The following is a 130,368-nucleotide window of genomic DNA, read 5'->3' as shown; positions in this document are numbered from 1 at the left end:
TATTAATTATATTTTTCTGCTTCTTTTTTCTGCTGCTTCTTACTATTGAACTTTCCGCTCTCCCGAATTATCACATTCGATTTTTGAGATTATAGAGATTTAAATTTTGAAGCCTGATTTTCTTATTATTTTTTAAAATATTTGAAGACTATAGCCATCTTTTTTGTTTTGTTTTTTATTTTCATGATCCCTATTGAGACTAGTTGGAACTAGAACTTTCATTGAACAAAGTTCCCGAATTATCATATTCGATTTTTGATTTTACTTATATGAAATTTAAATTATGAAAATTATGATTTTCTTATTATTTTTTTAAATATCTGAAAACTATAGCCATCTTATTTGTTTTGCTTTTTATTTTCATTATCCCTATTGAGAATAGTTCGCGTAGAAACAGACTGACGGACAGACGGACATGCTTATATCAACTCAGGAGGTGATCCTGATCAAGAATATATATACTTTATAGGGTCGGAGATGTCTCTTTCAAAATTATAATATCCTGCGAGGTTATAATACCCTGCAAGGGTATAAAAATCTTGAAAATTTTCAAAAACTGGTTCAAGCTTTTTGATAGCTATATTTTGATAAAAACTAATATTACTTAAAGATCTAAGATCGGAAAGACCGTATTCTTTTCAATACGAAAAATACAATATTATCTGTCTACAATGTCTATATTTTTTTCTTTAGTTTATAATTGAAATTATGAAAAATACCGACTTTTGGAAAGCGACTAGGGGGATTATATTTCAGGCTCAATGTCACCACTATTCCACAGTATGGAACCCTCAATTTTATATAGAAAAGAAATAATGCAATTAAAAAAATATATATTATAAATTATGAAATTATTTTTAACATTACTTTTTTGCTTCCATATGAAAAATGATAATAAACTGTTTTGCGCAATAGGTTTTATAAATTAATGATTAGGATATAAACTACACCTAGGACCGAAACTAGGGCTGTAATTAAAGCTTTGTTTTTTACCAAAGAAGTGTTATTTTTACAAAGCCTGATAGATTCAACATTTTTTGTTGTATCGTTTTTTTTATGGCATGCCCCATGCATTACTCTGGTAAATTACACTCTGGATTTAACAACGCTTTTGGTCTCCGATCTCCGGTCTGTTCGGTCTCCGGCGATTTCTCAATGAAACGCTCTGAGCTTTTTGGACATGCCACCCAATCAGTTGATCAACCGATCACCCCGATCATCCGATCTCGAGGGGGGGAAGGGGAGTGGAGGAGAGCCATAAAATGTGGCAGGGGGGGCGGATGCTGTCGGGCAGCGGGGTCTATTGGCTTTCGGCTTGGGGATTGGGGCTTGGGGCGCCACGCCCCTGAGCACAGGTGGGGCAACAGCCAGGTGACAGTCAGTCAGGCAGACGGAATGTCTGGCGCGGCCTGGCGTCGAGTGGAGTGGAATGTCAAACGTTTATTTGCCGGTAATTAAATTTGAAAATGATTTAAATTTCACCAGCGAATATTTCGAATTGGTCTTAACACTTTCTTCTTCTCCAGTCTCTTCACAGCCGGGCCACCTCTCCACCTATCCACCGCCCCGTCGGGCCACCCGCAACTGGGCAACTGACTCAATGACCCACCTGTTCCATGAAAGCACCTCGACTGATTGGAGATTTGTTTTCTATTTGCAGTTGATCGATGCTCGATGCTGGGATACTCGATGCCAGCCAATAAAAAAATACAAATTCAGCAATAGTCTCTAAAAATTACTCAAAAAATACATAAAAATACATACCATAAAGGAATTGGAATGCTCTTCAGTTTTTTAGATATATTTATTAATTGATGGATATATAATTGATTTGAGGTAAGGGGTCTTCAACTTGAGATTTTTTGTATAGAACTTGATGGGTCTTAGTTTAGAGGCTCTTATCTTAGAATATCTTAAGATATTGAATAAGTATTGATGTTATTATCGGAAAATATTTGAGAGAAAAATATTATTCTTAGAACTAAATGTAGAAACAAAGTTTTTCTTATAATTTAAATATAAGGTCTATAGAAGGTGAATATAAGGTCTATAGGATTTAGTCTCTAGGACAAGTGCTTGAAATTATTAGCTTTAATATTAAAGGAAAAAAAGGACAAAGGGACATATGGATAAGGACGAATACAAATATTGACAACAAAAAATGGATAATTGAAAATAATATTCAAATTAAACTATATTCATATACAAAAATGTATTAAAATGTTGTATATTTTATGAAGAACTATAATACCCCTAGAAAGAGTAACAAAAGCTAACGTGAAATATAATCTGGAAGCTCATGGAATAATCATGGAATCATAGGATGGTGTCCACGTCGGCGTTCGCAGTCATGTCCACGTACCAACCCAAGTCCAAGGCCACGTCCAGTAGCTTTTTAAATGAAATTCCAATGGATTATGATTGCAGGAAAAAGGGAAAAGCTATCTACCATTTCATAACAAAAATTTTAATCAAAATAAGCTTATTTCAAGAAAATTACTTTTACCCGAAAACTATTACAAAAGGTGTGTTTTTAAACCAAAGGTTTCAAAAGTTTTTTTCGAAGTAGAAATATCAAAGGTTATACCATATACCAGTTATAAACACAAGGTTATAACCCCAAAAATCTCAAGGTTTAAGTTTAAAAGCGTTTATTGGTCACAAATATATACAAAAAAAAATATTTAAGAAATTTCCACTCACAACCAGCTGTTACATAATATTCTAATTCTCTGATAAGCGGCTATTTAAATAGCTGGCCAAAGTTCAGAAATGATTTGATAAGCTTAACTAAAATATTTTGGAGCTCCGAAGAATCAGTTGTAGTTCTTCTGGTGGCTGTTCAACATGCTGGTTTCTACGCAACGGAAAAATTCCAAAATGAAAATATTAAAAGGACCTTATCGTTAGTTCTTTTGTTTAATATTTCAACCTTTTTGGAACCCAACCAAGGGGTGATTATGCTTTGAATTAATTACTATATATTTCCAAAACTAACTATTATATTTCTATATTTTAGAAAAACTAAGTCACGTTTTATTAAAAAGTTTGATAGGGATCAGTCTGCAATCTTAAATCTGTTAAATTTCTCAGCAATTGGAAATTTGTCAGGAAAATGATCTCAAGGACTCTCAAAATCAGGATAATTTTTAGAATATTAATCTCAGATATATGGAATTGCAAGAAGCGTGAAATAAAAGAAGTCGCAGATATGCAGAGTTGCAGAATACCTTTCACGGAAATGATTTAAAATAGGCGGGATTGGAACACCGATTTCTAAACCATTATCGTAAATAAACGGGACGACGAAGAAATTGTTAAAAAAAAAATACATTCTGCTAACAATCTTTAAAGAACTATAATTCCAAACTTGGATAAACATTTCCCTATTGGACTAGAAAAATTATACCTTTACACCAATGGAAAGCTCATGTACCTCGCTTTGGAGATATAGAATGGAATATATCTATGGGTAAATAATCCAAAGATTATATTCTCAAAAAATTAGAAACTAATGTTTTATATAACCCACAGATTATCTTGAAGTATAGCACAAAGTTTTCAACATTCGATCGGAAAGAGGATGGAAGTTTTAAATAAAAGTAAGTAATTCCTAATAATACTAAAAGATTCATAATTTAAATTATATATATTTAATTTCAGATAGAATTGGAATGAAGACTTCATTAAAATAATGGTACTATCAGGATTAATGGATCTAATAATCGGGTTGCATCGGAATTATTTATCGAAATTTAATCCAACCTCCTCTCGATCGTATGTTGAGAACTTTGTGCTCTACTTGCCAACATAATTAATATTATTTTTATAACCCAAAACCCAAGTTTAATTAAATACTGGGCCTTATAAGCAACCCTTGAGCCTTCCAGTTGGTTAAGAGGTGCAATCTTTCCAGATCTATAAACCCTTGTAGGTCCAAATATCCTAATCCTTGAAAATTTAGGTTTTTTTTGCTATTTTCTCGGAATTCCGTTTATATACGATTTTGCTTTTGAATTCTGTGCTCAAATTCCGCCCATTTCGAGTCCTTTTTTATTAAATTTATCCTGCGATTTGGCATATTTTATGATTTCTTTGATATCACGGTTCCTGAAGTTTCGCATATTTCGGATTATTTTCATTAAATTTATCCTGGCACTGTGAGTTTTGAGATCCTTTTCCTGAGACTTTTTAAAATTCCTGAGCAGAAGTTTCGTTTTCGGATAGCAGATCCGCCAATAATACAAATAACATTTGAAAAGACTATTAATATAATTGGGTCAGATCCTAGGAAGGCGGATATAAATACCATAGGACGGTTGCCCTTCGTGTTAAACAGCCATTAGAAGAATTGCAACTCGTATTTCTGAACTTTAAAAATACATAGAAGTTATTAATATTTTTTCCTTTTCATAAGTTTATACAAAATTGTTGTTATAATAAAATGTAATTCATGAAAGTGCTGAAAATGTTGATAAAAAAATATGAAAAGAAAATAAAAAGATTTCAAAAAAACTAGTCCTGAATGAATTGTAATCTATTTATATACCCCTGAAGGGGATATTAATATTTTGGTCAAAAGTCTGCCACGGTAAAAGTCTGGTAAATCACTCTAGAAATCGTTTAAGGTACTCCGCTTGAGAATCGATTGAGAATTGGGGAAGATATAGCCCTCCCTGTGGACCCTATAGGGGAAAACCACTTTTTCAAGGGATCCCATCAGGAAAAATGGACAAAAAATCTAAAAAATATTTTGTCTCAAGGTTTTAATGCAGAATTGTGGCAAATCGCTCTAGAAATCGTTTAAGGTAATCCGCTTGAGAATCGGATGAGAATTGGGGAAGATATAGCCATCCCTGTGGACCCCATAGGGGAAAACCCCATTTTCAAGGGATCCCATCAGGTAAAATGGACAAAAAATCTAAAAAAATATTTTGGCTCAGGGTTTTGATGCAGAACGGTGGGGAATCACTCTAGAAATCGTTTAAGGTACTCCGCTTGAGAATCGGATGAGAATTGGGGAAGATATAGCCATCCCTGTGGACCCCATAGGGGAAAACCATATTTTTAAGGGATCCCATCAGGTAAAATGGACAAAAAATCTAAAAAATATTTTGTCTCAAGGTTTTAATGCAGAATTGTGGCAAATCGCTCTAGAAATCGTTTAAGGTACTCCGCTTGAGAATCGGATGAGAATTGGGGAAGATATAGCCATCCCTGTGGACCCCATAGGGGAAAACCCCATTTTCAAGGGATCCCATCAGGTAAAATGGACAAAAAATCTAAAAAAATATTTTGGCTCAGGGTTTTGATGCAGAACGGTGGGGAATCACTCTAGAAATCGTTTAAGGTACTCCGCTTGAGAATCGGATGAGAATTGGGGAAGATATAGCCATCCCTGTGGACCCCATAGGGGAAAACCATATTTTTAAGGGATCCCATCAGGAAAAATGGACAAAAAATCTAAAAAATATTTTGTCCCAGGGTTTTGATGCAGAACGGTGGGGAATCACTCTAGAAATCGTTTAAGGTAATCCGCTTGAGAATCGGATGAGAATTAGGGAAGATATAGCCATCCCTGTGGACCCTATAGGGGAAAACCCCATTTTCAAGGGATCCCATCAGGTAAAATGGACAAAAAATCTAAAAAAATATTTTGGCTCAGGGTTTTGATGCAGAACGGTGGGGAATCACTCTAGAAATCGTTTAAGGTACTCCGCTTGAGAATCGGATGAGAATTGGGGAAGATATAGCCATCCCTGTGGACCCTATAGGGGAAAACCACATTTTCAAGGGATCCCATCAGGAAAAATGGACAAAAAATCTAAAAAATATTTTGTCTCAGGGTTTTGATGCAGAATGGTGGGAAATCACTCTAGAAATCGTTTGAGGTACTCCGCTTGAGAATCGGATGAGAATTGGGGAAGATATAGCCATCCCTGTGGACCCTATAGGGGAAAACCACATTTTCAAGGGATCCCATCAGGTAAAATGGACAAAAAATCTAAAAAATATTTTGGCTCAGGGTTTTGATGCAGAACGGTGGGGAATCACTCTAGAAATCGTTTAAGGTACTCCGCTTGAGAATCGGATGAGAATTGGAGAAGATATAGCCATCCCTGTGGGCCATATACAGAAAAGCCAAGGGTCCGCCCAAAGTTAGCTTGCCTTTCCTGTTTAATATAAATTGGTAAAGACTACCGTTTCGAAAAAGTTTGAACTATATAATTTTTTGGAGCTGATTAGGAGGAGGTGGAGATTGCTGTTTAAAACACTGGCGAAGTACTGAAGTTCTAATTACAAAATGGTACCTTGATCGTATTACTAAAAATTGTAAAAATTTATTCAAATAAAAAGGAAAACAATTTTATCATTTGGGCCCTTAATTTCTGGGTATGGCCCTGTTTGCTTTGGACTCTAATGCTTTTTCTCGAGCCCAGCCTAATCCAGGCATAATGATCTCTGAATTTCCGAGTAATAAACCCACTTTCAGAGTGGTTCTGGAGGGGCTTGCACTTTCAACGCAAATGGTTTGGTCTGGGGCTGAAGTGCGTGTGGCGCGGAAAGTGTGTGGGATTAGTTCAAGTGCAGCTGGATGTTTTCACGTTGGGAGTGGAATGGAGTGGAGTGGATTGGAGTAGCACTTGGTACATGATACACATGTACCTGAGCACCTGGATCATGGCTAGTTTCGTTCGCTACTCAATTATGCAGTGACACACACACTCACCCCAAAAATAGTGAGTTTGAAATTTTTTTGGTGAGAGGTGTATGTGGGGGGAGGCAGTGCGTGCCCTTCCCATGGCCAACATCCATCATCCCAAAGCACACACAGACACACACACATGAAGCACAACAAGTCCAACAGCACTGGCCATAACCCATCAAGTGGGTTCCGTTTTGTTTGCGCATGCGCGGCGCATTCAGCATCGATATTTCACGATCGTCGTCTGCGTCTGCGGTTTTTTATGGCTGCGGAGGAAAAAAATACAACAAATCAACAAAAATGTTAGTAGGGGAAAAATTTCCTAATCAAGAGACAAATTTTAATACCCTTTTTAATGGTATTTTATAAAAATCTTAAGATTTGTTGCGTAGTTTTTAATTCTAGCTTTTAAATCGTATTCCTCATTTGATTATTTAAATCATATTATATTTTTCTGTATTATTATTCTGTAAATAATAAGTAAAAGCACCGAAATACCCCTTAAAAAGTGTATGCAAAAAAAAAAAATGGAAATGGGGAAGAGATGAAGCTGCTAGCTGACTTCGTGCTGCTATTTGGTGGTCCGCGATTTTGTTTTCATTTGGAAAGTGGGTGTGTTTGTCTAGCTGTCCGAGGCCGGGCTCCCTGCTAGACCACCATCCACCGTCTATGGCCACTGCCCCCCCCGGATGGACCTGCACCCTCCCCCTCTTCAATGTCAACATGAAGATTTTTTTTGGGAAAGAGAAATGGGTGAGGGAGTTAGGCTTGAGGTATCCATGGGCCTGGGAAATTGTCTCCTCGCTGACGGACTGTTTTCCATCAGTGGAATGTCCATTTTGGCGGGGTCATGTCAAAGTATTCCAAAAACAAAAAGGAAGTTTTTGAAATGCCGGGAATAAAGGGGAAAGTGATATACGATGCTCTTCAAAGTGAGTTATCTAGCTAATATGAAAATAGGAGGAATTTTTTGGAGCCCAAATGGGTACGTAGCTGGAGGGTCAAGTGGAGGGTTCAAAAGTCAAGTGAAGGGGAAAGACTGGCTCTAGTAACTAGAGTCTAGTTTAAGCTTAAAAGATAATTTATTTTAAAAATTTGTTTATATAAACTATTTTTGATGGCCTTTGACTTAAGGGTTTGTTTATGCAAATAATTTCAAAAGGTGCTTATAAAGAGAATAGATATTTATAATAGATAGTACCTTTTTTTATTAGTAAAAAGATCTATTTTAAGTCCTTTTTTTATGAAGAAATTTGAAAAGATTGTCAAATATTTTGAATATCTAAGTATTTAGAAGAAGTTGGTTTATTAATACATAAGATGGGATATATATTCTGTTTAGGTTTTCTAGGTTTTATTCTTAAAAACTAATCACAATTCTTATACCCCTAAAATAGAACCCCATTTCTTTATATTTTCCTTTTTATTTCCCAATTTTCAAATTTCTCTATATATTTATTTAATATTTATTTCTTTTCAAAACCCCATATCTCTTGTAGTCCTTAACTTAGATATTTAAGCCTTGAAGCCTTTTCCTAATTACCAACATAACCATGTGAAAGCTGTACATTAAAAAAATGAGAAAAAAACGGAATCTGAATCTGTAAAAAAAACTGACGAAAAAAAAAACTTTCTTGGCGAGAATGTTGCTTAAAAAGTATCCAAAAGTGGAACTTTCATAACTGAGGCGCATCGATCGTTCGATTTCGATTGCGATTTCGATTTCGGTTACGATCCGTCCCGTCCATCTATCCATGGGGTCTCCGCACCTGGAATGCCACATCAGTTTCCAGGCTCCACTTCCCACCAGAGAGAGAGAGAGAGAGAGAGAGGTGGAAGAAGCAGACAGGAAGATAAGGCCCCCAAGGCATTCAAGAGATACTCTGAGATACTTCAAGATATTTGGATACTGAGATGCAGATACTTTACATGCGTGTGTGAGCTTAGATTGCCGAATTGTAAGGCTTTTTATGGGGTGGAGGGGTAAGGCTACAGGGGCTTTTACTGGACTGGTTCGAGTGAAGAATCTTTTTGGACAGCGGCTAATTGACTTTCAATGTTGTTTTATTTTTCTTTCATTTCGTTTAATTTTATTTGAGAGCTGTCGAGGCGAGAAAGTGAAATTGATAGGCAGACAAGTGACTCTCCCGGCGATTCACAAACAAAACAACAACAAAAAAATTAAATAAATAATATGTTTGAGAGGAGGGAGAATTCTTAGGAAAAAAAAGGCTTTCTCAAACAATCCCTAACAATTTGCAATCTAACCTAATTGTTCGGTCTTCCGTTTGGAGTCTTCTGACAGAGTCTTCTGGTATCTTCCCTCGATTAATTCCACACCCACACCTGGCTTTTGGACAAAAAGTGTCTTCTTCTCATGGCCTAATGGCAGCCATTGCCACTGTTTGTCTTTTTCTTTGTTGTAATTGTAATTGTTGTTGTTGCGGTTGCCTACTAGTACATGTTGCAAGTTGCAAGTGCCACTACGCCTATGTGGCACTTGTTTTCTTCTGTTTTCACGGCGGCGTTTTCACTTTGGTTCAGATCTGCCATTGCCACCTCGTATGTAACCCTCTGGGCACTGGACAGACTGCATCTGATGACAACCCAAAGGTTAAATATACACTGAGAAAAATTATTAAAAAAATTATATAAATTGTTTTAAAAATTTTAGACCAGTTAATAATAATAGTATAGTATTGTTTGTTAAAATAAAAGAGTACGAGTGTTCAAATATATCGTATAATAGGAGGTTCTGTTTCAGGAGGTTCTGTTAACATTGAAGATAATAATCATAAAAGATAAACCTTGTATTTAATATTAAAGACTATGATTTGAGCTATATGATCGGGTTATAAAAGAAGAGGCATTTTTACTATAACTTAAAAGGATATTATTAATTTTTTTCGGTACTCGACAGTATTTGGTGGAGTTCCTTAAATGACTTAAAGTATAAAATAAAATCGAATGTATGGTTTGAAACAATAAGTATTTCTTTCTGAAGAATTGCTTATTTTACCCAGAAATTTTTATTAGAAACAGAGGCTACTATTCAGAGGGATTTAGAATCAGAAAAAGAGGGTTAAGTAAGTACCGGGTATTGTATAGTCGAAAATATCTACTTAAGTCCTTCTTCCTTATTTGGGGTCGAAGTTATTTAAAAAGAACCCACTAAAAGGACTAACATAACTAACAATAATAAGGTCTATACCTTTAAAAAATTTCATCATCTTTGTGACTTTAAAAAGTAGTATTTATTGAAAACTTCTGACCCAAACACCGTTTTATTGAAACTCCTTTTTTTTTTTATTAAAACTCCTAAACAGAATATTGAGACCCAACCAATGGGATCTATTTAAACTACATGATAAGAGTTATTTCTCAAATAAATTAATCTACAAACAACACCCATTATATCTTTAAATAATTACAAAGATTTTTTTGAACTTAAAATGTAACACTTATTGAAAAGTACTGGGTATCATATAGCTGTGTTTTTTGATTCAAAGTCCTAGATAGAGTCTTAAGAACCAACTTATGTGGCCCATTAAGGCCATAATACAACAGCTTTTTCCCATATGCATATACCCGGTTTTTTTTTAAGTGTAGCCAGAAAAATAGAAGAAGAAAAAGCCCATCTAAGTCAGATGACAAACGCAGGCTGTTTTGCCGGCGATGATGAAGTGTCAATGCAATGAAAACTAAACCAATAAATTGTGAGAGCGACCCAAATAGTTGGCTAGAAACCGGCGTGGCAAAGAGGATTTTAGCTTTGGATGACGATGACTACCATCATCATGATGATGATGATGTTGATGATGCCACTAGTGCCACCATGGCCACATTGCCACTGCAACTGTGCAACAGAACCGTAGAATCCCGATGGACACGGACTTGTGGGGCATTATCTCTATGAGGAAGAGAGTGTTGCACTGTTGCAGTGTTGCACTGTTGCAGAGTTGTTGTTTTCACCCAAAAACCTTTGGTTAAAGCACCACATTTGGTCAGCACCTCCCCCCCCCCACCTTCCCCTTTTAGCCACCTATAATAATAATATAAAAAAAAAAACAGTATCTCAGTGTGGTTGTGAGAAATTGAAGCGCAATTCATGTCGGCGGATGGTGAAAGTAACAAGATACTCTTAATAAGACATCTTGCAACGCCGCTTAAGATGCGTGAGGCGTGCGACAAAAAAAAAAAAAAAAAGAAACATAAGCAGAGTCTGCCCTTCCTTCTTCTTTTCCAAGAGAAGACTCTCTTCCAGCAAAGTGTGTAGTAGTCGCGGTTGCCTGTCGTCTTCGGGCTGCAATGCAAAACCGCTTAGTAATTGACCAAGTTAACCGAGTTAGCCAAGTTGGAAGACGACGGTAGACGGTAGACGGTAGACTGGCTGGCGCGTGTTACTTAATGTGCGAATCGAAGCGAACCAATCCAAAAAACCAATAGACGAAAGGCGAGATCCTCTCCAAACGGAAAACCAAGCAAAAAACCAAAACCAAAAACCGATTCCACCATCCGATCCGATCCAATACCGATCCGATCCGATCCGATTCTCTGGCCACTTTCAGGCGGAACCGGAGCAACATCGACGCCGATCGAAATTACTCCAATTTCGAAACGGGTCTTTTTGGTCATATTTAGCAAACAGGAATCTCCTCGCGAATTGTGAATTGCAACCTGCAACCTGCAGCCAGCAAAACAGTAAACTGTAAACTGCAATCTGCAATCCCGCCGCTGAGAAGCTGCCACAGCGACGCGTCGTCGGAGGCGCCCCTAAAAACTCAAAACTGCAAAGTGGAATTGAAATGGCGATGAAATGCCGGCGCACCGCTCTGCAATTTTTTCTTTTTTATCGCCACCGCCGCACAGTGGGGCATCAAACGGAAGATGGACTATAAAAGCTTATTCATACTTAAATGATGAATATCTTATTTTTAAGACTTGGACAGGAAAAATCCCACTGCTTTTCATAAACTAACATGGGGCCTAACAACGGTTTTTAAACTCTTCCGGTATTTAAAAAAAAAGTTAATTTGAAAACACAATTAAAATATAAAGATTGGAAGCAATATGTATAATATATTTAACTTGAAAGCTTTATTTTTAGTTATATTTATTTTTAATATGCTTTTATGCTAACTATTATTAACTAATATTTAATATTAACTAAAGAAGATAAGCAAGGTTAATGTATTTTAATGTATTTTATCAAGAAATTCTACATTTGTAGGTATTCTGGTACGAAATTTTGAAATTTAATATTACTGTATTTGTTTAGTCAGGTGTTTTTGGGAAGAATGTTGTCTTCCTAATTTATGATTAAGTTTCTTTATGAAGAACATAAACACAATACTAGTAATAAAGGGTGAAAATATGAACTGATTTGATGATTATTATAGTCAAACTATATAGAATTCTTTAAACTCTTAATAGAAACTTTGAAAATAAATGTGGGTTTACTAGTTAACTACAATATATTGAAACTTGGTTTTAAAGTAAATCATATTTTATAAACAGCACCAGTAAATAAAATAAAGAGCTTACAACAATAAAACCCATTAGGTTTACAAACGAATGAATCCCTCTTTAAAGAAAATGTTCATAAACTTTTTATGAACAACAATCGTGTATCTATTACCTTGTATCTTTTCTTATATCTCATGATTTGATGATATGATATACTTTTATCTTTTATAAACTTGTATCTATTATACTTATTATATACTTTAATAACTCTAACTCTAACTTTAACTTTAATATTATACTTTTAATACAATTTCTACATATATTTTAAACCCTACTTACAAATAAATTTTAAAATAAAAGCTTATTTATGTTTTTAATGTTATTTATGTATTCTTATATTATTCCTCTTCTATATCTCTAATTATATTGAATTTTTATTTTAATCAGTTTCAATTATCTACTGCCCACTGTATCTGAGCGACATCAGGTTATCAATTGCCTTCATTGTCGTGGCTGCTGCGATTGTTGCTGTTGTGGCAGTTGTTGCTGTTGGTGTTGCAGTTGCTCATCCTATTATTTCAACGAGAGCAAGTGCCTTTTTTTCATATTATTGTTGTATTTATTACAGTTTGTGTTTGGTGTTGTTGTTGCTGCTGTTGCTGTTGCTGCCACAGCAATGCCAAATGCGGCACTTGGCAAAAAATATTTTATGGAAAAGTGGAACACTCGATGAAACATTACTGGCGACTGAATAAATAAAGATGCGAAATCTTTCCTCACCTCTAGATGGATGGATGAATGGAGAAGGGGGAGGGGAGTGGCCATCAGGGGCAGGGAGCCACGCCTTGGTGGCTAAGCCCAGTTTGCAATCAAAGGGCGCCCACACCCGTTTTGTGGGCTTGATTGCTTGCCACAAATCATGAACGGCAACTGGAGCAACTGGAGCATGGGCAGTGCGTTGTGGCAAGGGGTGGGGTGTGGCAGCAAGTTCGGCCAGTGCGGCAGATGGAGGCAGGTATATATAGGTAGAGGGGAATAGAAAGTGCAAACAGTTAGAGGACTTGTCCCCAAAGCTGCGTCTGCTTCTGTAACCCATTGCAACTGAAAGTTGAGGCTACACTGCCCAGTGTAAACAAACAAATGGCAGTCGAGGCAAAGGGGAAACCGAGACCAGAAAACATGCCACAAACAGAGGCAACACCAGGCAGTCAGTCGGCCAGCAACAGGCAACAACAACCACAGCAACATATCGCTGGGAGAAACAACAACGGTTGTTGCAATTACAGCAGCAATATGAGAAAAAGGTTGCAACAATAATAGCAATATTGTAAATAAAAAAATATTCTACTAACGGCAACAATTATAAATACATGCAACAATAAGCCATATATCCAGCAGCTAGGGCGATCCCATAAACAGCAACCTGAGAAATAGTAAAAAAAAAATAATAAAGTTGCAACATAAGAGGCACCTCTTAAAAACTCACTAGCAACATCGCAACATAAACAAAATCAATATTTAAGTAAGCAATTTTTAAATAGCAATACTTTTGAAAAGGAATGCGAGAAAGTTTAGTTAAATAAAAAGCGAAAGGAGCTATGTGTTAAAAGCGGCAGCAACATAATAACTCATTAAAGACACATTTGCAACAGCCACTGGAACGGCAATAGGAACTGCAACTTCAACAGCAACAGCAACAGCATCTGCCACAGCATTGGCATCTGCAACAATAATGCTTAAAATCAACACTAATATTATGAGAAATAAGTCGAAAATATATAAGTAATAAAGCCATTTAAAATATATACATATTTGATAAAAAATAATTCAAGAAATCTTGACCTAAATAGTTATAAAAGAACTTAGTAACATTATTTCTAATTTAAAGCTATAATCCATTAAGCCATTGTTATCCACATATTCTTAAATCTTTTAAAAGTATTCCAATGTTTTTAATAAATGTTACATAAACTATAAACACAATACTATCATATTAATATCATCAATTAGGAAAGAAAAGAAAAGTAATCATATGTACATATAACTGAAAAATATGAAGAGTTTTCAAAAATGAAATCTTAAATATTTTGAAAACCTAAAACTACTTTAAAGTTCAAAGAAACTATAAAAAAAAACAGTATAAATTAAACTACTAGCTTATAAAATAAACAAAACTAAACTAACTAACTTCTTAAATAAATAAAACATAAACCTACTTTGAAGTTCAAGGAAAACTATATATACAAAATTGCATAAATATAATGAAAATATCAGCAAAATAAGCCCATATTAGATAATATTTCTTACTATTTTAATCTTTTAGTAGTTAAAATTAAAAGAAGATGATAAAAGAATCAAAAAAAGCCATAAAAACTCAATAGTTGCAAACATAAACATCCGCAATATACCAAATAAGGATGCAAAATACAGATAAAATACCAAATTATTAGCTTAATATTTTTAAAAGTAAATAAAAAACAGACACAGAATAAAAGCAAAACATTAGAAAATACAAAAAATAGTGAAAATAGACCTTATTTTTAGTAAAAAGCCATAAAATAAGACAAAATATGAGTGCTTAAAAAAAATACCAAATTTTATGAGCTAAAAGATGAACAATTTTGTTCCAAAAAACATAAACTTTGAATGAAATTACAACCGAAACAGTCAAGAATGCCAGTCAACAAACACAACAAGAGGCAAGAGGCAACAACAGGCAACACATGCAACAGCAACAACAAGAAGCAACACTTGCAACAGCAACAACAACCGGCATGCTGTACTTGAACAAGTCGTACTTGGCATTCGGCTGTGGATTTAGTTTTTTTTGGTGTTGGTTTTGGTTTTGGCCTGGTCTTGGTCTTGGTATTGGACTTGGTCGTGGACTTGGCCGACTGCCTCACTGAGTGGCGTCTTGAATGGATGAAAAGAAAGAAGAAATTTCGCTGCTATCGCTGGCAGTGGCGGTGGCAGTGGCAGTGGCAGCGACGCTGGCTGCTGCTGTTGCGCATGCGAAGTGTTCCGCTGCGAGAAAGCAGGTGTCTGCGGCATTCGGCGCTAAACCACGGCGCGAACCAGACGCGTTTTTCTCTTCTCTCCTTTTCTTTAAAACAAAAAACAAAAAAAATTAAAATTAAAAAAACGGACAAACGAGCGAACTAGAGATCCTCGAGGTTGACACAAAATATACCGTTGCAAAAAAAATACCAAACATCAATATCAAATCTAATGCCTATCGGAACAAAATAAAAGGCAAAAAAAAAACATACAACAAAACATTAACTGCAAATAATCATAAAAACAAATTATAAATATACTTATGTAAAGAAAAAAAAAACAAAAGCGAAACGGAAAGAACCGCTTGGAAAGATACGGTTAGCAGAGAAGCTGGCTAACCAAAGTGATCAACGCGCTTTTTGTGTCCTTTTTTTTTCTGGTATTTTTCTTTTTGTTTGTTTGGTTTTTCTTTTTCTTTGGTGCGCGTGTGTGCCCCACTTGCGATCGTTAATTATTGACCGTGTACAACAACAACAACAACACCACCTCTTAACTGCCTGCCCCTGCAACTGTGGCAAGTAGCCAAGTAGCAGCAATCAGTGGCAAAAGTAACGGCCATCGTACCGACAGCAACTGTTTTCGAAAGTTGCCACCAAAAAAGCACGCAGACAACGCAGACGACGCAGACGCGGACGCATCCTGTTTGTCAAGGCGAGGAATTGGATTCGGAACTTTAACTGGAACGGCAAGTGGAACGCCGGAATTGGGCCAGGGACGAAAAACAGTAGGTGAGTAGCTGAGCATTCCATTATGGAATGGAGCGGATCCGGAAAACCATAAACCGTTAATCGTTAAACCGTTATACCCCATTGAACCGGAAGTGAGTGAGTCGGAACTAAAGCAGCGGAATAAAGAGATTCCATAAGGATTATCCTTTTTTTCATGATTTTTTTTCGTAAAATATTCCTTCTAATTTCACTTTCTTTTATCTAGTATTTTCAATTCTAGTATTTTCTCTTCCTATCACAGTGCTTGCATTCGCGTTGAAAGCTTTGTATATTGTAGGGTTTTAGTTCTAGTTGGGGTTTAAAATTCCAAATTTAACAATAAGTTAGTTAAAGTATTTATTTAAAAAAGAGAAGCTTACAAAAAATTATATTTTTAGCTTTTGTTTGGGATGTTAGAAAAAGAAAAGATACTTATCTGTTTTCTATCAAAGAGAGCACTTCTTATGAATTCTTGAGAATAACCTTAATACCTTAGATCCTTTTTTAAACTGAAAATTTTGATAAATTTATAAAGAAAATGGTTTAATTTTCTGTTTTTTAATGGTACATTGAAAAGTAAGTTTTTTTTAAAGACAAATTAGTTAGTTATATTAGTTAGTTATCAAACTTATAAGCGCTTTATAAAACTAAAGACTGATTACATTCCATAATTGTGTCATTTTCTATTCTATGAATATTTATTATTATTATTTTCACACTTTCAAAGGGTTTTCTTGATAATTTTTTCCGTAAATGAAGAAAGTATTATTCCAAAAATATAAATATTCAAATAATTAACGAAAAAACAAGCAAATCTTTGTATAGATAATAATTATATATGAATATTCAAAATTTTGATGGTTAGTTACTAGTAGTTTCATAGTTATATGATTTATTAGAGCTATTATTTCATTTATTAGAATCTTTTATAAGAGCTTTTAAATATAAAACTAATGTTTTTAATTAAAATGTCTATAAAGTATTAAAGTTTAGGTACAAAGTCATGCTTAAAAGTATAAACATTTCAAGGTTAATCCAAGAAATGCAATTTTATAGAAATATTAAAAAGTTTATTAGCAATATTTAATTTGGAATAATATCTCACTTGTAATTCTCAAAGAATTCATTAAGATTTCCCAACTTCCTGGTTCTTTCTTCTTATTTTTTGTCACTCTCTCTTTCCTTGGGCCTTCTAATTGGCCAACTCGGGCGGGCGTTTATGTTGGCTTATGATGACCCACTTGGGTCTCATGGGGAAACCTATTAACACTTTTCACCTGCAGCACTGGCTAGCTGCTGGCCCCTTATCAAGACCCCCCTGATTCCAGGTGCTACTTCCACTACTACTGGAAGAGTCTTAAAAGCTAAGTGTGTTGTCATTAAACAGATTCTTTTCTTTATTTTTTTTTTTTTTTGATGACTTGTCACAGCTTCCCTTTCTTTCGGCTCTTTCTTTCTTTCTTTTTTTTTGTTTTCTCAGGTGGGTGGGGGCTAGATAGAAGAAAGAGGGGGTCTTGAACACTTAGCGAGTCAATCAATCATCATTGAGCTGACTGAGAAATTGCTAATAAATTGCAATTAGCGAGAAACACTTTCATAGCTGGTAAGCATAACAATAATGACCAGGTTAACAAAAAAAAATTAAAGAAAAAAAAAAAGCGAAAAGCACTTTCTACGACACGTTCTCTTTCTTCCGCGGCTTCTTCCGCCTCTCTCCGTCTTTTCTATGACTCTTTTTTGTTACACACACCCACAATGGAAGCTGTAATAGAAACAGAAATCATAAGCAAATATCGAATAATGATAAACAAATTAATTATATACGCCTTAAAAAAAAAACAAAAACAGGAACACCATCAAAGCAGCAACATGCAACATCAGCAGCAACAAAAACAACAAATGCTACAGCAGCAACGGCACAGAAGAAATCGTCGAGAAATCGGCGCTAAGAAGATTTGGCTGCCGCTTATCATTTTCCTTTCACTGCAGGTGAGTATTTTCCAGCCAATGCAAATAATTAAAATCAATTAAAGCCAGACACAAAGCCAAAAGCAAAGCAGCATGCAGCATGCACCAAGCAGAGGCAAGCAGAGGCAAGCAGGCAGAAGCCGCAGCCGCAGCAGGCAGCAAGCTTATAAATAGATAATTTCCATTAGCAGCAGCCGGCTTAAGCTTCTCTTTGCCTGCTCTCCTCTCCTCTCTGTCTCTCTGTGTCTGCCCGATGTCTGCCTTGTGCGTGTGCATGTGTGCATGTGTGTGTGTGTGGAAGTGAAAGAGCTTTATTGGCAAGTCAAGTGCTTGGAATGAAATGGAATGGCACGGAAGGGGAACAGCGGGCAGCGGGAACGAGAACGAGACATGTAATTGGCATGGCCCATTTCTCGCATGAATTGTCCGTTAAAAGCCTGAATGCCAGTGTATGTGTGTGTTAGTATGTGTGTGCTCGTTTTAGTTCCTGGAATATCACTAAGCAACCGATAAATGGGTAATTAGAGCCAGCAATGTAAAGGATACTCATCGAATGTCATCTCTAGAGTCTAGAGCTTGGAAGTGCTGTGAGAATTGTATTGAGTTGGCTTGTTTCTTCTGGAAGTTTGGTTAAATATTGAAGAAAATATGGAAGAAGAATGCGCTTTTAAAAATGTTTTACTATATCTAGTTATAAATAAATTCGTTTAATTTTAACTATTGGGAATCTACGAGATTAAATTATACAAACAATACAAAGTAATACCATATTTCAGTTAACTTCTATAATATAGGATTAAAATATATTATATTATGGATTAAAATAAAATATAATCCTTGAAAAGTAGGCTATAGGTTTTGTTTTTAATATAGCAGCATAAAACAAAGTGTTCTATCAACTTAATCTAATTAAAAATAACTTAAGAATTAGCTAAAAGATTATACATTTTAGCCTAAATTTTTAGGGATGTATTTGTTTTAGTCTTGTAAAGGATGTTTTTATATTATATTTTGTTTTAATTTTGGTTGTAACTTTGTCTTTCGTAAAGAACTTTCTTGCATCAAATTATCCAAAATACATAGGCTCTATAAAGTGCCTCTATCATAGCCCTATTTAATATAGGTTCTTACAAGTGTTTACATTATTTATATAAGGTGTTCTAATTTTTTGTTGCTATATGAATATTAAATTCAGAAAAAGACACTCTGCAGCAACCGCCTTTGGTGGCATCTCAAAGGGGCATCTTCCCAGCCCATCCGCAGCATTCCTTTCTCTTTTTGGGATTTTGGCACATATTAAAATTCCATGTGCATCCATTTTTGCCTACATAGGTAATACCCTCGGCTTGTCGCTATTTTTTTTTTTGGCCCAGCGTTCGTGACGTTAGAAAGTTTTTTTTTTTGTTTCTCTGGTGGTTTTTTGGCCATTCTGGGGCGATGACACAATTTAGCCAGGCCAACAAAAAAAACAGTTTTCATTCCTTTAACGAGTGGCAGAGGCAGCATGTGGCAGCATCTCCATTTTTCGCTTCCTTTTCGCTTTCATTTTGAGATTTTTTCTTTTATTATTTGGTTTTTTTGTTTTTTTTTTTTTGGGAAAATGCTGCCAAACGACCTGGCGTTCACCTTTGACCCTTTCGCCTCCTTGTGCAGCCCGCCTGCTGCCAAATTCCGATTCTCTGCTAATGTTTCACTTTCTCCCGATTTGGTGCGCTGCCAAGAAACCAGCATCCAGCATCCAGCATGTAGCATGGAGCAACTTGCAACATGCAACTTGCATCTTCAACGGATCCGCGAGGAGAGGTCAAGATTTCAGCAACAGCCGGCTTTGCATTTCGTCTCGGGTTCCTTCTTCAGTTGTTGTTGGCCTTTAGTCACATCATTAGTCGTATCCAGTACACTTGAAGAAAAATTTAAATATCAGATTGAAGATAATATTGTCTTTAAAGGTGTTAACTTCCTAATTTTTCCTTTCCTCGTTAGAAATATCTTCTTTAAATACGATATGAATTTTTCTCAGTGCCGAGATTATAACAATTTCCAGTTGGCAGGAGATAAAGTGAAACTCCATTCAAAATTTCCCGCCAAATCATTTTCAAAGACCGATGAAGTAGCTCTTGGCCTAAATTTCAATTAACGCTTCTCATCGGAGGAAGATTTAGCTTAAGATTTTTTTATTAAGACATCATTAAGACATTTTATTTAACATCAATGATGAGTTATAGTGAAATCCAAGATCTATTTTGCTCTAAAAAAGAAGTTCTCTTTAAACAGGGTCTTAGCTTAATTTTGTATAATAATTGAAAATTTAACATTTTTACTATCTATCTATGCTTTAAAGTTTAAACTGATCAATTGGGCAAAAAAGACTACACTTTTTGTATAATATCTTAAGATTATACAATCTATAAAGTGTGACTCTAGACTTTCTATTAAAGTGTGACTCTAGACTTTCTATTAAGAGCTTTTCTGGACTATATTTTTAGGGAGATTTGCCTTGGGATATTTGGGGATTTCTTTCCAAAATGTAGAAACTGCCTAAATTCACATAAATATAGTTTTAAAACTAGCTTACAATAGGCTTAGAGGTGTGTGGGGCTTAAATATATAACCCGATAAACTTATACCGTGCTTTGTCTATTTTAATACCGTATTTTGGTATTTAAAAGAAAGATAGATACATAGGTAGGTAGGTAGACTTCTTAGAAATAGAATAGAAATAGAATCGCAGTTCTAGGATGTTTAAATTAAATATGGCCTTTAGAGGGTTTTAAAAATCAAAAAGGTGCTTTTAATGATATTTGAAATCTTAATTTAAAGAACAAAAAACTAAGTTGGATAAGGAAACTATTTTCTTAATAAAATATATTAGTAATTTTGTGAATTTTCTTAAGAGTTTATTTTATTAAAGTGAATTAATCTTAGAATTAGAATCTTTCAAAAGTTCTCTCTAAAGTTTGAACCACAAAAAAAAAAACAGAACATTATTATAACATCTATTAGGAAAAACCATTATAAACTTTAACTAAAAAATACATTAACCCCTTATACTTGGGTATATTTTTAAAATTTCTTAATGAAATATATTAAATAAAATATATAATTTTTTTAAGTGCAACACTTGGAGGGAGACATGACTGCTCTTTTAAGTTTCATCTGCAGTTTCGCTCCAAATCACGTTCTCGAATGCAAATTTGATTATAGAATTTGTTTTTTAGTTTCTGCCTTTTTCTGGTTGTGTCTTTTCTCCCCGCACTCGTTTTTTTTTTTGAATTCGTTGGCAACTTGTTTGGCAATTGCCATTTACCATTTAGCATTTTACCTTTTTGTTGTCAATCGTCTGGCTGGCTGGCCACATCACTTTCTACCAAACAGGATTGCTACAGGATGCAGTTGCTGCATCCCAAAGATACTCAGATACTTGGATGCTCAATTTTGTCAGCTTCTCGGTTAGTCAGTTTCTCAGTTTCTCAGTTTCTCAGCTTCTCAATTTCTCGGTTTCTCAGCTCTGTCGCCAGTTTGCAAGTTTGCCAGAGAAAGTTGTTTTCGGCAGTGCGGCACAGATTTGGGATGTTGCAGTTGCAGTTGCACTCACCTCGCCATCGCCATCACCATCGTTGGGCATCATCTTCATCTTCATTGGATATCTTGGCCATGGCCATGGTCATAGCCACCTTGTCCAGTTTTGCGGCTCCCATCCTCCATCCACCATCGCCATGCATTCGTCTAATTGCTTTGATGGCCAAACTGATGGTAACTGAATCAGTCCGGATTCCGGAGACAAGTACGAGTACGAGTACGAGTACGAGTAGTACTGGGTTACTGGGTATAGTGGACAAGTATTGGGGGTAAAAGCGGACAAGCTCTCCTCAATGGAGCAACAAAAATTAGGACTTTAACACATACTGGCTGGGGTCTGAAAAGAGAAATGAAGACCTAAAATGGAAAGTAATGGAAAACAAAAGATAAATTATTAAGAAAGCCGGAAGACAAGTCTGCGTACTAAATATGGTTGTGCCACACATCCACTGGGTCCACCTAAATTGGTATTTTCAAGTAAATATGGAATGGATATTTTTATTCGAAAAACTTTCAAAGAAAATTATTTTTTCGTTAAAGATGTAGATGTGATATTAATGTGAAGTATTTAAGACTGTGTAACTTGTATGTTAAGATATGTTAATTAGTTTTCTAATGTCTTTATTAAAGATTTATCTAGATACTTGTTTTATAAAATGAAATTTTTAAAGTCTTTACATATCATTAGTCTTCGTTTGAACTAAATATTTCTTAAGGGTTATACAAATATTTAAATAAATTAATTTATGGATAAATTTAAAAATTTATTTATGGATAAATTCATTTTAAATTCATAGAGGAGATACTATTACATTTTCCATTTTTCTGCTAGAATTCATAAAAGGTTCTAACATTTTCTAAGATTGAATTTCTAAGATTGAATGAAAGATAAACTCCGTAGGACTTTAAGATTATTTACCAAAGTAAAGGGTGCCTTTTTTTCTTTTTCTAGAAATGCGTTATTACTATCATTATTAAATTAAGATTTAAAGCTTAATACGTTTTTTTAATATTTGGAGTTTGTAAAAAGCTTAGATTGTTGAAGATTGTTGGTTGTGAGACATAGACATATAGTTTTTTATAGTATCTAGTATATCTTTATAGTATAGTATAGTACAAAATATTTATCATAAAGAGTCTGAGTCTTATGCTTCTTTAAAGATAAGAAATCCATCTTTTCAATTTATCCACTCATAAAGCTATCTTTAATTGGATATTGTCTATCTAGTTTTTTGTTTAGGCTTATAATATAGTCTTATAATATACAACTTATTGATTAAATAAGACTTAATTTATATAAATATGGTTATGTTAGGGGGATTTTTAAAAGACTCTTTAGATTTTATTCTGCAAATTTGTGAAGTATAATTTTAAACAAAAACATAGTAAACCTTTAAGTTCCTAACTGGCTAAATAGTCCCAACTTTAAGGATTTGAAATCTTTAACATATTTGGCTCTCAGATCTATTAATATCTTAAGATCGATTAGATTCGATAATTAGATCGATTAAAGTTGTTAATAAAATCCAATAAAAAGTGCAATTAATTTTTTTAATTTCTTAATATTATATCTAAATCTCTTATACTTTTAAATAGCCTCTAACTAAGTTTGATAAACTATTTGAATTATTAAAACATATTGACTTTATGGACTAACTGGATATCCTCTTGGATCCCGGCCATTATCATTATTTCTTGAGAATGCCATTCACCCAATCCGGACAACGGATTTCGATTGCGATCTTAATTTAGGTCTCGGTCGGATGTCTTTAGTCTTCAGTCTCCTGGTCTCCCAGTCTCCATTCTTCAGTTTTCAGTCTGCGGTTTGTTGTTTCTTCTTCTCTTTTTTTTATGGTCGGTTGTCTGGTCTGGTTCTAGCCTTGACATCGCCTTTTAAGCCAGGCGGATCTCCCCGGGCGGGAAATTGGGTCGCCGCAAGTAACAAGTTGCAAGTTGCAAGTCGCAGTTGCATGTGGCACAAGATCGCGGGCGAGGGAAATGGCAATGGTAATGGAAAGAGTTGTTGGCGGAAAAAAAAAGCGAAATTGTTGCTTCGTTTCTTTGTGTCTTTCTCTCGTTTTTCTCTGCCTTATGCAATTGAGTTGCATGCCGCATGGTGCATGCCGCATCCGCCTTGCTGCGCCCATTCCAGCCAACATTCTCCGAAAGCGCGGCACTTGTTGTTGCCACTTGGCAGTGCCACTGTGGCAGTTGCAGAGCAATTATCCGCCTTAAATAATTCCGGTCTCCACCCTCTCTCTCTCTCTCTTTCCCTCTCCACTCTGGAAATGGGGTCACAGGTCATCCTGGTCTGCTGCGACGATGTCGAAGTGGTAAAGGCTATTGCCGGAAGCGCGGACGACGACCTGACCATTGCCCTGGCCGACCACGAGAACGAGCTGGATCAGATGGCCCAGGAATCGGAGCAGGAGCAACAGGCCCAGGCGCAGGCCCAGCAGCAGCATCCGCCGCAGCACGCGCCGCAGCATGCGCCACAGCCGCCGCCGCCGCAGCAGCAGCCCCAGATCCAGATCCAGATGCAGCTGCCGCAGTCGGTGCCCAAGGTGCAGGTCCACTACCAGCACAACATGCCGCCGCCTCCGCCGCCCAATGTGGCACTGACCCTAAGAAGTAAGTGTGATATAATCCTGATGTCTCATAGTCCTCCGTTATGACATACTTGATCTAATCCCCTCCAGGTAACCACCAGAATATTCCATTGAGCTTTGGCCAGCCCTTCGGACCGCCACCGCCGCCCGGCGCCCAGTTCTACAAGGGACCCCCGCCACCGCAGCTCCAGCAACGACCGCAACCACCACCGCAGGTCCAGCTTCAGGTGGCGCCGCAGCAGGGTCAGGCCCAGGTGCAGGTGCAGAGCCAGGGCATCCAGGGACAGCAGCAGCAGGTGCAGGTGCCGGACCTGAGCGTGGGCGGATCCAGCCAGAACGAGATCTGGGCGGCACCGGTGCAGGACATGCCCAAGATCGTGTCCCTGGACGTGAAGTGCGAGAAGAACGGCATGAAGGTGTTCGTCCAGTTCGACAAGCCCTTCAACGGCATCGTCTTCTCCAAGGGCCACTACAGCAACATGAACTGCGTCCACCTGCCCTCCGGCCTGGGCAGGAGCTCGGCCAGCTTCGACATCGGACTCCATGAGTGCGGCACTGCCGGCAACACGGACAACTACGGCCAGGGTTATGGCCACGAATCCGGTGGCACCGGGGCGGGCACCTACTTCGAGAACATCATCGTCATCCAGTACGATCCCCAGGTGCAGGAGGTGTGGGATCAGGCCCGGAAGCTGCGCTGCACGTGGCACGACCAGTACGAGAAGTCCGTGACCTTCCGGCCCTTCCCCGTCGACATGCTGGACGTGGTGAGGGCGGACTTTGCGGGCGACAATGTGGGCTGCTGGATGCAGATCCAGGTGGGCAAGGGACCGTGGGCCTCCGAGGTCTCCGGCCTGGTGAAGATTGGCCAGACAATGACCATGGTGTTGGCCATCAAGGACGACGACTCCAAGTTCGACATGCTGGTGAGGAATTGTGTGGCGCACGACGGCAAGAGGGCTCCCATCCAGCTGGTGGACCAGCGGGGATGCGTCACCCGGCCGAAGCTCATGTCCCGGTTCACCAAGATCAAGAACTTCGGGGCCTCCGCCTCCGTGCTGTCGTACGCCCACTTCCAGGCCTTCAAGTTCCCCGACTCGATGGAGGTACACTTCCAGTGCACCATCCAGATCTGCCGCTACCACTGCCCGGAGCAGTGCTCGGCGGACTCCAACCTCCAGGACGTGCACCACCTCCAGGTGGGACCCGAGTCGCAGTACGGACCGCCGCCCCAGCTCCACGTGGATGCCTACCAGGTGGCCAGTGCCATCGGAAAGCGGCGTGACGAGCGCCGTGTCCAGCGCCGGGCCAGAGCTGTGGCCGAGCCCCAGGTGGGCCTCAACCGGATCATCAAGGTGGTCTCCTCCGGGGACCTGACCTTCGCCATTGACGAGCAGGCGACGGGCAACGGCAGCTCCACGAACGGATCCGGGGTGGAACGCAGCCCGCAGACGATGGTGTTCCCGGTGCGCGAGGAGGGTCTCATCTGCATGACCACGCCCGGCTTCGCCATCACGCTGATCGTGCTCCTGGGCATCCTGGTCACCTCCTGCCTCACCTCCGCCGTGCTCTACGTCCGCCTGCGTCCCTTCTCCTCGTTCGCCGCCGTCTCGGCCAAGGAGCGGGCCGTCGCCTTCACGAATCCCCAGCTGGCCCCGCTGCCCGTCATCCAGCTGACCCCGCCACCCCCAGCGGATGTCCAGGGCACGCTCTCCAAGAAGCGGGCGCTCTCGTGAGCGGGACACCCGACTGGCGATTGTATCTAGAGCGGAATGGATGAATGGGGATGCTTCTTTGGGGTAGTGAGTCACTGATTACTTGTCACTGATTACTAGTAATTGATTACCAATCACTGGTTACTGGTAATTGGTCAATAGTTGGCAGTAATTATTGAAAAATGATTACAAGTAATTGATTACTAGTTACTAAAACCTAGTACTGGTAATCAGTTACTAGTAAGTGAGGTTCTTTTTAAAAAATAGAAAAGTTTGTTTCTTAGACTTTCATTCTAAAAAAAATTATATAAGATCTAAATTATTTAAAAATCATTTATAATTTATAGTTTACTTTGACTTTTTTATCATTACCCAACACTGTTTACCAGTTTTGAAAAGCTCCAGCATCCATTAACCGTTCGAGGTACAGTTGTGTCTGCGTCTGCGGCTCTTAATTTTGTAGCGTACGCTTCATTAGTTTAATTTTTATTTACAAATCATTTAACATTAACTTATACCGTTCACTGGGTTCTCCACTTAATTTCTCCACTTCCCCCAATTCTCCGAAATCTCCATCTTGTCTGAATATCCAAAATTTCCATTTCGAATCCCTTTTTTTCCCATTTTCCCTTGGTGGCAGTCGATTATCGATTATATTTGTTGTACTCCTTAAGCTTAAGACTAGGATCTATTTCTGGAAAAACGGTGCTAAGCCATTCCCCTCCCAGCACAACGCTCTGTCGTCCTCCACCAGAGAGCTTTCTTCAGTACTTGAGCCGATAATCCAATACTTAGAGTATTTCTTTTAAGACTCTCTCTTAAGACTTTATAGATCACACACAGACACTGAGAAAAAAACAAAAACAAAAACAAAATCACAATCACACACAAAACACACTCTAATTAGTCACTAAATATTATAAGCGCTTTAAGCCGTAGACTAAGCCGAATATGGTACTTCCCCGAACCTTTGGACCTACTTATAACAGTTAGTACGCCTTGTAGTCCACTTATTTATTTGCATAATAAATCTATACATATATATATATATACATACATATATATATATTTATATATTAATACCCATATACCGCATATATACCGCCTAATATTTATCGTCCATTTTTTTTGTCTACTTTTGTAAGCCGAGCAACGAGCGTGTGAGAAGAGAAAGTGTTCAATAAATTGTTTAGAATCCCTAAAATTTTTGGTTTTATTTATAAAGAATGTAGGGCTATGGATCATACTTAAAGAATACTTGAAAGATCAAGAATACCTGAACGAAGGGTGGTATTATATGGATTTAATATGGTAAGCTTCGTTTCTATTTGACTTGGGTTTTTATGAGGTATGTTTAAAAACCACTACTAAGATCATATATACATATGGGGATCATAGTATCATACTTCTTATATGATCTTCGTTGAGGATCTTAAATATTAAATAATAGGGATCTAAACTTGACAGATAGAGAAACCCTGATGATTCTATTATAAGGTAGGGTGGAAAGGGAAACTTTTGATATAATTTTCAATTGGGTATTAGAGAAATATTTAAAACCAATTGCTAAGATCATATAGTATGTGGGTTCTTATCGTAAGTTATTATCGTATTAGGATCTTAAATATTTTGGTTCTTTAATTTTAAAACTGATCTATACTTAATACCCCAAGAAAACCTTAAAGAAGAATTTAAATATAAGGTCTAAACATTGGAAACTTTGTTTAGCTCTTTAATAAGGTTATTGAGGTTTATCTTTGAAACCCATTAATAAGATTATATGAATATGAGTTCATAGATGATAATCTTATACGGATTTGTTTCCCAAGTACCAGGTATAATACAGTCAAGCCCCATTGATTCAGAAACTCTCCAAAAATCGTTATTCAATGCGAGTTTTCTTTATTTAATTTTTGGGTTTTTGGAAATTTCTAACCGCGGCGGGTGGTGCGAAGACGACGGTTGTTCCTCTTGGACCTGCTCGAGTTGGACCTGCTCCTACTGGACTTGCTCCTCTTGGAACTGCCATTTTTTATCCTGATCCTTCTGGTGACTCCACTGCGAAGACGATGGATGGTAAAGTGACGGACGTGCTTGTGCTTCTTGGTGCTGGCAGCAGTGGTTGTGGTAGTTGTGGTGGTGGTGGTAGTTGTAGTATCTGACGTGGAGTTCGACGAGGTGGATGAGGAGGAAGGAGTGGACGAGGACGATGAGGAGCTGTCCGAGGGAGTCGAGCTGGAGGAGTCCGAAGAGCTGCTCTCCGAGGGAGTACTGCTAGAGGAGTCCGAAGAGCTGCTGTCCGAGGAGGAGCTGTCCGAGGAAGCGGTGTCCGAGGAGGAAGCATCGGCCGCCAAAGCCACAGCCACCAGGCAGGCAAGGAAAACTACGCAAAGGAATCGCATCTTGTGGATGGGGGAAAGGTAGATCAGATCAGATAGTCCGGGAACTGTGTCTTTGCCAGACTCCGTTACCCCTTTATATATGGCACCGGAGATCAGCCAATCTGCTCTCGACACTCTATATTTAATCGGAGCAAACGACTTTTATTGTCCACCAGTCATTGTTCCCGCCTCATTTGAATCAAGTGTTTCCAGCCCGAAACACGCGCAGAATCGCAGATTATTTGCAGTATTTTGGTTCAACAATTCGAATTCGCAATATTTGCAAAAAAAAAATATAATAGTGACGGGGAATAGTGAATAATATATTGTTTTTTTTTTGTTGTTTATCATATTTGCTGTTTAAAGAATTTTTTAAAAATTTTCCATCCAAGTATTTTAAAGACAGCTTGCGATATGATCAGTTCTTAAAAATAAATGAGAGGTTAAATTTAAAAGAGATTATTTTTAAAGATAGTGATAATGATGAAGAATCTGGTTTAGAAATAGTTTTAAGATCATATATACATATAATATCATTTTAGGTCTCTTCAGGCCTAAGACATGAGACAAGCCCCTTTTTAATAACCCCTTCTCTTAATTAATTCTTAATAATAGATAGATAACCTTTTAAAGTCACGAACTTTATATATTATTTTTGTTACTAATTGAAAAAAAGGTACTATATATTTTAAGAAAGACAATATTTATAATAGAACCTCAACAAAAGCCTTTTTTTTCCACCTGTTCTTTTATCCAGCCTCTTTCAGATCAGATATTTGCACAAAATGTGCGTAGAATTGTGAATTATTTGCTTTTGTTTTGCTAACAATTTAAATTTGCGATATTTACAAACCAAATTATACATTTTTTATAATCTTTTCTAAAATTTTCCATACTTGAAACTCACAAGTCAATCAACAACTCTATATACTCTTATACCCCATCTTAACCCAAGAACAAAAATAATAATTTTAATACTTCATTTGGCACTGATTAAGATTTAAGATTTTTTTTATATTATTTATAGATTTTTTTTATTAAGAGGTTTTATAATTTTTATGTTATTTTAGAATCAGGTAGAGTAGTTGAATTGGGTTCTGGTCCCCTTCTCCTCTTTCTGGGCGTCGCATCGTTTTTTTTAATCCAAATTGGATATTATTTTGTTTCATCGAACTATGTAGGGCTAGTGGGGCTAGAGAGACTATATGAACCGGCAAAATGATCTCCTTTGGCAGGGATAACCTTCCGAGGTATAACCTTTTGGTGAAAACGACTCGCCGAAGAAATTTTGGCCGAGAAAGCCAAAGCCACCAGGCAAACCAGAATCGCTAGGTAGAGAAAGTTCATCTTGAAGGTTTTCAGATCGGATGATTCGGAAACTGTGTTTTCTTAACTTACTCCTTCCCCCTTATATAGCATCCAAGATATAGACCACTCTCTACTTGTCTATAAATTCTATTGAATCTCAATACACACAAACTTTTTTCAAAATTTTATGTATTTTATGTTTGTTTGCACTGTCTGTTCAAACTTTTTTTGTAACAAGACCTTTAGAAACTCGTTTCTCAGACATTCTGGAATGGAAAAGGGCTGTGTTTACAGAAACAGTGATCTATCATGTGTGTTCTACCACAATTTTTTGATAGTTTACTATACAAATAATGCGTCTGTTCATTATTATACTTTCCAGAAGAGTACAATGCAGATAAAGATCCCCCGCCCTATAAAGTAAATATCTATAAAGTTTTAAAGCAGAATGGTGGCAAATCGATCCAGAAATCGTTTAAGGTACTCCGCTTGAGAATCGGATGAGAATTGGGGAAGATATAGCCATCACTTTGGGCCCTATACAGAAAACCCCATTTCCAAGGGACCCCATCATGAAAAATGGAGAAAAAATCTAAAAAATATTTTGTCTCAGGGTTTTGATGCAGAATGGTGGCAAATCGATCCAGAAATCGTTTAAGGTACTCCGCTTGAGAATCGGATGAGAATTGGGGAAGATATAGCCATCACTTTGGGCCCTATACAGAAAACCCCATTTCCAAGGGACCCCATCATGAAAAATGGAGAAAAAATCTAAAAAATATTTTGTCTCAGGGTTTTGATGCAGAATGGTGGCAAATCGATCCAGAAATCGTTTAAGGTACTCCGCTTGAGAATCGGATGAGAATTGGGGAAGATATAGCCATCACTTTGGGCCCTATACAGAAAACCCCATTTCCAAGGGACCCCATCATGAAAAATGGAGAAAAAATCTAAAAAATATTTTGTCTCAGGGTTTTGATGCAGAATGGTGGCAAATCGATCCAGAAATCGTTTAAGGTACTCCGCTTGAGAATCGGATGAGAATTGGGGAAGATATAGCCATCACTGTGGACCTTATACAGAAAACCCCATTTTCAAGGGACCCCATCATGAAAAATGGAGAAAAAATCTAAAAAATATTTTGTCTCAGGGTTTTGATGCAGAATGGTGGCAAATCGATCCAGAAATCGTTTAAGGTACTCCGCTTGAGAATCGGATGAGAATTGGGGAAGATATAGCCATCACTGTGGACCTTATACAGAAAACCCCATTTTCAAGGGACCCCATCATGAAAAATGGAGAAAAAATCTAAAAAATATTTTGTCTCAGGGTTTTGATGCAGAATGGTGGCAAATCGATCCAGAAATCGTTTAAGGTACTCCGCTTGAGAATCGGATGAGAATTGGGGAAGATATAGCCATCACTGTGGACCTTATACAGAAAACCCCATTTTCAAGGGACCCCATCATGAAAAATGGAGAAAAAATCTAAAAAATATTTTGTCTCAGGGTTTTGATGCAGAATGGTGGCAAATCGATCCAGAAATCGTTTAAGGTACTCCGCTTGAGAATCGGATGAGAATTGGGGAAGATATAGCCATCACTGTGGACCTTATACAGAAAACCCCATTTTCAAGGGACCCCATCATGAAAAATGGAGAAAAAATCTAAAAAATATTTTTTCTCAGGGTTTTGATGCAGAATGGTGGCAAATCGATCCAGAAATCGTTTAAGGTACTCCGCTTGAGAATCGGATGAGAATTGGGGAAGATATAGCCATCACTGTGGACCTTATACAGAAAACCCCATTTTCAAGGGACCCCATCATGAAAAATGGAGAAAAAATCTAAAAAATATTTTGTCTCAGGGTTTTGATGCAGAATGGTGGCAAATCGATCCAGAAATCGTTTAAGGTACTCCGCTTGAGAATCGGATGAGAATTGGGGAAGATATAGCCATCACTGTGGCCCATGTACAGAAAACCCCATTTCCAAGGGGACCACCACGAAAAATGGACAAAAAATCTAAAAAATATTTTGTCTCAGGATTTTGATGCAGAATGGTGGCAAATCGATCCAGAAATCGTTTAAGGTACTCCGCTTGAGAATCGGATGAGAATTGGGGAAGATATAGCCATCACTGTGGACCTTATACAGAAAACCCCATTTTCAAGGGACCCCATCATGAAAAATGGAGAAAAAATCTAAAAAATATTTTGTCTCAGGGTTTTGATGCAGAATGGTGGCAAATCGATCCAGAAATCGTTTAAGGTACTCCGCTTGAGAATCGGATGAGAATTGGGGAAGATATAGCCATCACTGTGGCCCATGTACAGAAAACCCCATTTCCAAGGGGACCACCACGAAAAATGGACAAAAAATCTAAAAAATATTTTGTCTCAGGATTTTGATGCAGAATGGTGGCAAATCGATCCAGAAATCGTTTAAGGTACTCCGCTTGAGAATCGGATGAGAATTGGGGAAGATATAGCCATCACTGTGGACCTTATACAGAAAACCCCATTTTCAAGGGACCCCATCATGAAAAATGGAGAAAAAATCTAAAAAATATTTTGTCTCAGGGTTTTGATGCAGAATGGTGGCAAATCGATCCAGAAATCGTTTAAGGTACTCCGCTTGAGAATCGGATGAGAATTGGGGAAGATATAGCCATCACTGTGGCCCATGTACAGAAAACCCCATTTCCAAGGGGACCACCACGAAAAATGGACAAAAAATCTAAAAAATATTTTGTCTCAGGATTTTGATGCAGAATGGTGGCAAATCGATCCAGAAATCGTTTAAGGTACTCCGCTTGAGAATCGGATGAGAATTGGGGAAGATATAGCCATCACTGTGGACCTTATACAGAAAACCCCATTTTCAAGGGACCCCATCATGAAAAATGGAGAAAAAATCTAAAAAATATTTTGTCTCAGGGTTTTGATGCAGAATGGTGGCAAATCGATCCAGAAATCGTTTAAGGTACTCCGCTTGAGAATCGGATGAGAATTGGGGAAGATATAGCCATCACTGTGGCCCATGTACAGAAAACCCCATTTCCAAGGGGACCACCACGAAAAATGGACAAAAAATCTAAAAAATATTTTGTCTCAGGATTTTGATGCAGAATGGTGGCAAATCGATCCAGAAATCGTTTAAGGTACTCCGCTTGAGAATCGGATGAGAATTGGGGAAGATATAGCCATCACTGTGGCCCATGTACAGAAAACCCCATTTCCAAGGGGACCACCACGAAAAATGGACAAAAAATCTAAAAAATATTTTGTCTCAGGATTTTGATGCAGAATGGTGGCAAATCGATCCAGAAATCGTTTAAGGTACTCCGCTTGAGAATCGGATGAGAATTGGGGAAGATATAGCCATCACTGTGGACCTTATACGGAAAACACCATTTCCAAGGGGACCACCACGAAAAATGGACAAAAAATCTAAAAAATATTTTGTCTCAGGATTTTGATGCAGAATGGTGGCAAATCGATCCAGAAATCGTTTAAGGTACTCCGCTTGAGAATCGGATGAGAATTGGGGAAGATATAGCCATCACTGTGGGCCATTTAGGGGAGTATAGCTGCCATATAACCGGTTTTAACTGCAAGGGTATATCATTTTCGTTAGCTTTCCTCTCTTTTTATTAATTAAACAAAGGCTGATTACAATGAGAATATTTTGAATGAAACAGAATGACTTATTACAAGGAGAACCAGACCAGATAGGCCAAACATAGAATTAAAGCTAATGTTTGTTGAGGTTAAATAGAGATGATCTGCTGGTGAATGGAGGAGCTAGATCCCGAGTGCTATATAACTCGATAGAAATGGGTAACAACGACACAGTTTCCGAATCATTCGACCTGATCAAGTCTATTTGAAGATGAACCTCCTCTGCCTAACGATCCTCGCCTGTCTGGTGGCTCTAGCGTCCTCCGACTGCTTTGAAACAACAACTGATTCATCTAATCAAAACCCTTCACCCAGTCCATCCCCCAGTCCATCCCCTAGTCCTTCACCCAGTCCTTCCCCCAGTCCTTCACCCAACGTTAACGGCGGCGGCGGTGCCTTCAACAAATCTGCGTGTAACTCCATATTTGCCTCCAAAACCACGGTGGCACCTCAGAACAACAACCGGCAAGCTGAAAAAGACACGAAGGATGAGGATGACGTACTACCTCCCCCACAAGTATATGAACCCTAAACTAAAACCCTAAGCTAAAACTGTTTTTCCTTATTGAAAACTAAATAAAATTGGATAGATATACTATGTGTTTATCTAGAGATATTAACTAATACCACCAAGTCGCCTAAAAGTCTTTCAATGATCTCTGTTTTAAGAATTCTTACCAGAAATTGGATTTATGTAGATAACAGGTAGAGGTATACCAACCAGCACCTGGCGGATGGCAGCGGAACTATTGGAAATTGGTAGAACAAAAAAAACTGGTCACACTGGTCACAGCGAGCTTGGCTTTAAGGTTATAATTAACAAACCCCAATAGCCCATAGGTCATAGTACTAAAATAGTAAACAATAAGCTTTTAAAATTGAAGGAAAAAATAGTTAATATATCAACTAAAAAATTCTTGAAATGTTTCCATTTTGGCCTACTTCCCATGGCCTTAACTGGGCCGTTTTTTTTGGCGCCAAACTAAATTCGATTAATGCTTGCAGGCTTGGTAAATGTTATATCTTCCCGATCTTAAATAATCGTGTACTACCTTTTTCCAAAAACAAAATTGGTCCAACAACTTGATGCTTGAATTTTTCGATCCTCGGATGAGAGAAGAGGATCTAAGACTTGATTTATAAATGGTATCCACCAAATCAAGTCTAGAATGCGTTGTTAAATAATATTTATTAAAAAAAATAAAAACATCTTATTCTAGGGGGAATTGTGCCTCAGAAAATTGTCAGTAGGTGGGTTGGGGTCTGCTTGTAGAGCCTTCACATCTTGTCACATCTTTCGGATACGGATTTTACTCCCTGTTCCTCCTCCGCTTCCTCCTCTCCCTATGAACCTTGGCACCCTTGTGGGTGACGACCTTCCAGTGGTGGACGTGCTTCTCCTTGTGGGGGGTGGCTGCGGTGGTCGTTGTGGTGGCAGCCTCAGTGGTGGTCGTCGTGGCAGTGGAGGTGGAGTTTGACGTGGTGGATGTGGAGGTGCTGGCTGTGGGAGTGGCAGTAGTGGGGGTGGAAGTGCTGGCCGTGGGAGTGGCAGTAGGGGTAGTGGTGGCTGCGGGAGTGGCAGTCGGGGTGGAGCCCGAGGTGGTGGCCGAGCTGGAAAGAGCCACCAGGCAGGCGAGGATAGCTACGCAGAGGAATCGCATCTTGGGAGGTGATCAGATCGAATGGCTCGGAAACTGTGTCTTGGTAGTCGATCTTCCCGGCTTATATAGCTCCAGCAGCTCCCCAGAAGACTGTCGCTGTTTAATCTGAGCAAACATCACCTTGTTTTATTCTTCTGGTGGGCCTGGTCTTTTTAATCAGAAGTTTGCACAAGACGCGCTTCGAATCGCAGATAGTTTGCTTTCCGAAGAGAACAATACATTTGGAGACTGTTTGCCAAAACCCCAATGGAGGGAACTTTCCACCCAAATGCCTAATTATAGAACGAAATAGTACTAGGACGTGGCAAAACTAGGATGATCTAACAAGTAATGAACTAATTTAGTTAATTAATAATTATAATAATAATATATATATATATATTTTAGTGCAATAGTTCTGAGGAGCTAGTACTTGACCGATTTTAAGATTTATAAAATTGGGTCACAAATCTTGTCCTACTTTCTATTTTTTTTTATTGACTGTTGGTTGAACTTAAAGTGCCTGGAAAATAATGGTTTAACCCTAATTTAACAGACTAGAATTGGCGGAGTTATGGTCCCAACTCACCATTTAAAAGACCTTCATTTCTGAAAAGGATTTTAAATATTCAAAGCCCTAAAAATTAAAACATTTTGAAACATTTATGTTTATTATTTCTAAGCGCACAGAAATGCACAGTAAAATAATAGTAAACCATTCAAGCTACAAAAGGACACTGGTGCGTATACGTAATATTTCAAAAAATCGAATACTAAGCATGCAGTCTACTATCCATAGCCGGTCAATACTAGGCTGATTAGTATCGGAGCATCTTTCCGTTCTTGGAACTTTGGGTACTATCATACATATTCCTGCAAAAACTTTTACCAAAAATGTGGACACATTTTTCGTTATTTTTCAAAGAGCATCAAGATTTTTCCAAAAATTAGTCCAACAATTTTTATGTTTGATTTTTTAGTTCTCGTATGCGGATCAAAGAAGATTAATGTCCTGCTTCATAAATATTGGCCAAAAAGTGAGTGAAAAGCTGCCATTTTGGCTAAAAACGTTTCCTTCTTCCCAAATCGAATTTTTCCTAGACCGAAAAAGCCATATCTTGGCTGATACTTGGGCGATCCTCAAATCTCATACCTTCCCGATCTTAGAACTTCGTGTACCATTATTCTACATCAAAACCTGGCAACAAAAATGTTCACCTTTTTTTTGTAACTTTTCGAAGGGATTTTTCAAAAAGTTTCAAACTTTCATAAGGATTTTTGCCAAAAAATTATCAAAAATGTTCTTGTTTGGCTGTTTTAGTCCTTGAATGCAGATCGAAAGAGATTAAAGTCCGGATTAATAAATTATATTCCATTTTCAAAAATATTTCGAAATGCCCGAGAAGTTGTCCAGGGTGTGTTGAAAAATGTTCCTAACACTCCCCAAGATATCTTTGCAGATATATTTAAAGATTATCATATTATACCATCAGGTAATTCCTCAAGATTTTTGAAGGAGATCCTGAAGACTGTAGCAATAGTTGAACTATTGTTTGCGTTCTTAAATATTATTTATTTATAAATAAAAACATCTTATCCTAGGAGGAATTTTGTTGAAGAAAATAGTCAGTAGGTGGGTTGGATCTGGTTGTGGAGCCTTCATATCTAGTTGCGGTGACGGCGTTTCCTGTCGGAGCCAGACTGCTCCTTCCGTCCCCTCCTCTCCCTATGAACCTTGGCGCCCTTGTGGGTGACGACCTTCCAGTGGTGGACGTGCTTCTCCTTGTGGGTGGTGGCTGCAGTGGTGGTTGTGGTAGCAGCCTCAGTGGTGGTCGTCGTGGCAGTGGAGGTGGAGTTTGACGTGGTGGATGTGGAGGTGCTGGCTGCGGGAGTGGAAGTAGTGGGTGTGGAGGTGCTGGCAGTGGGAGTGGCAGTAGGGGTAGTGGTGGCTGCTGGAGTGGCAGTCGGGGTGGAGCCCGAGGTGGTGGCCGAGCTGGAAAGAGCCACCAGGCAGGCAAGGATAGCTACGCAGAGGAATCGCATCTTGGGAGGTGATCAGATTGGATGGCTCGGAAACTGTGTCTTGGTAGTCGATCTTCCCGGCTTATATAGCACTGGAGACCTCACCTGAGCATCCCAATCCGCCAGAAGATTGTCGCTGTTTAATAAGAACAAACATCACCTTGTTTCCTGATAGTTCTGCTGTTTTAATTAGGTTACAAGACGCACTTAGAATCGGAGATAGTTTGCTTTCTGAAGAGAACAATACACTTGGATACTGTTTGCCAAAACCCCCTGAGGAGAAAATAGGCCTAGACAATAGGCAAGTGTTTTGTGACAGACTTTCTAGTGGAAGCGCGTGGAAGCATCATCCATCTCATTGTTTTAACCCAGAGACTAAGTTATAACCTACATTTGGGAAATTCTATCTGCTATCATAGGAGATTTCAACGACATAATAACTTTTAAGATGAAATAGCTTGCTGCTATATTTATGTGAAAATGTTTTTTTTAAATATATAGGTATGTTTTATATTAACTTTACATGCCTTGTGGATATTTGTTGTTAGGGTCTTACATATCATAGGGCTCAAATAGGTAGCGTGAGAAAAATAAAAATAAATAATTGGCTTTTCTTAAAAACTGGGAGAGCAAGGATTGGTTTCCCTTTACCATTAGAAGTTGGGCTCAAGACATAATGAAATATTTAAAAATATAATAAACCCATATAACAATTTAAAAGCTTTTCCATGTTTCCTGTTCTTCCTAATTATTATGATCCTTAGCATCAGTCCAACAAAAAAGCAACTCTAAAGATAGAGAGAGTCTATCTAGATGGGCCCTAGAGAGAAACCTTATAGGGATCTTTGACATGATGATCTGGAATCCCTCTTCAGTTTAGAAAGTGTGTGTTGTTTCCATTATTAAAAATTATTTTTATCTATTCTAACTAGATTACTCTATTTCGATCTAATTATTAATTTAAGAATAAATATCAACTGGATCAAAGTTCTTAATCCTATATCTTATCATAAAAATAAATAACATAATTCATACTTTGGAAAAAATGTTACTTTTGTTTAAGCATTAATGTTCAAAACCACAAACAAACCCATATAATTAATAAAGATTAATAGATGATTAAGAGCTAATACATTGATTAGGATTATAAGAGAAAGTAAACATATAACCTTTCCATTATTATAAGTACCAAATTATTATATTAGCATAGCAAAATGGTTCAAACAATGAAATACTGCAAGAATAGTGGGCCTATAATTAGGAATCTGTATGGAAAAATACCCTCGATTGGGGTTTTGGCAAATATTGCCAAAAATGTATTGTTCTTTTCGCGATTCTAAGTGCCTCTTGTGCAAACTACGGATTCAAATAACAGACATATGTATGGAAACAAGGTGATGTTTGTTCTTATTAAACAGCGACAATCTTCTGGCGGAATGGGATGCTCAGGTGAGGTCTCCGGTGCTATATAAGCCGGGAGGAGCGACTACCAAGACACAGTTTCCAAGCCATTCGATCTGATCACCTCCCAAGATGCGATTCCTCTGCGTAGCTATCCTCGCCTGCCTGGTGGCTCTTTCCAGCTCGGCCACCACCTCGGGCTCCACCCCGACTGTCACTCCCGCAGCCACCACTACCCCTACTGCCACTCCCACGGCCAGCACTTCCACCCCCACTACTGCCACTCCCACAGCCAGCACCTCCACATCCACCTCCACAAACTCCAGCTCGACTGCCACGACGACCACCACTGAGGCTGCCACCACAACCACCACCGCAGCCACCACCCACAAGGAGAAGCACGTCCACCACTGGAAGGTCGTCACCCACAAGGGTGCCAAGGTTCATAAGGAGAGGAGGGAGCGGAGGAGGAACAGGGAGCAGTCCGGATCCGAGAGGAGACGTCGTTTTCGTAACTAGATTTGACGGCAAGGAGAATTCAGACCCCAACCCACCTACGGACCATACTCTTCCACTTACCATACTAACTTTTAAAATAAGTTTTTCTGAATTTGAACTAAATGAGAATAAAATATGCATTTAAAAAATATATTAAAAGTAGTGAGAAGTTACATCTAAAATCTAGATCTAGGCCTTGAAAGAAAGCTCAATATTTTATGATGCCAGCTTTGGAGTTTCAAGTGGAGCCTAGTGGTGCTAATCCATCTCCAGGATCTTATTCCATCTACAACCAGCAGTCCCAGTTTCACCTAAAGGGTTGGAATTGGTTTTATTAGTCTGTGAATTTTGGTGAAAAGGATCTACTTCATCTATTTTAAGTTTAAAGTCCAGTTGGATTCCAGATAGACGGTGGCATGAGGGGTTGGAAGGCACTACCAGTCCATAACTCTTGTAGGTTCTTGTGAGGATAGGAAACTAAGAGCTTTACCAATTTTGACCAATACTCTACGAAGAAAGGGTTGAGAAAGATAATATTATTCGAAGATAAGATTTCATTGAAATTATTCAAAGTATAGGGGATAGGACTACCTCAATTCTTCTTGTATTATTACTTCTCTTATCAGACCTCTTAACTAATTGTAAAAAATTTATTGCCTTGTCATGATTAATCAGAGTGGCACTTAAGATAGTGAAATAGATGACCAGCATATAGCACAAAATTAGAAAATTTAAGATTAAATATGATTTATTTATTTTAAATCGTCCAATATTTAATTAGACATTCTTACATAAAACTGATACTAAATAAATAATATTACAATTATGTTATTTTCTTTTTTTTCCTGGAAATATCAATCGGAGGAATCAAAAGCGGGAAACTCAGTCAAGTTTTGTTCTGATCAGTGTGACCAAATAAATATAACTACTGAGCCTTAAAAATACTGATAATGCATTGAATTGGCAGCACTTTTCAAACTAGACTGCCTATCGATGGACAATTATTTAGATTAATACAAAAAACAAACTAGTTTTGTCTTTTTTTCTAGTTAATTTAATAGAATATAGTTTATTTTCACATTTACTAGTTAAATTTAATTCTTCTTCTTTATCAAATAGCCTACTTTTAGGCAAAAACTTCAAAAATACCCCGACAAGGGCATGAAAGGTGCAAATCATGGTTACTCGAACCAAAACTCATGCTCAAAAGACTCTTTTTTTTCGTTTCAAGAGGGACGCTGACTCGCAACTTATCAGCTCCGAGCGGAAGTATATAAGCCACTCGGACGGGCCTCCCAACTCACATTCATAAACCAGAAGAAGTCGAGCCCACAACTCACTGACCTCCCACTTCACTGATCTCACACCTCACTGATCTTCCACATCACTGACCTCTCCCAACAAAAAACTAAAACCAAACATGGATCGCTGGACAAATCGCGTTGCTGTCGTCACGGGTGCCAGCTCCGGAATAGGAGCCGCCTGCTGCAAGGATCTGGTCTCCAAGGGAATGATAGTGGTGGGTCTGGCGCGGCGTGAGGATCGCCTCCAGGAGCTGAAGGACTCCCTGCCGGCGGACCAGGCCAATCGTTTCCACACCCACAAGTGCGATGTCAGCAAGGAGCAGGATGTGATCGATGCCTTCCAGTGGATCGACTCCACCCTGGGCGGAGCGGATGTCCTGGTGAACAATGCCGGGATCTTGAAGCTCAATGCGGCCATTCTGAAGGAGGGTAATTCGGAGGACCTGCGTGCCACCCTGGATACCAATGTCCTGGGCGTGGCGTGGTGCACCCGGGAGGCGTTCCGATCGCTTCAGAAGCGCAAGGTGGACGACGGATATGTGGTGATTGTAAATAGTTTGGCAGGACACCGGGTTCCCGTCATTCCCAACTTCAGCTTGGGCATGTACGCGCCCTCGAAGTACGCCGTCACGGCTCTGGCAGAAGTCCTGCGCCAGGAGTTCCTTAACAACCAGACCCAGACCAAGATCACTGTAGGTTTTTCTATATATATTAGACTTGACATGTCCTTTTTTTAATCCTCATTTTTATAATCAATTTCCAGAGCATTAGTCCCGGGGCCGTGGAAACTGAAATTGTGGACAAGTCCCTCGTCAAGAAGTTCTCCGACATGGAAAGACTGCGCCCCGAGGATGTGGCTGATGCGGTGTCCTATTGCATCCAGACCCCACCGAACGTCCACATCCAAGAGCTGACTCTAAAGCCCATCAAAGAGAACATTTAGAGAAACGTTTAGAGCCAAGGATCTTTCAATGTAGATCTTTCATTTTCAGCTTTAAATTTTTTTGTGAAACACTTTTAAAGGCTTTTATCCTAATATTTAAAAATCAATAAATAATGCCTATGAATCGCACTTAGAAAATTGGTATTGGCCAATTTAAGAACATGAAATGGTGCCATTTGTCAAAAAAACTATAGAAATCTATAAAATTCTATAGAATTTTCTCAAAATTTCGGAACGATGTCGTATATCTCTGCCACTCTTCCACCGATCTGGCATAGCTAGGGAATTTCGGATTCAGGACTAAAAAATGCTTCAAAATGGATGAAATGTTTTAGAAATTAGTCCTGAAAATTATCGTCATCTATTAGAAAAAATTAATCCTTTGAAAAAATGGGAAAGAGTGTTAAAAAACTTGTATTGCCCAACTTTGATTCAAAAAGAAGCTACTCGAAGATCTAAGATCGAAAAGGTTAGATATTTGTGAATATATGAGGTTAATATTATTAAGTTAAGTTATATCAAGCTAATATTTTTTCAGAATAAAATTTTTTGTGATTTGCTCTCCATCTGTTCCCATCCAAGCCTTGACGCCAGGTTTTCAGAATATGTAGATATGTTGGTTACTCTAAAAAGATAGTACAATATAAAGTACAATAATAATGACCAACCTTAATTATTTCCGTAAAAAATAAAACAAGCCCCCCCCAGAGATTTCTGGTATTGTCATTCAAATATTAAATTTTTTAATGACCCATTTAAAAAGCAGATAAAAAAAAACAAATTATCTCAAAATTGGCTCTAATTGCTGTCTAAAAAAACTGCCTTCTCACTTATAATTCTCATTTCAAGCAAAGTTGCTGATCAACAATGAATTTTACTCAAAATAATACTACGGTGAGAGCCAGAACGACATGATTCCGGAATAATAGTGCCAAGTCACGGTTACTCAAATCTAATCGAAAGCTTGAGAGCTCAAAAGCTTCTAGGTTCTGAGTGGAACTATAAAAGCCAGTTAGGTGGGGTTCTCATGGAATAGTTCCAAAGGGGAAGCCGTCGGAAGCTTCGGGAGGTTAAGGTTTTAGAAATAGTACTAATAGTACTTCTTTCATTTGAATTTATACATTTTTTCATTTCCAACAAGGGAGTTTGAAATGTTATTAATGCCTAGAGTTCTTCTAGAAAAAAGCTAAGTTATAAGGATTAATTTCTAAAACTCATACAGCGACTATATTAAACCAGTATCTATAATAAAAAACCTTTATAGGTTTACCAATATTTTCAAGATAATAAAAACGTTTTTTAATTTATTTTCACCTTAACTAATTTTATTCAATTGTCAATTTCTCAGTTACAAAATTTGCACTTAAATTTTAACTTTTTTTTTTGTTTTAATGGAAAATGGATAGTGAATGTGAGGGTAAGTGGGTGTGTGGATGTGAAAATTTACTAGATGATTCTATATGCGGTATAATTTAACTAAATTTTCCCCTAAATAAGTTTCGATGCCGAAAAAAAAACGCAAAAAAAAAAAACAAAACAAGTTACTAAAATGTTAAATTTCAAAATTTCCAATCCGCTCTGCTTAAAAATAACATCGTACGATATAGAATATATATAAATATGTATATATAGAGCTATATATAGATGGTTGTGTATAAATAAATAAGTTCCCTTAGGCCTAGCCGATCGAAATCGATCCGTCTCCCTAACCTTCGGCACCTGCCAGGAGTCTTCCTTGTCGGTCCTTAACCCGCTTCCCCTAGAGGTTGGATTAAGTGATTGTGGAATTAATTAATTTTAATTCAAAAATAAGTTAATTTCTTGTTTTTTTAATAATAGTTGAAAATTTAGTTTTAAAGACAAAGTCCCAAAATCACAAATTCCAACCGCAAGTGGAAGCCAGAAAGGTTCCGAATATTTGTGTCTCTCTCTCTTTGTGTGTGTTTTGTTTGTTTTTTTGTTGTTTGTTTGTTAAACTTTTGTTGTTTTTCTATCAATTTTACGACTAAATGCACCAAAATAAAAATTACAAAAAATTACAAAGTTAGAAAAAAAAAAATAATGAGTTAATAATTCGTAAAAACATTCAGCACCAAAACGAATCTTGAAGGGAGCAGTTCGGAGCAGTTGGAGTATTGCATTGTTGCCCGATCTCTGGTAGCTACCTGATCTCCTTCCTGAACAAACAACCCAGAAAAAAAAAAAACAATAATCATAATAAATAGATAATAATTGGAAGGCATCATCGACATGGGCAACGATTCGGATGTCCCTAGACCACTGATCACTGCACCGTTTCGTGTCCTGAATTCGACTGCCGGACCTGTTGCTGCTGCTGTTGTTGTTGCTGTTGCTGCTGTTGTTGTTGTTGCTGTTGCATGTGCCGCAGCCGGAAGAGTCGCAGGGTCATCCAGGAGGCCAGGGTGCCCGGCACCGGCATGGGTGTCTGCTTGTCGAGCGCTTCCTTCTGCAGCTGGTAGCGGTATAGAAGGGATCCGGCCACCAGGGCGGACACAATCGTCGCCGAGATGACCACGATGAACAGGATACTGAAGCCCGGGACGGGCATGCAGATGCCGTAGACCACCTCCTCGCTGATCTTGCCCTGGAAGACGGTCACCGCCTCCTGTTTCGAGTCCGGCGAGAAGGCCAGGTCCGCCTCGGAGATGACGTCGTACAGCCCACTGACTCCCACGTCGGCACTGCGCACCTTGCGATCGGAAATCACCAGGGAGCGACGGCGGCGACTGTGGGTGGACTGGTTACCGGATGTCTTCTTGTCTTCGGTCTCCTCCTCCGGCTCCTTGGCATCCTTGCTATCCTTAGCGGACTTCTCCTCCGCCTCCTCCTGGTCCAGGTCAATGTGATCCTCGCGCGGCTGTTTCAGGGCCTCCGCCTGCGGTCTGTAGACGGGACGCGGGACATCCTCCTCCTGGTTGTGCGGCTCCAGAGAGCGAGGTCCCGCCATGGGCACACCCATCCGCTTCTGGGCCTCCAGCTGGCGTGGTCCGTGCGGGAATTTGCCACTCTTCTTCAGGCCCAGGTACCGTTCGCCCTCGCCGCCCTCCATGTCCAGGTCGGCCAGGTCCTCGTCGCCAAAGAGATCGGACAGATCCGCCTCCTCCTGATCCTCGTGAACTGGCCTGGGCTGCAGGTGGCCGTTCTTTTCGTGTCCATAATCCCCGCCGGCTGGCATGCCTCCGCCCAGAGTCTGCTTGTGGTCGTGTATGATGTCCTCGTAGAAGATGTCGTGGTCCAGGCCCATTCCATGCCCGCCTCCTGGCGGCAGAGCCAGGTCCCTGAGCAGGTCGTTGCTGCTGCTGCCCATCGCATCCGAAATGTGGACGTCCTTGCGCTCGTTGGCGTTCGTCAGTCCCAGTCCATGGCCCAGTCCGTGGCCCAAACCCTCGGCAGATCCAGCTCCGGCCACACCCGAGTTCTGACAGTGATCCAGACACCCATGACGACAGATCTCCACCTTGCACTTGATGTGTACACTGAGGGCATCCGGGAACTTGAAGGCGTGGAAGAAGGCGTACGTAATAACGGTGGCCCTCTCGTCGGGGGCACGGGCCTTCAGGAAGCGGGAGATCATCTTGGGACGCAGGACACAACCGAACTCATCCGACAGGTTGATCACATGTCCAGATCCATCCGAAGCCACACAGGACTTGACACGCATATCGAATTCACCTGAAAGGAATCACATCAAATATTGATAATAAGTAATCGGGTTTTAAGGATTATTTGATTATAATCTTTATTTAATGGCGACCGTGACTGTTTATGGCGACCGTGACATATTTGATTCCTTATTTAAAACTTACCACGATAGTCATTAATGGCCACCACGAGGGTCAAGGTGGAGCCAAGTGGAACAATTCCACTAACTGGCGGTGCCCAGGGTCCCTTGCCATGCTGTATCTCCATCCAGCAGTCCACATTGTCACCTGAATAAGTCACATTTAATTAAATATTAATTAGTTCTTGGTTTATAAGGCAATTTATCCTCTCTTACCCCGGAAGTCCAGCTGGATTACGTCCAGATCGGCAATCACCATGGGTGGCTTGGAGGCGGTCTTCTCGTAATCGTTAAACCATTCGCAACGCAGTCGCTTCGCTTCATCCCACACCTCCAGAAGGTCCTTGTCGTACTGCACTACCACCTGTTGGGATATATAACTTTAATATAATTCCTTTATTTTTAAGAAATTTGTACCCACCGTATTCTCGTAGAACTGCCCATTTAGATCGGGCTTGGTGCCGCACCGGGAGTACGAAATGCGGAACGAGAAGAACGTCTTGCCCGTCGAGGGGGGCACATAAACGCAACGAGGATCACTGTGTTGTCCTAACAAGACATCCACGATTAGGATATTTCTTAATTAAAGAAATAATAATGAGAATGACCCACCTTTGGAGCTGACAATACCCTCGAACGGGTTCGAAAAGGTAAGATGGACGTCCATGTGATCCTTGCCACACATCACCTCCAGGGAAACGATATTGGGCATCCCATCGGGCCGGTCCATGGGCCACAGTTCATTACCAGCTATGACTAAACTAAACTGTAATGGTAGAAGATCCAAAATTGTAAAAATTATTAAAAAAAAAATAAGAGATTCCTAATGTAAGCCTTGTGGGTGGGCTTGTAACGGTTCCAGTTGCACCTGCCACCTGCCACCTAGCACCTGGCTTCTAGCTTCTGCCACCTGACAAACGTGTTGCCAATAAAAACGAAACGGAAATCCAGTCTCTCCGGTATCCAAACCAAACCCCAGGTAACAAATTCCCCCGGATCTTGCTCGCCGCCCCCTTATCCTCTCCAGTCGCCAATTGGCCAATCGAAATGGGAAAGCGAATTCTTGGCCTGCATCCGTTTGGCAGTGGCTGTGTTTTGGGGCGGCAAGCCGGAGGAGGTGGTGGACTTGCACCTGACATTTGCATACCTGGCTGTGGCTGCGGCAGAGGCTAAGGCTTCGACTGAGGCCTTGCCACATGCTGCATCAATCAGGCGAGCCATCCAACTGGCTTAAAGGAATTTGCATTTTCCTGTCCCTCACCACCTCGCCGCGCAGTAAAAGTTGATTTTCCGTCCCAACTCCCGTCTGTGTGGTACTCGTGGATATAATTATTCAAGTATATATATATATATATACATATAATATTCAAGTATATAGTGGTATGATCGGAGCCACATTGTCTGGCGGTGACCGGGCAGACGAGATTGGAAATTAGGAGGCGCTGCTGGTCGAGCTTCTAGTTAGTCGGTAGTTTAGTAATTGGTATTTGCAGATAATGATATGTGATTGTCGTACAACTTGTTTAAGTATGCTTTTGGTTTAAATCAGGGGTGCTCAACGCCTATACACTGAGTGCACTTTTGTTTTTGTAGATGCTCTGTGCTTATGGCTAGTGCGCCCATAAGCACCGTGCATATGGGCTTCGATTACCATGCGAAACAAAAACAATTTTGCTTGTTTCTTCATTACATCTCTATCCGTCGTCACGCTTCGCTGAACGCAGTGTATTTTGTTTTTGTTTTTTCCTCGAGCACATGCACTGGAACTTATTCTTCTGTCTGCTTTGGCTTTTGATTTATTTCGTGGGACTAAATAATAATCTGGAAGCTCAATTAAAATTATCAACCACTAAAATTAATATAAATATTGAATCTTTTTTAAGCCAAATATTAAAAAAAAAAAATAAATAAATATTTAAAACTGCTTTTTTTTCTCTCAGTGCACAGTTGCGCCCCAACACTAAAGCGCCGCTACTAATGTACACGTTTTCTTGTGTCTGTGTTAGTAAACGCACTGCCATAAGACGAATTTGAGCACCCCTGGTTTAAATACTTATTAAATTGGTTAAGAAAAATATATAGCATTGCAGGGGGTATTAGAATTTTAGTTAAAAGACCAAGCGGTGCCTTAACTGGTATTTTTTTTAATTTAAAAGCTGGAAATGCTTTCAATGGGTCTCTCTCTCTATTTTTAAATAAAATTCATATAGAAGCTATATATGATAATATTTTATTAGAAAAAGTACTCATGACATCAGAGGTCTAGTATCAAAAAAGACAAAAGCTCGAAATAATTATACCTAATATAGCAAGACCCCAATAAAGTTCGTCGTTATAGCATTCAACTATTTCATCATTCACTATTTCATCAGTCATTAAAAAACGAACCCAAAGAGAAACAAATTCCCTTAAAAGGCAATATGTTTGAGGCGCAGTTTCTAATCTGCCAAAGATTTCACTCAAAATAATGCCACTGAGAGCGGCGGAACGAAATGATTCGGAAATATTACTGCCAAGTCACGGTTACTCGAAGATCTAATCGGAAGCTCTACCCTCTAGAGCCGGAGAGTGCCGCTTGGAGTGAGTGTGGAAGCTTCTAGGTTCTGAGCGGAACTATAAAAGCCAGTCGGGTGATGCTCTCACGGCATAGTTCCAAACCAGAAACCGTCAGAACGACCTCGACCACAAAAACAAACCAAAAAACAAACATGGATCGCTGGACAAATCGTGTTGCTGTCGTCACGGGTGCCAGCTCCGGAATAGGAGCCGCCTGCTGCAAGGATCTGGTCTCCAAGGGCATGATAGTGGTGGGTCTGGCCCGGCGCGAGGATCGTCTCCAGGAGCTGAAGGACTCTCTGCCGGCGGACCAGGCCAAGCGCTTTCATTTCCACAAGTGCGACGTCAGCGAGGAGCAGGATGTGATCGATACCTTCAAGTGGATCGACTCCACCCTGGGCGGAGCGGATGTTCTGGTCAACAACGCCGGCATCGTACGCCTCAATGTGGGCATCACACACGAGGGCAACTCTAAGGACCTGCGCGATACCCTGAACACCAATGTCCTGGGCGTGTCGTGGTGCACCCGGGAGGCCTTCCGCTCGCTCCAGGAGCGCAAAGTGGACGACGGACACATCCTGATCATAAACAGTGTGGTTGGACACAAGATTCCCGTATCGTCGCATTTCACCCTGGGTATGTATCCGCCCTCAAAGTACGCCGTGACGGCTCTCACGGAGATCCTGCGACAGGAGTTCATGAACAAAAAGACCAAGACCAAGATCACGGTAAGTAAACTTCATTGTCTGCCCATGGGGTTCTACTAACTAGTCCTCAATTTTTTAGAGCATTAGTCCCGGGGCCACGGACACGGAAATCTTCGACAAGACCATTGTCGGTGATTTCCCCGAGGATTTGACCATACTGCGCTCCAAGGATGTGGCCGATGCGATCACCTATTGCATCCAGACCCCGCCAAATGTCCAGATCCATGAACTGACCATCCGGCCAGTGGGAGAAACCATCTAGGTAGCCCATAGATTTGCCCTAGAACTAAGTAACCTATGTAACCTTTTTATTAAAGACTATCTCGTTCCATCAAACCTTATCGATGAGCACTACGGAAAGCCCCCAGCCCCCAACAGATAAGGGCACTTACCATTAGGTGTAAGATAAATATACAGCTACTAAACCTAAGGTCCCACAGTCGTGTAGGGCCCTTCTGTGGACTCCACATATTGGTTCTGTGGGCGTGGCAATCGAAGCTGAAATAAAAAAAAAAGAGATTATTTTCAAGATTAGATAACATAGAAAAATAGATGGGTATTGCAAACTATTACTATAGGGGACTACCTCAATGCTTTTTGTATTAGATATCTTATTTGTAGAAAATAATTTCCCTGCCATGTCTATTCAGTTTTCATACAATTTGAATTAATTTCTATTTAATGAGGCAACTAATTTGAAAGCTTTCACCTCAAAGTGCTTCTGTTATTCTACTTTCCATCAGTTTCTCTCTCTGTATTTATTGATCTAATTTGAACAAAGGATTGTTCACCAGGAGAAACTCTACTTTGGCTTATAGACATGTATGTATGTGACATGACGATTTCCAAACTATATGGCTTGGAGGCTTACTATATAGACAGGCACACTTTAGGCTGCCACCATCCAATCCTAATTGACACAATTGGCGGCGATGTGAATGGCACGATTTGAATTCTGTGGCGGTTGCAGGAGCAGGTTGAAGGAGCGAGAGTCGTGACCACCGCGAGATTGCACCAAATTGCCATCAACATTGGACTTATTCCCGATCTTGACTCCATTTCCTAAGAGGCTAACGCCAAAAGGCTCTTTTGCACTCGAGAAGCTATCCAATTGTGCCACAGATTAGATTACAAATCGTTTAAAGTCTAAACTTTAAAGTTGTCAGTGATCTTTTATGAACTCAACTTGCAGTGGAGCTTGTGGTTTATTTTTTGAGATTTTTTTGCTTAAGTAATATCGTTAATTAGATTATTTTATATTTTTAATAAATTTTAAATAATCGCTACAAGGGGCTTAACAAAAAACAGCTAGAAAGAGAGAGAGTTTCTAGACTATAAGATACCCGGTACTTCTTCTTTAAGCTTAAAAACATGGCTATTAAAATGTCTTTAATATAAAAATTAATACTGATATGAACTATTTTAAATTACTAATAATATTCCTTAGATTCAAAAAAGTCTTAAGAGATATAATGTAATCTATATCTATATCAATCGATAATATCTACACAAAACCTGGAAGAAAAGCTGTTCGTTCTCGACTGTATGATAGCCGGTACTTGTCTTTTGAATTAAAAAACTTTTAAAAATCTTTCAAGAATGTCTTCAAAATATCTAGTATATAACTATTGTTTTAAATTAAATTAAATTCTTATATATATTCTTAAGATTCCAATAAACCTTTATGGATACAATACCTATAACCCTGAAGGAAAAGCAATGCCCTCTCGCGGCTATAAGATACCTGGTACTACAAACAAAAAGTATAATTTTTTAAAATTTAAAATTCCCATTAAGCAAGAAATCATTTGCAAAAGTTTAATGTAAATATTAATTGATTTTAAATAGATTTTTAGGCTTAGCTTTTTTTAAACTGGTTCTTAAAATTAGTTTTTTAATTATTTTCACTAAAAAAAAGCTTACTCTTTTGTTAGTCTTTAATTATTACCACTTGCTTCTAATATTACTAAATATTAAATATTACTTGCAAGAAATTTATTTTACACCCCATTTGTGGCACAGGTCTGGCTTTTTAGTGGCAAGCACTTAACCTGAATTCCTTACAACTCTTTCGATTTGCCGGTAATTTCGGTTGGAGCTCTGGCCCCCCTTCCTGGGGCGGCACAAGAACACAGAGGGGGCGTGGCCACATCGTCATCATCGTAATCATCATCAGGGTCGTTGTCGTCCTCCGGAGCAATTCGTATGTTAAATATCAATTGTTAAGAGGCCCGAGATCTCCTTTTCTTTTTTTTTTTGCATTTCGGCCGTGTTGAGGTAATAAAGATGTCGATGCTGGTCATTAGCGCGATGCCTGATGTCTGGATGTCTTGGGGACTGGTCGAAGTTGGTAACAAAAATTGAAGTCGTCCGGTCGTCGGGCCCCCGGGTGGGAAACTGACCGAAAATTGGCAAGACCACGTCAAATGGCCGCAAATGTGCGGCCACGAAAAGAAGCCATAAACAAATTGAAATTTAATAAACGGCCGGGCGGCCAATTTCCCTGGACCTGAACCCGAACCTGAACTCCAACTTGAACCTGCCCCCACCCCCCCCTGTAGACTCCTGCAGGGCTGTTCATGGGGATTCGCGAATCCATTCAATCACCAAAACGGACCCCCCGGGGGCGCCATTTCGACATCCCAAATTAAGGTTTCCGATATTGATGTCGGGACCCGATCTTGATGGCTTGGACTCTGGTATTTGGGCTTCTCGTGAGTCACTCTGGCGGGGACGGGGAAGGGGACGGGGACTGGGACTGGGGTTGGGTGTTGGAAGTAATTCTTAGAATTTGTAGGAGACTCTTTAAAAAGTGCACTTTTCGAAAGTGCAAAAATTAATTGAGAGATCACAGGTGGAAGACCTTTTTTTATGAAGTTTCTGACTTAAGATGCTAGCCTGTATCCTTAAATATTTTATTTAAAAGAAAATATATGTATAAGACTATGTATATATAACTATTATAGAAATATATAATGTATAATAATGTTATCTATCAAAAACTATACGATTTATAGTTTTTACGATTTATGTATAACAATTTTCAAAATAAATTGTCTTAGTATATTGAAGATTTTTTCTTATAAAAAACAAATGAGAAAAGAAAAATTATTCGACTGTTTTAAGATTTATAAACAATAAATTTTATAAATAAATTGTGTGGCTTTGAAAGACCTTTTTTATAAAAAAACTAAGGCCATTTACTTTATAAACACATAATAGAGTAATAAGTTTTAATGTTTATTGGTATTTTTTTGTATAACATTTATGATTTTTATTTTTACTTACTTATTAGTTACTTATTAAAGTTTTTTGTATATATAAACTATCAAATTTATAGGTTTTTATACTTTTTTATATTAGTCAATATTATTGTACTTTGTAAGTATTTTAATTCTTCTTAATTATCTATAACTATATTATCAGAAAGTCTTTAACGTTATAGAAAAATCCTCCTAGGGATATTGGTAAGCTTTGTGCATATTTTTATCAGTTTCAGAAAAAAAATACTTGAAAAGGAAGTTCCACAAATTTAAACAAGAGCTGTTAAGAATAAAGAAACGACTTAAAATTGTTTTGATGATTTTCTTTAAAAAAAAATGGCAAATCCTAAATTATTTGAAGCTAAAACCGATTAAATTTAGTTTAATAAATGTTGAATATATCCTTTTAATTAATTTGAATACTATTACACGATTTTAAGGCACCACTAAGTATTGCTATTAGTATGTTACTAGTTATTTACATTAAGCTTAGTTACTTAGTTATCAAAACATACTTCAACCTACTTATATTTTTATAATTTTCATTGTACTAGTATAACTGACCAATATCCGAGAAGACCATCCCCCCTGATGCTGAATGAAAAATTTCTCTCAAGACTTTCGAATTTATTTGATTCTTGGAGCGATTCGGGGCCAAATAAATTGGATAAATATTTACACGGCACTCTGGGCGGACTTTTGGGTGAGTAACTGCGGCAGTACAGTACTTTCCCTGGCGAGCAATTAAAGAGATGCCGGCAATCAATCAATCAATCAGTTAGTCAGTCAGGTGGTCAGTCATGCCATAGAGAAGTAATAATAAAAATCTGATTTGTGGGCTTTATGGCCCGATTTGTATGCCACTTTTACCCAGGTGAGCTCCGAACAGGTGAAAATGAAATCGAAACTACCGATTGTCGATTTTCGATTGTAGGTAGAGATCACGACAACAAAGCCTCCACCTTCTTTTTTTTATATTATTATTTTTTTTTGCCTTGTTTTTATTGTTTTATTATTTTTGTATCTGGCAATTTATGCGAAAAAATGCGGTCAGCGGAGAATCTCTTCTCGCAGAACTGTAAATTAAAAAAACAAATGAAAACCAAAAAATAATAAAAAAAAAGGCCAAGAAACAAAAGTTTAAAAAACGAACATCAATAGCCAAAAAAAAAAAACAGTAAAACGGTAAACTGTAAACGGCTGATATGGTTATTTGTTTTTAATTCAGAGCCAATTAATTTTCACCCCACCCGTCTCCGTCTCCCCTAGAGGAGAAGATAGCCAGAAAAGAGTGAAAACCTGGCCAGAAGACAGACGGCGACTAGACCAACCAGCCACTAACTGTAACTCGACTCGGTGGCTCGTGTGGCATGCCAGGTGTGTGTGCCTGCCTGCCTGCCACAACTATAAAATATAGCATCTACTTTAAAGCATATACTTAAAATATATGTATGTATGTAGTATCTGTAGTATCTCTACATACTAGATGTATCTCCAATTAAGATCCCAAACCCCCGAAAAGCTAACTAAGCCAAAGAAAGTGCCACACACACACACACACACACATGCACACTCTGTGGCACAAACCGCGTGCAACACGCTCTACTGCCGCTTAATTAATGAAGCCTTCTTCTTGCTCTACTCGTGCTTTTCCCGTGCTTCTGCTTGTGCTTCTTCTTCTTCTTGTGCCGCCACAATTAACAGTACCTCACCTGCGGAAGAGCGGAAAAGTAGAAGTTACCACGACACGCTCCGCCAGGTGCTCCATTGCCTCCGAAGATTCACATCCAACAACCAACATCCAACATCCAACATCCCACAGATAAACGTTTCTCATTTATTTTCCCAAAAATCAATTAAATATTTTGGCTTCAAGAAAGTAACGAGTTTTTTTTTTGCTCTAAATTGAAAATTATATACTTTTCTTTTATAAATAAATTTAATAAGATTATCATTCATCAGATTAGGTAGGTAATTATAATATACAAGTAAGGAAAAAAATAATATACAAAATAAGGAAAGGAGTTCATGGCATATGGAACCTTTTTTAATAAAATCTTAAGGAGATGGGTTTGTTTCAGAAAAATATATTAATTTAGAGTTTTTTATTAAAAGATAATGGTTCTATAATTCTCTATAGTTTTGATATACATTTTCCAAAGTTGTTTTGATAAAAAATACCCTCTTAGATCTTTTGTAGAGGGTCTACGATTTAAGAAGACTGGTCTTATGTTACTATATATGAGAAGTTTCTAATAAAAGATATCTATCATATAGGAAAAAGCTTATATCATGATATATGAACTGTGATAGGACTTATATCATGATAGTTTTTGCCATGAAAAAGCTTATCGCATGATATATGTACTATGATAAGACTGATATCATGGTAGTTTTTGTACCCTGGTTTATACCATGCCTTAATAATGTTATCTAAAATTTATGAAATTATTATAAGAAATCTCTAATTAATTTATGGAAAATTGGTTTTATTTTATTTTATATAAGCTAGTTAAGATATTTTTAAATAGCTAATTCTAAAGGTATACTTCAGTTATTCTAAATATTCAGGTTATAGAGAATTTCTCTAAGAAGCCTCTGAACTTGTAAATGCTGTTTATGTTTCTGTTTTTAAAAAGTCTAAGAAATTTTTAATAAATTTGAGATATTTTATTGGATAACTCTGAATTATATTTAATATTGTATAAGATATATTTTGAAATATTCCCAATATTTTTATTTACAACGAATTTTTAAAAGATCTCTCTGGCTTTAAATGGTTTTCAATTTTTGTTTCAATAAGCCCTTAGAATTTTAATATTTGAATAATATCAGTTTTTGCTGTTTTTTATTGGTAAATATTTTCAAGTTTATATAGCTTGTATAGTTTTACAAAAGTAATTTTAAGAATATGATGTCTATAATCTATATAATCTATGCCAGATTCGTTACCTATATAGATTGCCATCCGCAGTGATGTATGTATTTTGTAAAACTTCATTTAAAATTTAAGAAAAAAAATACGAAAAAAAGGATGGGTTTAGATACCTATGGTTATAGATTTAACAAATATTTGAATAAAATTTAAATACTTTTTAAAAACCAAATAACCAAAGACCAACAATAAAAACTTAATTACCATAAAAAAAGGCCATTAAAATGTAGCCACAAAGCCCTGAAAAAAGCCTAAACATTAATGAATCTTAATGGTATTAAGATGCCTAGCTTATAAGCCACATTAGGTGTAAAGTTAGACATTATCTGTGGCTGTTTTGTGTTTGCCACAAATCACCGCAACTGGCGGCATGTTGGCCAGGTCGAAAGACCCATTCATGCCACAATGATTAACTGGGCAGAGGCAGGGGCGAGTTCGAATCGAAACGAAATCGAAATCGAAAAGAAATTGTCGCATCAAAAGGCGATCACAGTTTTGGTTTTCACTTTTTTTCTTGTGCAGGTGGAAATGGAAAATGGAAATGGAAATAGAGTTAGAGTTGGCAGTTGAATGGAGGTGGAAATGGTGGCACAAACCAGTGGCAGTGGCCATTCCATTGCCGACCACTTTCCAATCGACAAAAAAAAAAATCGATAGGCACTTTGGCTATAACGGTACGCGAAAAGCAAACGGTAAATCACCAGCCCATGCTTAATTTTTGTTTATCTTTTCAACTCATTTTCTGATGAGATATTTTTAGCTTCTGCCTTAAAGAGGGGGGGGCTATACATAGGGGGTATCTCAGTGAAAAGCGCAATAATCACGATAATGATAATTATGCCCGACTATGGGAAAAGCAAGCCAAAGCCAAAGTCAAAGTCAAAGCCGAAATCAAAATACAATTTTAAATGGTTCACTTTCTTTTAATTAAACTGGTTCCAAAAATACAAAAAAAAAACCAGCCAAGTTAGCCAGGTAGACCAAGTTAGCCTGGCTAGTTGCCCCCTTAGTTACCACGCCTCCACCCCTGGGTCGACTTTCAGCAAGTTTGTCCACTTTTTATGGACGTTTTTTTTCGGGTTTTTGGGTGCAATTTGCTAACAATCGCCAAATGAAAATTTACTCAACAAAAAAAAAACTCTTAAATATAAATTAATTACTTTTACTTGTTATTAAAATGCATAGAAAGTTTTACAGAAAAATTGTGATTTTTTTGGGGATTTTTATTAGATGTTTTAGTTTTTACTAAATTTTTAAAGAATTTAATATTAATAATGAAATGAAAACGTTAATATTTCGTCACCCAAGAAGCTCTTATAAATTTATAATTATAATTAATAATTAATTAAATTAGATGCTACCATAAATTAGATAAAAGTACAGAAACAGTTGAAGCTAAATTATAAGGATTTAAGGTTTTAGGGGATTTTCAGTTAATATTTAAGAAAGTATCAATCAGCATATAGTAACACTTTATTTGGAAAACTCTCGTTTTTAACCATTTTAAGGAATTTATTTCTATATAAGAGTCAGTTTGTAAGCATTCTACATATCTTTAACCATTTAAAGATTTATTTTCTAAAAACTAAATATACCTATAATACCCTAAATATCTTGAAAAAATACTAAATATTTAACCAATAACTCAAGCTATCTTAAGACTCCCCACAAAACCCCCCTTTAAAATCCCGTTTAAGCCTGGTTAACCTCTGTATCTTGGCCATTGTGAACTCCCCGTGACATCTAAACTCGAAAATTGCTGTAATATTCCTTTTGTTGAAATCCCAAAAGCCGCCAATCAAAAATCTGTAAAATCCAGTGATTAACTTTTGAGTTTTTTTTTTTTTTTTGAATAACCTGAAAGTCAAGAGCAATTTGTCTGGCCTGGCGTTGCAAATTTTAAATTTTTCAGACCCACTCTGAGGCTGGTTTTTGAATGCCACAAAACCACAAAAGAGTGTGGCAGAGTGGCATGATGGGATATGGGGGGATGAGGCAGAATATGCAGACAACGATGACATCGTTTTCCCAGTTGTTGCAGCAGTTGCAGTTGTCAACTGGCATTCTGTTGGCTGGAATGGCGTTCAAATGGCGTTTTGGCAAAGACCGAGAACGTGTCAAATGGCCCCTGACTCCATTTCCCCGGCTATACAATACCGTTTTGGCCATTCAAATTTGGGCCAAAGGGCCTGGGAATAGTCGTCACCCAACCACCCAACCCTCCAGCCACCCACTGGCGTGGCTTTTGTTTGTCTGCCAGTCTGGGATTGTGGGAATCGGGGAGCCTGGGAGTTAGAGTCTCTGGGTCTCCGAGTCTCCTAGTGGAGCTGCCAGCTTCAAGTGCAAACAAAGCTCAGATTGGATGGAGTGATGTTTCGGATGGGATTGGGACTAAAGTCCAGTCTGGGAGGGGAGGGAGGTCTTATCATCCGAGGCACAGCTCGACTCGGAAGAGCCAACAACTTTATTGGGCATGTTTATGCCACAGAGTGCTCGAGTCGGTCTTGATATGCCACATGCCACATGCTACATGCCCTCCGGTCATCCCATTCAGTGTGCTCTTCAGTTCTGGAGATGTCTTGAGTTTGGAAAACTTGAGGAAAACATTATGCTTTCTAAGCAAACTCTGGGACTTGATACTTGACTTGAAATTTACTTGCACTGGGGAAATTTTTGTATTTGGTATTTCTAAGAGGTTTTTAAGGTTTCTAGAAAAGAAAAAGATTAAGAAAATAAAAATAAAGGTATTGGCTTTAGTGTTTATAACGATTTTTTTAAGAAAAGCCTCAAAAGAAAGGAGAAATATTAAAGTTTCTTAGTTTTTAAATGCTTTTGGTTTTAAATGTATGATTAGGTGAAGCTTTTTTAAAAAAGGTTTTGTTATTATTTAAGGATTTGAGGAATTATTTAATGATATTAAATAAATATCAGATACTTAGAAATAACTCAGATGTTAAGAAATATACCAGATATTCAAACAGTTACCAAATATTTAGAAAGATGTCAGCTTTATAGAAAAATAGTAGATCTTTAAAAAGATACCATTTGCTAAGAAAGATATCAAAAATTTTGAAGGATGTCAGGTATTTAAAAAGATACCACCAAGTTAGAATTATACCAAATGTATAAAACGATTCCAGATATTAAAAAAGAATGCAGACATTTATTATAAAGATTTAAAAATCTAAATACATTGAGGACTAATAAGGGTTTCTTATCTTCTAGACTTTAAAGTAGTCTCAGTAGTAGTTCAGTAAAGTAGTTCAGTACTAGTATTTCATGTTTTTTATTAAATTTTCATTTATAATAACTAACATATTAATTCTATAAACCAATACAATTTTCCAAAGGGAAACGCCTATTTCTATTCTTTAGGTCTATAGCTTTTTAAAGCTATATTTTTTTATTTCAAAATTCTAGAGTCTAGATATAAAAACTAAGCAAGTATTATAATTTAAGAAGCTAATAGGAAACTTGAGATTACGTTTAAAAAAATATCAAAAGAAACCCTACATGATTTTGATAATATAATTGGAATCTCTATTACCCTCTATAACCCCATAATAATTATAATCCCAAATGCAACTGATAATCAAAAATCATAAACCCCTTAACCGAATTGAAATATTAATTCCAATTAAATAGCCAAAACTTTCCACAACCATCTACCGTTGACAGACAACAAAAACTGAGAAGAACAATAAGCCAAATCTAATAAGCCATAAGCCATGATTTTGATGGGCCGTTTTGGCCTCATCCGGATTCCGAGTTGCCGGACTCTCACTTTTCGAGGCTAACGAGAGGCAAAAGGCCTGCTGGTGGTGGTGGTGGTGGTGGGGCTGCTGGATGAATGCACTCGAGTCTCGAAATGTGCCACGAAAAAGTTTCCATTTCATTATTGGAATGTGTTTGTAGAAAGGCAAAGAACAGTTAGACGACGAGACGCCGCCATGTGTGTATCTTTCAGCTTTGAGTTTGAGTATCTTTGATGGCTTTGAATACGAAATTAACATTCTGCCGAAGAATGAATAAGAAAAAGGTAAGAAAAGACTGGCATCTAAAGCGGCATATGCATATTTGTACATGTATCTGAAGCTGTACCTAGATACTCTGTATCTGTGTGTCTGACTGACCAGGCCTGAGCTCCGTTGTATCCGTGAGTTTGTCAGTCAGTGAAAGATAGCACTGGGAATAGAATTTACTGGGTCGATCATAAATTATGCGTCATCATCAGGTATCAGAGGAGAGCAAAAAGACTAGGGGGGGAAGAGAGAGGGTGTTTTAGGCCAAACAATGAATGAATTTCAAATGAATCTGTGAATCTGGCTAAGAAATGTGAAAGAGACCTTGAGTCAAGGGTCCAAGTATCTTAACCAAGTCCAGTATCTGGCCAGAGACAGAGATAGTTGATCTACGCTCTTTTTAGCAGAAACTTGCAACCTGGACTTGCAACCTGGGCAACCTGCAACTTGAAAACTTGGCAACAAGTCGCATTTATGGCCAAGTCGCGTGTTTGTTCGCTTCTGCCAATCTGGCTCCGTTTTGTGTGGCAAGAATTGAGTTCATTGTGCCACTGCTGCCACTGGTGGCACTGCTGCCACTAGTGCCACTTGTGTCTCTACTGCCACTGCCACATTGGCGTGCTTTGGATTGTCGCATCGGCTTAATTAGAATTCGAAGTAGTTAACGGTGCATTTAATGCGCTCCAAAACGGATCAGATGCATTAGCACCGCTTCTACCACTCACTTGTCTGCAGATACTTGTCTATCTACCAGATACACTCGTCGTACCTCGTGTTCTATTTATCTCTATCTCTTGTATAGCTGTATCCATTCGCAGACTAATGATGATGCCCCCCCAACCACCAACTGACGAGAGTTGTCATAACTCTGGGTGTAATCTGTCCGAATGAGGGATTGCCACAAGATCGCCATTTGGGCAGCATGTGGCAGGCAGGTGTCGTCGGGAAAGGTGTCAAAACCGTATGGTAATAAACGTGTTTTATTTTCGGATGTTATCCCCCTGTTGGCTGTCCACAAAACATCTTTCGTTCGGACTTAATTAATAAGTCTACAAGATGGTTAGCCAGACTGGGCGAATAATTGGCTTCTGACCTATAATGTCTGGTCAATAAATGTGGTCTAAATGTCTGAAACTTTGTAAGACATAGTATTTCATCATTATTCCACATGGTAACTTATTATATTCATATATTTTCAAGATTTACCATAGATTTCATATAAAACCGTATTATAATAAGGTTATATTATAACCTCTAAGATCTATCTAAAAATCAGCTATAAAAGTCTGAAAACTGGTAAATGGTAGTATTTCTTCATAATTCATCATTATAAGCAATATTATTCACTTATTTTAAAGAAATACCATAGATATAATTAAAAAGTCTATTATTATATGGTTCTTACCTATTATATCTTCCTAAAAAATAGCTCTAAAAGCCTAAAACTTTTTAATTTCTAATATTTCATCAAACTACCTCATAATAACCATTTATAAAAGAATATTTGAGGTATTTTCACTCTATTTTAGGTATGTAATACAAAAATGTGTTATAATAGGGTACGGTCCACTAATATTTGGTTTATCTGGTCTGGAACTAGTCTGAAAACTTTCCTTTCATATTATTTCATCAAAATACCTTATAATAACCCATCATAATCAAATTGTTTTAAAAGAAACCGTAGATATAATGCAAAAATGTATTATAATATGGTTCTAATCTAAAATATCTAGTCTAAAACCCTGAAAACTTTCTATTGGTATTATTTCATCATTATCCCACTATATGGTATAACTCATTATTTTCAAGCATTTCAAATATTTACCATTTATTTAATACAAAAATATATTAAAATACTCACCGAATCAAATATTCTCAAGTTCAATACGCAATAGAATGCGTATCTCTAATTTTGGTTGAAGATTCTGTGGAATTCCTTAGTTTTCCTTAATCCAGTGACTTTGAAATTCCGTCTGTATTTTTCAGATACAATTAAAATGTGTGAGAAAAGCACAAAAACAAAAAAATTTATATTTTTTTTATAAATAAATGAGGAGATTCTTGGCCAAAGAGGTATAGAAGATTCAAAGTGAAATCGGAACCGTCTATCTAACACGTAACGCAAATAGAGTAAAAATCTATAGTTCTGTAAGACCTAACTGACATACACAGAAAGAAATAATTAGTTAGTTTTAGCAATCTTCAGGTAATCTTGACTGTTTCTTGATTAAAAATCAGAATATAAATCTGAAAGCTCCTCTCCCCAAAACCCTAAAACTAAACACTCTTTTCTTTCAGTGCAGATGTCCGTGCCTGGGGCATCTGATTGGTGATTAGTTGTTTTGTGTCTTTGGGTCAATAAATAGTGCACCTGTTTGGGGCAATGGAAATGGGTGTGTGGGAATGATACGACCGAACATCCCCAGCCGGATGACGTTGCCACTTTCGTGGGGCAAGAGATGGCCCCTGGCCCCGGGCCCCTGGCTCCACCAACCGTCTATCCAGGTGTATGTACGTGTGATTGTTATGATTATTATTATGTATGATTGTTATTTTTGTTGTCTTCTTACTGTGGCAGTGGGAAAAACTTTGGAAAGTGCCGCACACGGATCGTCGAGTTGCATGCAACTCAGCGGCTTTGATTTTGATTTCGATTCGATGTTAAGCTCGAGGAGTAGAAGACAAAACAAGCAAAAAGAAGAGATTCTTCTGCAGCAAAAGAATCAGATAGCAAAGGAGGAGAAGACAGAAGACTCAGAAGCAGAAGAAGCTACAAGCCAGCAGCCGCATTTGTGCTAATTGGGAAAATTAGAAAGCATGAAATGCTCGGCTGCATTTGCTGTCTAGCTGGTTAATCGGCTTCCGAAGAATCTGAAGCCGAGTCTTCTAGCACACACCACCACCCCACTTCTCTGACTGCTTGCTCTTCACTCCCATATCCTGCTTAGCCTGGCTGAAGGCTATTTGTTTCACACGAAATATATAAAAAAAAAATATATATAAAAAAATAAAATAAATAATAGAATTTAAAGAACACTATCTTTCTGGTTCACTCACTTCACTGAAGACTCTTCTACACGCCTCCTACTCCAACTTCAACTCCAACTCCTTCTCCTTCAACTTTTCTCGTTCTAGCTCTTTCTTTTCTTTATAGCTCTCTCACTCACATGCACACCTTGCGATTTGGAGATTTGTGCAAGTAACGGTAATCGGCGGCAGCAACAACAACCACAACAACAAAAAAAAAGTTATGCACTAACACTAGGTTGCACTTCTTCGGGTTGGTAGAAGTTTTGGTTTTTTTTGGGTAAGTTTTGCCCAAGGTATCTCTACTGGGCCGAAAATGAATCTCGAATATCTCGAAACTCGAATCACGATCTTCTCCAACCGATTCTACCGGAGCGTCTGGCGGAGCGACTCTCCGGAGCGTTCTTGTACGTTCTTCTCGCACACAAGATCTGACGACCAGAGCGGTACGAGACCAGAGCAGCACGTGTGGACTCGGCGAGCGACGAACGCGAAATACGCGACCCAGCCAGGCGATACTTTCTTTGGCCTCGTAATGTAACTGTCGGGAACAGAAGTGGCAGCAACATCAGCAGCAGCGGCAGCGGCAACGACGACAGCAGCCTCAGCAGCAGCAGAAGACTCAGAAAAAAAAAAGACAGAGGCCATGGCCAGCAGAAGAAAATCAAGCCATGCCAGAGCGAGAGGCACACTATCTCGCACTCACACTAACACACACGCAGACGGCTCAAAATCCGACAACTGCGACGCCGACTGCGGCTGCGCAACGAGCTTTTTATACTCTAACCTCAAAGGGGTATAGGGCGTTTCTTGAAACTAGTTTGAAAAACAAACTGCTTACAGAAGGGCTTGATAATTCTATTTTATATTTTATTTTTTGAAAACTAACAGCTTTATAGGGTTTATAAGCCTTATAGGGCTAAAAATAACGCCATTTTTTCCAAATTATAATACAAAGTGGAGGATAACAGTCTAACCTGGCTCTTAAAATAAAGTATTTTCTGAAGTATCACTAAAATAAAGATTTTTAAAGTAATTATTGAATTATAATAGTTTTAAAAATAATTGACATACGTTTTTGAATATTAAATTTGTAATAATCAATTAAGCAAGTACATATATAAATAAATGAAGTACATTTTTTAAATACTACTTTCTAAGCATATTTTTAGGCAAACAATATTAAAAAATTTAAAATGTGATAAAGACTTGGAAAAACTTTTGATAGCCTGGATATCTTCACACGAATGCGGTTTTAAGTATTCTAATAGATGTTGAAGATTAAATGATCTTCTAAAATTGAAATATTCTAAAAAATACAATTTATTTATTATTTATATCAAAAAACAAACATTTATTTAAAAATAAAACGACCGAAGAAGAAGATGTTTAGATTCCTAAGAACTTAATTATATCAGAACTTAATCCTATCAGAACATAAATTTGTATATAAATAATTCGTTAAGAATGTTTTATTTGGAAAAAAAATGCATTATTTAAAAATATACTTCAATTAACCTAATATATCAATATTAGCTAATATCAATTTAATATCATTATTACCTTTTAAAGTGTATTAACCTTGCGACTTGCCACAAGTAACATAACTTCTACACCTGTGATGGCAGCAGCTGCGCAAATGAGCACAGAGGCGGGCAGATCTTGTTTTTGGTGTTGCTGTTGTTGGTGTTACTGTTGTTGGTGTTACTGTTATTGTGTTTGTTGTATTTGTTGGTATGACCATTGTTGTTGTTGCTGCTGCAACTGTTGGCAGTGGCAGCGCGACTGCGGCGCCGCTAATCAAGCGGCCTAATGACATAGAATCGGTTGCCAATTAGAAGACCAATAAAAAAGTATAGCAGCCAATAAAATCAGACACTCGCCGCCCCCTCTCAGTCCGCGAAAATCCCCCGACAGGATGCAGGATCTGAAAGGAGGATCTTTGAAGCCACAAGAGCCACCTTGACTCGAATCTGATGCTCTTGAACTTGAACTTTTGGCTTGAACACCTCGGCCACCTCGAGTTGGCCAACTTGAGTGGATTTTTGTGGAGAGAAGAAGGCTTTTGTAATTATAATAAACTATAATAAAGTAGAGAAAACAAAATAAATAATTAAATCATAATTATAAACTTCAATTGTTTTAAAAATGGGTATTTCTACAGAAATATGTACATTAAATTTGTATATCTTTTCTATATATGATCCAATAGCCCTCCTTATGATAACCTTCTATGGTAGCGCTAGTGCGTATACTTAATATTTATAGAAAAAAGGCCGAAGGACTTAGTATCCAGCTCCTTTTTAACATTATCTTTGGTATTTAATACTAGATTTAATATGTTAAAATAAAATAAAGAAAATAAATAATATTTATTTCAAGCTCATTATTTTATTTTCCTTTATTTTATATTAATAAATATATGTTTTCTAATATATTACAAGTACTTACTTATATACTTTTGTAATTATTTAAACTCTAGAAATTTAAAAGGTCCTGTGGAAGATCTATTGAAAAGTTGTAAGAAATATAACTGTAATTATTTGAAAATTCTAAAAATTTTTTAATGGAAGTTGATATGGAGTAAGGAGTAAAAATTCCATTAAATAATGGAGTAAATCTTGAAGTTTTGGAAGGTTTAACATATCATCAGTTTCTTTAAACAAGATAAACTTTTCAAAATATGAAAGGCTTTCCTAGAATATATTAGTTTTTAGGACAGTTAATTAGTAATATATGCAATTATAGTAATAAAGTAGTTAGTAATATATGTAAGTAAAACTTAAAAATCTTAAAAAATATCCTATTTAAAGCCTTTATTAAAATATAGCTCATTAAAATAGAAAAAAGGAATCTTCAACTTTAAAGTTTATGGTATATTAAAGCCAGTTTGCGCCTGTACCAGTTTTAGTATTTTTATAGCGAAATACTAGAATGTAATAAAATGCTGGATGGATGGATGGAAAATGCTTTGCCGCAATTGCCGCCCCAATATAATACCCCCATTCTTCTACCCACCGCCACTCGCCGCCAGCTCGTAAAAAGAAGCGCAGACAGGCGCTGGGGAAGAGATGAGATTCTGGTGGCCTGGCAGGTGGGCCAGGTGCATAAATCACTTGGCCAAGTTTAGTTTTTGGGCTGGGAAGCTCGGTATCGCTATACCCGCCGATAGACCACTATTATTCCGCGATTTCCAGCTCTCACAGCCGCCCCTCCCTCCTTATCTCGAATCGCACCTCATAACGGTTAAACAGTTTTAACCTTTTTTCCTTAACGTCGTTGACAACTAATCAAGATGGGAACAAAAGTTGATCAAAACCGATTTAAGCAATAAACAAAAATTTCCGTTTCCTTAGCCGCCAAAATACCAAAAGAATAAAAAAAATCTGGCAAGATCGGAATTGGCAAGAGAACTACATCTTGAAATGAAAAAGAACATCTTGAATCTTAAAAAAAAAAAAAAAAAAAATTCACAGACTGTGGTGCAACGGTTTTCATGCCGTCTTTTCTCCTCATTTGTTGTTAGAGAGGCTGCTGCTGTTGGCTCCATCTCTTTTTGGCCCCCATCTAGCCATCTCTTTTTTTTCTCTCTGCCAACAACAACAACAACAACTGGGCGCATTTAAACGGTAAACATCATGAATGCATTTGGAAAGTGGTTGTGTTGTGGTTCGTGGTGTTTGCATTTTGCATTTCTTCGCATTCTTTTCTGTTTATGTGGCTCTGTAGCTGTAGCTCTGTAGTCTCGCACAATTGTGCCAACAACAAGCTGCGGTGAAATGGGAAGAGCCCGACCATCCAGCCATCCAGCCAGCCAGCCAGCCAGCGACAGAAGAATCAGCAGAAGAATCAGCACCAGAAGCAGAACAACAGCAACGGTAATACCCACCGAAGACGGCGTTTTCATTTCTGAGAATTGATTGGCCGTCGCGCCTGCATACTCCACACGCCACTGCCACTGCCCCCAGCCCCCACCCCCCATCCCCGGCCACTGCCACTACCTCTGCCACATCGGGTTTTATATTTAATACCCTCTATTCCAGCTCACCGAGGTAGACTCTTTTCCAAGACAATTACATACATATGTACATAGTCGATTAAAAGATATGGAGAAGAAATCTCAGAGAAGAATTCATATAAGCGATTTTTATAAGTGTTTTAAACTAAAACTATATTTATATATCTTTATTATGATTTTTTTCAAAAACCATGGGGTTGGTTACCCTTTTATAAAAATCTTCTATAAATTGCCTATAATTTCTGATATCCAGATTTTGATTTGGAATTGAAGTACTTGAAGATCTAAGAATGGGAAGGTATAAGCTTTCAAGTTCTTTCAAGTATTAGTTAAATTAAAACAATTACTAGGAAGGTTTTTAATCAAAATTTTTGGTAAGCTTTTCAAACACCTTTTTATTCATATTTTATCCATTTCTTAACTGATTTCAAAACAGAATACCATTTATGAAATGGGGCTTCAATATCCTTCAATCTACATTAAAGGATTGATAAAATAAAACAAAAAAAATTTCGCGCCAATTTTTATCAAAAATCTTGATGGTACCCCTTTGAAAAATTTGGAAAAATGGGTCAAATTTTCAAAAAATCAAAAATGGCCAAATTTTAATTAAAATGGATAGTACTTTAAGATCTAAGATTGGGAAGGTATAACATTTGTCGATCGGTCAAGTAATAATCGAGTTATGGCTATTTTCCTAAAAATATTAGACTCTCAGGGCGTATACTTGATGTGAATTTTTAAAATATTACGCATACGCCCCATGACCTATTTTTAGGTGTTTGATGGAAATATGTATGTTTTTGTGAGTGATTCCACTTACTGGATCTTAAAATCCTATGCTAGTTTCTTAAATTTAAGATTTCTTTAACTTCTTGTATATTTTATAAAACTTTTTAATATATACTCAAGTGCTCTATGAAAACCTGGACCTGTGATATTTCCCAAAAGAGACTCCCAACTTTTGGGTCTTAATACCTATTATACGAACAGAACCCACTAGCTTGCCCCTCTTTGGATATAATTTTTCCCCAAAATGTAAGATATTCTCATTACCGGGTATGTTGAATTTTGGGAAACCCAACTGGGAGACTTACTTCTTCGTTATTTTTGTGATTTGTTGCATTCTTTTGGATTCTTTACCGCTGCAGCACCTGTTGCTGCCTCTGTTGCAGTTGCAGTTTGTTTTTTTTGCTGGCGAGGCAATTGGGACTGTGATTAAGTAACGTTTGACTTTGCGGGCGTCGTCCTGATCGAATCGCATCCTCGGCCTCTCACTCGCTTCATTAGCTCAACATGGATGCCAGGGCAACTTTGTTGCTAAAAACTGAGATTCTTCTTAACTGATTCTTCTTCTCCGATTCTCCAATTCTCAGTTGTCGGTTCTCGGTTCTTCGTTCTCTGTTCTCATTCTCATTCCCATTCCGATTCCACGCATGCACAGTCCACTTTTTGAATTTGGCATCATCAGTGGCTGTTTGTGTGAGTTGAGAAGAGCTCTTGGCTCTTCTTGGCTTTAAAAGCCATCGCATCGCCGTCACCTGTTTCCTAGACAGCCATTGCCATCGGCACACTTTAGTCGCCCCTCCACTCCACCCTCCTACTCTCCCTAACTCACCTTACACCTTGCCATACACCCTGCCCCTCTACGAACGCTTATACCGCTCTGGCTGTCATCATTGCAATTCTTCAAAGCACTTGCTGCTATTTTAGTTACACTGAAAAAAATTATCCATAAATTCTTCATATTCTAACATTAAAAATATGAATGGTAAAAGATTTTTAATTAATAATTATTTATTATAATCATACCATAAGGTAGTCTTGTTAACAAATGATATCCTTTAATAAAATGTTGACTAACAAGTGTGTTGTTAACCCTTAAACGGTGACTAGGGTTTAATTTCTCCTTCTATAAGAAAAGCACACAATTTTCTCTATAATTGTTCTATAAATGTTTCTTTAATTAAGTTTTTAATTAATTTAAGTTATTAATTAACAAGAGTATTCGCTGCTTTTGTTTTAGTTAATAATTTCATATATTTATCAATTTTTAGTAGGGGCTATCTGTATATGTAAAAATTCTTTATTTTTTTTAGTGTTTTCTATATGTGCCTTAGAAGTATTCCCCTTTTATCCACCATACTTCCCCAACTAAGTAGAGCTACTACTTAACTCCTTTTCCCATTTCCGTAGCCACCAGCCTTCCAGGCCTTCAGCCAGGTGGTGCTGCTCCAGTTGGGCGTGTCTGTGCCCCGATTGTCTGGCTGGCCTTTGGATTCATTTAGTTTCTTGGCACATTGTCTGGAAGTACCTGGTCGTATGTAAATGTGGATACTTCCCACCTGTCGTCTCCCTGACCCAGAACCAAATGAAGCCGCTGGAGCTGTGATGTAGCTCTGATGGGGCTCTGATGAAGCTGTCTCCGGGCTCATAGAGACCACCATTGTCATCGCCAGCATCATTACCCAGCATCGCTAGTGTTGTTGCTATTATTTCTTTAGATATACATATGTTGTTTTATTCTCTATTTTTTTTTCTATTTTTTATTGTTGTCGAGCTAATGTCGATGCTAATTTGCGGCCATTATGGGTTAGTGGGTCGGTTGGTGGGCCCATCAACCGGATGGATAAGCACATACAGGTAGGTAGACTCTACACTGTATACTGTACTCTCTGTCAGGTGTCAGCTCGTGCTGTCCATTGGCAGTCATTTGTCACCTGAAACTGAGAGCCGGCGACCCCGAATCAAGTCCAGCATACTAATGCCATCTTCTGGGCTTCATTTGTGGCAGATTAACACTGGGAGTGTTGCCAGCTACGCTGTGGCATCCACTAGATGAGGTGACTGGTGGACTATTTAAAAAATCATTTATTACTTACCTTAACTACAACAAGACTATTCTCTAAATTTCTTTAAAATACCACTATCATCTTCATTATTCAAAAATATCTTAAATGTATTCCTTTTGAAAAACAAGTCAAATAGTAAGATATACTTCCATTTTATTTATACTTTTCTCAAATTACTTATAACTTTTATATGTATCTCTCATATATGTAGCACTTTCCAAGATCTTTCAAGTCTTAAAAATTTTACTTTTCGATTCCCATCGTAACACATAATCATTCATTGTGCAGTCTTATTAATTTTATTGCCTTTTATTTTTACTTTCTCCTTTCTATAGGAACTTGGCGAAAACACCTCTTATTATGCAAATTGTTTTCTCAGTGTAAGCTTCTTTTTTTTTAATTTTTATAGTTATTATAGTTTAGTCTTTATAGTTTTTAAATGAAGCTTTAAGGCCTATTTTAGCTTATAACTTTCAAACAACTTCTAAGAGGAAAAGGAAAATTAGGTTCCAATGCTATAAAATATATCTTTAGCTGAGTTTTTAAATTTAAATATTTGCAATATAATTTTAACTAACTAATAAGTTAGTACCGGGTATTATTAATTATTTTGATATTTTTTTGTTTTACATTTTATTATATATCTTTTCTTATGATAACATGTATACATGTCCCTATATGGATATCTACTCTGAGATACATTTGTATTTTTATCTATTTACTGGTACTTGTTATATTCCTTTTACTCTTATTTTTTAAATGTAAATTTAAATTCATTTTTTAGATCTATAATAACCAAATTCCTAATAACCTTATCTATTTTTATCTCAAAGCTCATACAAACAACTGAATAAATATAAAACATAGGTATTGCCCACTAATTCTATCCAGTAGTCTCCCTAAGAACCATAACGCTCAATCTATAAGTCCAAAGCTGTAACCTATTTTTTAGATAAATATAAATATATTTTAAATATATATAATTTTATAAAGAATACTGTATTTAAGTGTAAAAAGACCTGAGTTATTCAAATAGGTACACCCGCAAAACTCTACAAGTACCGCGCATTATCTTTAAAGCCATTCCTGTAACCCAATCTTTTGATACTATATTTTAAAGATCTATAATAAATTCATTTTCTTATAATATTTCTGTAATTAGGTCTCTAAAGAACCAAATTATTAGAACAATGTACTATAACCTTAAACCCTACAAGTACCGGGTATGGATAAATATTCAAGAATCTATGTAGCTTCGAGGTGGATAGGGTGGGTGGATAGCAACCGTCTTAATTGTCACTCGTCTTTGAGAAGAAATGCTTTTAAATGGAAATTTAGCGACCTGGCCGATGTGGGATGAGGAGGCGAACTAAACTGGACCGGACAGCCCCCACAGAAGGCTCATTTTCAGATGTGGCATGGCAATTGGCAATGCCAATGCCGTTGGCTAATGGAACGGGGCGTTGGGACCGAGAACACAGAGATGGAGACCCAGACTGAGACTGAGATGGAGTCTCTGTGAAGCTTCAAGAAGACGAGACTGGGGACTGGCAGTTGTTAGGCGGTTATCTGGCCAATGCCATATAAGTCGAGAAATGCGCAGTTAAGCAATCAATGGCCACCGATCCACCAAAGATCCACCAGAGAAGCCTCTTCTGGGCCCAAAAGATTGTGGCAGAGGGAATCGCAATTGGCCTCGCACTTGGACTACGGGTTTTCAGTTTTTTTTTATTATTTTTTGGTTTGGATGCGACTGTGATTGTGGAATCCCAGTGTGGCAACGTGTGTGTTATGATTGGAAATGGCTGGTTTGCTTGGCTGGCTTACCTGGCTTGCGATCTTACCTGGCTAGCCAGGCTAACTTGCTTACCTGCTTAGTTGCTTACCGGATCGGTGGGTTGGTTGGTGTTTGGAATTGGAATTGGAGTTGGAGTTGGAGCCAGACTAGAGCTACAGCCAGAGGCAGTGCTAGAGCTAGAGCTAGAGCTAGAGCTGGAGCTGGAGTTGGAGCTGGAGGTGCCGCTGTAGACTGTGACCAGCCGGCGGAGCAAATACCGTTTTGCTGAATAAATACAACAAAACAAACGCACAAAAACTCAGACAAACAAGTGGGTTTGGATGGCTTTTCAAAAGCAATAGGCGAATGGTAAATGCCCTATAATATTTATATGCAACTTGGCATCTTGTGAGGTTAATAATTAAAAGCTCTTATAAAGAAGGTATTTTATATTTTAACTCATAGTAGATTACTATTTAATTATACTTATATGGTAACACACCCTACAATATTTTTTTAGAAGCCTATTGCCTTTTTAGACTTGTTAGACCTTTTTTATTAGAAGCCTATTGCCTTTTTAGACCTTTTTTTAAAACAATTGTATAAAATATAGTATTCATATTAAAATTATCTTTTTTTTCTATCAAATACTTAGTTTTTTTCCATGATATACCATACATTGTCTATAGTAACCTTAGTCCCTTTTAAAACTTTAGAACTCTATAAGGTTTTTTTTAGTAAAATTATAAAATAAATTATATTATTATTAAATTCGTAGTCGAACACCATACTTACCCTATAATACTATATTTTTCAATAATTTCTATAACCTATCTTTAACAATTTTCTGTACCTCCCTAAAGGATCACAAACCCTATATACCCTCTCACTCCCGGAATACCCTTTCCTGGCTGAGTAGCAGTTGTAGTTGTAGTTGGTGATGCGACGGCACTTGGAATGCGTTTAGTCTGCCCCATGGACTGCCCCTCCTCTTTGGTCTCCCCTCCAGCTTGCCTCTCCCCTCGTCCAGTAACGAATTCCAGGAATGTTAATGCCGCTAATGCTTCGGTTGCGGCCTCGTCTTTGGTGACAACATCCAGTCCAGAACGTGGCTGGCGAGGAATGGGCACAAACATTTACCTAATCCATTTCCCATTTCCAAGCCAGGCTGCTCCCCTTTCCCTCCTGGATTCTAGGATACACAAACTCTCTTGTTTTTTGTAGTATTTTATTTTACTTTAAATATGAATATAAATATTATGAAAATCTAAAAAAAAATAGTGTTTGGATTTAATTGAAAAGAAGCCTCTCTGCTCAGTCCCAGACTAATCCTACTTAGAAGTAATGGCGGGCTCCTTTTTGGACGGCGCCTTCTCCGGCAGGAAGTAGCCCATGATGAAGAGCAGAATCACCAGCCCGAGCATCGCCCAGAAGATTTCATCACAGCTGGCGAAGAGCAGGCGCCCGAGGATGTTGCTGCCCACCACCGCCCCGAGGCGACCCACCATCATGATGAAGCACATCCCCATGGCGTTGATGTGGGTCGGATAGAAGTCCATGGCGATGGTGCTGACGAGGCCGCCGCAGTTTCCGATGGCCATCACCATGGTCAAAGCGATCACCACCATGGCGAACTGCTCCAGGTAGTGCAGGCCCACCAGGCACACCATGGTGAGGATCATCCAGGCCACTGGTAAGGTCAAGGAATTAATAGACTTCCACTATATGATACTCTCAAAGTACTCACTCAATAGATTCTTCTTCCCCGTGTAGTCTATGATGTAGGCGAAGAGCAAGTAGATGAGCACAAAGGAGCTACCGATGATAATCATCACCTGGTAGGTGGAGGTATCCACTTCCAGGGAGCAGGTGGCAGTGCCATCCCCTGTTTCCGTCACATTGGCATTCGTATTCAGACCCTGCAGGACACTGCACAGGAGCGTATCCTCGCCACCTCGCGTGCCCAGCTCATCCAGGATGGTGGGGAACCACATAAAGATGCCCTGGGCCAGGAAGTAGATCAGGAACTGGGTGATGCAGATGTTGAGCGTGTGCGGCAGGCGGGAGCGGTAGAAGAGGGGCACTGTCTGGTGCCAGACGAGACGCACTGCATCGAGGAAGCCATGGACATCGCCCAGACTAGCGCCACCGCTCTCCAGGACTATTTCCCGCACCGGATACTCGCTCCCATCGCGACCCGTGTTCTGGGAAAAGATCGTACGCAGTGTCTCCAGGGATTCTTGAGGACGTCCCTGGACGAGCTGGTACTTGGGTGTCTCCGGCAGCGTTGAGATTCCCATCAGGGCAACCAGCGAGATGGAAACATTGGCCAGGAGCAGGACTCGCCAGGAGGAGAATCGCAGACCGAGGAAAACGGTCTCAATTCGAAGGGGAAGGATGCCGATTGCCATGGCTGGAAAAGCATCATATAATCAAAGTCCCAACTATCCTGATATCAGGACTCACCTGGAGCAAAGACCATGGCCAGGCAGAGGAAGCCAGAGAGCAAGGTCACGTGGCGCACTCGAGATCCCTGGCCGTGGAACTCGCCGCACAAACTGAAGACGCACGCCTGCCCGCCGGACATGAAGAATCCGGTCAGGAATCGGAACACAATCAGCATCCAAATGTTCACCGAGAATCCGGACACGATGGAGCAGACGGAGGCCAGGGACAGGGCATACTTAAGGGTGGTGGCTCGACCCCAGGTATCCGCCAGGAAGCCCATGGCATGGGAGCTGAGAACCACCCCCAGGAACCCCGCAGAGGCCAAGATGCCCTGCTCGCTGAGGGTCGGCTGGAGGTCACACTTCATCTGGTTCATGATCAGACTGACGCCCATGATCTCCACCATGACGGCCATGAAGCAGAGTCCGCAGATGAGGAGCAGCTTGTAGTGGAAGCGGCCCACGCCGGTCAGCGTGATGGCCTCCTCGAAGCTGTGGGGTCGGGGCTTCTCTGAGGGTTTCTCCGGGGACTTTTCGATGGCTATAGGGTTGGGAAAGAAATATGTCAGATTAGAGAAAGTTAGAACAAGATTTGAATAATAGGTACATTTGAAAAAAAGGGGATTATCATTGCTAGGTATATGGATAAGAAATATTTTTCATTCAAATCTTTTACAGTGTGGGTCTTACTATTATATCACATTTATTATATCTCTTTAAGTAGGTTATAGAATACATTTAATTATATATCTATTTTTTTCCACTTTTTTTCAAGTGCTCCCATCAAAAAGGATCCATCAATCACTGTCATTTGTTAGAAACCCCTCACTGGCTGGCATAATTCCAGTTCCCTATAAGTAGAACCCATGGCACCCAAATCCCGCTTAGTTCCTATTTGGTGATGGCTTCCGCCGCCTCTGATTCGGCGGAGAAATCAGAGGATCAGGGAGACGACGTCCGCCTGCCCAAGGAGCAGCCTCCGTCACCCTTCTTTGAGACGAAGACCTTTCGCCTGATCTCGATATTTTTGTATCTTGGCGGGATTAGCAGTCTGGGCATGGTGCTGGCCCTGTACTATCTGCTCTTCTTCGACTCCAGCATGCCGGACATCCACCTCAAGTTTCCAGTCTCGATTGGGGGTCATCCGGTGCAGAAAGTGCACGAGTACCAGTGACGAATGCCTCGAGAATGGGGAGGAGGTTTTTTCGCCCACAATGCCCGGAAACTGGAGGAGGAAAAGGTGGGCACTAATTGGATTTGGTCAAGCCAACCAAAAGGTGGGTAAACAAAGTCATTCTATGGCCACTCGACTAGTGGATGACCTGAGAATATAAGTAGATACATACCGAAATATAGCAAGATCTGAAGCTGATATATCTTTCAGTTGTGTTATCCTTTCCCTGTAATATCCTCCATTAATACCCATTACCCTCCAGTATTCATCCACCCATCTGGAGACATAGTCTAAGAGGTGGATCGGGGTCTGATGGGTGGTGGGTCTTTTAGAAACCGGGTCAAGTGGCCGCTAAAGAGCCCCCAGCACGTGATGCGTTGCTCTGGCGAATCTTATTAGTCGCTGGCCCCCAAGACGGTGGTGGTCCGAGACCCCTTCTCGAAAACCCCTTCTCTGTCCAAGCCCTCCGATGGAAGAAACCGCAAAAGCAGTCAAGCGGATAGCAACAACAAAAAAAAACACAAAAGAACAAAGCTGGCCAGAACCAAAGAACCAAAAGAAAGAGCCAGAAAAAGAACATCGACTACTAGACTATTAGACACTAGAGACTAGAGACCCGAAGACCCGAAAAGACAAAGAACGGATCCCTGTTAGTCGGAGCACTCGCTCAATTGTGTTCAGTTCGTCCATTGAGACAGAGACCCTTCGGTTCACCTGCTTTTTTTTGTTTGGGTTTTGTGATCGAAATCGAAGTGATTCCTCCAATATGAGTGGCCCGGGTCCAAGTGGGGGTGCCTCATCAAATATGATGTCCAGCCTGGCCGCTGTCGTCAAGGAGGCCAAGGATGAGGAGATCCAGATGCCCAAGTCGGACGACTTCTTTGAGTCGAAGACCTTCCGCCTCCTCACCCTGATGCTCTACATGGGCGGGGTAAGCGGCATGGGTCTCACCCTGGCCGTCTACTATCTGTTTATTTGGGACTCGCGGATGCCGCCACTGCCCGTCTTCAAGCACACCCATCCCATCGGCTAGGATCCTAACCACGGCGGATAGGAGTCCTCCTTCCATCCCAATCACTCACTCACTAACTCACTCACTCACCCCGTGCCAGTGACCAGATTTGGGTAAGTGGCCGATGGTAACTAATCTGGCTTTCAGTTTTCCATTCAAACGAGAGCTCAATGGCTAAGCTGATGGATTTGGCCTTTTTTTTACGTTTTTAGAGGTTGATTTCTCAATTCTTTATAAGTATTAGGCTATGCACTTCAAGTACTGGGTATCATATACAAAAATATCTTTTTTTTTTTAATATCTTAACTAATGCAGCATTTTTATAGATTTTTTTTTGGTGGATTAGTATTTTTCTTTTTTTTGTGTTTTGTTACATTATTCCATTTATGCCCTTCAAAATAGGTAGTACCGGGTATCATATAAAAACAATTTTTGTTTTTAGAACCTCTTATGCCTAGCTATACCAAATTATCCTAATCTAATCTAATCTTAATCCCAACATAATTTTAATATATGTATTTTAAGAACTTTTCGTTAGGGAATAGATTTTGAAAGGTTTTAGGCGTATTACTCTATCGATGGCCTCTAATATAGGCAATAAAATTAAAAAAAGCAATAAAAATTGGGGTTAGTACTTAACAATGCTCCCTAAAAGATGTAAAAATATTCCTAAGCCTAGTTACCGGGTATCATATAATAAATATGTTTCTTTTTAGAAGCTCTCACATCCAATATATCTCGCTTTCTTTCTTTCCGCTGTGGCTATAGCCCCCTAAAATGTGTTAGGCCATGTACCGGGTATCCTAAAATAAAATTTTCATTATTTTTAGGAGCTCTTACACCTAATTCTTTTATTTTAATATAGTTTTTTGTCAGGCAATGGTTAAAAAGTACTTAATAGTAGGAAAGTCTAATAGAAAGGGATTGCCTTATATCTTAGGAATTACCTTATACTATCACATCACGGCCCTCCAAAATAAGCAACAACATTTTTAAAACTAGTACCGGGTATTAGGTACAAGGTACTATAGTAAATATACAAGTATATATTTTTTACTTGTATATATACTTGTATATTAACTATAGTACCTGGTACTTGTATTACTACATTTCAAGTCACTAAACCCTAGCTGCTTTAACTTCTCACTTTCTGTATTCTCAACTGAAAAAAAAAGCCATTTGTGGCAACATTACTGCCACTGGGGCAGTGTTAATTAGCCACCGTGGTCGATATCAAAAGTTGACAGCCATGCACAAAACTAATCCGCTTTGCTACGTGCCCCCAAATCGAGGCAGAGCCGGAACCCCCAACGGATGGCGTCATTTGGGGCTGATTTTGATTTAATCGTCGATTGTGTCGACATCAAAATCAGTATTCGAATCGCTGTCCGGCAATCGCAATGTCCGGCCCACCGGAATCCGGGTCCAGAACGGGCAACGCCACCAGTGTGGCTAACCTGGCCAAGATCGTCAACATAATCGAGTCGAACGTGCGGGCCGAGGAGGAGGCGGACACCGCCAAGACATCCTCCAGCAGCAGCAGTAGCAGCGTCCGCCTGGCCAGCAGCAGTGCCCCCCGACGTAGTGGCGTTTCGGCATCCTATGTGCCCAAAACGCCCCAGCTGGAGGAGATTATATTCGCGGAACCAACCTGCACGGAGCGATTTGCTCGCTACTTTGTCATTGTCATCTACCTGTGCGGGCTCTGCTGTCTGGGATTCTTCCTCTCTATCTATCACATCTTCTTCTGGGACTCCAGAATGCCGCCCGTCTTCAAAGGCCAAAAGAAGGCCCCCGTATTTGGTTAACAAACGAGGTCCCTACAGAAGCCTTTTTCTTTTTGGTAGGTTTCGATTTAAAATTCGATTCGATTTCAATTAAGTATACGCAGTGTTGTCCCAAACAAGTCATAATATGTTTTAATTAACTTATTCTACTTGTGTAGAGTGTCCTTTTTCTTGGCCATAATTAAAATTGAAAAGCTAAATGACTAAAAAGCTGAAAAGCCTTTCAAACGAAATGAAAACACATTCAATAGGGCAATGCGGCAACGGGGCGTATGCGTAATATTCAATAAATATATTTCCAATAAATACATTCTCTCGTTATTTATTCAAAAAGCAATTTGCCAGAATGTAATCAGCATTTAATTAATTTGCCGCCTCTTCAATCAACACAATTTGAAATAATTGCATTTAAATCATACATATAATCACATCATGTGTGTGTCCTTTTTTGCTCCAAAAATGAGGTCCCTATTCTGGAAAAGGGACAAAACTTTATAATGGGATTAGCCGAACCGAAACCAAAGTAATATGTCGTATTTTTGGTCCACAAATTGCATTAGTTTTTGGTTCTTCGTCCTTTTCTCCAAAAAAAAAAGAAAGTGGAGGCTCAAAAGTTTTCTCTTAACTAAAGTTTAAGTTTAATTATGTGTATCCAATTCAGAGCCTCGGCTCTGCTCTGCTCTGCTCCGTATCATGTGTGCTTGTATGCGGAAAATCCCCTCTTATAGGTTTACCATATTATCCTGGCTACCCCAGCTACCCACAACCCCCCCTGGCCTGGTAGTAGTCCTGGCAGTTCCGGCCTGCTTAATCAGTTTTGTCTGCACATAAGTAAGCAGGTAGATAAACCATCCTTAAACTTGGCAAGGCAGAAAGGACGAGGGCGGTGCATTCCTCCGGCGGAAGGACGAAATGCAATGGCCAGGCTGGGACCAAAAAAAAAAAAAAAAACACATTTTCGAGGCCAGCATGAGAAATGGGTTATGGGTTATACTACATATAGTATATAGGGAGGTGAATACGAATAAGAGTGTGTGCTCCACCTAGTCACGTGGCCCGAACGAAGGAAACTCCTTGAGGGTAACTTTGCTGCCACAATGCTGCCGGAAAGGTGCACATACATACATACAGTGGTGTGTGTGTGTGTGGGGCAGATAGCTTTGTGGGTGTGGCCTACATCTTGGCCCACATGATGAATATGTATTTAAGTGCATTTAAAGTAGAGCAACGCAAATTCAAACCTCCCCAAGGAATACATTTTAGGGCTTTGGTTTAATTTATTTATAAAAATAGATATTATTTGGTTTTAAAATTGAAAGTTTTGGCTTTAAATCTCTTACATTTTAAAGAGTATAGAAGTAGAATTAGTAGAATTTTAAATAGAAATTTTAATTATGGTTCCTTTTAGTTTATGCTTCATTAAATAAATCTAATTTTTGCTTTAAAAGTATATTTTTAATTAAATAATAAGGTCCTATTCCTATTATAGCCATTTATATAAAAGTGACAAAATATATAGCATACTTTTTGGCATGCCACTTGATAAAATAGCTTTCTCAGTTGTTTTTCTCTAAAATTTAAATCGAAATATTTAATTTACATTAATAATAAATTTAAATATTTGAGTTTAAATTGAAATATTAAATTTTGACTCCAATTTATCCAAATATGAATATTAAAGTTTAATTATATCTATTTTAATGCGATTATATACACTAGCTACTTTCGATTTTTTTCATTATTTTGGGAAATGGAAAATAAAATTATATAAATAGAACCTTTATAAATAGAGCATTATACACTTTTCCATAAAGCAACATCTTAAAGTTAAGATATAAGTATGTTTTAGCGTATTATTGCTTTATTAATTTATTAAAAAGTTAAATTTAAATAAAGTTTTGAAAAAAGGTTAAAAAAGAGTTCCCCTTTCTATTTAATTAAATTTTTGATTTAACTTTGAACTAGTAGAGTAACTTAGAAATAGCTTATAGAATAATAGAAAAATAGAATATCCTTAAAACTATTTAAATAATTTTTTATCGACATCCCATATCCATTTAAATAATATCTCATCTGCCAATATTTAAACAACTTGGGGACTCCCCAAGTTCCCGTTAGCAGAAGACCTCCTGTAATTGAATGCGTGTGTTTGTAGCTATCTCTTTTTAACTGTTAGGGTGCCTGTCTGTGTCTATGTGTGTGTGTGTGTGTGCAGTTCTTATACAACAAAATCAATGGCCAACATTGCAATCGTTCGGTGTGCCAGTGCAGGCTGTCTCTCTCGTTTGCTCCCCTCTAAAGCCTGAATAGCGCTCGCCCTGTCACTCTCGGCGTGTCCTAGTGACCCAGTTGCAGTTTGTTAACCCCCCGATTTCAGCCGAGAGCCAAGGCAACGGAAAACGAAGGTATGCAATTGTGGGCGCCCAGGTGGCAGGTGGCAGGTTGTCAGAAGCAGAGGGTAGAGGACAGAGAGGCGGCAGCAAGCGGCAGCGAAAGTTGAAAAGGTGAGCGACGTCCTTCGCGGCTCCGGCGAAGGTTGCTGTCAAAGACAGAGCGAACCCCTTCTGGCAAGGCCCTCCCCCCCCAAGAAATCGCCCACATACATACATATATTTAATATTTAAAATAGCCAAAAGCAGAGTTGATTGATTGGCGGCATCGGTTTGCAAAATAATTCACAAAAAGAAATGAAATCAAGCGAGTATTTTGATTTCCGCATATATGAGTCAGGAGGCAGTAGGCGGGAGGCGGGAGGCGAAAGGCGTGGCGGTACTGCACTTGACACACAAAGAGCCAACGTGCAACGTGCCGACGTGCGGTTTGTTTTTGTTTCTGTTCTTACAGATTTTCTTTTGTGTACTTTTTGGCTTCGAAAATGCCAGAATGGCGTGTGGCATAAACATCGAAAGCCAAAAACACAAAGCCCACGCCGCTGCCGAAAATTCAAATGAGGGGGTGGGAAATGGGAGGGGAGAAAGGTGCATTTTATGAATGAAATTAAAAACGAAGATCACCAATAAGCTTTGGGGAGGAGAGAACATAAAACAACAACAACAACAACAGGTCAGAGAGACGAGCCGAAACGAAGTTTCTAGGAAAGAGAGCAAGAAACGAGTGACAAACCGAACATGATAACTCCTGAACGCTGGCATCGCTGATGCACTCTCATCCCAATTACCGTTACTCGTTCGTTCGTTCGTTGGTTCGTTCGCCATTCGCAACCGGTAAGGATTGGGAGCTTCCGAAAGCGAAGGAAAAATCAGCTGTTGTCCTCTCCATCTCCATATCTCTCGCTCTCTCTCTCTCGAGGAAGAAGCATTTTGGGATACTTTGCAGTACTTTCACCAGACTTTCTCAATTCATTTCGCTTGCACACGTCCGACACGTCGGTTGGCAGAACAGAATTTTTAGCGCGCCCTTTTTTTTTTGTATTTTTAAGCACGCAAAGCGACGTATAAAACGAACAAATCTAGAAACTAATAAAAAAAAACAAGCGATAATAACTTTTGCATTTAAACAACAATTAGACTATAAAAAGGCCACTGCCAATACAAAAAAAAAGAAGGAAGCATATCAGTTAGAATCGAGGGCAACAATCAAAATCAAAATCAAATAAAACAAAAATTAAGGAAACAAAATCAAAATGAACTCGAAAGTGAACTCGCTGGAGGAGAAAGTGAAACTGCCGCCCACGGAGACAATAAGCCGCTGCTACCAGCCGCAGCAGAGCAATCGCAAGGTCATCCGCATCCTGACCGTCGCCGTCTACGTCCTTTGCGTCTCACTGGCGGCCATCATGCTCTCACTGTACTACATCTTCATCTGGGACCCCACCATCCGTCCCTTTGTCACCAAGGCCACGCATTGCGGTAAGCCAGGAGCGCATCAGGATCACGGACTCTGGTCCTCCTTTTTTTTATTGTTTCCCATCATAGTTCCCACCATCCATCCGGTGGTGGGTCACTTCCCGGGTTAACTATTTTGGTGACCAAAAGCCCGTGACTAACTGTTCGGTCCGGTGACCAAAAACCAATCACTGGCCGGGTCATTTGTGGACTGCGGTCAATCTGGGACAAAAAGCTTGAATCTAGGCTACGCGAATTTTGGGTTAACGTGGCTAGGGTTGGGGGGAGGGGATGGGACTCGGCTTGGTATTGGTAATAGGTATTTGGGGCCTGAAGCACCCTTAACCCCCGATGGGGTTGGATGGTTCGCGATGACATTTTTTTGTTATGGGCCATAAAGAATTGGAGAGAATAGAGCCCCAAACAAAGCAAATAGGGCTTATTATATAGATTATTAGAGATAATTAAATAGGCTTTAATTTGTTATTTGATTTAAGCGAGCTATTCATATTTATATTGTTTATCAAAATTAAATTAAAATCTTATCAAAATTTTATCTATCTTTCAAGTACTATCTACAATCCACCATATCTTTTATCTCTTTTATAAAATTAAAAGACTTTAAAGACTATTAAGAATGATTTTATGTTCATTATGAGAATATCTTTTTAAATATTTCTTTATTTTAACTTTATTTATATTAAGAAAAATTAGAGATAGATTTTAAGGTTATGAGGATCTCAGAAGGTTGTCAATTCAACACGTTAATCGCTACTCGTTACTCGTTAAGTTAACTCGTTTCAGGTTAGGCTTGTACTTAATTTCAACTCTTCTCTTCTATTTAAAGGCATTTATTAAAATGTTTTTTAAAAAGTAATAAAAAAAGTATTTAACTGAGCGTTCAACTTTTTGCTACGTAATGTAATAAATAACTTAATAGTTTTCTTTGGTAATATTTCAACGTTTTACAACTTGAAATATGTTTTTAAACACAAAAAAACAATGAAATAAGAAAACTAAATAAAATGAGTGAAATATTTTTAATAGAAAACCTAAAATTTAAAAATATAACTCTAAAAATATATAAACTACATTTCTTTTTATTTAAATGGAAACTGTGTCTATTATAACGCTAATAACTTTATTTTAATGCCATTATTTTAATCAAAACTTCGAAAAGTTGTTGTTATTTTATTAAACAGTTTAAAAAACTATAAAACTTATCCAGTTTTTCTCTTTTTAGGCTTTTTCATTCAAAATCTAAAAAGCCAATATGCATTTTTAATAAAAGAGTTTCATGAAAAATGCAACTTCATGCAAAAGTTTCAACACAATAGGGTGGATGGAATTTCCGTGGCCTCACCAAAAAAATACGAAAAAAAAAAGACTTCAATTTAAAGCTTTCTGCTGACAAGATTTGTTCCGAATATAACTGAATTGGCAGGACTTTCTCAGGATGGGCGGGAAAAGCCGCCCACATTGTTCCACTACATAGACCACCTCCTACCACCACCTCCAACCACTCTCCTGCTTTTCTTTGCTTTTTGTTCAGTTTTTGTAAATCAACTCGAAATTAGGTCAATGGGGTGTCATGCACACAACTACACCGAACTATCCAACCATCCTGCCACCCCACACCCACACTCAGACCATACACCCACACCATACACTATACTCACACCGAGACAGAGTGCAGGGTGCTGTTTTCCTTGGTGGACTTTCCATTTGCAGTTTGCAGTTTGCAGTTCAATAAATCTAATTTAATGCAATTAAATACAGATTCTCGCTGCCTCGTGAAAGCAATATGGCACAAAGGCAAGCAAATTGCAATTTATTTACCATTTCACCAAGCATAAGGAATATGTTTTACAAGGAATATGTTTTATGTCTGAGGGGTTTTTTAAGGAGAGAGATTTCTTAAAAAGAGTGGGTAAAGTGGTCTCAATTATTTATGATTTATTAAACTTTAGTTAAAGGTATAAGGTGGTTCCATTTCCTATATGGAATACGTTGTTGTTAAAAAAAATGCTTATAAAATTGTGGTTTCTTTAAAGAAGGTTTTTTAACTTATAAAGCAAAGGATAAACCTTGTAGAATTTGATTAACTATTGTTTTCACGAATGGTTCTAAAATTTAAAAATAACAATATGTTTCCGTTTACTAAATACTTCAATATAACATATACTTCTATATAACTTTAATATACTTCAAAATACTTTAAAATACTTCAAAATACTTTAATATAACTTCAAGATAACATTATCTAAATATAATACTTAAATTTGCTCATTTTCAAAATCTAAAATATGTATTTATTCCTATATACTTACTTTCCTATATATTTTTTAGACCCTGGGGTTTGAATGGGGCAATTTCTTGCAAGCCCTTGACATTCTTATAGCCAAAGAACTATAAGATCCCCTACAAGACCCCTTTTGTTTAGATATTTTAATAGTAAAGTGTCTTTTATGGGATATCTATTTGAAAATGAAGTCTTATTAAATTTATAAGTATTAAGTAAATCAATATGAACTATATTTTTGTCAGAAAAGAAGACATTTTATTTACTAAGGGTAACTGTCCTTGTAGGTGACGAACCACAAGCCCCACGAAGTAGTGAGGAAGCTACTATAGATGTACAAAATATTCTTATTATATTTTAGAAAAACTAAAATACAAATAATAAAAAGAATTAAAATTCCGTGAAAAAATAGCTGTGTATTTCTAGTTTTGTATACTTGTATAGTAGTATTTCATATTTTTCGTCACCAAAATGGATTAAATATAAAAGATATTAAGGGCTTTTGTCACCGCTATTGTAGCTCTTCAAGAGGTCCTTTTTATTTATTTAAAGTAGAACCACGAGTTAGTAACACCTATTTCCAAAGCTTACGTATTTTTTATTATTAAATAACACTTTTGTAAACCTATTTTTAAAGTCCTGTTGTCGTATATCTATTATATTACGAGCTTATCCATAAACCACTGCTGTAAAGCCTAATCCAGATCTTAAAACGCTGAAACCCCCCTGTAATCTTTATAACCCTACCCACCCAATGATAATAAACTCACGCGTTGTTTTTCTCTTTCGTTGTTTTGCAGATAAAATTGTGATACCCGAGAAAATAGCCATCCGCCTCCTTAACTCATCGGAAGTGACCGCGGAGCAGTTCTACAAGCACATCCTCGACCAGTACCGCATCCTGAGCCACCTGCAACAGCAGCGCCAACAGCTCCTGCAACGCCAGCACCTACAGTTGCAGCAGCTGGAGGCGAGCAATCGCTTCCAGGAGATCTTCGCCACGGCCACGATCATCCAGGCCCATCCGCATCCGCATCCCCATCCCCATCCGCATCAACGGGATCCGCTGAAGCAGCCGCTCCTCGGGCCATCGGCCGGCGGGAACAGCAGCATCAGCAGTGACTTGGACGGTGATCCGGAAGGACATCTACCGCTATTGCCGCTGCTGGACACCTCGCCGCCGGCGGAGGGCATGACCGGAATGGGTCATTCGAAGCGCAAGACCCACCGTGGCCACTACAAACACCATCGGGTACGGGTGGGCGGTGGCGGCCCCAAGAAGCTATCCGTTGCTAACCCCAACTCTGTCGCGGGCTCCACATCCACGGCCAGCTCTACGCCGAGCACCACCAGCGGCGGAGAGGCATTCGTGGCGGCCACGGCAGCCACCTTGCCACACGGCTACATGGACACGCCCCTCAACCCGGCGGCTGGAACGATTGTTCAGCCGCCACAGCTGCAGCTCTACACCTCCATGCCCATTCCACTGATCCTGAGTCCCAGCGATGAGAAGCGCCCAGCGCACCACGCCCACGGTCATGCCCACGGCGAGAGGCGGGGCGGCGGGACACAGAACGGCGGACGGCGACGCACCACAACAGCTTCGGTCTCCGGCTACGAGGCCCAGACCTACCTCAACCCGTTCCTCACCGGCGAGCTGATCTTCGAGAAGTAAATGACCTCGGAGGAGGACTAAGGAATACACATCAGCCAGGAGGATGGGGTTCGGGATCGGAGGAGCACCTATTACATCCCGACTCACACACACACAGACACTGTTTAGAGGGGGCAGGACTACTCTTCAAGTGGGCTCAGAACTGGCAAACGAGGATACAGGTCATCTTTTGTCAGTACTGAGCTTTGGAACAGACTATATATATAGAGCCAGATTTGGCCGCATATAGAGGTTTAATAATGTTATGTACTGCAAAAACAAAAGGATAGTTGAAACCATAGCCAAAAGAAAGATATAGTTAATATACCAAATGATACATAATGACATACACCCACAGCCACACCCACACCCACACCCATACACGCATTATACGGGACCCACTTCAGTAGAAATGTCACTCGATAAGGATCCAGGATCACGGATCAGGCGGCTCACCTCACCAAGCTCAGCAGCAAACTCACCCCACCTAGAACACTGCTTCCAGGCAGCTAGCAAATGCTACACCAACTACAATAATTAGCCAAAACCGAAAAGTAGCCAGTAAACCAATTAAACCAATAACCAAAAATACTAAAAAAAAATACCAAATTAGCGAAAAGGAATACCATCCATGGAGTACCCCGCCAAGGTACCAAGGAGGCGGATTAAAGTCACTATAATCAGCATTTAAAACACATCTACACATCAGCATCTCACAAGGAACTGCTTCTATAAGAACTGTCAGATATCTGTTATACGATTATCATCCAAAAAAGATAAACATTTCTCGAGTTATGTTACGGTATTATATAGAGGGGCCTATATAACCCACATATAACCGATGTCTGACGTGACTTTTTCTCGGTCTATTCACATACTTGAAAACTAATTGAAAAACAGAGCTACACTAAGAGAAAAATGGGCAAAATATACAATATAGAGGAATATATGTATTAGAGGAAAGGTTGAGAGAAAGGGAAGGGTAAGGGAAACTGCATCTGCATTCAAGGACACGAGAATTGAGAATTCATCAATAATAACTAAAGAATACCATATAGAATTGAATCTGTAACTGATGGGCATATACCGCATATATATATCTTATATACCGCATGTATATCTTATATATGTATACCAAAAAAAAAAAAAGTCATTTTGGCAATAATAAAGCATAGCAAACAAAAAACAAAATAGTTGCCAAGTTTTATATTATTTTTCTTCGGATCTTTGTAGATTCTATGCACTTTTTACAAATAATATCCTTTAATCTCTCTCCAGTCTTCCACACTCACCGAACTCTCGATCGCAATCGATCACATAGGCGGGATTATCCATGATCCTCAGGTCCTGGTCCTGGTAGGTAACGTCCGGAGTGGCTGATGTTGTGATTTGGAGCACCGTTCACGGCCAACTGTCGAGGCCCGTGACAGAGAGTTCTTAAAAGTACGTCCGGGTGTCTAACAGCGGATACGTGCTTCAAAGTCCGATCTGTAAAGCTCTCTCTCTCTCTCTGTCTCTTATATTGAGAGGTACTCTGGTATAAGCCATAAAATCCATACCACTGCGGAGATATCCAAGTTGTAAATCTTAAATAACCAGCACTAGTAGAAGAACCATCTCCATCTCCAGTGAAAGATTCTTGAATCTGCAAGTCAGTATCGTGAGCAATCGTGCAAAAGGCGGCGATAAGAAAGTGTAGCCCCCCAAAAAACTCTTCTTAAGATATCTTAAGAATATTAATAACATTAAATCCACCTTGGTTTATAATTACCACCCGGAGAGCGAATAAATAAACAGCCATTAAGGTATTTAAAAGTAATGAAGTTAATTTATTAATATTCTCTTGTAAATACTCATTTTGTATACACATTTATATAGTAGGTAATTTGTAACATTTTTAATTTACAATTATGATCATCGGATATCGCGATAGGATCTATATTTTTTCAGACTCACACACTGGGGGAAATATAGTATCTACCATACATTACATATACATATATATTTTACAAATTCTTATTAAAAGCTGACCAATTTCATGAGAGGGCGATACAGAGATTAAAAACTAATGTCATTTGATAGGTGATTAATATCTAATTGTAAGTATGATAGTAACTCTTTATAATTCAGTCCATAGAAAACATAAACTCGATCAACAATCACTACATTTATTTCAACATTAATTCGATTGATGACTTCTTCTATATAATACACCGATTTATATTCGTTTCACCGAGTCTGGGCGATCTGGAGACTTCAATCCCAATAGATCCAGCCATAAGTTTCCATAAGAGAGAGCGCTCTATTATGGCCAAGTCACTCCCAGCGTTCGTCGCCCATAAAGATAATCGTGATGATTCCTTAAGACGCGACAGGTTGATCCCGTACTGTAAACGCACTCGTAAATGGATCAACCCACCCAACGGGCAACACACACACACACACACAACGCAACGCCTATTGGCTGTAAAACATGAATGCGACATGATGCGACGAGTTTCTTGAAAATTTCAGCCTGAAACCGAGAGACTCGCGTCCGTTCAGAGAACAGGATGGGGGGGCGGGGGGCTTTGTGGTTCGTTTCTAAATGGTGACATTTATTGCATAATCTTATACCTTAGCCTGGGGGTTCACTGGAGCTGAAAGACTTTTGTGTCCAAAGTCTAGCGCCATATAACTCAGTGAGGATAAAATTAAAAAAAAAAAAAAAAAAAAAAAAATCAAAAAAAGAAAAACTTAACATATGGCGGCGGGAATGGATAGATGGTATGGATTCTCAGATTCATCCCGCCACTCGTTGAGCCCAAGGGTAGTGTAGGAGCAGTCGCATTTTGGATTTATACATACATAAAAAATATAATGGAAGAATGAAATTATGTCGGGAGATGTCGGCAGGATCAGGGATCGGCTGGGTGCCTAAAACTGAAACGGCGGCGCATCGCGGCACGTGTGAGCACCCATGGGCGTGATGAGGACGTGCAGGGTGAGTGTGTTCCGCTGATTGCCCGTCAAATGGGGACTCAAGTAGGGGGATGTGTGCTCCAGCTCCTCGTACGGCAGCAGGTTGTCCAAATTGATGACGCGCGACGTGTCCGAGAAGTATTCCGTGCGCTCCACCACCGTGCGGATATGTGAGATCGTGTTCTGCACGCCAACGATCAGCACAGCAATCTGGAATGACATGAAACGGTCCATTAAATGGTTAGATCCTCCTCCGCCCTGGACTGACTTACCTTGAATCGCTCCTCGCCTATGTTCTGGTGCTTGCAGGTCACTCGCAAGCGAACCGTATTCAGGGAGCAGCCTGGTACATCCTCGCCGCACACCATCTTGGCCTTGTTGTACATGACACCGCGCGGAAAGAACTCTATCTCCCAGGTGGTACAGGGATCTGTTCAAAGAAATCACAATATATATAGGACTGGCGGGAAACCCTTACGAGAAACAGCTCACCATCCTCCACCTCGGCGATGTGACGCTGCGAAAAGAAGAGCTTCACGTAGTTCTTGTAGTCCTCGATCTCGTCGAAATTGTGCACATCTATGTCTACGCTCCAGGTGTCGTTCCAGTAGAGGCGCGGCGTAAACTGCAGTTCACCGGATTCGGTGGCTCGCACCTCCCGCACTCGATCCTCCTGTCCGGACTGGTAGCTCATCCCAATGGCTATGCGATCGACGAGGAACTCCTTGTGATACTCGATCAGCGGCTCCATCAACGACAGATGCGACAGTTCCTGCGGCGTCATCATTCCGAAACGGATGTGCGTTACCGTCTGTTCGATGAGCTCCATGAAGCTGGCGTTACAACTGGCCGCGGAGCCGGAGGTCGCCTCCATTTGCTCGCGCCGGTGCAAGAGCCAGGTCTGCACAATGGCAAACAGTTTGTACTCGCTGGTGATGACTATGTCGTTCTGCTGCAGAAGGAGCTGCATTATGGCCGGATCCATTTCCACAAAGTCACGCGACTCGGCCACCATCTCCAGGTTCCATTTGAGGAACCGCTTCAGTGTCTCGGTGAGATCGTTGTGGGTGGGCGTGAAGGAGAGCGTGTACTGCAGCCACGAGACCAGGTAGCCGCTGGTGGCCGCCTTCGCTACATGCTTCGTCATGTAGCCGACGCAGAGGTCTATCAGGTCGCGCACATTGTACTTGTCGCTAAGCGCCAGCATCGGCATCACCGTCTGCAGGGTGACCGCAATATGTCCGACATACAGGTACTTAATGAACTGCGGGAACACCGCCGAGCAGCATGCCTCCTCGTGCAGCTCAATAACTCGTTTACTGCACTCGTTCCACTCCGGATTCATCAGCATCACTTGGAATACATCGCTGCTGGCGCACAGGATGACCCGGTGTGCCGGATACTCCTTTCCGTCAACCAGCAGCACAATGTCCGACATAAGCTTTTCAGCGTACAGGTTAGCGATCTTGTTGAGAACGCTATTGGCATCGACCATCTGGAGAGGATTAGAAGTAAAGGATCATAGGTGGAACAAAATAAAACACTGGGATTTGGTCAACCTACAGTGCTGGCTCCATCCTGGGCGTCGTCCACCTCCAGACACTTGCGTCGTTTGGCATCCTGATCATCATTGGGGTTTGTGCCGTTCACGGGACTCTCCAATGGACTCTCATTGGGATTTGCTGGCGGGGATGGTGGTGGAGTAGCTGCGTCACCCTCCCCTACAGCCGCCGCTGCGCCACCTCGGGGGGCCTCGGGCGCAACAGCAGGAGCCGCCTCTGCACCACCCGCTGCACCTGCCCCACCTGCACCTCCGGAGACTGGGGCTCCTCCGCCTCCGCCTCCGCCGCTCGAGCTCATCGGGAATCGAGAATGCGCGAAACGGCCCACTCCTGGCGGGTGTTGTTCTGCTGAGACGATTCAAATACACTTTACAGGACTGCTGTGCTTCTCTGTGAATCGGATCTCGGTCAGCTGTTGGAGCAAAAAAGAAATCGATGGAAAACAACTATATTCGATAACCGTTATCCATCACTGGAGGAATCAGTGCTGTAAACTAACCCCCAGTGCTCCAGTGCTGTAAAAGAGAATAAAAAGTAGGCTTTTACAGCACTGTTACAACATAGTTTTATTAAAGGAACCAATTTCAACATATCTTTCATCAAATCCACAGCTAAAAATTTCCAGACTACCTTACCCGAGAAAGAAAACTTTCAATTCTTAAATTCCCATTAATATAAGACTTGCCTATTGGACCTTTCTGAAACATAACAACACTATTTATCGGTGTCTATAGCGATCGCTGTGGAATATTTTGCAACACTAATTTACTAGCTATGTACAGTTTGAAATTTACCGGTTCACTTTATTAGCGTCTCCTCCACTTGTTAACAAATAAGAATTAAAAATAATCGATAATCGAGATCGCCAAAGAAGCCATGGTCTTCGTCGAGCACAAGACTAAGATCCTGGAGCTGACGAGCAATCACGTGGATCGCCTGCATCAACTATGGTCGCACATATTCGAGGAGAAGACCTGTGAGGATTTCCTCATCCGACTGAAGGAACACGCCGATAGCTTCTACACGGATCTGCTGAACGAGTCCCGGGAGAAGCAAGAATGTGTCCAGAAAGAGATTCACAACTTGCGGACGGAAGCCAGCAACCTAACACGTCTGCTCCACGAGCCGATGGACGTTGGTGATCGTCCGGCGGGCATGCCTCTGGTTGTGTGGCAACTAAAGCTGGATGAGAGCATCGAACACCTACGCGAGGGCGTGGCAAAGCGTCGGGCGGAGATCTCTGATCTGTTGCAGAAGCAGGAGCAGTTGTGCCAAGAGCTGGGCGAGCAAGCGATTCCCCTGCTGGACGATCCGCTGGCCACGCCTCAGGAAATGAGCTATTTTCGGGAGCACCTCGATCAGCTGCGCGAACAGCGAACGCGACGAGTCGAGGAGATAAAGCAACTGCGCCATGGCATCAAACTTGACATGAAGCTGCTGGGGTGCCTGCCGCAGACGGAGGAGGAGGAGCGCCTGCTCAACCAGATCAATCCCAATCTGACCGCCGAAACCTTCAAAAGCCTACATCGCATGCAAAAGGAGTTCGCCGACCAGGTGCAGGAGCTGCGTGACCAGATCGACGACATGCGGGGAAAGATCCAGGTGCTGTGGGAGCGCCTCCAGGATACCGACGAATACGCCCAACGGCGGGTGAGGGAATCGACAGCCTACAACCAGCACACCTACGACGTGCTTCGGGAGGAGCTGCAGCGCTGCCAAGCCCTCCGCCGACAGAATCTGAGTATCTTTGTCGATCGCCTGCGGGTGGAAATCAAGGAGATGTGGGATCTGACTCTCAAAAGTCCCGCGGAATGCAAACGCTTCACTAGCTATTACAACAAAAACCTCACCGAAGAGGATCTGGAGCTGCACGAGCTGGAACTGGAGCAGTTGAAGAAGCTGTATGACGAAAACAAGAAAATATACGAGATGTACAGCAGCCGTACTGAGATGTTTGCCCGCATGATAGTTCTGGAGACCAAAGCTAATGATCCGAACAGGTTCAACAACCGCGGCGGGCAACTCCTCAAGGAGCAGAAGGAGCGCAAAGCCATCACGGCCAAGCTACCAAAGCTAGAGCAACAGATAGTAGAGCTAGTGCAGGAGTACGTGAGACATGCCAAATCCCCTTTCCTGGTGAACGGGGTCAGTATTCTGGAGCAGATGGCCGCAGACTGGGAGAATCTCCGCCAGCCCAAGCAGCCGCCGACCTCCGGCAAGAAAGATCCTGGCCATAAAATGATGCCGCCTTCGGCGCCTCTAACGCCAAAGGCTCTCAAAGGCAAGCCGGGCGTCTACGGGTCCACATCATCGCTGAAGAAGACGCCATCGAAGATGAAGTTGCCCAGTGCTGCCAAGAGCACGGGCAATCTACAGAAGCGGCGCCATCCCAACACCACCAACAACAACATTGAAAACACAAACGAACCATCGGCGGCAGCTGCCAAAAGAAACTTAATTGCGTCCCTGGAGTGTAACAATGCTGTCCTGGGAACAAATACCCAGCGGAAAATGCACAAGTCGCCGCAGAAGAAGGTACGCGTCCTGGACTACTCCTTGCGTCGCGATAAAATCAATGGAAGACCCAGCAACGGTGGCAGAATCACGCACAGAAACCGTCCAATCCCACAAGTGCGCGTCCAGCCACCGTCCAGCGAGGACAATCGAAGCGACGACAGTGAGGGCATTGTGGATCTGATGTCGCCGTAGAAGTACCACCAATTACCCATATGATATGTACACAACCCGATGCAATAGTGTCAGCTGCTGATCTGTGTTCTACTTTTACCTTAATCCACAAGTTTACGATTTTAGGGACAATTGATATTTCTAGTTCATATGTATATGTAGGTGCCATTTTATGTATTTTCAATAATTTAGCTAAAAAGCAAAATATACTTTAATTTGCAATATTTTAACATTAATATTCTTAATTTTGACATTAAAGGAAAGGCCTGCTTTGATTTAAACAGAGAAATTAAGGTCCTACTACTAGTAGATCCTTCAGATATTACTAGATTATACCAGAAAAATGTTAGTATATACTAGAAATAGTATGTCCTAGCTCTAAATTAAAAGCTGGGGAAAATGTTTGGCTAACAAAGCATGCTGGGCATTTTAAAAAAGGTATAAAAGTCGGAATTCTGCCTGGAAAAGCATCATTCAAGAAAAAATCCTTGAGGCGAACGGACCTACGGAAGAAAGCTCTAATATCGAAAATAAAAAAGTAAGTAAAAAGGAAAAATTTTCAAATAATTTATCATTAAAGAAAATTATTTTCAGCGAACAAATCTAAAAATGGAAGGCGAAAAATTTAATAAGAAGGAGGATTTCGGTAAGGAAGAACCAGAAAATAAGGATTTTCTTGAGAATTCTTATAACCTAAAAATGGAAGCTGAAAATGTGAAGAAAAATCAAGATTCTGGAGAGGAAGAACTAGAAAGCGATGATTCTGGAAAGGGACCAGCAAAGAAAGTGAATTCTGACGAGAAAAAAGAAAATATGGATTTTCTTGAGAATTCTGATGACCTTCTGGATTCTTCTGAAGAGGAAGAACTAGAAAGCGATGATTCTGGAAAGGGACCAGCAAAGAAAGTGAATTCTGACGATGAAAAAGAAAATATGGATTTTCTGGAGAATTCTGATGACCTTCTGGATTCTTCTGAAGAGGAACAACTAGAAAATATGGATACCGGTAAGGAAGCAGCAAAGAAAGTGAATTCTGACGAAAAAGAAAATATGGATTTTCTTGAGAATTCTGATGACCTTCTGGATTCTTCTGAAGAGGAACAACTAGAAAATATGGATACCGGTAAGGAAGCAGCAAAGAAAGTGAATTCTGACGAAAAAGAAAATATGGATTTGCTTGAGAATTCTGATGACCTAAAAATGGAAGGTGAAAATCTGAAGAAAAATGAGGATTCTGGAGAGGAAGAATTAGAAAATATGGATACCGCTAAGGAACCAACAAAGAAGAAGATTTCTGGCAAGGGAAAAGAAAAGCCCCTATCTCGAAGTGCTCGTGCTGGACTTAAGTTTCCTGTGGGACGCATCCATCAACGTCTGAAGAAGTTCAACAATAACCGTATTGTCCAATCCACTGCAGCCGTTTGTTGCGCTGGCGTACTCGAGTACTTGACCTCAGAAGTGATTGGAGCAGCTGGGATGGCTATGAACGACGCCAATCGTAAGCGTATCACAACTCATCACTTGCAGGCCGCTATTCGCGGAGACGCGGACCTAAAGAGCCTGGTTCAAAAATTGCGCCCGCGCCGCGAAAAGAAGAAGAAGGATGATAGCGAGGAGGACTCGGAGTAAAAAGGCGGATAGAAAATTTGGTGATGACTTGCAAGATTTATTTAACAAATCATCTTGGCTGTTATTGTTCAAAACATTGTCATTTGCATTTAATCACGTTATACCTAAATAAACTTTTCAATTTAACTGTCAATTGAATTTATGGGCATTACTTTTTAGTGTTGGTAAGGGAAGGGAACTTATATTATTTAGAATAATAAAATGAAGATTAAAAATCCTCACTATTATTATGTAAAATATTTAATTGTTTTATTAATAGATGAGACATTACAAAAACTTAATTTTTTCCCCAAAAATATCACAATTCCTAATTTATAGGCAGCACTTTTAGATTGCCACCTTGTTAAAAACACATTTCAACTGGGTGGCAACATTTTTGGCCGCCATTTCGGTTTGAATTTACCGATAATTTCGCATAGCGTCATTCAGGAACTCAATAATTGGGAATGCACTCCAAATAACTCCAAATAGTGGCCCGTTCAAAGGCGAAACAACAAAATATTCACAGTGCGAAAGGATGCCCTTCCAGTAGTGATTAGATTAGACAGCAAACAAAGCAGCTACATCCCAGCACGTCAGACTACGAAATAATCAACAAAAAAAGATACTCAATTCCCACAATGAATGTCCTGGGCAGTCCCACGGCCATTAAGGCCAAGATACTGGAAATGACCGGCGAGCACGTGGACCAGCTGCACGTGATGTGGTCACACATCTTCGAGCCGAAGACCTGCCACGAATTCCTCCTCCGGTTGAAGGATCACGCTGACAGTTTTTACACAGACTTGCTGAACGAGTCGCGGGAGAAACAACAGGGTATCCTCGACGAGATTTCCGGCCTGCGGGCCGAAGCCAGCAACCTGACTCGTCTGCTCCACGAGTCTGTGGACATTGGCGATCGACCGGACGACATGCCACTAGTATTGTGGCAACTGAAGCTGGACAAGAGCATCGAGCATCTGCGCGAAGAGCTAGCCAGGCGGCGGGCCGAGATCTGTGAGCTACTGCTGCAGCAGGAGCAGCTGTGCGAAGAGCTGGGCGAACTGCCTCTGCCTCTGCTGGACGATCCGCTTCCCACACCCGAGGAAATGGACTGTTTTCGGGGGCGCCTCGATCAGCTACGCGAGCAGCGAGTGCGCCGCGTGGAGGAGATGAACCAGCTGCGCCAGAGCATCAAGCACGACATGAAGTTGCTGGAATGCCTGCCGCAGACGGATTCAGAGGAGCGCCTGCTCAACCAGGTGAATCACATGCTTACGCCCGAAACCTTCGAGCGATTGCGTCGCATGCAGAAGGAGTTCGCCGACCAGGTCAAGGAGCTGCGCGAACGGATCGACGACATGCGGGAGAAGATCCATGTGCTGTGGGAGCGGCTCCAGGAGAGCGACGAATACGCCAAGCGCCGGGTGCGTGAGTCAACGGCCTACAATCAGCGCACCTACGACGTGCTGCGGGAGGAACTGCAGCGCTGCCAGGCTCTGCGGCGCCAGAACCTAAAGACATTCATCGAGCAGCTACGCATCGAAATCAAGGAAATGTGGGACTTGACCCTGAAGAGCCAGCAGGAACGGATGCGTTTCTCAAACTTTTACAACGACTGGTATAACGAGGACCTGCTGGAGCTGCACGAGCTGGAGCTGGACGATCTGAAGAGCTTCTACAACAAAAACAAGGGCATATTCGAACTGTACGAGAGCCGCGCGGAGCTGTGGGCGCGCATGGAAGCACTGGAGGCGAAGGCCAGCGAGCCGAACCGTTTCAACAATCGTGGCGGCCAGCTGCTGAAGGAGGAGAAGGAGCGCAAGGCTATCACATCCAAGCTGCCCAAAATCGAGCAGCAGATCACCGAGCTGGTGCAGGCATTCGAGGCGCAGGAGAACACCCCGTTCCTGGTGCACGGCGAGAATATTCTGGAGCGCATGGCGGAGGACTGGGAGCGTCACCGTCAATCCAAGCAACAGAGCTCGGCGCGAAAGAAGACTCCGGCCCCGTCGTCGGCCAGCAAGTTTATGCCTCCCCCAGCTCCAGGATCTGTGGCTCCTCGCACGCCACGCACACTCCGCAATATGTCCACGCTGTCCAGCTCCACCATGTCCCTGAGGAAGACGCCCTCGCAGCAGTATCTGCGTCCACACAACATCACCAAGAGCACCGGCAATCTCCACAAGCGGCTGCATCCCCCAGCCGCCGCCCAGCCAGGGTCCAAGACTCCGTCCGCCAAGCGCAGCCTGATGAGCTCACTGAACTCCATCAAAGCCTCGCCGGCACTGCGCAGCCCTGCCCAGCGCCTGCTGGCCGCCAACCAGAACCAGAGCCAGCTAAAGTCCACCAAGTCACCGCTGAAGCGGGTACGCGTCCTGGACAACACGCTGCGCCGCAGCGGCGGATTGGGCACCAGCCGACGCAGTATTGGAACACGATCCAGCAAAAAGATGCGCACTAGGGAGTCACCGCAGCGTGCTGGAACCGAGGAGACGGACTATACCACGGACGAGAATAATGAGAATGGGGACACGTATGAGGAGTTCCAGCCGCCGAGTCGTTCCTCGATGCTGCCACGAATGCGCCACCAGTTGGCCCTGCCCCGCAAGCGTCAGATGGCGGCGACCATGAAGCAGCAGCACCAGCAGCTAACCGAGGAACCGGAACAGCCGGAGCCGAGATTTAATTTGCCGTCGCCGAGGGAGAGCATGATGCTCGTGCCGCGTAGAGATTTTTAGATTATTTGGAGATTAATTGAAATTAACACGTACCTACTCTCGTTCGTATTTGGTTTTTCTTTTTTTTAATGTATTTTCATTATATTTTCTGTTTTTCGTTTTACGTTGCACCAATAAACATGATTTCTGTTTGCTGAATCGCATAATGAGTTCCATTTTTAAATTTTTAGTTTTTTTGTTTCTATTTTAAAACTTTGTTATCAATCTTAACAATTAAAAGTTGAAATACCTCTCTTAAAACTATATGTCCATTCCCAGGTCTTGAAAAAAAAGATCCCCTAATTAAAATTAAAAAAAAATAAGCATTTAAAATTGTTCCTTTAATTCTTAATACCAAAATAGAACACAACAATGAAGTTTTACCCAAAAAAAACATTCTTGCACTTATCTTTCACTTTAAAAAAATTAATTATTAAGTTTAAAGTTTTTCAAAAACGTTTTTTTTTTATTTTTACCTTGTACAATGACGAAGAAATACTTTATTTTGACTAAACTACTTTAAAAATATTGAAGATAACTAGTTTTAAGATTTGAGTTTAATTTTTTTTACTTTTAAATTTATATATTTAAGGAATACATATTTCTTATTTTTTATACATATGTACTTAAAGTCTTAGAATAAACTCTATTTGTTAAAATAAAATAACCAAATGTTTATTATTAATTATAGCTAAAAGTTATAGAACGAAGGTTAAGTATAAGATCAGTTCTTATAAGAGTTTCTTGGATGAATCAGGACCCAGGACCTTATCAAACACATGATCATACACCTTTTTGTCAATATCTGGCCCAATTCTTAACATATTTCAATAAGCCATATACATATTTATATTTAACTCAGCACTTTACTACCTTCCTTCATTAATTATCAATATTCATTATTAATATATGGGTAACATTGCATTTTATTCATTCTTCAGAAACAAAACATAATGTTATCCATTCCAAAATTTTCGAAAACGATTTTTACAATTTTTAATAGTCAGACCTATATAAATTATCACTATACTACTATACTTTTCGTAGTTTTTAGAGAGAAAAGGTATACGATTTCTTGATCTGCCAAGTAATAGCCAAGTTATAGATATTATAGCATTAATAAAGTTCGTTTCGGCCATTAAGCTTTTAGCCAAAATAAAGAAACACTTCATACACTATTAGACAATATTTTTTCTATTTTATACCCTATTTTAAAACGAAATAAGAATTTTAAACCAGGACCTTAATGATTAAAGCGTAATCTCCTTTGAAAAATCTTTTTTTTTTATGAAAAATAAATAAATTAATACCAGTTAATTAATAAAAACAGCGTCCTCCCTTTCGATTCTCATAAGTGCCACCTAATTACCACCAAAAATTGAATATAAAATATAATTCCATATTTTAGGAAAAACTTATAAAAATAAATCTATTTAAATTGATTCAATAAAATAGAGCCTTCCTTCTCCATTCTCTATCATTGGTGGCACTTTTTAGATCAAAAAAACGAAAAGAATGAATTAATAATGCTTAATTTATTAATTAATTGTTTTAAATTATTTTACAAAACAATAAATTAATATAAACTAGCTAAAAAAACGATTTCCTGCTGGATTCTCATAGGTGGCACCTAGGCAGCATCAAAATAAAAAGCGTTGGATATAGGAATTCTACTTATTTTGGCGAAAAATAAACAATAACTTAATAAAAAAATAATTAATTAAAAAGTGCCCTCCTCCTCGATTCTCATAGGTGGCACCTAAGCACCTCCGAAAATTCAAAAAATAAAATTATTTTTTTTAATAAAAAATAATTAATTAAAAAAAACAGCGCCCTCCTCCTCGATTCTCATAGGGGGCACCTAAGCAGCGCCAAGAAATGGATAAAAAAAATTAATTCGACTTTTTTTTAATAAAAAAAAAAAATAAATTTAATTAATAAAAACAGCGCCCTCCTCCTCGATTCTCATAGGTGGCACTTAAGCAAGCCTGAAAACTCGGGAAAATTCTTTTTTTTCGTGTAGGTTTTATTGCTTGCTTTTGTTGTAAAATTTGTTGTTGTAGTTTATTGCTGTTGTGATTGTTGTTGTAATTGATTGTTTTTGTTAGTTTTTGTTGTTGTTGTTGTTGTTAGTTTTTGTTGTTGTTGTTGTTGTTGTTAGTTGTTGTTGTTGTTAGTTGTTGTTGTTGTAATTTGTTGTTGTTGTAATTGATTGTTTTTGTTAGTTTTTGTTGTTGTTGTTGTTGTTAGTTGTTGTTGTTGTTGTAATTTGTTGTTGTTTTAATTTGTTGTTGTTGTAATTGATTGTTGTTGTAATTGATTGTTGTTGTAATTTGTTGTTGTAATTTTTTTTGTTGTAATATTTTTGTTGTTGCATTTTTTTTGTTGTAATTTTTTTTTTATTTAATTTAATTTTTTTTTTTTTTGTTTTTATTAAAAAAAAATTTTTTTTTTCCAATTTTTTTTTAAAATTTTATTTTTTAAATTTTATTTTTTTGTTTGGAGAACGGCATTAGGAGAGGCTGCTATTCTGAAGTTGAAGCACCGGCTTAACCTCCGGCTTATTAAAAACCTACACATTCTACATAGAAAATTAATAAATTAAATTTTTAGTGATGGAAGTAAATCGATAGCCACTGGAATGAAGATCACCAAATGGGAGCAGAAAATTAAGTTTGAAGCATACTTTTAGGCAATCGGGACATTTTTGCCTAAAACATAGCCTTAAATGTTTTTAACTGAGAAGAAATTCAATAAAAAAATAAAAAATAAATTTAATTAATAAAAACAGCGCCCTCCTCCTCGATTCTCATAGGGGGCACCTAAACAGCCCCTGTGAATGAAAATAAATTAATTAATAGTAATTACTAATAAATTAAGTAATTAGTAATCAGCTACTTATAATTATAATTATTAGTTAAAAAATGCCTTCCTCCTCGATTCTCATTGGTATTACCTGATCAACACCAGAAAATCTAAACAAAAGTTATAATTTTTAGAATACGAACTTTTTTGGAAAATAAATAATAAATTAATGGAAACTAATAAAAATAAAAAAAAACATCGTCCTTCTCCTAGATCCTCATATAGGTGGAAACTAATCTGTAATAAGTAGTAACTATTCCAAGGATTAGCCAAGTCTGAACCCAGTTCCATTTCCTGACTAATAAAGTTCAAGAATACATAGGTTTTAGTATTTATTTTTCTCAATAATTAAATATCCGAGGAGATAGGAGCAAATCCTCCTATGAAACACACCATACCCGGATGTATGTTTTAAAAAATTGTACCAACCGCCTACACTATATTCGGCAATGTAGGGCAGTTCTTATTCGACTATTAAATACAAATTAACATGTTAAAAAAAAGGCACAGGACAGTGCCTGGTCCTGCGCCTGTGATGTACAATTCGTATGGCAGCCACCTGATGTTCTCATCGCCTGCCTCGGCTATGTACAAATGGAAGCTTAAGACTACACTGGAATAGTTGTCTGTGTTCGGATGAAGTGGCTCTGCAACGTCGGCTATTTAGCGGTGTCGCTGCCGCTCTGGCTATGCTGACTGCCACCGCCATGGTTGTACATGAGATGTGCTGAAAAAGACAGAGACGGAGAGAACTATTAGAAAAAGATGGCAATATGCAAAAGGAAGATGATGTTTACCCATTACGACGGGAGGGAAGTTGAAGGCGCCAAACGGAGCACTCGACGGAGCAAAGCTGTTCCCGTCCAGGGTATTTCCCGCCGCCGACGAGGTGGTACCCGGAGCCAGTACCCCTGCAGTTACGCCACTGTTCTGGTAAGCGCCCGGCGAGTGAATGACTGTGGTGGAGGAGGAGTTATCGGCTCCGATGGCGGCCGACAGCTGGGGATCAGAGCCGGCGGGATAACGGGCCGGCGGCATCACCACCGTAGTGAGATGCGACTGAGCGCTTTCTTCCAGCAGACCCGTTCGCTGGAGGCGACCCGTCTTCGTCTCGATGTGCTTGTTGTGGGCGGTGAGGCAGTGATTGCGCATATTGTACAGCTGGAGGAAGTAGGTGTCGCAGTGCGGGCACTTGTAGCGCTCGCCCGTATGCCGGCGGATGTGCGCCTTGAGGTCGTTGCTTTGCGTAAAGCTCTTGGGGCACTGGTCGCACTTGTAGGGCCGTTCTCCGGTGTGGGTGCGCATGTGAATGGTCAGGTTGTAGGCCCGGTGGAAGCTCTTGCCGCAGGTGTTGCACAGATTTGGCTTAGTGCCCGTGTGGTAGCTAGAATTTCAACAGTTATCAGTTACAGTCTAGAATCTGGAAAGGATTAGCACTTACCGCTCGTGGACCTTGAGATCGGTGGCCCGGGGGAAGGCCTTGACGCAGTAACGGCACTTGTACGGCTTCTCACCATTGTGGCGCCGCATATGGACGCGGAGGTAGTCGTTTCGGGCAAAGCTATCGCCACAAATGCAGCACAGGAAGTTCCTCTGCCCCGTGTGGGTCTTCTCGTGCTCCCGCAGCAGCGCCCGCTCCCGGAACGTTTCGTCGCAGCTCTTGCAGGCGTACAGGAAATCGGTGTGCAGCAGGGTGTGCTTACGCAGGTAGGTCTTGCTGGAGAAGCGCTTCGAACAGTACTCGCAAGTGTGCTCGGCCAGTTGCATCTTTAGTTCGCTGCCGGGCTCCAGGCCCTCCCCATTATGCTTGCTCAGCTTGTGCCGCTCCAAGGCTTCCGGACGAGCAAACGCCGCCTCGCAGAGACTACACTTGTGCTCCTTGTTGCTGTGCAGGCTCTGGACGTGCGCTTTTAGGTGATCGCTGCGCGCAAACGCCTTCGGGCAGTGCGGGCAATTGTGTGGCTTCTTCTCCAGATGCGAAAGCTTGTGGCGCAGCAAGTGGCAGTGGCGCGAAAAGGTGCGCTGACACACCTCGCACCGGTTCTCCGGATTGGATGTGGGAGAACCCTCTTTTTTGCGGCGACGCCGTCGCTTTCCTTTTTTCCCCAAACGCCCGCCGGCGCCCTTCAGAGGTTCCTGCTTCAACCGGAACCCTCGGCCCTGCCCGTCGTCGTCATCCTCGCCATCGCCATCATCGTCCTCCTCGTCGTCGTCGTCCAAACAGCTTTCCTCTTCGACGTAGTTGTAGAACTGATCGTCGTCACTAAGCGGCAGTTCCCCGGCAGCCCGCAGATGCTCCAGGAAGTCCTCACTGCCCATAAAAGCATCTTCGTCGCCACCCCGCTCCACTTTGATGCTCATCTGCGAGTCACCGCTGGGTTCGCCTAAGGAATATATGGAAAATGGAAATGAGTTTCGGTGGATTCTGCCAAGTGATGAACACTTACTCTTCACATGGGCGTCGCCAGAGGCTTCGGCTGAGAAGACAGCCTTTTCCCGTCGTCGCCGCTTCTTCTCGAGGTTCAGTTGGGCGACCAGGTCGACCTCCTCAGCCTCCAGGCAGGGCTCCGGCTTGATGTTCAACCATAGAGCCTGTTTGGCCTCGTCGTTGTCATCGTCCTCCTCCTCGTTGCTGGAAATTGGGTTTGTATTGCACTCTAGGGCAGCTCCGTCTTCCTGGTCATCGCCCTCCTCGTTAAGCAGGACCTCAGCCGCGACCAGTTCGTCGCCTTCCGCTCCTTCCATAGTCGTCTCATCGTGATCCGCTGAAGCCCAGGCCGCTGTTAGATCGTCCTCCGAGCGATTATGCATGTTGCGCATGTGGCGCAGCATATGGTCGCTCCGGGTGAACGTCCGCGGGCAGTGGCCGCACTGCAGCCGAGCGGTCTGGTCGTGGCTCTTCGCCAGGTGGATGCGCAGCTGCCGGAGATGGGGGAAGCTCTGAGGGCAGAACTTGCACTTCAGCTCCTCCTCCTTGTACTCTTTCGCCGACCGGTGGACACGATTTCGGTGCAAACGGAGATCTATGCTGTTCAGGAACTTGTCGTGACACAGCTCGCACGACAATAGGGCCACCTGCTCCGTTTGGGTGGACGCCTCGGCGCCGGAAGCCTTAAACTGGGGAGAACGCCCCAGGAGACCTACCAGTGAGCAATAAGAGCGTTCCGCGTCCCGCTTGAAACGGTAGGCATTGCGTGCTGCCTCCACACACGAACCGCACATGTGCGATGGCATCCCATCCTGCCTCTCGCACGGATGGACTGTGCACTCCTCCAGGATGCGGGCCAGGTTGGCGTCCTGTTCCACGGCCACCTCGGCAAAGATGAAGTGCAGCTCTCCTGGCTCCTGGCTGGCGTTTCTAAGGCAGACACGGCATACGCGATCCGGGTCCACGGCATCCACTTTTTCGTATCCCGCCGGCTGGGGCGGGATTTCCGACTCCTGTTCCGGATCCGTGCCCGGCTGCGGATGGGGCGATGCCATGGCAGGTTGCGCGTGCTCAAGGTATCGCTATAGCAAGGGCTCATCAACAATTATTACCGTTGCCGCTGCTGTTGTTGCATATCCCCGGATTTTGCTATTTTCTTTTATTTTACCAATTTTTTTTTACCAAAACTATGGTCACTCTAAGCATTAATGCAAACATCGGATACGGATGTGCCCTATCGATAACCATTATAACCGGATGATCTTTAACTAAGAACATCCTAATTTTTGATTTTTTTTTATAATTTAATGTTTTTAATTTTTAAATTTGTTTTCATTTTATTAAAATTAAAAAACATGTATTTCAAAGTACGTATTTATCAAAAATATATCTACAGGTTCACCAATCTCTTTTTTTTTATCATTTTCCTTTTTTTAATAAAAAATAATTAACAAAAATGATTTATTAAAGTTAAGAGCTCAAGGAACGAACATATTTTCCAGAATTTTCATCCACAATCAGAGTCAAGTCTCCATTTTCAGGATCCACCCAGGCGGAGGGGAAAGTCTTATCCACATGGACAAAAACGTCCTTAAAAGAATAATGATTAAATAATTGATTTTGAAATTAAATTCATTAACTCACCTGGACCACAGTAGCTTTTTCAGCGCCCGTTACTACAAAGGCCACATGCCTGGCATTGTTGATCAGCGGCAGGGTGAAGGTAATCCGCTCCGGAGGAGGCTTGGGCGAGTTTCGAATGGGGATCACCAGTCGTGCGTCCTGACGCAGAGACTCCGGCTGCTCTGGGAACAAGGAGCACGTGTGACCGTCGGGTCCCATGCCCAGGAGCAGCAGATCGAACTGGGGCAGCGAGCCCGTCTTCGGGACCTCCGTCCTGATCTTTACTTCATAGTCTTCCGCGCAGCTGTCCAGATCTAACAGGGTATTGGCCTTTATAAACTGTTCGTCTCGAATGGAGGGAAGCTCGTTGGCCCACTGCTTCTTGTAAGCGTGGTAGGTGCTGTGTTCACTGTTTTCTGGAACATATCGCTCGTCGCAAAAGAAGAAAAGCCAGAGGCTGGTGTCCAGATCGGACTCAATCAACGCCTTCGTCAGCAGCTTGACCATCGAGCCACCTGTGGATAGAGGTGACATACTTGACATCTGGCCTTGGACTTGCGCCTTCACCGGCAAGGTCACCCCAAGTAGGGCTCACCTCGCCGCCGATTCTTACCCGAAAGCCCGACATAGAACTGTCCTTGCCTGGTGGATGCCTCATTGGCAAGCCGTTTCAGAAGATCGCCCAGGCTCTGCACCAGGTCGTTCTCCGAGTCGACCGAGATCACCTTCAACGGACTCTTGCGCTTGGACATGTTTAATTAAAAATGAGTTTTGATAACGAAAGTCGACCTGTCGAAGTCGATTACCTAAAAACTATCGATAACCAAGAGCCGGGTATTTGAATTATTGCTCCAAACTTAAATATTGAGAGCTTTTAAAATGGAATCTGTTTGAATTTTAAATAAATGAAATAATCTTACATTTATTTAAAGAAAAGGTATGTTTTTTCTCGCAAGGACATTTTTTTAAGGGATTGTGAAAATTTTAACGATAGGAAATGCGATATGAAAGCCTCTGTAGATAACAAATGTGTAATAATTGCGTTAATAATTAGCATTTAAAAAAAAAAAACAGTACCAAAACATCATTTTTTTATTGTTTATATATATTTTTTATATATCTCTACCAATATCGATAGGCAAATTTTGTGAAGAAAATAATCGTTCTTTTGTCCATCGCTATTATCGATGGTTTGCCAAAAACTCCCATCACAAGGCAATAAAAAATAAATTTCACGAAATTGCGTTGCTTTGTGTGGAATTTCAACAAACAAGATTTTGGCGAAGATCGCCTTGACTGTCATCCCCATTACAAGTGAATCGTGGATTTAGGAGCTCCACACAGCACAGTAATACCCGAGAGGTGTTTCGTAGGAGGCGGATTTTGATTTGTCCATAATATTCAGTGGAAACTCATCATAGTGTGTGACACTCCTCACAGAGAGCAACAACAATTTCGAGAGCAGAAGAAGAAAACAACAACTAGGAATAAAGAAAAAACGTGCTAAGCTAAGCACCTTTGGATTCTGAATTTATTAAGGATGCCTAAACGCGGCGGAAGCGGTGGCCAGCGTTACAACAACAATAATGCTGGAAATGGCGGCAGTGGCGGTGGCGGCGGTGGATCGCGCTACTCTGCCCTAAAGGACTATGATGGTAAGTGACTGCTTCTATCTATCTAAAAGTATTAGTAGCTTTGAGATTAATTAATCATTTATTCTATAGACCTGGATGACCATCAACGCCGCAAGGATCGCAACAAGAGGCGCGTCAGCTTCAAGCCGTCACAGTTTCCAAACAACAAAAAGGATGTCAAGCTACGCCTTGAGGATTTCCGTCGCTGGGACGATGATGACGATATGAATGATATGACCACCAATGCAAAGGTAAGTTCTCAAATGCCTCCTAACATCGTAGATGCTTCTATATTACAACTTAATTATTAGGAGCGTCCTAGCTCCCGTCGTCGAGGATCACCGATTCCACGAGGAAAGTTCGGAAAGCTGGTACCAAATACCTATGGCTGGTATCAAGTTACTGTAAGTCGAAAAATCTTCCTATCTTTTTAGCTTTATGTATAGTCTGAGAAGAGACCTTAAAATAGTTATAGGCTACTATTCTTTTGAACGAGAGTGTGTTTATATGGACTACTAGTGCGTGCCATATAGATAGATCTATATGGACCAGATTTATGGACGCCGCACTATTTTTGGGGCCTCGATAAAGGCCTCTAACCTTATCACATGCTATGCTTTATGGTATTTGTAGTCTGGCACTTGTTTAGACTTTGGTTAAGGTCACTGGCAGTCCCAGTCCATTCCATTTCCAATAACTACATTGGTTGGTGGTGCATCTCTCATCTGGTCGCAGCTCATCACTGGCTGACGTCCCGCCATCAATCGTTGATGTTTATTAATTAATTTCCCTCGTAAAAATCGTAAAGCAAACAAGCACATTTTGTGTTACGTGGAGGTTGGTTGGGGAGCGGGCGGGGGGTGGTAAGAGGCGGCGGGTGGCCAAAACAATTACAATTGCAATTGCAATTGCAATTGTTGCCCAGCCAGCGAGCAGGCAAATAAATATTTATGGTTGGCTTAACACTGTGTAGCTCTAGCCTCCCAAAAACCAGGCTCGGCTTTTTTTTTGGTCCTCGCTGCCAGACAGCCAGCTCGCTCGATGAGCAATCCCCGTCAGCGCTATCTCTCGGCGGGGTCGTAAATGGTGGCCGAACGTTGATGGCCCAGTTAGCGGCTAATAGAACTGCCTCCTTGCTGGCGGGCCAGCCATCATTTCGCCAACAGCCGACGGACTTTCAAGACCCCGTGCTCGTGCCCGTGCCCGTGTTCGTCTGAATCTCAAGAGGGGCCACAGCCATTTAGGGCCACACACTTATCAGCCGTAAACGCAGCCGTAGTCATTGCCGTAACTGTAGCCGGAGCGATTAGATGTGCGATTAGAGGAGCGCTAAGAAATTCGCCAGAAAGCCAACAGCCAACAGAGTCAGAGTCATGGCCACTTTAGGCGCCTGGGACTACACCATATTGGCGGTGGTGCTGGCCATTTCGGTGGCCATCGGCCTATACTATCGTTTTGTGGGCAGCCGGCAGAGCACCACCACCGAATACCTGCTGGCTGGCCGCTCCATGGGGATCACACCGGTGGCCTTCAGTCTGATGACCAGCTTCATGTCGGCCATCACCCTGCTGGGCGTTTCGATGGAGATCTATCAGTACGGCACCATGTTCGTCATCATCAATGTCTCCTACATCGTGTCCACTCCGATAGCCGCCCACCTCATCGTCCCGGTGTTCTACCGCCTGAAGACGGCCAGCGTGTACGAGTACCTGGAGATTCGGTTCGGATACGAAACTCGACTGGCCGCATCCCTCAGCTTCACCCTCCAAATGGTGCTCTACATGGGCATTGTGGTGTATGCCCCGGCCTTGGCCCTGGAGGCGGTCACCGGGCTGAACCAGATCTTCTCGATTGTGATTGTGGGCGTGGTGTGCACCTTCTACGCGACCCTGGGCGGGATGAAGGCCGTCCTCATCACCGACATCTACCAGTCGCTGCTCATGTTCGTCGCCATCTTCTCGGTGATCATCTGTGCGTGGGTGAAGGCCGGCAGCCTCGGCGAGATCTGGCGGGTGGCCCAGGAGAACGGCCGGATCGACATCACCAACTTCAGTGTGGATCCCACGACGCGGCACACGTGGTTCACCCAGATCCTAGGCGGCAGTGCCACCTACCTGGCCATCTATGGCGTGAATCAGACCCAGGTGCAGCGTCTGCTGGCGGTGCGAAGTCTGGGCGCTGCCAAGGCGGCCCTGTGGTGGTGCCTGCCCATCCTGTGCCTGCTGAGCGTGAGCACCTGCTTCTCGGGGCTGTGCATCTACTGGTACTACCGCAACTGTGACCCGCTGCTGGAGGGGCGCGTCAACTCCCGCGACCAGGTGATGCCGCTCTTCGTGGTGGACACCATGGGCGAGTACACCGGCCTGTCCGGGCTCTTTGTGTCGGGCATCTTCTGCGCCAGCCTCTCCACGATCAGCTCGATCATCAGCTCGCTGGCCGCCGTCACCCTGGAGGACTACCTCAAGCCCCTGATGCACTACTGTGCGAAACGCTCGCTCTCCGACCAGCAGACCCTCTGGTATTCCAAGCTGCTGTCCATCTTCTACGGCGCCCTCTGCATCGGCATGGCCTTCATGGCCGGCTCCATCGGCGGTCTGCTCCAGGCGGCGCTCTCCATCTTCGGGATTGTGGGCGGACCTCTGCTGGGACTCTTCACCCTGGGCATGTATGTGACCTCGGCCAATGGGAAGGGGGCCACCGCCGGACTTCTCATCTCGCTGGCCTTCTGCTTCTGGATAGGATTCGGTCAGCCGAAGCCGCCGCTGGTCGGCCTGGACATGTCCACGGAGGGATGCCCGCTGAACAGGAGCTACGCCCGGGATATCTTCCTTCAGACTAAGGCCGCAGTGGAGGAGGATCACTACTTCTACCTGTACAGGATCAGCTACATGTGGTATGCCGCTCTGGGCTTCGTGGTGACCTTCTTCGGGGGATGGTTCTTCTCGTGGGTGTGCGCCCTGCTCGGCTGGGACAGCAACAGGCGGATCTACCAGGACGCGGAGTGCACTCTCATCAAGCACGATCTGTTCGTGCCGCCACTGGCGAAGCGACTGCAGAGGCGGCAGGTGCCACGTCTGGTGGTCACCGGCACCAGCTCCGAGATCGGTGGTGTGTCCGTGGATGCCCCCTCGGCACCGCCGCGACTCGACGAGATCGAGTGGGAGAAGCACAAGGATGTGGCCTAACAAATCCCATCCAAGCTCTATCAAGATACCCTCCTACCGAGAGAGGATCCTCCGTTTTCGTGTCACATTTTATTCACTTTGAACTTTGACCCCAACATTCAGACTCAATAAACATAGCTCATTAATACAAATAACTGGCGATAGAGGTCATCACTTGTGGTGGTAGACGGCAGAGGGCTTCTTCTCCTCCTCCTTCTCCTCCTCCTCCGCATCGGCGGCGGCCTCGTAGTAGTTGCGTCCCTGGGAGAGATGCCACAAAGCCAGGAGACGGGTCAGCTCCTTGTAGCTCAGCGTGCGTAGATCCCGTCGCTCGGCCGTCCTCACCCCGGCGGCCTCCAGCTCCCTCACAAATGTCTCAAACTGTTCCGGTTGCTCCTCCCCGCCGATCTCCTTTCGCGGAGCAATCCTTCCCACAAACTGGGACTCCACCGGACCGGTCTGCTCTTTTGGCTCTTCTTCCACGGATCCCAGGGCAACCAGGTCCAGGTCTTCGTTGGTCATGGGCAGGGAATGGCAACCAGTGGTGGCACACAGGATGGCGAGCATCACCAGGAGGAGGACTCTGCCCGGAATGAGGTTCTTCATGATGGCGTCTGGTTGCGAGAAGCTTTGCTTTGGCACTGATCACTGGCTTACGCCGCCGATCGTCGTCGCCTGGACTCGGGAGCGCTCCAATTTATCTTTCTTCCCTTTCGGTTCACGCTCGCGATCGGCCTTCTGTCTTCTGCCAGAGATGCGCCCTTGGCTTCTTTAAAGTTGACTAATCTTTAGGGGGGTTTCTATTTAGATTATTTTATTATTTTTGCAAGGATTGGACTATAATATTTATTTTCTAATATTTTCTATAATATCTCAACAGTATAACTTATCTGAACCAAAACTTAACTGAAACTGAAATACAATTTTCGATTTATGCTTATCATCATTTTTTATATTCCCAAGCTCTTCCCAAGAGATTTCTTTTTTATAAAAAAAAATAAAGTATTTCACAAGAAACAATCAAATGGTTGTGGCTTTTGTAATCTATTGGGTTCCGTATATAGAAAAATTTTTTAAATCACCCATAAGTACTTTTTAATAGATTTCAGTGGTATTTAATTTTGAAAAAAATTTGGTTTAATTGGCTTCTATTTATTAATATATATTTTTTTTCAATATTAACATTTAAAAATGTCCTAAAAACCACAAAAAACATAGTCCTATTCAAACTATTTGTCTATAAAATCATGCCTATGAAAATACTAAGCTTCCTTAACTTACTAAACTTCCAAAAATCCATAGAAATTTTCCTAAAATATTCAGATATTCTATACAATTTTGTTAAATGATTTTATTTGTAAAATATTACAATAGAAATATTAAAATTTTTTAATTTTACAATTATATCATGTTTTCATCATGTATCATGTATATACAATTATTTAAAGGTTTCAATTGTAATATTAGTGGTTTTAATGTATATTTATCTATTCTAATATATCTATATATAATCTATCATATATAGATTAAAACCACTAATATTATATAACATCAAATCGGTCTATTTTCTGTAAATTTCTATGCGATTTTTAGAGAAAAGAAAATACTAGAACTTTGGTTTTATACAAAGTTTTAAAAATTTACAAATAATAAAATATATATTTAAAGTTTAACATACTTATGTTCAACTTTTTCTGCTTAATTCAGGAATTTTTTAAATTCATTAAACACTAAACAATATATAAAATAGGAAAAACAAGAAAACGAATATAAATAATTATACAATTTCATATACAGTATGAGCAGTTTTTTCTGAAAAAATATAGAAATATTTTAGAAAATTAAAAAATTTTTTAGAATATTTTAAACTACTTTAAATTAACTTCAAAAAAGATTCTAAAGCGTTTGCTGAGATTTTTAATTAAATATATATAAATAGGCTATAAGATAGCTCTTTTTTTTAGCCATTTCCTAGCTAGAAATCACTAGGCATCACTGCCAATGGGCGCTGTTGTTGATTGAAGAGTCAATGGTAGGGTCGTTCAAATTATTTTATCTGCATATGCATTCCATGAAAAAAAAAAAAAATGACAAAAAAACAAACATTGAGGAGAAAGAGACCCCTCCGGACATGTGTTCTTTAATTGCTTTGGTTTTTGGCGTATTTTTTGTACGGATTGGGTCTGGGTTGGGTGGTGTGGTCTGGTCTGGTCTGGGTCTGCTCAGTTCCGTGGATTTTTCCGCCTCCGATTGAAATTATCTGCGCAGTTTTGGTTCTCTCCGTGGATTTGGTTCTCATTCTGAATGATCTAATCTTATCGGGGAAGAGAAAAAAGGGTCATGGATTGGTGTTGTGGTGTTATGGTGTTATGGTTTCCATTATGAAGGGGGCATAATGTGTAGTCCCATTGAAAGGCATATCCCTAGGGGCCTATTTTTTGGGTGACCTAACTAACTGGTGCGGTGTTGCCTGTTTTGAGGCGCAAAATAAAAATGCTTTTAATTTTGATTAGAGACCCTATTCTACCCTATTCTCGTTGTTATGATGAAGAACCCTGACTGTCCAGTTACGACATTGATAATTGCATTTCGCAACCCGCAACCCACCGCCACCAGGCATGCTCATTTGCATTTTCTTAATGCTCGGAGAACTGCTTTGGATCGGAGCATACTACCATACTATATCTCTGTACTATACAGTATTATATATTATACCCGATATGGACGTGGGCCAAACGTGTGAATGGAATATGGCCCACAACATTGAAAGCCTGGCCAGAACGGAGTGACTGATCGTCTCTGGCCCGATGACGGCTAACACGTGCCGTTAGTCACTTCTGGCCAAGCAGAAACCCCTAGACCATAGACTGACTCATGGGGAGCCCAGGAGAGACAAAACTTTTTTTAAGTGTTCTGAGAGAGTGCCCTCCAACCACCTGCCGATGACGATCCCCCCTTTCGATTTTTGTTTATTGGTTGGTGGGTTATGGGTTGATGGGTTATGGGTTCTGGGTTGGTGGGCTTCTGGTTCTGGTGGCTTTTGGGCTTTTGTGGGCATTGCATCGCCTGATGTCATCGGCCACCAATGCGTCGGATTGTGGCTCTTATCTCGTTTGCCAATTGAACTGGCAGGTGCTTCCTGCCCTCTCGCTCTGCCTGCTTTCCGCTCTGCCCTGCCTATCTATTGTCTCGCTTGCACTCGCAAAACACCCGGTTACAGTGGTAATTGGATAAGCTAAACTCTGTTAGATAAAAGATAAAGGTACAGGCTATAAGGTCTATATAGTTAGGGGGTTATGCGAATTCTTTAGAATTTTTTATAGAAAATGGTGGTTTTAAAACAGGTGTTTAGTATTTTTTTAGCTTTCGTTTTAAGCTTAATAATATTAAAAATATATAAATTAATAAAACCAATCTCATAAAATGGTCTTTAAAGTAACAAATTCTGGAAATCTATGGTCTTTTTAGATTTAGATTTTTTTTGGAAATCTTTTGGTTTTATCTTTAATAATCCTAAGAACCTTAAAACGATAAAAAAAGGAATAAAATTAAAAGGTTTTTCAGAGAATTTTATAAATTATTATTATTAAAGTAGTCTTTGAAAAAAAAAAGTGGTGGTTTCTTTATATATCTACCCTACCGTTAAAATATATATTACCCTAACGTAAAAATCCTTAAAACTGAAAAAAAAGATAAGAAAGTAAGAGGTTTTATGAGAGAATTTTAAAAATGGTTTAAAAGGACTGAAGGCATTTTTTTAAACACTTTTTTTAAGTGTTCTGATCCTAACTTTAATACAAAAAAAAAGTAAAAAGCTTAAAACGTTTAGAAAATAATGAAATAGTTATAATTAACGGGACTGTATATTTTTAATAATACAAGCATAATACATAATAATAATAAAATAATATATTTGCTTTGAAAAAAAATTATTAACTAATAGCCATTAACAAAAAAAACTAAAGAAAATAAAACTACATAGAGCTTTCCATTTCGCCAATTGATTCCTAAAACCTTAAACTATCTGGTACTAGAGAAATACCAAGTAATTATAGAACTTTATAATAAAAGTTTTTAGAAAACAAGTTTCTAAGATGAAAAAACAAATAATATACAGAACGAACTAAGTACCGGTTATCATATAATCTGGAAACTTTACTTAAGCCTTCCTTTCTTGTTTCTATAATCTTAATAGAAAACGGAAGTAAAATAATAAAAATTTTGACACATTTGCTCACATTTGTGAATGACTCACTCCACGAATTTTGATAAAAGCAAGGAAATACTAAACTAAATAAAAAACAAACAATGTAGATTACACTATGACGATGAATAGAAATAATATTTGGAGTTTTGAATTAGACTTTAAATAAATATACAGTCTGTGATGCATTCCATTCAAGTTTTTATTCAGAATGGGAATTATTTATATATTTTTTAAAGACCAGAACGCTCTATGACTGTGTTGTTGTTTGAGGTGAGAAATACCTGGTTAATTTGCACAATTATTGATGTAAGAATTATAATACTAAACTACATATACACAAATAAAAAAACCCACTTAGTATGGATATATATATATATATTGACCGGAACACCGGCTTGATCGGGAAGGGAAACTCCAATAGAGTGCAAGATTTAGCGATTCAACAACTTTTTTTTTATTATGAAATTACAATTAATAATTATTCGTTAACAGAGCTTAACTCGATTCATATTCAATATTCAATATTCACATTGTCTATATAGACTCTATATATATTTAGTATATATGTTATGTACACTCTTCACACACGAATGGGATCGATTTAGGGATTTCATATTTCTGTTTCTGTTTCGGTTTCTGTATTATTTTTCGAGTAAACACACATGGCATTGAAAAAAAAAATATATATATATATCTGTATGTATATATATTTTTTATTTAAAAAAAAAAAAAAACAATAGTATAAAAAATTATAAAATTAAATTAAAAATGATAGATAGGGAGGGTTAGTCCTGATCATTGTTGGTGGTGCTGCTGCTGGTCACTGTCTTGGTGGTTGTGGTGGTGGTGCGGGTCAGAGTGAACACTCCAGTGCTGCCCACCTCGTCCAGCGGCTGGGCAATGATGGTGGATGAGGTGCTCTATGGAAGATAAGGATATAATGCCGTGGAAACAAGGACACTCGCGATCAGATGAGCCTGATGGTACGCACGCCATTCTTGGTCTCCTCGGGACTCCACGAACGCTTGTCGTCCAGATCTTTTGAGCAACAGCCTCCCATATTATTATTCTTATTATTGGTTATTATATTTATGTTTAATCCTTGAGATTAACTAGGATTATTGGTTTCTATATAAATATATATATTTTTTTTTGGTTACTCCGGCTTTGAAAGTCCGTGGGCGAATCGCGCGGTTGTCACTTGTTCACTGAAACTCTGGCCCAACCCAACCCAGTCCAATCCCAATCCAACCCACCGGGCCTCGACACTGACGCCGGCGTCGACGCTGAAGCCAGCTGCGACTGCGACTGCGACGGCTACGGCTGGAGTCGTCATAGCTCCATATCAATTCTAGAAATATGTCTCAGCGAGCTCGTATTTTGTATTGTGCGGAATACAATGTATAAAAAAAAAAAGAAGGTATATATATACCTACATATATCCCCTGGTAGTACACACACTTACTCTTTTTTTTATATTTTTGTTGTGCTCTGATATCGTGGATTTCTGTGTACTGTGTGTGAAAACGAACCAAATGCTCGAATTCCATCAGCACTCCCACTTCCCCAAGCCAAAATACCACCCACCCACCACACACTAGCCCCCCCCGGATCGGAGGTGGGTTGGAAGTCATTTCCCGAGAATGCCCCCGATTCCCAAACACAGTCATCATCTTTATATTTTTTTTTTAGATAACCGGTGGCAAGGTGGCCTTGTCGTCTTAACGGTTTTCAACGTAAGCCTATTAAGTCTATCTATTTCAGGGCTGACATTGTTGTCTGAGGCTCGAAACGCATTCCAATGCATCCATCCAACAAAGGATGTTCTAACATCACAAACATTTCAATTTGGTTCTTTATAGTTATTGGTTTTGGTTTCTAGGGGGAATACTAAACCTCGTAAAGCCAACTGATCGAGGGGGGCTTATATGAGATGTAAGATTAGCTTTGGAAGTACTACTTTGGGGTCGAAAATTCTTAGTTTTGAATAAATAATAAACCAGAAGTTCTATTCTGGTTTAGAAAAATGAAATTCCAATCACAAATTGTAGTTCTTTACTTCTAAAAGTCTCTGAAACTAGAGATATCTGCCAAGAATCTTCCTAATAAAACATACATAATCGATAAATATCGATAGATATCAATAGAACAGTTGCATATTTTAAAAGATTATTTATTTTGGCCTTTATTATTATTATTTCATTAATTTAATACATAATATTGTATTTCTTTAGTTCTAAAAGACTATGAAACTAGTAGCATGTACTATAAGAAATGACTAGAAGAGATACATAGTCGATAACTATCGATAATTATCAATTAAACCTCTAGATACTATAAAATTTGATTTTACACAATAATTTATACAATATGTAGCTTTTGGAGTTCTAAGAGTCTCTGGAACTAGGGATAGCTACTATAAAAAATGACTAGAAAATATAAAAAAATTGATAATTATCATTAAAACATTTGTATATTTTAATGTATGATTGATTTTAGCCTTTGTTTTTATTATTGTGTTAAATTTCAATATCATTTTGTAGCTCTTCAGTTCTAAAAGGCTATAGAACTAGAAATATGTACTATGAAAAATAACTAGAAAAGGTACATAATCGATAAATATAGATAATTATTGAAAGAAACATTTAGATGTTTTAAGAAATGATTTCTTTTAGCTTATAATATTATTATATCTTATAAAAATTATTAATTATAAATTATAAAATTAAACTATAGTTCCAGTTTAAAATCTTTAAACTTTAAAATGAAACGCATTTTTCTAAAACAATTTTTATGCAAATCCTTTAAAATAATTTTCCTAGCAATAAACTTAATAAAACAATCACTTGAAATACTCTTTATAGATTCAAAGATAATGCTTTAACCATAAATCTGTTTATCAATTATTGCTTTATTGAGACATTAGAAATTCAAACAAAAAAAAGCAGACAAATTTTTAGATTAAATCCATATGACTAATGGCCAGATAATGAATTAAAAATAAAAAAAATTGCAAGAACTAATGAGCAATTAACTAACGGAACTAATGGGGTACATATTCCCAAAAAATAATAATTATTATCCGTAGAATCTTTTAGGATTTTATATTTAATCTTTTGGCAAGAAAAGGACTTGGTAAATGGGTCAATAATGCGACAATCTGGGGTTAAGAACTTCCAGCCACTGATATCGCGGGGCTTTTTGGGTGTTTTCGGCTGTTTCGGGTGAACAAAAGAGACAAAAATAACGAATCGGCTAATGCCCATAATAATAAATATATTTATCGCATTAATGCGCAATGAATGAGTGGGTGGTATGGACGAATGAACTGACTTTACGGACACGCGGACATACGGACAGACGGTCTGTTTTCAGACTTGATATCTTGTTGATATGAATATGAATGTGAATACTATAGTATAGTGTGTTGTGTAGGTTTAGTGATCATTCACACGATTATTATTTGAATATGTATGTGGGAGTGAGAATACTAAGGCTTCAATCTTGAAGCAGACGATATGATACTATAGTATACTGTACTGTACCCTAAACTGATCTGATTAATTGAATTAATCTCCAGTGATTCCATTTGTACTCCTTATATAGTATTATATATTTGACCGATTAGATACCAACGTATAATAATAGCCAGCGATATTGGGTATCTGACCTTCATGGAGTGAGATCTTCCGCTCTCATTCCATCCAACCATCATCACCTCTGTTTGCCGTACACTCACTCCTAATTAAATCACTGACAGTTCCGATAAGAACTGGCTTCACCTGAAAAAAAAAATAAATAAATAAAAAAATATATATCTAATTAGAGGTGACGAGTCCCTGTCTCCTAAGAGCCCAATAGCATGCAAATGGTGAGGGACGTGAGTGAGTGCCCCACTAAATGCTCATATCGTAATTGGCGGGAATGTGACGAGTGAACAGGGCCAATTATCGATAAGTGACGGGAGTGGACACGCCCACACTTACCACATACCGCCCAGTCATGTGATTGTAGTTATCGAATTTATAAGATGGTTTTTTAAATTTATCAAAATTAGTATTACAAAATAAAACGATTTAATTTATTGTTATTTTATCGATTACTTATCGATTTTGAGGAAATAAAATTATAAAAATTTGCAGAATATATGGTAGAAACTCTTAGAATGTGGTTCATTATCGATTACTAATCTATTACCTCTAACTAAGGAGATTATCTAATTCAAATCTCTCGAATATATCGCTATTATATCGATCATTTTTCGATTTTTAACAATTAAAACTATTTAACTGTGTAAAATATATGGTTTATGTTAGCGATAACTAAATCAGTTTAAGAAACTATTAGAATAAGATTGAAATACCGCTACAACATCGTGATTTTTCGAACATTTTTTGTTTTTAAACTATTAAGTATCAAATATATATCATTCTGGTTATCGATTAGTGAACCATTTCATGAGATTAATAAAATTATATTGAAATATATCGAAAATATCGTCATTTTAATGATCATAAACGATGATCTGATTTTAAATGATTTAAATTGTATAATACTATTCTTTGTATCGATTATTGTACAATTTTAAGAGATCTAATTATCTTTTTAGATCTAATTATTAAAATTAGATCAAAATATATCTATTTTATTATTATTTTATTCATCATTATACGATTTTGAATGATTTAATATATAATATATAATATTGGCTAACAATTACTAAACGATTTTAAAAGATTATGAAAATTAGATTGAAATATAGCGAATACATCATTATTTTATCGATAAATATTCGATTTTGAACTATTTAATATGAAATATATAATATTTTAATATAAATAATATATAATATATACATTTTGGGATTTAATTACTAAACAATTCTAACAGATTGTTGAAATTAAAAAGAAATATATCAAATATATAGTTATTTTCGCTATTCCTGTTTACAAAATTATCGATAAATATCGAAGTATTAGATAAAGTGTATAACTAAAGGTCTAATTCTTAAAAATATAGCTTCTGTAAAAGTATATCTTAACCCATTCTGATAAATCATCTAAAACCCCATTCCAAAGACAAAATACCTATACCCGATACTTTTTCCGAAAAGCTATATCTTTGTTTATTGATTCTAGAGAAATCTAGAAGAGTAACACTCCAAAAATGAATCATAACTTGGCAGAAACAATAACAATAAACAATAGTAGATCTAAAATTACTAGCTGACATCTGTTTTGGTGTTCTTGGGTCTGGGTCTGGGGAGGTACTTCTATAGGCTTTCTTTAAAGCTTCAGTGTCGGAAACTATCTTTGTGTCAACACTCGAGAAAGGCTGAAAATTGTAAGGCTGAAAAGCCAATAGTAGGAAAGTAGAGCACCGAGACCGGTGAGAACAGAAAACAAATAGAAAACCCCACCCACTCACGCCTCATATGACATAATTCTGGTCTATCAGCGGTGTCGTCTCATATAATATTTACTTACCATATAATTCCCAGATACACAATGGACAGATTTATGACAAGGAGACACTCCTGCGTGCTCTACTGGCCGCCCTGTCGCCGCACGTCTTCATTCCCCAATACTGGCGATCGGAGCGCAGCTGTGTCCTCTTCTTCACGGATGACTTTGAGGTGGCCGAACGCATCCAGCAACTGGGCCGTCATGCCCAGCTACCGGACGGATTCCGGTTGATGCCCCGCGTCCGCAGCGGCATTCCCATGGTGACCATCGATGATGCCATCAAGGAGAAAATGAAAGTAACGATGGCCAAGCGCTACAATGTGGCCATCAAGGCCTTGGATCTGTCCCGTTTCCATGCCGATCCCGATCTGAAGCTAACCTTTTGTCCACTATTCCGCTCCAATGTGATGAGCGCCGTCTTGGACATCATACAGGAGAACATACCCGATCTGGAGGCCCTTAATCTCAACGATAACTCCATGTCCAGCATGGAGGCGTTCAAGGGCGTGGAGAAGCGACTGCCCAACCTGAAGGTGCTCTATTTGGGTGATAACAAGGTGAGTTTGGAGTTGGATTAGTGTTCCTAGTTGGGTGCTCATCAGTTTGTATTCCCCCTTCCAGATCATATCCCTGGCCCACTTGCTGGTCTTTCGGAATCTACCCATCGTGGATCTGGTTTTGAAGAACAATCCGTGCCGCAATCGCTACAAGGAGGCGTCCCAGTTTATCAGGTATACTATGGTGTGATTATCCTTGGCGTTTTCCCCTTTTCTGCAGAAATAGTAAAGCACATCGACGTGGGAGTCGCCGCGTCGGGAGTCACACAGGAAATAGGATTAGCATTTTGTCCATTATTCCGTTGTCTCTCCATTTGATTATAATCCTTTTATTTTTCTTTTGGTTTTTATTCCTCTGACACGGATGCACTGTGCCGAGTTGGAGAGTCCTTGGACTCGGAATGAATTCCTTGTTAATTTTTTTTTAAAAAGGATGGCTTGGAAAGCCTCAGATGATGCTGTTGAGTAGGCAAAGGCCCTTGAGGAAGATAGATTTTAAAGCTGCCGGAAGACTAAGGGCAGATCTTGCAGTGGCACAGAGCTATGGAGACGAGGCATTAAAAAATAAAGAACTTAAAAAAATAAGAAGAAAAAAATACAAAAAAAAAGAAAAGAAAAAAAATAAAAAAATAAAAATAGAACCCTTTACCAGACCCCAGGCCATCTGAGGACGCTGTTTCCAAAAATGGCTAACACACTAACTCACACAAACACACTTTAAAGAACCGCCACACTTATTACGTAACCCAACCCGTAATCCTCGCACTTCCGACGGACATCCAACATGCCCGGATATCAAGAAACAGCAACCCCACAGGGTCAATCATTAAAGACTCAATAGAGTTTATTTCAAGACCCAAAAAATGTAAAATTAAAAAAAAAAAAAATATAAACCTAACTAACCACCCACCCACCTACCGTCCAACGTGCGCCGCGCGCTCACCCAGCTCGCATCGCCCCGCCCCGCCCCCATCGCCGCCACATACCGAAGGGGCGCTTGGACGCCCGGTTGTTGCAACAGCGGCGGTTGTCTGGAAGAGTCGACGCCGGCGCCGTTGGCGGTAGTAGTGGTAGTAGTCTCTAGCAGCACACCAGCCCAGAAGGTGGCTGGTGCGGAGGAGGACGATCGACCGACGGACATGTGGACGAAGGACTCGTATTACTGCGGCGCCAGTGGCCGGAAAAATAACGAAAAATAAACACTGTGTTGGGTTGCTAATATGATCTCACATATAACATATAAAATGTGAACTTTAGTAGAATTTTTGTTTTCGGGCTTGTGTTCCGGCGGAAAATGCGAATACCAGTGACGAACGATATACACAAGACACTATAAACACAAGACAAAGCCAGGCCAGCAAAGATTAACCATAAAGCTTTGGGGTCATTGTTGAAAAAAAAAGAATTAAAAAAAAAAAAGAAACTTAAAAAATAAACAAAAGAAAAACAAAAAAAAAGAAATAAAAAATTATCAAAAAAAAAAAAGATGCCTTTAGAGCACAATGTCACACTCGTATAGCTACTTTCCACTGATTTTCCAATTTTCAAGAAAAATAATCCACAAAAAGGCACCGAAAAAGCCTTACAACCAAGTTCCTCTGCCTCTTCAGCTGTCCAAAGTGCTCCTGAAAATCTATTGTGAGCCAAGTCGAGTAGTTGAAAAGATATATAATATAATATATATATATATTTGGAATGATTTCTGAAATCTATAAAACTCATTAACTCGAGCCGGGCATGCCCACTTGTAACCCATTTAATTTGTTTTATTTTACGCTATTTAACTCGCATATCCTACTCATCGTCAATGCCAACAATCGTATCTCGGCCGATTATCGAACTATTTACAGCGAAGTCCGTCGCAAGTTCCCCAAACTGCTCAAGTTGGTAAGTGAGATGATCCTCGGTAAAGGACATCCATCTTGATTATGAATTTTCTTTCCAATAAGCAGCATGATGGGAAGTAGGTAGAGGAAGTACATGCTTTGGAGTAGAAATCTTTAGAGTTTCTTTGTCTGTTTAGTATTTATACCCGGTACTTGTAGAGGACATGTAGATATGGAGGTATTTTTAAGGGTCTTTGGAGATATTTTGGTTAATATAGTCTAAAATAGGGAGCTCTTTTTAATGGAACTTTGAAAGCAGTACCAGGTATCATACAGTCTACAATTTGTAGCTCTTTTTCTGAGAAAAACGTTAGAAGCAGTACCAGGTATTAGATAGTCTTTAATTTTGAGCTCTTTTTTTGAGAAACTTTAGGAGCAGTACCAGGTATCATTCCGTCTATCATTTTAAGTTTGTTTTCTGAGAAACTTTAGACGCAGTACCGGTTATTACAGAGTATATTATTTCCTCTTTCCTGAGAAACTTTGGGAGCAGTACCAGGTATCATACAGTCTATAGTTTCAAGCTCTTTTTTATAAAATTATCGGAGCAGTACCTGGTATCATAATAGTCTTAATGTTTGTTTTCTGAGGAACTTTAGACGCGGTACCGCGGTAGTCAATTATTTAAAGCTCTTTTCTGAGAAACTTTAGTATCAGTACCAGGTATTATACAGGCTAGAATGGGGAGCTCTTTTTTAAAGAACATTGAGAGCAGTACCAGGTATCATACAGTCTTCATATTAAGCTCTTTTTCTGAGGAACTTTAAGAGCTCTTTCTCTGAAAAACTTTAGTAGCAGTACCAGGTATTATACAATATACTTGTGGGCTCCTTTTCTGAGAAACTTTAGAACCAGTACCGGGTATGATATAGTCCTCAGTCTGTGGTCTGTAAAATAGAACCTGTACCGTCCATCTCTATCTTCAAAACATAGTAATTTTTTTCTAAAAAGTTTCTTCAAAGAAACTCCCTACATTTCCCATTGCTGCCATAAAAGTTTCTCCAACTTTTAAATCCGAATCCCGATATGCATAAACTATATTGTATCCATCGTATAACTAGGATGGGGAGACTTTGGAGCCGCAAGTGAATTTTGATGCAGAATCGGGTCGAATTCCCGATACAAAGGCCTCGTTCCTGTGCGATAATGCCGGTGCCGAGGTGGTGCGCCAGTTCTTGGACCAGTACTTCCGCATCTTTGACTCGGACAACCGTCAGGCCTTGCTGGAGGCCTACCACGAGCAAGCCATGCTATCGATGACCATGCCCTCGGCCAGTCAGGCTGGAAGGTGAGTCGTGCCATTAGAACTCTACGAAATAGATAAATAATTTTATAATTTTTTTTATCGACTAGCCGTTTGACAAACTTCTGGAAGTTCAATCGTAATCTGCGTCGTTTGGTTAACAACGATCGTGATGATCATCGCACCCGTTTGCTGAAGCACGGTCGCCTGGCTTGTGTTTCCACCTTGGACGAGTGGCCAAGGACGCTTCATGAGCGTCGCACTTTCACCGTAGACTTGACGATTTTTAATGTAAGTAAAAGGGTTAAAGAGAGAGCTTTAAAGAAAGGTCTAACACTATGGTCAACTCCCCATTACAGTCCTCCATGATGGTGTTCACGGTTACCGGTCTCTTTAAAGAATTTAGCGGCGATTCGAGCACTCCCGCCTCCATGCAGTCCTACGATCTGCGTCACTTTGCCCGCACCTTTGTTGTGGTGCCCCAGAATACCGGTTATTGCATCCGTAACGAGACCATCTTTGTGACAAACGCCAGCCATGAGCAGACACGCGAATTCAAGCGCTCTCAGCACCAGCCGGCTCCTGGAGGTGTTGCCTCCACCAGTGCCGCATCCGGCATATCAGCCGGCGGGGGTTTGCAGAATCGACTCAATCAGGGCCCGGCCACCGGCCAGCCAGTGGCCATATTGCCAACCGGACCGAGTGTTGTGGCCAGCGGCAGTGCCGCCATGGGAGCAGCCGGTCTGCCGCAGGACGATGCCACCAAAATGCAAATGGTTCAGGCCATGAGTGCGCAAAGTCAAATGAATCTAGACTGGAGTCGCAAGTAAGATTAGAATCTATCATTAATGGGCTTGGACTAATCCATAACTTGTACCCTTTTCCAGATGCCTTGAGGAAACCAATTGGGATTTCAATCATGCCGCTTTTGTGTTCGATAAGCTTTTTAAGGAAAACAAAATACCACCAGAGGCCTTTGTAAAGTAAATCCCAAAAAAAAACCAAAATCCAAAAAATAACAAAAACAAGGGAAACTATATGGAAAACTGATCCTGTATATCGCCCGAAAACGTGAATTTGTTTTTTTTTTTTTTGGTATCAGTCCCTAGATTTTAGACATCTTGTTATCATTTTTTTTAAGTTAAAAATTGTCATTGCCTTGTTTTGTTTCCCCAATTCGGAAATATTGGAATAAGGGCCCATTATTGTAAACCCTTTGATAGGTTAATTTATTTTCTCCTTAATTTCCTTTCCTCTAGTTTAAACATTTCTTAATGTGCTAAAAACAACAACAAAAAAAAAACAGAAACTTATATACACTTAAGAACCATTAGGAATCTTTAAGGAAGATTAGTTTCAAAAAAAATAAAACCAAAATCACGACACAACACAGCACCCTGCGTGAAAGTCCTGAACCCGAAATTCTTTATTTTTTCCTTACCCCCCCCCCCTAAACCTTAGGCCTTACATTTAATATAAAAAGTGAATCAAGCTAACAAGAATTTAGCAAGAGGAAAAGCATTGTTTTATAAACAAACTGAAAGATGATATATGTTTTTTTTTTATTTTTAAAAAATGGACAAACTTAAACCGAGTCAGATGACAAAATTGATCCGCTTCCTTAATAGCAGAATGATTAACACTTAGCCTGTAAGTCTAAATGAGTATAAGAGCATTTGGTAAATAGGAATTATATATATCTATATATATATATGTAATATATATACTTGCCTATAGCCATCTAAACGCCAAGTGTGTGCGTCCCCGAATGTGTGCTTAACTAAGTTACATTTAAGTCTTAAATATATTTACCAGAATCCATTGAGAAACCGCTGACTTTTATTTATTATTTGTTTTTTAAGAAATATTTGGATTATAGACCAAGGCATTTACTTCGTCACCTACGTGAGGACTGTCCACGTCAACAATGATGTACACATTTGATCTCTACACAACGCCATCTAGCGGACATATACATAGTTTTGACATACTGCGCTCTTGCTGTGTAAATTACATGTGTATAGTATGTAGACATTTTCTCTACATGCACTGAAAATATTTCTGCAGACTTTTAAACAAGAAACTAGGGCTACCTGCGAAAGGTTAACCAGGATTTGGACCAGTTTTGGTATGGCTAGCATGGGGAGCAAAGTAGGGTCCCCAGAGATGGCCATATCTTTGCCAATTCTTATCCGATTCTTAAGCGGAATACCTTAAACGATTTGTAGACCGATTCTCCACACATCTGCATCAAAATCCAGACACAAATTATTTTTCAGATTTTTTGTCGATTTTTCTGGAGGACCCCCTTTGAAATTTTGTAAAATGCATGTGGAGCAACATAGGGTCCCCAGAGATGGCCCTATCTTTGCCAATTCTTATCCGATTCTTAAGCGGAATACCTTCAACGATTTCTGGATCGATTCTCCACAAATCTGCATCAAAATCTAGACACAAATTATTTTTCAGATTTTTTGTCGATTTTTCTGAAGGACCCGCTTTGAAATTTGTAAAAATGCATGTGGAGCAACATAGGGTCCCCAGAGATGGCTCTATCTTTGCCAATTCTTATCCGATCCTTAAGCGGAATACCTTAAACGATTTGTGGATCGATTCTCTATAAATCTGCATCAAAATCTAGAAACAAATTATTTTTCAGATTTTTTGTCGATTTTTCTGGAGGACCCCCTTTGAAATTTGTAAAAATGCATGTGGAGCAACATAGGGTCCCCAGAGATGGCTCTATCTTTGCCAATTCTTATCCGATCCTTAAGCGGAATACCTTAAACGATTTGTGGATCGATTCTCTATAAATCTGCATCAAAATCTAGAAACAAATTATTTTTCAGATTTTTTGTCGATTTTTCTGGAGGACCCGCTTTGAAATTTGTAAAAATGCATGTGGAGCAACATAGGGTTCCCAGAGATGGCTCTATCTTTGCCAATTAATATCCGATTCTTAAGCGGAATACCTTAAACGATTTGTGGATCGATTCTCTATAAATCTGCATCAAAATCTAGAAACAAATTATTTTTCAGATTTTTTGTCGATTTTTCTGGAGGACCCCCTTTGAAATTTGTAAAAATGCATGTGGAGCAACATAGGGTCCCCAGAGATGGCCCTATCTTTGCCAATTCTTATCCGATTCTTAAGCGGAATACCTTAAACGACTTGTGGGTCGATTCTCCACAAATCTGCATCAAAATCTAGAAACAAATAATTTTGCAGATTTTTTGTCAAATTTTCTGGAGGACCCCCTTTGAAATTTTGAAAAATGCATGTGGAGCAACATAGGGTCCCCAGAGATGGCCCTATCTTTGCCAATTCGTATCCGATTCTTAAGCGGAATACCTTAAACGACTTGTGGGTCGATTCTCCACAAATCTGCATCAAAATCTAGAAACAAATTATTTTTCAGATTTTTTGTCGATTTTTCTGGAGGACCCCCTTTGAAATTTGGAAAAATGCACGTGGAGCAACATAGGGTCTCCAGAGATGGCCCTATCTTTGCCAATTCTTATCCGATTCTTAAGCGGAATACCTTAAACGATTTGTGGATCGATTCTCCACAAATCTGCATCAAAATCTAGAAACAAATTATTTTTCAGATTTTTTTGTCAAATTTTGTGGTGGACCCCCTTTGATATTTTGAAAAATGCATGTGGAGCAACATAGGGTCTCCAGAGATGACCATATCTTTGCCAATTGTTACCCGATTCTTGAGCGGAATACCTTAAACGATTTGTGGATCGATTCTCCATAAATCTGCATCAAAATCCAGAAACAAATTATTTTTCAGATTTTTTGTCAAATTTTGTGGTGGACCCCCTTTGATATTTTGAAAAATGCATGTGGAGCAACATAGGGTCTCCAGAGATAACCATATCTTTGCCAATTGTTATCCGATTCTTGAGCGGAATACCTTAAACGATTTGTGGATCAATTCTGCACAAATCTGCATCAAAATCTAGAAACAAATAATTTTTCAGATTTTTTGTCGATTTTTCTGGAGGACCTCCATTGAAATTTTGAAAAATGCATGGGGAGCAACATAGGGTCCCCAGAGATGGCCATATCTTTGGCAATTGTTATCCGATTCTTAAGAGGAATACCTTAAACGATTTGTGGATCGATTCTCCATAAATCTGCATCAAAATATAGAAACAAATTATTTTTCAGATTTTTTGTCAAAATTTCTGGAGGACCTCCATTGAAATTTTGAAAAATGCATGGGGAGCAACATAGGGTCCCCAGAGATGGCCATATCTTTGGCAATTGTTATCCGATTCTTAAGAGGAATACCTTAAACGATTTGTGGATCGATTCTCCATAAATCTGCATCAAAATATAGAAACAAATTATTTTTCAGATTTTTTGTCGAAATTTCTGGAGGACCTCCATTGAAATTTTGAAAAATGCATGGGGAGCAACATAGGGTCCCCAGAGATGGCCATATCTTTGGCAATTGTTATCCGATTCTTAAGAGGAATATCTTAAACGATTTCTGGATCGATTCTCCACAAATCTGCATCAAAATATAGAAACAAATTATTTTTCAGATTTTTTGTCAAAATTTCTTGGGGACCCCCTTTGAAATTTTGAAAAATGCATGTGGAGCAACGTAGGGTCCCCAGAGATGGCCCTATCTTTGGCAATTCTTATCCGATTCTTAAGCGGAATACCTTAAACGATTCGTGGATCGATTCTCCATAAATCTGCATCAAAATCTAGACACAAATTATTTTTCAGATTTTTTGTCGATTTTTCTGGAGGACCCCCTTTGAAATTTTGAAAAATGTGTGGTCTTAGGAGATATTTTATCAAATATTTAGAAAATGTAATGAATCCATTAATTTTGACAAAACTAATGATTATTCATGATTTTTATATATCCGTTCAAAGAAAAATGATTATTAGATGATAAAAAATGTATAAAAATAAAGAATAATCATTATTTTTTGTTTTTTAATAAAAATTATCATTATTAAGTGTCCTCATTAAAACATATTCTAAATAAAACTAAAAAGCCTTAACTAATTCTAATATTAAACTTTAACTGTAGAGCCAAGTTTAAAAAGTATACTCATACTTATTTAGCTTCTTACTTCCTTATTTTTAAAACAAATCTCTTAATAACTATTCTTCCTTTACAAAAAGGGCATTATTTTCGGCCTGAGGTGGAATATTTGCCAAAAATCTTAAAGTATTCTCCCATGACACCTCTTGGACCAAATCCTAGGCCGCCAAAAGTGACAAAAGGAATTAAGGAAACCAGTTCGGGGCCAGTCCTTATTTGCCCACGTCCTGGCCACTCCATTATCCCCGCTGAGACAACAGCGCCCAACTGTTGAAATCGTCTGGACACAGGCCCATTGTGCGTGTGTCCCTTTCAGGAGGACTTGAGGATTTCAGGACAACATTCGTGGACAACAATGGAGTTCGAATAACAAAAAGCTTTTCTAGTTTCGCAGCTTTCCGGAATCGGGCTGCAATTTTTGGGCCACAGCTGTCCGGCAGTTCGGGCCGGTTGGTCGGCAGGACATTCAACAATTGTCCAGCAACTGGTCCTTGGCCGAGGACGGCCAGTGGTCACTCCCGTCCAAAAGGAGCGTGAGAAGCGGCTGCCGCCCAGCATCCCATCCCAAATATTCTGACCAGCTGTGGTCCACACAATGGACTCCGGATTTCGGATCAAAATTCAACTTTTGTTATTCAAAATCGCAAAGCATCTAGAATTTTAGAAGAAAGGGGCAACTGGACCAGGGATCGGGATCTGGCTAGGATGCCCACATCTGCCAAGACTAGCATTCGAATTGGTCGGAAACAAGTCTAGCTTGTTATAGTCTTAACGGTCAACCGAAGGATGTCCAGCTGCCGAAATATTATATCTTTGAGGAAAAGATTTTAATTAAATTTTTTATTTCAATTTCAGGACATTATTGTCCTTTTAGGGCAATATTTAAGGCATTTTTAAATCGATTTAAAAACAAAATACCATTTTTGGGAAAGGATTTCAATCGATATGTATTGAAATATAGGCTATAGTATTCCCTATAGGAATAAGGAATATTATAAAATATGTTCAAAAAATCCTTTGAAAATTTTGAAAAATTGGTCCAGAATTTTGAAAGCTAGATTTTTATTCGAGATAATAATAGTACTATGGGATCCATGTTTGGGGAAATATAACATTTGCATATCGGAGAATTATTAACAGAGTTATGGCTATTTGAACCTTAAAAAATTATATTTTTCTAATAATTATACTAATAATAATAGTTCTTAATAAAAATGCAAATTTTTCAAACTATTTTTAGTAAATATCTCTGTTATTTTTTAAAGGTTCTAAATGTCCGATGTTCTATTTCAGAATATTCAGTATTTCAGTATTTAAGGATTTAAAAATGGATCCAGATTTTTAAAACTGGACCCTTTGTTTTTATAGAAAACTATATTTTTTTAAGAATAAAAAGAAACCTTAAACAATTTCGAAAAAAATTAAAAGACATTTCTTGAAGAATTTTTAGCGACAATAAATTTTCTGGCTTTTTGCGAGAAGTTTCCAAAGGGAGAGAGGAATAAGTAAGGACTATAAGATATACGGGGATATGGGAAAGGAGGTCCTGGCTGCGGGCCAGGACACATTGCATATTCATTGCCTGACAAGAGTCAATGATCGCACGGCTGCTGAAAACTGTTGAAAAATGAGAGGAACGTGAAATCGCAATCAAGGATCAGCGCAAAGGATCAGCGCCAGAACGGAGGGGGGGACGACAACTGAGAAGGACCTAATCCGGCTGACGCAGGATCAGAGCACGCAGCATAAAAAAAAAAAAAGGATAAAGGACGGGACAGGACAGGGTGTCTGGGGCACGAGGATTCGCTCGTTCATTCGGAACATTTTCGGCAATTACCGAAAATAAAGAAGCGAATTAATGCCGAGTTTGTTTTCGGAGTATGTGTGTGTGCAGGATGGGGCCAAAGGACACTATCTCGGGACACTTGGTCGCGAAAAAAACATACACACATTCAAAGAGAGTTTGCACCTGTCCCAAAAAAAAAGAAAAAAGAAAAAAAAGTCACAGGACGACAGCCGGGCGCAACGAAATTAAGGATAAGCAGTGCACTGCATCGGTCTGGAGGATAGCACGGGTCCTAAGGATCGCAAGGATCGCAAGGATCGACGGCTCGTGCCATTCAAAATTCCAGCTTAATTTCTCCCCCCGTCATTCTTGTTTGCTTTTCGGCTTTTTGTGTGGCCAACAACAAAAAAAATATAAAAATAAATAGAAAGGATAATATACAGGATAATATTAATAATAAAAATATAACCAAAAAAAAAAAAAATGTAAAAAAAAGGACGTGCAATGCAACCCTCTTATCTTCATAAATATATGCATATGTGGGTGACTGTCCTGCGATCCGCGATCCGCGATCCTCGATCCGCGATCCTTGATCCCCGATCCTCTGATCCTTTGATCCTCTGATCCTTTTGCGATACTTTGCGTTTGCCGTTAAAGCTTCGCGTGCCGCACTCATTGTTATGCATTTTAAATATGAATTTTTACGACCGCCAGACATGCAATGACCCTCGAGGTCCTCAGGTCCTCCAGCCAGGACTGGGCAAGGCAAGGATGAGCTTCGTTGGTGTCCTCCGTCGTTGGACATTTTGGGCATTTTGTTTTCTGGCTAAATGCCCGTTAATTCCCGGCGTTAATGAGCCCGAGCGTCGCCAACAAGGATGCCAGCGATTCGGTCCTGCCAGCGATCCGTGTCCTGCCAAGTCCTGGGTGGCCTGCAGATGGCTCTGGGCCCAGGACTCTGAACCCCAAAAAAAACAAAAAAAAAACAGAAAGCTATTCAATTTTTTGGCTGCTTATTATCGTTATTACACCGGCTTATTTATTTTAAAAATGATAATAGCCCGGTTAATAAAAAAAGGGCGGCCCGTTGGCCTAAAAAGGTGGAATAAAAAGCCCAACACCTTGCCCTAAACTAGATATATAATTTTGACTCTTATCTTACCAAACAGATCGAAGGGCCAAAAGTGATTACAATATAGGCTAATAGGCTTTTAAAATTTAATTTTCAATTTTAATGTTCAGGTTCATGTAATTTCTCATACAATTATAGGAATTATCCTTCAATAAGCCATTTATTTTGATTATAGCTATTTATCCATTAAGGTAAGTGATGGATATTGTGATGTAAATTGAGATAAAGTTAAATTATGAAAGAGGTTCTAAGATTTCGGGTTTCAAAAAATAGAAATGGTTTAAAAAATAATGGTTTGAAGCAAGTACTTATGGTTCTTTGGATTAATAACTATTATACATATGTGCTGTAATATACAGTACCAATTCTGATATATGTAATATATATCCAGGATTGATATCCTGTACAATACCGTGTTTAATATTCATATACAATCTATAATACTTATTAAATACATTACAAAATATTTATACCAATGTATATTAACATTAAAATGTCCTTAATTGTTTTTGAAAATAATGTTACTTAACTATAATAATAATAATAAATGTATAATAACTGCATAATACCTGTATAACATCTATATAATATTTAAAATACTTAAAAAATACTTCGCAATACCTATGCCAGCTATCAAATATTTTTAATCCTAAGTTTTAACATGTATCCCTTAATATATTCGTTTGAAACCCCTAAGATGAAAAGATATTTCTACCAAAATCTTAAAATAAAGTCTCTAAAATAGAATAAGATCTATTATAATAAACAGAAACATACAAATTTTTATTATCCTTAAAATATTATAAAAACTCTTTGCTAAAATAAACCATGGAACATGTTTTCCTTAAAAGAAAGCTATGTAGTTACCCCAGAATCCTTTATTATAAATCCTATCCTATCATAAAAAAATCTCCACTTTTAATCGCAAAAAAAAATTAAAAGACTGTACCCCCTGACATCACAGAAATAAAACCCAAATCAGAATTCAATTTGTAACAAAAAAAAACAAAACTTTGAAAAGTTTTCATGTGACGCAACACATGACGTATTGCAAAGCATCCCCCTTTCTTTACTTTCTTTTTTTTGTAAGGACCTCCCCATCCTTCTTATAAGGGTATGTATGACGTTGTTTATGGACCATTCCTTGGGAGGTTTTTTTTTAGAGATTTTTAATAAAATAATTTAATAACAAATAATGGAATTTTTTTAAAGAGAAACTAATATTTATTTGAAAAAATAATTTGAAAAATCTTAAGAATCTAAAGAATATCACAAAATATACCATAAACTATCGTTTCATTTAAAAATCTATAAAAAGGTTCTTTAAACTAAAGACTATTATAATTAAAAGTTCTATAGCTATAATTATTTCCCAAAAAAAAGGTTAATTAAAAATGCAAATTAATGCACTTTTTCCCAAGTTTGCATAAATTATTTAAAGATGACCTATCTGTGGTATTTTTTTGAGGACTCTCCTCTGAATTTAATGAAGCCCCCATAGATGGGCTTTTGCATTTCATGCAGGTAATATTTTGTAAAGCTAACCGGTGCTTACAAACTACATATTTTTGAAAAAGAAATTACGAAAATAATTAA

General features: G+C 39.6%; 21 protein-coding genes across 23 annotated transcripts; 11 read left to right on the top strand and 10 right to left on the bottom strand.

The window, feature by feature from the left end:
* The first annotated feature begins 15,210 nt into the window (after positions 1–15,210).
* dy (transmembrane protein dusky) lies at positions 15,211–26,055 on the top strand. The gene is made up of 4 exons (XM_043209889.2): positions 15,211–15,957; positions 17,785–17,925; positions 23,784–24,114; positions 24,183–26,055. The coding sequence occupies exons 2-4, from the start codon at positions 17,806–17,808 to the stop codon at positions 25,826–25,828; spliced, it is 2,097 nt and encodes a 698-aa protein (XP_043065824.1). The 5' UTR covers positions 15,211–15,957; positions 17,785–17,805; the 3' UTR covers positions 25,829–26,055.
* Positions 26,056–27,738: 1,683 nt separating this feature from the next.
* On the bottom strand, positions 27,739–28,209 carry LOC122321019 (uncharacterized). Its single transcript, XM_043209835.1, has one exon. It carries the CDS (start codon positions 28,207–28,209, stop codon positions 27,739–27,741), a length of 471 nt encoding a protein of 156 aa, XP_043065770.1.
* Positions 28,210–34,487: 6,278 nt separating this feature from the next.
* LOC122321018 (uncharacterized) lies at positions 34,488–34,838 on the bottom strand. The gene has a single exon (XM_043209834.1). It carries the CDS (start codon positions 34,836–34,838, stop codon positions 34,488–34,490), a length of 351 nt encoding a protein of 116 aa, XP_043065769.1.
* A 1,644-nt stretch (positions 34,839–36,482) lies between these two features.
* Positions 36,483–36,860, bottom strand: LOC108134404 (uncharacterized). Its single transcript, XM_017254691.2, has one exon. It carries the CDS (start codon positions 36,858–36,860, stop codon positions 36,483–36,485), a length of 378 nt encoding a protein of 125 aa, XP_017110180.2.
* A 2,908-nt stretch (positions 36,861–39,768) lies between these two features.
* LOC108134403 (farnesol dehydrogenase-like) lies at positions 39,769–40,993 on the top strand. Its single transcript, XM_043210109.2, has 3 exons — positions 39,769–39,906; positions 39,970–40,734; positions 40,806–40,993. The coding sequence occupies exons 2-3, from the start codon at positions 40,159–40,161 to the stop codon at positions 40,983–40,985; spliced, it is 756 nt and encodes a 251-aa protein (XP_043066044.1). The 5' UTR covers positions 39,769–39,906; positions 39,970–40,158; the 3' UTR covers positions 40,986–40,993.
* A 1,977-nt stretch (positions 40,994–42,970) lies between these two features.
* On the bottom strand, positions 42,971–61,836 carry m (miniature). Of its 3 annotated transcripts, none has more exons than XM_017254695.3 (8): positions 61,328–61,836; positions 60,132–60,243; positions 48,443–48,548; positions 45,400–45,553; positions 45,209–45,336; positions 45,004–45,151; positions 44,813–44,935; positions 42,971–44,678 (listed from the first exon to the last, which is right to left on the bottom strand). In XM_017254695.3, the coding sequence occupies exons 3-8, from the start codon at positions 48,518–48,520 to the stop codon at positions 43,270–43,272; spliced, it is 2,040 nt and encodes a 679-aa protein (XP_017110184.2). In that variant the 5' UTR covers positions 48,521–48,548; positions 60,132–60,243; positions 61,328–61,836; the 3' UTR covers positions 42,971–43,269. The 3 variants fall into 3 exon arrangements, with proteins under 3 accessions (XP_017110184.2, XP_017110183.2, XP_017110185.2); XM_017254694.3 differs by having other exon boundaries at positions 61,438–61,836; XM_017254696.3 differs by having other exon boundaries at positions 61,446–61,836.
* On the top strand, positions 47,434–48,312 carry LOC108134407 (farnesol dehydrogenase). Its single transcript, XM_017254697.3, has 2 exons — positions 47,434–48,071; positions 48,130–48,312. Exons 1-2 carry the CDS (start codon positions 47,496–47,498, stop codon positions 48,310–48,312), a joined length of 759 nt encoding a protein of 252 aa, XP_017110186.2. The 5' UTR covers positions 47,434–47,495.
* Positions 61,837–71,225: 9,389 nt separating the features above from the next.
* On the bottom strand, positions 71,226–85,591 carry LOC108130616 (niacin transporter NiaP). Its single transcript, XM_043209992.2, has 4 exons — positions 85,458–85,591; positions 72,411–72,932; positions 71,692–72,357; positions 71,226–71,634 (listed from the first exon to the last, which is right to left on the bottom strand). Exons 1-4 carry the CDS (start codon positions 85,498–85,500, stop codon positions 71,276–71,278), a joined length of 1,590 nt encoding a protein of 529 aa, XP_043065927.1. The 5' UTR covers positions 85,501–85,591; the 3' UTR covers positions 71,226–71,275.
* On the top strand, positions 73,293–73,649 carry LOC108130635 (uncharacterized). Its single transcript, XM_017249201.2, has one exon. It carries the CDS (start codon positions 73,293–73,295, stop codon positions 73,563–73,565), a length of 273 nt encoding a protein of 90 aa, XP_017104690.1. The 3' UTR covers positions 73,566–73,649.
* LOC108130625 (uncharacterized) lies at positions 74,221–83,392 on the top strand. Its single transcript, XM_043209993.2, has 2 exons — positions 74,221–74,690; positions 83,312–83,392. Exon 1 carries the CDS (start codon positions 74,332–74,334, stop codon positions 74,596–74,598), a length of 267 nt encoding a protein of 88 aa, XP_043065928.1. The 5' UTR covers positions 74,221–74,331; the 3' UTR covers positions 74,599–74,690; positions 83,312–83,392.
* inaF-D lies at positions 79,993–85,358 on the top strand. The gene is made up of 2 exons (XM_017248588.3): positions 79,993–80,233; positions 83,312–85,358. The coding sequence occupies exons 1-2, from the start codon at positions 80,008–80,010 to the stop codon at positions 84,184–84,186; spliced, it is 1,101 nt and encodes a 366-aa protein (XP_017104077.1). The 5' UTR covers positions 79,993–80,007; the 3' UTR covers positions 84,187–85,358.
* A 421-nt stretch (positions 85,592–86,012) lies between the features above and the next one.
* Positions 86,013–89,171, bottom strand: Tango10 (transport and golgi organization 10). The gene is made up of 4 exons (XM_017248577.3): positions 88,690–89,171; positions 87,619–88,621; positions 87,399–87,556; positions 86,013–87,336 (listed from the first exon to the last, which is right to left on the bottom strand). Exons 1-4 carry the CDS (start codon positions 88,984–88,986, stop codon positions 87,082–87,084), a joined length of 1,713 nt encoding a protein of 570 aa, XP_017104066.2. The 5' UTR covers positions 88,987–89,171; the 3' UTR covers positions 86,013–87,081.
* Positions 89,172–89,297: 126 nt separating this feature from the next.
* LOC108130228 (protein regulator of cytokinesis 1-like) lies at positions 89,298–91,606 on the top strand. The gene has a single exon (XM_017248598.3). The coding sequence runs from the start codon at positions 89,565–89,567 to the stop codon at positions 91,395–91,397; it is 1,833 nt and encodes a 610-aa protein (XP_017104087.2). The 5' UTR covers positions 89,298–89,564; the 3' UTR covers positions 91,398–91,606.
* A 165-nt stretch (positions 91,607–91,771) lies between these two features.
* LOC108130196 (uncharacterized) lies at positions 91,772–93,137 on the top strand. Its single transcript, XM_070278986.1, has 2 exons — positions 91,772–91,914; positions 91,971–93,137. The coding sequence occupies exon 2, from the start codon at positions 91,986–91,988 to the stop codon at positions 93,003–93,005; it is 1,020 nt and encodes a 339-aa protein (XP_070135087.1). The 5' UTR covers positions 91,772–91,914; positions 91,971–91,985; the 3' UTR covers positions 93,006–93,137.
* Positions 93,138–93,395: 258 nt separating this feature from the next.
* On the top strand, positions 93,396–95,863 carry feo (fascetto). Its single transcript, XM_017253617.3, has one exon. It carries the CDS (start codon positions 93,626–93,628, stop codon positions 95,723–95,725), a length of 2,100 nt encoding a protein of 699 aa, XP_017109106.2. The 5' UTR covers positions 93,396–93,625; the 3' UTR covers positions 95,726–95,863.
* Positions 95,864–98,888: 3,025 nt separating this feature from the next.
* LOC108133624 (uncharacterized) lies at positions 98,889–102,202 on the bottom strand. Its single transcript, XM_017253623.3, has 4 exons — positions 101,017–102,202; positions 100,011–100,953; positions 99,367–99,953; positions 98,889–99,296 (listed from the first exon to the last, which is right to left on the bottom strand). Exons 1-4 carry the CDS (start codon positions 102,050–102,052, stop codon positions 99,229–99,231), a joined length of 2,634 nt encoding a protein of 877 aa, XP_017109112.2. The 5' UTR covers positions 102,053–102,202; the 3' UTR covers positions 98,889–99,228.
* A 151-nt stretch (positions 102,203–102,353) lies between these two features.
* On the bottom strand, positions 102,354–103,496 carry Pgls (6-phosphogluconolactonase). Its single transcript, XM_017253618.3, has 3 exons — positions 103,234–103,496; positions 102,642–103,135; positions 102,354–102,587 (listed from the first exon to the last, which is right to left on the bottom strand). The coding sequence occupies exons 1-3, from the start codon at positions 103,370–103,372 to the stop codon at positions 102,468–102,470; spliced, it is 753 nt and encodes a 250-aa protein (XP_017109107.2). The 5' UTR covers positions 103,373–103,496; the 3' UTR covers positions 102,354–102,467.
* A 320-nt stretch (positions 103,497–103,816) lies between these two features.
* Positions 103,817–122,605, top strand: sbr (small bristles). The gene is made up of 10 exons (XM_017253619.3): positions 103,817–104,275; positions 104,345–104,505; positions 104,566–104,658; positions 117,126–117,647; positions 117,712–117,821; positions 119,498–119,534; positions 120,595–120,821; positions 120,887–121,067; positions 121,136–121,602; positions 121,664–122,605. The coding sequence occupies exons 1-10, from the start codon at positions 104,161–104,163 to the stop codon at positions 121,761–121,763; spliced, it is 2,013 nt and encodes a 670-aa protein (XP_017109108.1). The 5' UTR covers positions 103,817–104,160; the 3' UTR covers positions 121,764–122,605.
* LOC108133620 (putative sodium-dependent multivitamin transporter) lies at positions 105,240–107,573 on the top strand. Its single transcript, XM_017253620.3, has one exon. The coding sequence runs from the start codon at positions 105,628–105,630 to the stop codon at positions 107,437–107,439; it is 1,812 nt and encodes a 603-aa protein (XP_017109109.2). The 5' UTR covers positions 105,240–105,627; the 3' UTR covers positions 107,440–107,573.
* On the bottom strand, positions 107,494–108,204 carry LOC108133621 (uncharacterized). Its single transcript, XM_017253621.3, has one exon. The coding sequence runs from the start codon at positions 108,022–108,024 to the stop codon at positions 107,590–107,592; it is 435 nt and encodes a 144-aa protein (XP_017109110.2). The 5' UTR covers positions 108,025–108,204; the 3' UTR covers positions 107,494–107,589.
* LOC108133622 (uncharacterized) lies at positions 112,056–112,836 on the bottom strand. Its single transcript, XM_017253622.3, has 2 exons — positions 112,617–112,836; positions 112,056–112,545 (listed from the first exon to the last, which is right to left on the bottom strand). The coding sequence occupies exons 1-2, from the start codon at positions 112,683–112,685 to the stop codon at positions 112,411–112,413; spliced, it is 204 nt and encodes a 67-aa protein (XP_017109111.2). The 5' UTR covers positions 112,686–112,836; the 3' UTR covers positions 112,056–112,410.
* Positions 122,606–130,368: the final 7,763 nt, after the last annotated feature.

This window comes from Drosophila bipectinata, chromosome XL, assembly GCF_030179905.1.
Source record: "Drosophila bipectinata strain 14024-0381.07 chromosome XL, DbipHiC1v2, whole genome shotgun sequence".
In the NCBI taxonomy this organism is placed as follows: domain Eukaryota; kingdom Metazoa; phylum Arthropoda; class Insecta; order Diptera; family Drosophilidae; genus Drosophila; species Drosophila bipectinata.
Note: the sequence above shows the minus strand (reverse complement) of the source record. Positions and strands in the feature narration are given on the sequence as shown.

Coding starts and splice junctions, on each gene's coding strand:
- dy (XM_043209889.2), top strand. CDS start 17,806: ATGCAACATCAGCAGCAACAAAAACAACAAATGCTACAGCAGCAACGG. Junction 17,926..23,783: donor TCATTTTCCTTTCACTGCAG/GTGAGTATTTTC, acceptor ATGGGGTCACAG/GTCATCCTGGTCTGCTGCGA. Junction 24,115..24,182: donor TGTGGCACTGACCCTAAGAA/GTAAGTGTGATA, acceptor AATCCCCTCCAG/GTAACCACCAGAATATTCCA.
- LOC122321019 (XM_043209835.1), bottom strand. CDS start 28,209: ATGCGATTCCTTTGCGTAGTTTTCCTTGCCTGCCTGGTGGCTGTGGCT.
- LOC122321018 (XM_043209834.1), bottom strand. CDS start 34,838: ATGCGATTCCTCTGCGTAGCTATCCTCGCCTGCCTGGTGGCTCTTTCC.
- LOC108134404 (XM_017254691.2), bottom strand. CDS start 36,860: ATGCGATTCCTCTGCGTAGCTATCCTTGCCTGCCTGGTGGCTCTTTCC.
- LOC108134403 (XM_043210109.2), top strand. CDS start 40,159: ATGGATCGCTGGACAAATCGCGTTGCTGTCGTCACGGGTGCCAGCTCC. Junction 40,735..40,805: donor AGACCCAGACCAAGATCACT/GTAGGTTTTTCT, acceptor ATCAATTTCCAG/AGCATTAGTCCCGGGGCCGT.
- LOC108134407 (XM_017254697.3), top strand. CDS start 47,496: ATGGATCGCTGGACAAATCGTGTTGCTGTCGTCACGGGTGCCAGCTCC. Junction 48,072..48,129: donor AGACCAAGACCAAGATCACG/GTAAGTAAACTT, acceptor TCAATTTTTTAG/AGCATTAGTCCCGGGGCCAC.
- m (XM_017254695.3), bottom strand. CDS start 48,520: ATGTGGAGTCCACAGAAGGGCCCTACACGACTGTGGGACCTTAGGTTT. Junction 45,337..45,399: donor GGGTATTGTCAGCTCCAAAG/GTGGGTCATTCT, acceptor ATGTCTTGTTAG/GACAACACAGTGATCCTCGT. Junction 44,936..45,003: donor AATCCAGCTGGACTTCCGGG/GTAAGAGAGGAT, acceptor TGACTTATTCAG/GTGACAATGTGGACTGCTGG.
- LOC108130635 (XM_017249201.2), top strand. CDS start 73,293: ATGGCTTCCGCCGCCTCTGATTCGGCGGAGAAATCAGAGGATCAGGGA.
- LOC108130625 (XM_043209993.2), top strand. CDS start 74,332: ATGAGTGGCCCGGGTCCAAGTGGGGGTGCCTCATCAAATATGATGTCC.
- inaF-D (XM_017248588.3), top strand. CDS start 80,008: ATGAACTCGAAAGTGAACTCGCTGGAGGAGAAAGTGAAACTGCCGCCC. Junction 80,234..83,311: donor CACCAAGGCCACGCATTGCG/GTAAGCCAGGAG, acceptor GTTGTTTTGCAG/ATAAAATTGTGATACCCGAG.
- LOC108130616 (XM_043209992.2), bottom strand. CDS start 85,500: ATGGATAATCCCGCCTATGTGATCGATTGCGATCGAGAGTTCG. Junction 72,933..85,457: donor CGATTGCGATCGAGAGTTCG/GTGAGTGTGGAA, acceptor CCAACCCTATAG/CCATCGAAAAGTCCCCGGAG. Junction 71,635..71,691: donor GGGGAAGAAGAATCTATTGA/GTGAGTACTTTG, acceptor TGACCTTACCAG/TGGCCTGGATGATCCTCACC.
- Tango10 (XM_017248577.3), bottom strand. CDS start 88,986: ATGAGCTCGAGCGGCGGAGGCGGAGGCGGAGGAGCCCCAGTCTCCGGA. Junction 88,622..88,689: donor CCCAGGATGGAGCCAGCACT/GTAGGTTGACCA, acceptor AATCCTCTCCAG/ATGGTCGATGCCAATAGCGT. Junction 87,557..87,618: donor CATCGCCGAGGTGGAGGATG/GTGAGCTGTTTC, acceptor TTCTTTGAACAG/ATCCCTGTACCACCTGGGAG.
- LOC108130228 (XM_017248598.3), top strand. CDS start 89,565: ATGGTCTTCGTCGAGCACAAGACTAAGATCCTGGAGCTGACGAGCAAT.
- LOC108130196 (XM_070278986.1), top strand. CDS start 91,986: ATGGAAGGCGAAAAATTTAATAAGAAGGAGGATTTCGGTAAGGAAGAA.
- feo (XM_017253617.3), top strand. CDS start 93,626: ATGAATGTCCTGGGCAGTCCCACGGCCATTAAGGCCAAGATACTGGAA.
- LOC108133624 (XM_017253623.3), bottom strand. CDS start 102,052: ATGGCATCGCCCCATCCGCAGCCGGGCACGGATCCGGAACAGGAGTCG. Junction 100,954..101,016: donor TGGCGACGCCCATGTGAAGA/GTAAGTGTTCAT, acceptor TATATTCCTTAG/GCGAACCCAGCGGTGACTCG. Junction 99,954..100,010: donor GATCTCAAGGTCCACGAGCG/GTAAGTGCTAAT, acceptor TTGAAATTCTAG/CTACCACACGGGCACTAAGC.
- Pgls (XM_017253618.3), bottom strand. CDS start 103,372: ATGTCCAAGCGCAAGAGTCCGTTGAAGGTGATCTCGGTCGACTCGGAG. Junction 103,136..103,233: donor GTTCTATGTCGGGCTTTCGG/GTAAGAATCGGC, acceptor CTCTATCCACAG/GTGGCTCGATGGTCAAGCTG. Junction 102,588..102,641: donor AAAAAGCTACTGTGGTCCAG/GTGAGTTAATGA, acceptor TATTCTTTTAAG/GACGTTTTTGTCCATGTGGA.
- sbr (XM_017253619.3), top strand. CDS start 104,161: ATGCCTAAACGCGGCGGAAGCGGTGGCCAGCGTTACAACAACAATAAT. Junction 104,506..104,565: donor ATATGACCACCAATGCAAAG/GTAAGTTCTCAA, acceptor CTTAATTATTAG/GAGCGTCCTAGCTCCCGTCG. Junction 121,603..121,663: donor AATCTAGACTGGAGTCGCAA/GTAAGATTAGAA, acceptor ACCCTTTTCCAG/ATGCCTTGAGGAAACCAATT.
- LOC108133620 (XM_017253620.3), top strand. CDS start 105,628: ATGGCCACTTTAGGCGCCTGGGACTACACCATATTGGCGGTGGTGCTG.
- LOC108133621 (XM_017253621.3), bottom strand. CDS start 108,024: ATGAAGAACCTCATTCCGGGCAGAGTCCTCCTCCTGGTGATGCTCGCC.
- LOC108133622 (XM_017253622.3), bottom strand. CDS start 112,685: ATGGGAGGCTGTTGCTCAAAAGATCTGGACGACAAGCGTTCGTGGAGT. Junction 112,546..112,616: donor CCGAGGAGACCAAGAATGGC/GTGCGTACCATC, acceptor TATCTTCCATAG/AGCACCTCATCCACCATCAT.